This window comes from Leucopleurus acutus (genome assembly GCF_964270905.1).
Source record: "Leucopleurus acutus genome assembly, chromosome: 2".
NCBI lineage: Eukaryota > Metazoa > Chordata > Mammalia > Artiodactyla > Delphinidae > Leucopleurus > Leucopleurus acutus.
In genome coordinates this window covers 1,885,945-2,017,876 of record NC_139143.1, presented here as the reverse complement: position 1 = coordinate 2,017,876, position 131,932 = coordinate 1,885,945, and the positions used below count along the sequence as shown (strand labels likewise).

The window sequence follows — 131,932 nt, the reverse complement described above, 5'->3', positions numbered from 1 at the left end:
ACAGACCTCAGTTGTGAAGAGCTTTGATAAATGTCCACAAATCAAGATACAGCGCGTCCCAGCTCCCTGGGTAGTAATCTGCCGGCAGGGCCCGTGTCCCTCGGCACACCTGGTGCCAGGTGCCAGTTTGTGTGTTCCAAGCCTTTGCTCGACTGACTTGACCTCCTGGACGCAGGGCCTCTCCCTCTCTCCCTAGTGGAAGGGCCCTGGGTGCCCTGGTTGTGTCCGGACCCCCCTGGGCTTGGTGACGTCACTGAGCTCACAGGGTGCAGGCTGAGTCCACTTGCTGGGGCTCTGAGCTCTCCCCTTGTCCTGGCGTGGTGCCCACCCAGGGCCCCCGGGACCCAGGAAGGTGGGAGCTGGGGACTGATGCTCTGCCCCTCGGGTGTTGACAGCCGAGCCCTGAGTTTGAACGCTGCCCGGGAGGCCAGTACCCCTACCCCCTGACTCGGGAGGGGCAGTTGGGCTCAGCCCCTGGTGTTAGTAGCCACCTGCCCCAGGCCTTGACCTGGCCCACCTGTCTGCATCTCGTCCTGTGTGATGGGGCCTGTGTTTTCCAGTCTAACACATGAGAGGTTATAGAGAAAAGACTTCAACGTTTTGGGGCACCAAAAATTTCTTTTCAAATAACAGCATTTGAAGCCCTAATACCTGAAGCAGATAAAAGTGGAGCCACTCAGACAGAGTGGGCATGGTGGGCCAGACCCCACCCTCCAGGAACAGCCCCCCTCCTTCCCCAGCTCCAGGGGCCCCAGGGAGATCCTTGGGCTCCGTGACTCACACTTCGAGGACCTGGTGCTGGGCCTGCTCCAGAGAGAGGAGCATGGCTCAAGTCATCCTGAGACACCCCCTTACTGTGAGGGGCGCAGGGCCGTCCTCTAGCCAGAGAGACGGGAGGAAGTGACTGGCCACCGAGTCAGCACTTCTGTGTGTCCTGGGTCCTGATCCCGCAACCTCACGTATTTCTCAGGACCGTCTCACGAGGGGTGTCCCTGCCCGTTTTACAGAGGAAGAGGGACTCTGTCAGGACACACAGCTGCCCTCCGGGGCCCGGGTCAAAGTAAGGAGCGGGCAGGGTGGGAGGGTGCCCCTCAATGGGCGCCTCTCCTGAGCTGGGAGTTCCGGTCACCCGACAGCCACCTGCAGACGCGCCAGGCACGAGGTGGGGAGCATGTCCTGTCACCACGAGGCACGACTGTGCCCTCCCATCCTCAGGATAGCAGGGGCGGGCGATTAGCTTCTGTGGGACCTCCTGTGCCAGGCTGGCCCGAGGGTGGCCGCGGACATCGTGAGGCAGGCGGGAAGTGCAGGGCCGGGTTCCTGAGCCCGGCCGCCCACCGGGCAGCACGAGGCAGAGGCGAGGGGCTCTCAGGCCTCCCCGGGGAAGGCTGCTCCCCTTTGGGGTGGGAGCTGGGAGGGCAGGGGCCAGTCTGGGACTCACACCCTTCCTGGGCCCGTCACTAATGCGTGTGGGGTGAAGTGGTGGAGGGAGGATTTGGGGCCGCCTGTGTCCCCAGAGTTCCCCGGAGCCTGAGGTCCAGGGGGCCTTTTCTCTGTCCATTTCTGTCCCTCCCTTGCCCCAGGTAGGGGCCCTGCTGGGAGCAGAGCTGGCAGGAAGTCAAATGCACAGACCTCAGTCGTGAAGAGCTTTGATAAATGTCCACAAATCAAGATAGTCCAGCTGGGGCTGGACTCCTCACCTTTCAGCCTAGAGCTGCCCTGAGAGCAGGGAGCTGGGGGTGGGGAGAGGGGTGCCTGCACAGAGCCTGGCGAGGGTGGAGGAGGGCGTGGAGGAGGGAGGAGGGAGGAGGGAGGGGAGGAGGGGGGGAGGGAGGAGAGCGGGGAGGAGGGAGGGGAGGAGGGAAGAGAGATGGGAGGAGGGAGGAGAGGGAGGGGAGGAGGGAGGAGGGCAGAGGAGGGAGGGGAGGATGGAGGAGGGATGGGAGGAGGGATGGGAGGAGGGCAGAGAGGGAGGAGGGAGGGGAGGAGGGAAGAGGGATGGGAGGAGGGAGGAGGGGGAGGAGGGCAGAGGACGGAGGGGAGGAGGGAGGAGGGAGGAGGGAGGGGAGGCACATTTTACTGTTTCCCGGGCCCACACCTCACTCTTCTCACCAAATACTCTCAGTGTCTGTATCTTGAAAATCTGTTAATACCACACCTGCCTGTAGAGCACAGGTGTCAAACATGGCGTAGGAGAAAAGGAATGTCAAAATATCACGATAATTTTTATACTGGTTACATGTTGAAATGATAATATTTTGGATATATTGTGGTAAATAAAATGTGTTACTAAATTTAATTTCACCTGTTTCTTTTTACTTCTTTTTTTAAAATTAATTTATTTATTTTTGGCTGCGCTGGGCCTTCGTTGCTGCACGCGGGCTTTCTCTAGTTGCAGCGAGTGGGGGCTACTCTTCATTGTGGTGCGTGGGCTTCTCATTGCAGTGGCTTCTCTTGTTGCGGAGCACGGGCTATAGGTGCGCGGGCTTCAGTAGTTGTGGCACACGGGCTCAGTAGTTGTGGCTCTTGGGCTCTAGAGCGCAGACTCAGTAGTTGTGGCGCACAGACTTAGTTGCTCTGCGGCATGTGGGATCTTCCCGGACCCGGGCTCGAACCCGTGTTCCCCGCATTGGCAGGTGGATTCTTAACGACTGCGCCACCAGGGAAGTCCCTCTTTTTGCTTCTTTAAATGCAATTGCTGGAAGATTTAAATTGCGCGTGTGGATCTCATTACGCTTGTTGGACAGCCGTGATCGCAAGGCGTCTCTCGGTGCCCGGCGCACTCTGGAGGCCCAGGGCCATCCAGCCCGCAGCCTGCCCTGCCCTCTTCCGGGCCTGTGGTGGGGTCGACCGTTGTACTAGGCTGTCGGCACTGCTGAAGAGATGGCCCAGGGAGGGCCCCTGCCTGCCCAAGGCACCAGCTGAGCCCCAATCAGGAAGCCAGCAGACATGACCCGGAGGTCAGGACCAGCAGGAAGGGCCGCGGCTGTGTGCAGGTGCTCTGTTTGCACCATTTAATCCTCGTGATAGACATACACATGGATAATATTATCTCCGTCTTATGTCTGAGGGGCTCGGAGAGGTTAGTGAGCTCAGCCTGGGTCACAAGGCTGCTGAGTGGCAGAGCCATGATTCAAATAAAATTTATGGGACTTCAAAGCCTGTACTCTTAACCCCCAGCTTGTCCCATGGGCTGGTGTCTGGGTCCTGGAGGGTGGAGTGCAGATCGGAACTCCATCCATGAGGAGGGGAGGGCGGAGCTTCTGAGGCCCACGTGAGGGTGTAGGTAGGGCTGATGTTCTCGGAAGGTGTCCTGGGTCCCTCTGCGGGTCTGGGCCTTGACGGCGGGAAGGCTGACCGGCTTCACCAAGGCCGTCCAGCGGCACGTCTCAGGGCTGGACTCGGGGCCAGACTCTTGTGCGGCGGCCGTTCTGCTATCCAGGCGGTGACCACTTTCCACTGGGCTGGTGAAGCCCAGATACAGCCAGGCACCTGGTCCAAAACAGAGCCCTGGGGCTGCGGGTCCCAAGGCCCCGGGCTCTGAGGAGGATAAGGAAGCAGGAGACCATGTTACTGCCACTCACTGTGTAATTAATGAGTTTGTGGGGGCAAAGGAGCCGTTTCTGACCTCTGCGAGCGTGGCCCGGCCGAGAGCTGCGTGTCCCTGCCCAGCAGGGCAGGCGGCCGTGGGCACCACTGGGACCGAGCTGCTCTGTGGCTTCAGCGTTCCTGCTCTCGGGGCTGGGGGTCTCCACAGGGCCTGACCCACCACTGCCGTCTGCTGTGGGAGCCAGGCTCTGCGTGGCGTGGGGTGGCCCAGACCATCACCCCCTCCCTGTGAGGCCTCGCTCGCCCGCTCCAGGCCCAGGGCGTCCCTGCTGTGCTCACAGGTCCGTCCTCAGAGCCTTCGTGAGGGAACTTCCTGCCTCAGCCTGGAACAAACGCCCTCGGAGTCCTGCGCGACTCCTGCGCGGGACGCCCGCTCGGAGCGCGGCGGGCGGCTTCCTAGACGCACCGGCTCCCGTGGTCGGCTGTGCCGTGCTCTGCCCTTGCTGTGTCTCTCTGGCCTCAGTTTCCTCACCCATAAAATGGGGTGACACCACCCCCCCCACGGACCTGGGAAGGTTAAATCTGTCTTAACCTAGGAGGGTTAAATCCATTCTGCCAGGTTGAACGCCTGGCAAAACAGATGCTCTCCAAACCTGCCTGTCTTCAAGGTCCAAGTCAACCCGTCTCCCCCAAGAAGCCTCCCCTGTGTCCGATCATCCTGTCATCAGAGGCAGGCTGAGCCCAGGAAGGGGGCCACGCCCACCACAGAGCCCCCTCTGCTCCAGGACTGATTTCAGCTACACTCACTTATTCTCTTTTAATTAAATTAATTAATTAATTATACAGCAGGTTCTTATTAGTTATCCATTTTATACATATTAGTGTATACATGTCAATCCCAATCTCCCAACTCATCCCACCACCACCACCCCGCCCCCCGCTTTACCCCCTTGGTGTCCATACGTTTGTTCTCCACATCTGTCTCTATTTCTCCCTTGCATACCAGTTTCATCTGTACCATTTTTCTAGATGTCACGTATATGCGTTAATATACGATATTTGTTTTTCTCTTTCCTACTTACTTCACTCTGTATGACAGTCTCTAGGTCCATCCACGTCTCTACAAATGACCCAATTTCGTTCCTTTTTATGGCTGAGTAATATTCCATTGTATATATGTACCACATCTTCTTTATGCATTCGTCTGTTGATAGGCATTTAGGTTGCTTCCATGTCCTGGCTATTGTAAATAGAGCGGCAATGAGCATTGGGGTGCATGTGTCTTTTTGAATTATGGTTTTTTCTGGGTATATGCCCAGTAGTGGGCCTGCTGGGTCATATGGTAATTCTATTTTTAGTTTTTTAAGGAACCTCCATACTGTTCTCCATAGTGGCTGTATCAGTTTACATTCCCACCAACAGTGCAAGAAGGTTCCCTGTTCTCCACACCCCCTCCAGCATTTGTTGTTTGTAGATTTTCTGATGATGTCCATTCTAACTGGTGTGAGGTGATACCTCATTGTAGTTTTGATTTGCATTTCTCTAATAATTAGTGATGTTGAGCAGCTTTTCATGTGCTTCTTGGCCATCTGTATGTCTTCTTTGGAGAAATGTCTATTTAGGTCTTCTGCCCATTGTTGTATTGGGTTGTTTGTTTTCTTAATATTGAGCTGCATGAGCTGTTTATATTTTTGGAGATTAATCCTCTGTCAGTTGATTCGTTTGCAAATATTTTCTCCCATTCTGAGGGTTGTCTTTTCATCTTGTTTATGGTTTCCTCTGCTGTGCAAAAGCTTTTAAGTTTCATTAGGTCCCATTTGTTTATTTTTGTTTTTATTTCCATTACTCTGGGAGGTGGGTCAAAAGGGATCTTGCTGTGATTTATGTCAAAGAGTGTTCTTCTATGTTTTCCTCTAAGAGTTTTATAGTGTCTGGTCTTACATTTAGGTCTTTAATCCATTTTGAGTTTATTTTTGTGTATGGTGTTAGGGAGTGTTCTAATTTCCCAGCACAACTGTTGAACAGACTGTCTTTTCTCCATTGTATATCCTTTCTTTCTTTGTCATAGATTAGTTGACCATGGGTGCGTGGGTTTACCTCTGGGCTTTCTATCCTGTTCCATTGATCTATTTCTGTTTTTGTGCCAGTACCATATTGTCTTGATTACTGTAGCTTTGTGGTGTAGTTTGAAGTCAGGGAGTCTGATTCCTCCAGCTCTGTTTTTTCCCCTCAAGCTTTCTTTGGCTATTTGGGGTCTTTTGTGTTTCCATACAAATCTTAAGAGCTTTTGTTCCAGTTCTGTAAAAAATGCCATTGGTAATTTGATAGGGATTGCATTGAATCTGTAGATTGCTTTGGGTAGTATAGTCATTTTCACAATATTGATTATTCCAATCCGAGTACATGATATGTCTCTCCATTTGTTTGTGTCATCTTTGATTTCTTTCATCAGTCTTATAGTTTTCTGAGTGTGGGTCTTTTATCTCCTTATTTAGGTTTATTCCTAGGTATTTTATTCTTTTTGTTGCAATGGGGAATGGGTTTGTTTCCTTAATTTCTCTTTCTGATCTTTCATTGTTACTGTATAGGAATGCAAGAGATTTCTGTGCATTAATTTTGTATCCTGCAACTTTACCAAATTCATTGATGAGATCTAGTAGTTTTCTGGTGACATCTTTAGGATTCTCTACGTATGGTATCATGTCATTTGCAAACGGTGACAGTTTTACTTCCTCTTTTCCAATTTGGATTCCTTTTATTTCTTTTTCTTCTCCGATTGCCGTGGCTAGGACTTCCAAAACTATGTTGAATAATAGTGGCGAGAGTGGACATCCTTCTCTTGTTCCTGATCTTAGAGGAAATGCTTTCAGTTGTTCACCATTGAGAATGATGTTTGCTGTTGGTTTGTTGTATATGGCCTTTATTATGTTGAGGTAGGTTCCCTCTATGCCCACTTTCCGGAGAGTTTTTATCATAAATGGGTGTTGAATTTTGTCAAAAGCTTTTCCTGCATCTATTGAAATGATCATATGGTTTTTATTCGTCAGCTTGTTAATATGGTGTACCACATTGATTGATTTGCATATATCGAAGAATCCTTGCATCCCTGGGATAAATCCCACTAGATCATGGTGTGTGATCCTTTTAATGTGTTGTTGGATTCTGTTTGCTAGTATTTTGTTGAGGATTTTTGCGTCTACGTTCATCAGTGATATTGGTCTGTAATTTTCTTTTTTTGTAGTATCTTTGTCTGGCTTTGGTATCGGGGTGATGGTGGCCTCGTAGAATGAGTTTGGGAGTGTTCCTTCCTCTGCAATTTTTTGGAAGAGTTTGAGAAGGAAGTGTGTTAGCTCTTCTCTAAATCTTTGATAGAATTCACCTGTGAAGACATCGGGTCCTGGACTTTTGTTTGTTGGAAGATTTTTAATCACAGTTTCAATTTCATACTTGTGATTGGTCTGTTCATATTTTATTTCTTCCTGGTTCAGTCTTGGAAGGTTATGACTTCCTAAGAATTTGTCCATTTCTTCCAGGTTGTCCATTTTATTGGCATAGAGTTGCTTGTAGTAGTCTCTTAGGATGCTTTGTATTTCTGTGGTGTCTGTTGTTACTTCTCCTTTTTCATTTCTAATTTTATTGATTTGAGTCCTCTCCCTCTTTTTCTGGATGAGTCTGGCTAAGGGTTTATCAATTTTGTTTATCTTCTCAAAGAACCAGCTTTTAGTTTTATTGATCTGTTCTATTGTTTTCTTTGTTTCTATTTCATTTATTTCTGTTCTGATCTTTATGATTTCTTTCCTTCTACTAACTTTGGGTTTTGTTTGTTCTTCTTTCTCTAGTTCTTTAGGTGTAAGGTTAGATTGTTAATTTGAGATTTTTCTTGTTTCTTGAGGTAGGATTGTATTGCTGTAAACTTCCCTCTTAGAACTGCTTTTGCTGCATCACATAGGTTTTGGATAATTGTGTTTTTGTTGTCATTTGTCTCTAGGTATTTTTTGATTTCCTCTTTCAGTGATCTCTTGGTTATTTAGTAACATATAGTTTAGCCTCCATGTGTTTGTGTTTTTTACGTTTTGTTTCCCCTGTAATTTATTTCTAATCTCATAGCGTTGTGGTTGGAAAAGATGCTTGATATGATTTCAATTTTCTTAAATTTACTGAGGCTTGATTTGTGACCCAAGATGTGATCTATACTGGAGAATGTTCCATGCGCACTTGAGAAGAAAGTGTAATCTGCCATTTTTTGGATGGAATGTCCTATAAATATCAATTAAGTCTATCTGGTCTGTTGTGTCATTTAAAGCTTGTGTATTTTTTTATTAATTTTCTGTCTGGATGATCTGTCCATTGGTGTAAATGAGGAGTTAAAGTCTCCCACTATTATTGTGCTACTGTCAATTTCCCCTTTTATAGCTGTTAGCATTTGCCTTATGTATTGAGGTGCTCCTGTGTTGGGTGCATATATATTTATAATTGTTATATCTCCTTCTTGGATTGATCCTTTGATCATTATGTAGTGACCTTTCTTTTCTCTTGTAACATTCTTTATTTTAAAGTCTATTTTATCTGATATGAATATTGCTACCCCAGCTTTCTTTTGATTTCCATTTGCATGGAATATCTTTCTCCATCCCCTCACTTTCAGCCTCTATGTGTCCCTCGGTCTGAAGTGGGTCCCTTGTGCACAGCATATATATGGATCTAGTTTTTGTGTGCGTTCAGCGATCCTGTGTCTTTTGGTTGGAGCATTTAATCCATTCACATTTAAGGTAATTATCGATATGTATGTTCCTATTACCATTTTCTCAATTGTTTGGGGTTTGCTTTTGTAGGTCCTTTTCTTCCCTTGTGTTTCCCACCAGAGAAGTTCCTTCAGCATTTGTCGTAGAGCTGGTTTGGTGGTGCTGAATTCTCTTAGCTTTTGCTTGTCTGTAAAGCTTTTGATTTCTCCATGGAATCTGAATGAGATCCTTGCTGGGTAGAGTAATCTTGGTTGTAGGTTCTTCCCTTTCATCACTTTAAATATATTGTGCCACTCCTTTCTGGCTTGTAGAGTTTCTGCTGAGAAATCAGTTTTTAACCTCATGGGAGTTCCCTTGTATGTTATTTGTCATTTTTCCCTTGTTGCTTTTAATACTTTTTCTTTGTCTTTGATTTTTGTCAGTTTGATTACTATGTGTCTTGGCATGTTTCTCCTTGGGTTTATCCTGCCTGGGACTCTCTGCGCTTCCTGGACTTGGGTGGTCATTTCCTTTCCCATGTTAGGGAAGTTTTCAACTATAATCTCTTCAGATATTTTCTCGGGTCCCTTCTCTCTCTCTTCTCCTTCTGGGACCCCTGTAATGTGAATGTTGTTGCATTTAATGTTGTCCCAGAGGTCTCTTAGGCTGTCTTCTTTTCTTTTCATTCTTTTTTCTTTATTCTGTTCCTCAGCAGTGAATTCCACTGTTCTGTCTTCCAGGTCACTTATCCGTTCTTCTGTCTCAGTTATTCTGCTACTGATTCCTTCTAGTGTATTTTTCATTTCAGTTATTGTGTTGTTCATCTCTGTTTGTTTGTTCTTTAATTCTTCCAGGTCTTTGTTAAGCATTTCTTGCATCTTCTCGATCTTTGCCTCCATTCTTTTTCCGAGGTCCTGGATCATCTTCACTGTCATTATTCTGAATTCTTTCTCTGGAAGGTTGCCTATCTCCACTTCATTTACTTCTTTTTATGGGGTTTTATATTGTTCCTTCATCTGGTACATGGTCCTCTGCCTTTTCATTTTGTCTATCTTTCTGTGAATGTGGTTTTCATTCCACAGGCTCAGGATTGTAGTTCTTCTTGCTTCTGCTGTCTGGCCTCTGACTTTAACTTTCCCTTTAATGTTTCTAAGTAGTGATTTTGATGGGTTTTGTCAATATGGTACATGCTTATCATAAAAATCCAAATAGCACAGAAATCCACAAAGGAGAAAGTAATGCAACACCCCAGATCCCACCACCCAGAAATAACCAACAAAAATATTTGCTGTACATCAGGCTTGGCACATGTCTAAACATAAAGGCAGATAGAATGGTAGACAGATGATAGATAAACAGAAATAATGGTATAAGAATGGGATCACATTACATGCTTTGAAAATGTGAAAAGGATAAGTTTATCTGTGCTTACATATGATAGAAAAAGAAAAGGAAAGCTGAAGGCATTATTTGACCTTGGACAAATGATTCATAACCACAAGAGACATCTGTACCTATAAGATCCCTCTATAGACAAGGAAATAAATTATTTTTGAAATCGAAGTAAAAGCCTGTAGTTGTTGGTGTTTTGAGTTACGCTTTTATTGTAGACAGAGCGCTGACCCCTGCACTCCATCCCTCCCCTTCTTCCACATCCTGATTTTTGTTCTTATTGAATTTTCATCATGTTGGGAGTTTTAAGTGCTCCTCTTCTGCTCTGCGTGTAAACGGATGCGCCGCTCACCACCAGCCCTTCTTCTCTGGGTTCCTCAGCTTGAGTCACTCCGGTTTTCTGCCTCTTATTGTTGGATGGTATTTCCACGACAGGCTCTCACGTCTGAGGGTCCCTCTGCTGACTTGCGACTTCGGCCACGCTTTCCTTCCCTCCGTGTGTTGTGGACATTTCTTCATGGTCTCCTGGTGTTGGATGTGGGGAAGTCTGAGGCTATCCTGCGTTTCCCTCTTGTAATGACTTGTTTTTTCTCTGCCTGGACGCCTGAAAAATTCTTCATGCTTTGGAGTTCGGTAACTTAAACAGGTTACGTCTCTGTGTTGACCAACTCTCTATTTTTTCCTGGGATTATTCCTGGCGTCCTTTCCATTGGTAAATTCAGTCCGTCCTTTATTAAAGGGCAGCCTTTTCGGTACAATATCCCCAAATATCTTTTCTATTCGTTTGTATGGTTCTCTACTTTGAGGATATTAATTATTCTTACATTACTGATCTTTATTTATTTTTGTCTCTGTAATGGCTTTTCTCTGCATTGATTGGGGCGGTTTCAAGCCTCTCCTTGGTGCCATTCTATTTTTAGCCTTGTTTGTTGCTGCTTCTAAATCATTTATTGGGTTAGTAATGGTCGCTAGTTCTCAGTTTGTCTTCCTGACCCTGCAATCTCTTTTTATCCCATTCAGTTTTATTATCCAGTCTTTGAAGATTGTAGCAACACCTTCTCTAAAACAGGATGCGTTAGGGAGGAATCTGCTTCTGTTTTCCGCTCAGGTTTTCTTCCAGACTGGACTCTTCCCCCACCTCTTTCACGCTTTGCTCCTCCCCCTGCACACACCCCCACACACACCGTCTCCCTGCACCCACAGCATATTTGCAGAGTTGCTGTGCTATTCCTTTTCCATACTGCTTATGCTGACACGACGGCCCCATCCACACCCTCCATTAGCTGTGATATAAAGCCAATGAGTCACATCTGTCTTGTATTGTTCCCCGGATTGCCTCATGCATGTAAGTCTTGCCCTCATGCCTTCGGCGTCCGGAGGACAAGAGCCACTCTTCACCCTCCTCTGCTCCCCGTTGGGCATGCCACATGCAGGGGCTGTCTGAGTTCTAACTCCAGTGACCACAGGTTGGGGCTGAACCAAGTTCTCAAGCCCTGAAAGACATTTTTATAATTACAGAGGACTCTCCACAGCTGTTCTGGGAGCTTATGAAGGGCAAAGCAAGAGAAAATGTGTTAGAGAAATTGAGGTTCCTCAGAAAACATAACTTGCTAAATTCCAAGAATTCACCTGACACTAAATTTACAGGAGCAAAAATGCTTCAGCTTATTTCAGTTGGGGAGGGGGTTTGTTTTTCCCATCTCCTCTGGGTGCAGAGTTTGAGAAGCTTCCACACCTCGCATCCAACCTGTTAGGGAACGTTTTCTTGAACACCAACACTACCAGCGTTTAATAAACACCTACTCCGTGCTGGGCACTTGGTGTTTATCTTCCCTCTTAATCCTCTCAAAGCTATCCTACAAGTTGGTTTTCATCAGTTTCTTTTCACAGATGCGAATACTGAAGTACAGAGAAGTTAGGTAACTAGTCCAAGGACATAGACAGGTGAACTTCCCAGACAGGTACACAGACCACCCGGTCCCCCCAAAGCCTGGCTTCTCCCGCTGCCGCCTCCCAAGTTGGCCTTCAAGAAGTGTGGGCAGTTTTAGAAGGGGCAAGGGAGATAGATGGGGCTTGGAAGACAGAGATCAAGAAGTTCTGGGTGATGGAAGCAAAAAGGATGAAATGGCAGAGGCAGAAGTGAGAGAGGGTCTGGGTCTGTCCCCAAAAGAACTGAAAGCAGGGACTTGAGCAGATACTTGCACACCCACGTTCACAGCAGCGCTATTCACATCAACCAAGGGGCGGAAGCCACCCAAGTGTCCATTGACAGACGAATGGATAAGCACGATGGGATCTACACGTACAGCAGAATATTATTCAGCTTCAAAAGGAAGGAAATTCCGACACCTGCTACACGTGGATGAACCTGGAAGACATTATGCTCAGTGAAATAGACCAGTCGCAAAAGGACAAATATTGTGTGATTCCACTTACGTGACCTAGAATAGTCAAACTCACAGAGACAGAAAGTAGAAGAGTGGGTGCCAGGGGTTGGGGGGCAGGGACTTTTTTTTTTTTTAGTAGGTACAGCATTTCTGTTTGAGAAGATGAAATGGTTCTGGGGATGGACGGTGGTGATGGTCGTAGAACACGTGATGCACTTAATGCCATTGAACTGTGCACTTAAAAATTGCTAAAATGGTAAATTTTATGTTATGTATATTTTATCACGATTTTTAAAATGCAACCCCACAAATTAGCTGGACCTGTCATGTTCTTTAAAAATTCAGGTTCCTCAGCCTCACCCTGGACTTGGGTGGGTTCCTAAAGTGTGCCTTTTTAAATTTTTTTTATTTTTATTTTTTTGCAGTACGCGGGCCTCTCACTGCTGTGGCCTCTCCCGTTGCGGAGCACAGGCTCCGGACGCACAGGCTCAGCGGCCATGGCTCACGGGGCCCAGCCGCTCCGCGGCATGTGTGATCTTCCCGGACCGGGGCACGAACCTGCGTCCCCTGCATCGGCAGGCGGACCCTCAACCACTGCGCCACCAGGGAAGCCCCTAAAGTGTGCCTTTTAAGGGAAGCACTCAAATGGTTCTCATGCTCTCTTGTTTAAGGACCACTGGCCAGGATGGAGACCTGACTGGTGACAGACAACCGGGCTGGAGGAGCGAGTGGAGGTGACAAGTCTTCCCGAGTCTGGGGGGCTGTGCCCGGGACATTCACTCTTCCTGCTGGTCCAGGACCCCCTCCTGGGCAGCCGGCCATCTCTGGGAGAAGCCTGGGGGCAGCAGCTCCAGGGAGCCCCAGGGGCGGGGGTCTAACCCACGTCTGCCTCGCTGACACCACCGGCAGGGCCGTTCCCTTGGAAAGAGAGGGTCTGGGGACGGGGAGGGTCCAGCAGGTCACCTGGTTCCTCTTCCCATCACTGCCAGATTCCCTCGTACCCGTGGCCCTCCCCTGTCTGGGTCCCAGCGTGATTCACTGTTCACAGAGTTCCACCCCCAGGGAAGTGTCCGGGGGAAGCGTCTGGGAGCGGGCGGACACTGGCTGTGGCAGCCTGAGGGCCGCGCGCACGTGAGCCAGAGCAAGTGGACTCACCTGGCTGCAGGGGGGCGCTGTCACCACTGCTTCTACTCCCCGTGGACCAGGCCCATCCCCCGCCCAGAACAGCCCCTTCTCAGTTATCAGGGATTCCAGCCAGGAGGCCTCCGGAACTAGGGGCTGGGGGCCCCTCCTCGCCTCCCCTCTCCTCCCCGGGCCCCTGCCTCACTCTCTTTCTGTCTGTGCACCGGGGTTCTCTGCCTGCTGGGCAGCGTGGTTGACGAGTGGGTCCCCAGCACCCAGAGCGCCCCAGCCCCACTTTCAGGGTTACTCTGCCTGGATCGGTCCACCACGACCAAACCTGTGAACAGGCTCTGGGACCCCCGCTGCCGCCACATCCCAGGAACTGATGTGAGGAGGGGGGTCGCTCCCAGACAAACGGCGCTCCAAGGGTCCTGATCTGCATGCGGTCCTGTGCTGACACCTAGGAGCTCCCAGGCTCTCCCCCACCCACCCCGTCTTCCCAAACGGCTCCCACATCCCTGTCTCTGCAAAAGCTCTTCTGTCCAGAAAAGCAGAGCCGGGCAGGAGCAGGGCCAGAACACAAACCAGTCCTTCCGGCTCCAAGTCCTATAGCCCAGTTCTGTGCCGCAGGCTGCTGTGAGATTTCTGTGTAAAGCGGTGGCTGGCTTTCAAATCTCCCCTAATGTGGCCCAGGCTTTCTTTCTTCTTTTCCCTGTAGTTCCTCTGTGATTAGACTAATCTGGGAGACTTCTTGTCCACGTAGAAAGGGGATGATGTAGAGAGCCTTGCACCCAACAGAAGGAGAAGGAAGACACTCCTGAGACCCGGGGTGGGCACAGGCGGGCAGGGGAGGCATGAGGGTCCTGCCCACCACCGGGTTCCATTCAGGGGAGGGAAGAAGTGTAAGTTAGGGGTAGAAACACCCAGAGAGTTCGGTGGGGGTCCCCATGCAGGAGTCACCCTCCTAGCTTCTTAGTATATGGACCCACGAACGGCAGGCCCCTTAGAAAAGCCCAGTGGTCCCCATGGGGCCACATCCAAAAAGGGACAGAGCAGCAGGTTAGGTGTCTGGAGAGGTGGTCCTGTGCTCTTGTCCCCCAGCTCCCTACGGCCTTGCTGAGGCATGCGGGGCTTCTCCAAGGTCCTGCCCCTCCCCCAGGAAGCTTCAGGAGGGGCTGAGAGAGCTGCCTGGCAGATTTGCCAAGGAGCTGGAGCGGCAAAGCAGCCACAAGGCTGCAGGGTGCCACACAGCCAGGCTGGGAAGGAGCTTTGGTCACGACCAGGACTCAGGCATCTTTGGGGCCAGGAGAGCTGAGGTGGGGGCCGCCTGGCCAGCCGGGGAGATGGTGCCGCCCCCCTAGGAGCAGCCTCAGGGCCTCACCTGGGACGGGGCAGGGGGACCTGCAAACAGAGGGCGGAGGGCAGACCCCCACTCTCCTACACCAGGAGGGTGCCCTCGGGCACCCTTGAGATAAGCAGTGACAGCCCCGATGTGCAGTTTCAATGTTGAATTCATCACTCACCCAAGTGACGGTGAAAGAACACACGACAGATTGTTACAAACCAGCACCTCAGTTACCTTAAACGGGCAAGTTGGTTTGTTTCCTACTATTGGTTCTGCAGCATGGTCAGAACGAGAAAGTGGGCCAATGCGTCCCCGGAATCTGGTATAGACAGTAAGGTAGTTTACTTTTTTTTTCTGTATATTTAAGTATATTATGTAAACATTACACATCTACAAACCTAAAGCTTTATACCTAGAAACTGAGAGCTACCCCAGTCTTGGTCAGAGACCCCTGGCCTGGAGCGTGGAGCTCAGTTCAGACGGGACTGGGCTGGGCACCAGGTCCCCTGAGCCCCCTCCCCAGGGGCCCAGCTCTGGCCTGCAGGGGGCTCTCCGTGGCCAGTGGGCTGAGTAAGGCGTCTGTCATCGTCAGACCCACGCTGACCGGAGAATCAGCACCAACAGCCATGAGGGCAATGGTTCTGTTTAGACGTAACCGGACTTCACTGCAGGCGTTGAGAGAGTCTTCGTCTGGCAGCGTCCCGGCTGCCACAGCGGCCACCCCGCCAGGGCTCGTGGAGGGAGAGCGGGGAGGACGCGAGGTCGGGGTGAGGAAAGGAAAAGCCCCTGCTGGCCAGCGGGGGGCTCTGAGCTGCCCCCCAGCGCCCACCGGCGCCGCCTTGCCTGCCCACTTCCACCCACAAACGGCATCGCCATGGAGACTGACGGCCACGCCCGCCCACGCACCTCGGGGCGTTCATTTCCCAACGGAGATGAACCTCGGCTCCCCCTGACCTGCCCCTCCCTCCTGCCCCGACCCCCTCGGCAGCTGAGGCCCAGCTCACAGGCTCCCCAGCCGCTCCCGGTGGAGTCAACACACTCAGGGGACCTGGAGAGGAGCTGGGGCCCCGCCTCCAGGACAGCAGGGAAAGGGGAGGAGCTGGGTGGGACTCGGGGGGACCCTGGGGACCAGGTGGCAGTTATGCCATCACCTGGCAGGTTGGACTCTAGGATGAGAGGGGAAAGCATGGGCGAGGGTGGCCGCAGCAGCTCCCTGGCCGTCCCCATCCATAAAGAGGACAGTAGTCGAGGGGCGCTGGTGGCCCGGCGCCTTCGTGGGGTGCTGCTCTCAACCACCTTGCTTTATTTAATCCTCATAACAAGCCTGCCAGGTGGGTGCTGTCACCCCCGTTTCACAGGCTCCGAGAAATGACGCGTTTGCCCAAGAGGGCGTTAGCGGATGAGAGGTGCCTTTGTCGCCAAACATTGAGCCTTAATCACACTGTTGTGGGTCTTAAACACATACATTTGTTCAGGACTTTGCAGCCTACAAAGTGCTCTCACACCAGTAGCCTGTCTGCTCTTCAAACAGTGCCCTGGGGAAGGTGGTGGCTGAGAGACCATAGCACGTTGGAGGCATCACAGGCAGCCTGGCCTGAGTCCCGTCACTCTAAGCGTGGTCTGAGCACAGGCGTTGCCAAGCTGCCTGTCAGAAGCGCAGAGCCCCGGACCTGCTGAAACAGAACCTGCATCGTAAGGAGATTCCCAGGGGATCCAACACACGTTCAGATTTGAGAAGCACCGACTTAGAGCACCTACCCCAAACCCCTCGTTTCACAAGTGAGGAAACTGTAACCCAGAGAGGCAACGACTTGTCCAAAGTCACACAGCGAGCTGGAGGCCAAGCCAGGCCCAGACCTCTGCTCCGTACCAGGTAGTGTGGGGGACAGAGCCCCCAGGGCAATGCTCCTTCCCCCTCGACACCCATCCTCCCCTCTCCTATCCACCTCCCACTGCTCGTTAAACCAAGCCAGCTGAGCCCCAGTGTGACTGTCTAAGAAGGTCCGGCAAATCCTGAGGAAATTTCTAAAAAAAAAACAGAACCACACTAAACTAAGCTTCCTGTTGAAGGCTGCTGGACCATCTTACCATGAGGATGGACCTTGGGAACCAAGTTCTTGGCCAGTATCACAGATCAGTAACTGGACTGGAGCCCCGCTCTGGCTTTCCTCCCAGAGAAGCACCCCAGTTTACCCACCTGAAAAGAGGCATCAGGGCCTCCCAGGATGCATAAAACTGCCCGAGTGAAAGGCCCGTCAACAGACAGGGCCCCATTATGTTTGCCTGTCGGGTTTAATTGTGGCTGCACCGCGTTAGCTGCCTAAGCGGGATGTACGAAGCCATGGCGCCCCGCGGGGTGGGGGGGCCACGACACGAGGCTGACTTCCCGGCCGAGGTGTGGGACTGGCTTTGTAAATCCCTCCCAGGGAGGTGACGTCACCGTGCCTACTCCACCCCACCCCACCCCCCACCCCCCCACCCCCCACCCCCCGTCCCGAGCCCTTGGAGCACATTCTTTTCTGGGTACGAGTGAAACCAAACAGGAAGTCGGTGGCAAAGGGCAAGGGGTGAGAGGTTGGCCATCCAGTGCTGGGCGGGAGCTGCTGGCCCCTGCGTGCTGCCATTGGCGAGGGGCTGTGTCATCCCGGAGCACCTCCCCGGCCCCAGGGGCCAGCCCTGGGTCTCACACCCGCCCCAGCCAGGTGCGCCGTGGGCTTGCTGGGAGGCCAACAGCTCAGGCCAGGTGACAGAGAGCATTTCGGAGTTAGTGTCTCTGTTTCCCAGGGTGGACGCGCACATCACCACAAACGTGGTGTCTTAACACCAGCAATGCCTTCTCTCACAGTCTGGAGGTCGAAACTCCACAATCAAGGTCTGGGCAGGGTTGGTTCCTCCTGGAGGCTCTGCGGAGGAATCTGATCCGTGCTCCAGCCTCTGGGGGTCCTGGCGTCCTGGGCTGGGGCTGCACCCCCCCCACCCTCTGCCGTCTCCTCTGGTTCCATCTCCCTCTGCCTGTTCCTGGAAGGACACTCGTCATGGGCTCCAGGGCCCACCCAAAACGCAGCGTGACCTCATCTCAAGATCCTTACCTTAATTACATCTGCAAGGACTCTTTGCTCATATAAGGTCCCCTTCGCGGGTTCTGTGGTCAGGTCATGGACACATCCTCTTTTGGGGGATGCCACAGTGTCCCCCCACGACTGTGTGCTTCGGCAGCTCTGTCCACCCCAGACTGTCCCGTGCTGTGTGGCGGGTGGACGTGGAGGGAAAGCCCTCAGCTCAGCGTTGCAGGAAGGACCTCTGAGACTCAGCTCGGCCACTGAGTCCTGCAGTCCCTCTGGGCCCCATCCTCACAATGGGGGCGTTCACGGGGGCGGACACTTCACTCGGGAAACCGATGGGCAGATCCCAAGAGATCAGGACAGGAAACCATTTTGTAGACGAAAGAACTAGGTAAATATGAAACAGGGTCATGAATCCATGTGCAAAAAGACAAGAGCAGAGGCAAAAACTGTCCAAGCCAGCCAGTGATCCAAAAAGTACTCACTCCTGGGCTTCCCTGGTGGCGCAGTGGTTGAGAGTCCACCTGCCGATGCAGGGGACACGGGTTCGTGCCCCGGTCTGGAAGGATCCCACATGCCGTGGAGCGGCTGGGCCCGTGAGCCATGGCCGCTGAGCCTGCGCATCTGGAGCCTGTGCTCCTCAACGGGAGAGGCCACAACAGTGAGAGGCCCTCGTACCGCAAAAAAAAAAAAAAAAAAAAGTACTCACTCCTGAGGGCCACCTGTGATTTCCCCTTGCAGACCTAGCAGCAAAACTCTTCATCCGGGGCCACACATTTGCCTTCCACAGTTCTGCGGTCCCCAGCGTTCCCTGTGTCCTAAAAGGCCTCAGGTTTTGTCTCCATGTCAGTTTGCCCACCCTCCCCAGTCCAAGCTCTGAGCTGAGGACAATTGGAATGGTTTTATCTGGCTTAAGCAGAGTTCAGAGGTCACCAGTTTCCGAGACACTGGGCTGGGGGACAGAGTCCTCCGTGACAGAAGCCAGGCCGCCCAGGGTCTCCTTGGGGCAGGAGGGGGCCAACACCAGCAGATGCGAAGTGTGCGGACAGGCGCCTTTAATACCTCCTGGAAGGAGAGTGGGGGGGCAACACAGTGCCCAAAGAGGCCTCTGGCCGCAGGACGTCGTAAGAGAACACATGGAATGTCGCTGGATGGGCAAACGCTCGCCGAGCCATTGTGGTACCCAGGCCTACCGGTGACGCGGGGACCTTACAGTGAGCTGGGGGATGCAAGATGTGCTGAGTGGCACGAGGTGCGGGGGCAGCGGTACGTCCAGCTCAGGTCACCTGTGGGGAGGGGGCAGCGTGTGAGCTGGGCCGGGGGGCGTGGCCGTGACGGGGCTGCGTGCGGAGGGTGGGCAGCAGCCCCGCCAGGCAGACGGGCCACAGTGATCCCCCGCGGCTCCCAGCTCAGGCCGGGTCAGTGGGAGATGACAGACCCTTTGGGAGCAGCCTGTAGCCCAGGGCCCCGCTGAGCACAGATGCCGAGGCGCCGGCCTGCTTGTTACTGGGGCTCCTGGTAAGAAGGCACCCAGACGGGCAGTCCGGGCCGAGGCGAGGGGCGACGCAGACCGGGCTCTGCCTCCCGGCAGGACCTCGGTCCAGCCCCAGGCCCGAGCATCCTGGCTCCCACAGGCGCCCATCCGTGGCCCGGCCGGCTGCAGCCCAGCAGCTGAGAAGGGAAACACTGCCGGGGTGCCAGCTGCCCTGGGTGTGGCTGCCTATCTGCGGGCGCCAGCGGATGACGCATCCAATTACCAGGAGGCGGCGAGGGCTGCGGCTGGGGTTGGTGACTGTGAGACCCAGGGCAGTGCAGGGCCCACGGGGGGCGGGGGGCTGCTCACATGCCAGGCCTGCCAGCCCTGCACCTCCACCTCACAAATGCCACGATTCTCCCAGCACAGGAACCCGCTCTCAGACTCCCCTCAGGCTTGTCACCCAGCCCCACTGTCCCCCAAAGGGAGCAGTGACTTGGCCCCCGGGGTGTGGGAGGCCTTTGTGAGGCGGGATCACCAGGCCCCTCTGCTCTCAGGCGCCTCTTCCGACGAAGCAAGGGGTTGACCAGATGGTCTCTGAGACCCCCTCGACCTCTGATGTTCTGAGGTCCCCAAGGTCGGAGTCACGACTGCTAGAGGAGAGGCGGGGCGGGGCAGGGCGGGTGGAGGGGGGAGCAGAACCAGGGGAGGGAGGGTCTGGAGGGGAGCGCAGGTAGCCAGGAGGTGCTGCCGGGGGAGGGAAGGACACTCTGATTATCATTAAGTTCCTGCAGTATACCAGGCACCAGGCTAGACGTTTGATAAATATTTTATACATATTTATGGTCACAAGAAGCCTGTGAGGTAGGTGTGACTAAGCTCATGTTACAAAGGAGGAAACTGAGGCACAGAGAAGTCAAGTGGCTTGTTCAAGGTCACACAGCTAGCGGTGGCCCCCAAAGCCCCTGCTCTTGTTTCCCAGCTGCCTCCTGGGAAGGCCCTGGAGTCTGCGCTCCAGTGGCTTCCGGTCCTGCATAGCCATGTGCCTCCCCGCCCCCGCCCCCCAATCCTGAGGCTGGGGCTCCGCCCGAGCCCAAGTCCTATCGCAGGTTTGCAAAACATCACTGCTGGCCAGGGGGCAGGGCAGCTGGAAAGGCAGGTGCTGCGTTTGCCAGCGTGGGGAGCACAGAACTGGAATTTTGGGTTGGCAGAGGCGCGGGGCCGAAGCAGATCTAGTGCTGACAGCAGCCAGTTGGGCCGGGCTGGACCACAGCTGGGTTATTCATCACCTTCCCAGCCTCCCGGGCCGCCGCCCCACCCACCGCACCCAGGGAGACCAGAACTGCAGCTCTGAAAGGTTCTGAGCTTTGGGAGACGGAGCGCACACCCTGGCCTTGCCCCTTGGCCCCCCGGCCCAGCCGCCTAGGACTCACCCAGGCTCCCCCTGCTCTCCAGGCCTCGGCGCACCCAGTCTTCTGCTTGTTCTCCCTCCACTGCCGGCCCTGCGCCCTCATCTGGGCTGAGCACAGCAGGGGCGGATGAACGGGCACAGGCGCCCCTCTTGTCCCAGCCTTGGGCACGGGGGGTCCGGTCACGTGCTCTCATCGTCCAGTCAAGGTCCTTGCGACGGGCTTGGGGCGTGGCCCCTGCGGTTCCCACCCCTCCGTTCTCCATATCCCCAGGGGGGGCCGGGAGCCTCTCTGCGGCCCCTCTGGACCCTCCGGAGAAAATGACCCTGGGTGACAGGGCTGCGGGCACCCACACCTAGGTGGCGTGAGTTAACACCAGGAGTCAGATCCAGGGTCTGTCCATTCCTACCCTGTTCCCCTGAGGGCAGCGAGGGTCCAGGATTCTGCGAGGGGTCAGCACAAAGTCCATTCGTTCAGATCCTTGGGAAGATGACTTCCCAGATTGGTTTCTCCCAGGATGACCAGGCCAGGGCAGGCGGGGAGGGAATTCTGACTTCCTGATGCGGGTCTCCCTCAGGAAGTGCGAGGAGGCGTGGGAGGATGGGCTGGGGCCGAGGGTGCAGCCCCAGGGTATCCCTGACAGCAGGTGGTGAGACAAAGGTCCTGAGAGAAATCAGTGTTTAGAAAGGCAAAGGCTCGACCAGGCTGCACTCAGCGTCCATTATCCCAGAGACCTGGCTCTGGAGCAAGGGGGTGGACTCGGTTGGACCCAGTAAGCATTTATTGAGCGCCCAGTGTGTACCAGCAGTGTGGACGGTGGGGAAGGAGAAACGAGCAGCACACAGCCCCTGCCTCAGGCTAAGAAGGTGACGGGGACTGTAACACAGGTACAGCACCTGCTACAAAGTGTCCCAGGAGAAGGCACTGAATTCATTCACTGTCGGGGAATTCCTCAGCAGGGATAAACCAGGTTGATGAGCTGACGGGTGGCAGGAGGCAGGGTTGGGGGGTCTTGTCCCCCTTGTTTCAGGCCTCTCAATCCTCTTAGAATAAGATTCAAACCCCGGACAGAGGTCTAGAGGGTCTGGCACGACGCTGTGCTGGTGGCCACTGTATTCACACATGGAAGTATCTGAAATGTGGCTGGTGTGTCTGAGGAGCTGACATTTTAAAATTTATTTTAAAAAATGTTTAAATTGAAGTACAATTAATTTATAATGTGTTTCAGGTGTTCAGCAAAGTGATTCAGTTACATATATATATTCTTTTTCAGATTCTTTTTCCTTATAGGTTATCACAAGATACCGAGTAGAGTTCCCTGTGCTGTGCTAGACAGCAGGTCCTCATTGTTGATCTCTTTTACGTATAGTGGTTTGTATCTGCTAATCCCACACTCCTAGTTTATCCTGCCCACCCCCCTTACTTCATTTAGCTGTAACTGGTTCGATCAGCACAGACACAGAACATTGCCATCATCACCCAGAGCTGCGCAGGACAGCGCACCCTGCCCGCCTGTGTCCACCTGTGCGCACCTTCTCCTCCCCACACCGAGGCCGCGCTGGTCTGTGGGCCCCGAGGACGTGCCAGGCCCATGGCCTTTACCCCATGGTTCCCTCTGCCTGTGGCACCTTCCCCCACTGCTGAGATGGGTGGCCTGCGCGCCCCTCTCTGACCCCTCCCTGACCACCACTCAGAGGGTGAATGAGAGCGGACCCGGCCATCCATCACAGTTTTGTTGGTGGGGACTGGCCTGCCGCGTAGCCGTTTAGCACTCGGGACAGACTTACGAGACAGCCTGAGTGAGCTGCACGCAGAGGAACGTCTGTGCAAAGGTGCAGGGGAGACATCGGTGCCGGGCGAGTCAGACAGGGCTGGCAGGAAACAAAATGAGAAGGGAGGCTAGTGGGGGGGGGAGGGGCAGCGGGGTCCCCCAGGGAAGGCGCTACAGCTCCTGACTTGGGCTGCCACCGGGGATCCCACTAGCTGACCGGGGACTCAGCTGGAAGAGACCAGGCAGCCGGAAAGCCCAGAGCTACCCGGGACAGGGAGGGGGCAGGTGAGGAAGGACTGGGCTTCGCAAGGGGTCCACCCAGGAAGCTACCGCTTCCAGCTCCGTTTGGGGTTCAGGTGGAGGTGGCCCCCTCACCTGAGGGCCTGGAAACAGCAAGGAGTAGCTTCAACCCTTAGAAGCAGCAGGAGCCCCAGAGGCATCGTCTCAGCCTCCACCTGAGCCAGTGTTCCGACCTGGCCCAGCGGTGCCTCCCTCCCCTCTAGGAGGTGAGCTGGATAAAGACGGGAACTTTGTCTCTTTCGGCCTCATGTCCTAGCACGGGCCCTGCCTCGTGGGAGGTCCTCACGAAGTACTCATTGAATGAATGAATCCATATTCCCCCTCTCGGAGAGCCCTGAGTGTGGAGAGTGGAATCTGGGTCCCAGGCAGTCTGCAGGGCAGGCAGCAGAGGATAAGACCCCCATCCAAACTCATCATCCCAGTGTCTTTGAAGATGAAATTGACTCATCTTGTTTCCGAATCAAGTCAAAATTAACTTCTTCCAAGACGCTTTCCCTAGACCACCCCACACCCTCTCAACTCAAATCCACCCACACCCACTCGGGTGTTTTCACCATCTAAAGACATGCCATTCAGAGCGCGCTCATCTCCGGGGCCTCTGTGACCTCTGTTCCTCACTTGGGGACTGTGACCCTCTCCTCTGGCCTGTTTCAGGGGCAGGGCCCCTAAGGGGCGGGGCTTGGGCAGGCAGGAGAGAGAGGTGACAGGAAAAGCTGTGGCCCAGACCAATCTTCCCAGCCAGAACGAACCTCCCTGTGGCCCCAGACCTGTGGCTTGAGTCACCTTCCTTTCTTTCTCCCAGGTCGGGGGTCAGACTTGGTTCAGATCCCGGCTGCACCACTGACTTCCTGTTTCTGAGTGTGTTTTCTCATCTGCAAAACAATACCTCCTGGGGGGTTACTGGGAGATAAAATAGTGTCTGCAGAGTGGACGGACTGGTGGTGCCGGCCCTCCCTCCAACCACGTCCACATCCAGACTTTGCTTCACCTTGTTATTGGGGTAGGAGAGGCAAAGTCCAGAAGACCCGATTCAAGATTCTCCTGCTCTAAAAATCCCCATAACTGACAGCTGAATTATAGAGTGTTTGGGCTACGGTGGACTTGGGGAGCTATCAAATCTACCTCCTTGCTTTACAGATTTGGTGGGGAGGATGGAGGAGGGCATCCTCCTCCATCCACCTGTCCAGCATCATGAATCGAGTTAGGGATACCCCTGGAACTGGATCCCAGGTGGCCTGGCTTTCGTGCCTTGTGATGGAAACAGATGCTGTTAAAAGGTTGGTCCATGGAAGGCTTTTAGCCACTGCTCGTCACGGGGCAATCTCAAGGAGGTAGCCTGGCACCGTCACCGAGTGCCCAGGTGCTGGATCCAGGCTGCCTGTGCTCGGCCCTGCCTCTGCCACTTACCAGACTTGTGACCTTGGTGAGCCTGTTTCCTCGCCCGAAAAAGAAAGATGCGGATGCTGGTACCCACCTCATAGGATGATTGCATTCAAATGAGATGGTCTATGTAAAGGGCCCAGACTGTGCCTGATTTGTAGGAGCACAGCAGATACTTGCTGTGGCTAGCAATAGATCAAAATGTTAATATCAAAATAATAGAGAAGCATCTAGAAACACTTCATATCTGGAAACCATTTTAAAGATAATCACTTTCAACCCCCAGGGGCTAAGTATGGGCTATTATAGCAATATGGGCCACTCCTGTCACCTCCCTCAGGGCCCTTCTACATCCTAAAAGTGGCAAAATTATCATTATTTAATATGGCTAGCATATTAGGTTGTAGATGGGCCAAATGCATGATACAATGGACTTGTGTTTTTCTGTGCTGTCATGTATACTTTATAGGATGTTGGGCCCCTTCCGTCATCGGTGTGCACTGTACTTTAAGGCCCATTTTGTAGGACTTTTATAACGGAGGCCAGATAGCGTGGAGGGAAGCACACTGGCCCTGGAGTCACCAGGCCCGACTGAAATGTAGGTTTGCCACGTATTAACTGGTGACCACGGGCAAGCTACCTCCTCTTCGAGTCAGAAAACTGCAGAGGCTGGGCTGGATGATGTCCAAGGCTCGGTCCAGCCCTGGCAGACTATGGCTCAAAGCAGAATCTTACAATCTGAAGTGATAGTCAAGGTCTACAGGGGTTGGGCTTTGGTATCCACGACGTACTGTTGGTCACATCTCCGGTTTATTTGACTCTAAGTTCTTAGGGACATAAGCCTCAATTATAAAACTATTTCTATTGAATCCACGATGTGCTTTACGATTTTCTTTTCTGCACGTGGCTCCCAGGAATGCATTACGAACAGCTGGGCTCCTGCATGTAACACCCATGTCTCAGGAAGCGAGCGAGTGACCACCATGTGGTCCCTGAGACCATCCCTGGGCTTCTCAAGTCTACCTCACAGAACTCCCCATGAGCATAGATTCTGAGGGTCCCTTCCTCTGCAGAGCAGAAGGGCAAGCTGAAAGTGAAGGGTGTGAGCTGTGAGTGCCAGCTACAAAGGACAGCAGAGGTGATGGCTGGAGGAGCCCGGAACACAAAGAAGCTGACCGGACTGCACTGTCCGTTCAGCACTGGGTGTCCAGCACGGGAACCCTGAGTTGTCAAGAAGTGCGTAAACGTGCTCAGGGTCTTTTGCCAAAGGGGGAAAGGCAGGGGTGTGCTGCCCTTAGAAAGATTTCCATCAACATAGGTTTAAAATATTCAGTTCCTGTTACACACCAGGTTCCCTGGCGCCGGCTACCTCGGGGCCTGCGGACAAAGCTACAAGAATGAAACATCGCTACACACGCCCCAGGGAGTGTGGGAGAACGCACACGACGTCCTAGGATAATAAGTCCACAGCCGGCTAGTTTTAAGGGGTAGGCTACCTTACGGTTTTTCGGTAAGGATCTGGGTAGGATTCAAATCAGACTTAATTTACCTTAAATTGGCTAGTCTTCATTTACTCATCCGTTAAAACATAATTTTTATTGAGCCCCGAAGATGTACCAGGCACCCATTTCAGGGGCTAAGTCTGGACTTTCAGAGACACCCACTGTTCAGCTGGTGCTTCCCCTGGCAGGCCCATGCCCTGGGGGGTGGGCACTACTTTGTGGTTTTCCATCTGAAGTCTCATCCTGCTGTGGGCTTCAGGCCCTCACCCCCTCCCTGCAGGTTGGACCGGGCTGTGCTCCTTGCCGTCAGCCTGGGAGCCCCCATCCACAGGGCGGGTCTCCGCAGTGACCTCTGCACGGAGGCAGATGGGCATCTGGCTGTGCAGGGGGCCCAGTCAAGAAAGACTCCTTTTTCCTAGAGAGAAGTCTCCCTCAGTCCCGAGCTGAGCACGCACTCTATCCCTGAGCGCGCAGGACCGCCGGGACAGAGGGCGACGCCCCGGCGGAGGCCTCACCTCGGCAGGTCGCGGGGAGAGGGAAGGGGGACAAAGGAAGAGAGAGCACGGTCCAGGCTCGGGACTTGAAGCCCTGCCCCCAGAGCGCCCGGCCCGCAGCTCAGCGCCCGGGGCTCCGCTGGAGCGGCCGCGGCGGGGAGGGGGCGGCGCCGGGCGGGGCGGTATATCCAGCGCGGCGAAGGGCGGGCCCGCCAGTGCCTGGGCCAGGACGCGCCGGGTGGAAGTGCCGGGAGCAGCAGCCAGGAGCCGTCACGCGCGTGGTCGTCGCTCTATGGGCACAGGGAGCCTCTGAGCACGAGAAGACCCCGTTGCCTACCCGCACGTCGCGAGCCCCGCACCTCGCACCTTGCCGCTCGCCTTCCGGGCCCGCGCCCCGCGCCGCCATGAACCACTCGCCGCTCAAGACCGCCCTGGCCTACGAATGCTTCCAGGACCAGGACAACTCGACGCTGGCCCTGCCGTCGGACCTGAAGATAAAGACCGGCACGTCGGGCCAGCAGCGCGTGCAGGAGCAGGTGATGATGACCGTCAAGCGGCAGAAGCCCAAGACTTCCCAGTCGTCCACCCCGAGCCACTCCATCCGAGGTAAAGGCCGGATGCGCGCGTGGCCGGGCGGCGGGGCGCGGGGCGCGCGCAGACCCCAGCAGCGCTCCCCTCCGCCGCCGGGTCTACTGTGCAGCCGCCGCTGGGCGGCGCGCTCACGGTGTTGGGGGGTGGGGGCGCGGTGGGAGACGCAGTCAGGGCCGTTCTCGGGGCCCAGGGCTTTCTCTTCCCCGGCCTGCTCCGGGGAACTGTCTCCGCGTCCTGTCTTACCCGGTCGCCCGGGGTCGTGCGCCTCCCTCACCCCGCCCCATCTTGCCCGGACTTAGCTGCGGGATCTCAGTGGCTGGGGGGGTCCGGGGGGAGGGCGGTGCGTGGCTGCCCGACGGGCAGGGAGTCACGGAGACCCGAGTGGAGGCCCAGGAGGGGCGGGCGGCCGGGGAGGTGGCTCAGGGAGCAGACAAGCCCTTGTGACTGCGCGGCGTGGTAGCGGCAGCCTCGCACCTGGAAGAGGCATGTGTGGTTCCAAGGTCGCCCCGGGCCAGTGCGGACCCTGGGGACTGAGGCCGGGAAGGGGACCAGGATGCCCTCTTTCCCGTGGCTGAGAGAAACCCACTTTCCTACGGGATTCGCCCTGACCCACTCAGCTTGCCTAGAAACAAGTGTCTTAGGGGCAACCAGGGAATTCGGTGGCCAAGGTTGGGAATGCCCCGCCCTCGACCCCCCGCCTTGCTGGGCCCTCGTGGTGGGCACTTGTCCATCTAGGTGCCGGCCTGGCCAGCCCTCTCCCCTCCACGGTAAGCTCCCCCACCTGGGGGCGGCCAGGAGAGAGGGGTAGGACCCCTGAAACGCAAGGAGGAAGGTATGATACCTGACAGGGCCCTTTGCGGAGGATTTTTAGACCAAACGCTTTCATACAAACAATTCCCAGTGAGAAATACACACGGATCAGGGTACCTTCTATTTACTTATTTAAATGCCAATAAAGACGCTGCAGACTGCAAACAGTACAGGTCATCCGAGATTTACTTATTGAAAAAAAGAGATACAGTGATCAAGTCAGGTGTTCACGAGACAGCGGGGAGAAGGAGGGTAGGAAGAGGGGGGGACGAAGGAGATGAATCCTCACCGATTCTCCCACACACGCGTGCGTACGTGCGCGCGCACACACATACACACACCAGCTCACGATTTCAACCTCTGTGCCCCCGCCCAAGTGGCCCCCGTGTAGAGCTGAGGGGCAGAAAGTGGCTGGCGGAGAACTCCCCTGCACCCCAAACCCAAAGGTCTGTGCGGCTGTGCCCCCTACTCCTCTCCTTCCAGACCCCCACTCGAGGTCACAGCCTCCAGAGCGCCTGCCCCCTTCCCTTTTGTTTGGTAGCTGCTTCCAGCCTTATTTGGAAGTAGGTTTGGGAAACAAAGTGCCCTTCCTGGCCACAGCCCAGTCGCAGCTCAAGCCACCTCCTCTCTCCCTTGCTGCAGACTCACCTGTCCCCATCCCGCTCCCACTCCGTCCCAGGCCTGAGCTGGAGGCTCGCAGCTCCAGCAAAGTCTCAGACCAGCCCCGGTGCCCCAGACACCCCCTCTGATCCCCCCATGGGGCGCTGGCTGGGCACTGTGCCCCTGGCCTCTCTCTTTGTGGGTGACACATCCATCCCTCTTCTCTCCACTTCTCCATCCCAAGGTCCTCCGGGGGCGTCAGCAGGCAGGGGCGGACTCTGATGGCTAGTGCGTCCCTCTCTGAGGGCTGACCCTGGAGGCATGTCCCCTCTACCCCTGGCTCTGACCAGTTTCCCCAGCGGCACTGTAGCTGGGAGAGGCCGTCAGGCCACCTGCAGCTGGTGTTTCTGGTTTATCCGGCTTTGTCTCTTTGCCAGCGCCGCCCAGGCGTCCCCCGTTTGCTCTGTGACTGCCTCTCCCCGCTTTGGTCCTTCTCTGTCCTGTTGGTTTCACTCCATGTGTCTGCTCTGGTCCCCGGAGGGGTGATTGGCGGCTGTGAAAGGACCACGCCCCAGGCCATCCCCCTCGCCCCCTGCACAGACTCGAATTCTCTTTCAGTTGCCCTAGAGAGAAGAGCAGGTTTCTCTGGGGTCTTTGATTCTCCCGGGCCCCCGCCCTGAAGAAGGCCAGGTGCGCCCCACTGACCGCAGAGGAGCTGCCTCTCCCTGTAGCCCTGTAGGACAGTCAGGGGTCAGCCACCCAAGATCCTGGCAGTAGGAGTGTCTTTTGTCCGGAGCCAGCCCGTAGGGCTGCCTTCCATCCTGTCAGGGAGGGGCCTTGAGCCGCCCGAGGGCTGGGTGTGGGACCACGTGGGAGAAGCCTGGCGTGAACGCCTTCTCTGCCGTGCCCTCCCCAAAACAGGCCCGGACGCATGGCCCACCCTGTCAGGCAGTCCCCGGTTAGGGAGCGGTTCTCTGGGGCCTGGAGACCCTGCAGGAGGAGGCTGCTCGGGACCCGCCCACCCATCTTCTCCTGAATGGGGCCTCTGAGCATTGCTGCGCACGCTTCCCGAGGGTCCCTGTGGGCAGCGGGAGGAACCCGGGGACGTGGCTGCCCAGCCGGAGATCAGGGCTGGGAAACATGACCTCCTTGCAGCAGGCGGGGAGCCGCTGCGGGGTGGACCGTGGGGCGAGGGACTGGTGCGCTGTCGTCTGGCCCGAGCGGAAACACTGCCATTTTCATGCCCTTAATGCTCCGCTTGGAATCTCTTCCTAAAGCTGAACCCAAATCTCCTCTGGTCCAAGTCCGAAGCCGCCGCTGCCACACACACGCACACACGCACACACACATACATACACACACGTACACACACACAGACACACACATACACTCACACACACATACACTCTCACACACACACACACACACAGCTCGGTGGAACCAGCTGCCTTCCACACAGCACTCCAGGGAGTCCTAACCCACGCGCCCTGCGCACTGCCCCGGGAGCCATTGTCAGCCTTGGGCCCGAAGGTTCTGTCTCCATTCTTCTCAGAAGCACCATTTCCCACCTGTGATGGTCAGAGGTGGGGGTGGGGTGCGCTGGGCAGGTGTCCTGCTCCCCAGGGCCCTCCTGGGGGCAGGCTTGTGCCCAGGGGAGCCAAGACCCTGTCTTAGGGCCCCGCTGGCCGGCTCCCTGGATTCATGGGGGGCTGTGTCTCGGCGTGACCCTCCACCCGGGGAGGTTCTGCTGTCTCTACTCTCCTGGAAGGTGTCCTGCCCTGACCACAGGCTGGGCACAGGTGTCTCTTCTGGGGTTATTTCCTCGGGACCAAAGCTGAGACGGGAGGAGGTACGTGGTGTCTGTGCTTAGGCCTGCCCCAGCAGGGAGACATCCTAGTTAAACTTCAAGCAGACCAGTTCTCATTTCTTCACAATGCCTCCTCTAGGAGCTGAGGGCTTAGCCAGGATTTCCACCGGCCTGTTACAACACATGCAAAAATGCCGAGTATTCCGGGGTGTTCCCCCCCCATCCTGCTCCTTTGCTAAGCTCATTGACAGAGATTAGAAAACAAATAAACAGAACAAAAGAAATTCCTCTCCCCACACACGGAATTGTAAATATCAATAAGCCACTTGTTCTAGGTTTAAAACTCTGGGAGCTACGTCTGCGATAGGGTGTGACCCGTAGAAGTTACGTGATGTTTGAACAAAACAAAATGGAGGACTGTTTTCCATGGAAGGTAGCCTCATGTGAGGCTGTTTGTAGGCACACGCCACACAGGCACGCATGTATGGACACGTATACCCACTGCTGTGCACACACACACGTGTCCTCACGCACACGCGCATTCACACGCGGCCCGCCTCGTGGCGGCTTGTGCAGCAGCAGGAGTCCCACTGGTGTCAGGAGGCTTGAGTTCTCTCTGATCTGTTGCCAGCTGCTGTGTGATCTCGGGCAAGTGGCTGCCCCTCTCTGGGTCTGTGCAACTGTAAGAGGTGGGGTGAGATCATCTCCAGATATTTCACTGGAAATAGATGTATAACTCACTGCCTCTGCAGACCGTTTCCCCAGACCATCTGCAGCTGCAAAAAAAGCTCCTCCCCTCGAGACACGGCCCTCACGGTTTCCTTCCAGGAAGCATCAGATGCCCAAAAACTATCCCCCAAAGCACTGTCCTTAAGCGTGGTTACACGTCGGAAGAGTCTGGGAATTTCCCGCCCCCAGAGGTTCTGGTTCAGTTAGTATGGGGACAGCGCGGGCATGTGGACTGTTAAGGGCTCCCAGGAGGTTCTGAGATGCAGCAAAGTTCTGGCCCTCACGCGCCCTCACACAGAGACCCCCTGTGGGGACCACCCCGTCACAGGCACACACCTCTACACACACACAGGGACGGGCATCTAGTGTGGCAGTTGCTGGTGACGATGCTTTACCCTGGACCCCCCTCGGGGAGCTGAGCCCAGGCCCCAGCACGCTTCTGCCCTCAGTTCAGCACTTAGGCTTAGTGGTGGCCACACACAGGTCGTGAGGAGGAAAAGCAGGTTTCCAGCAGAGCTGGGTTTGAACACACCCCGGTGTGCTTTGGTGTTTCCGTTCTGTACACGTGCCCAGGAAAGGGCAGCGACTGCGCCAGCGTGTCAGGTGGGGTTGAGCTGAACTCCTCCCCTCCAGGACAGGGCGGCGTGTCCACGAGCGCCCCACTGGCCTGGGTGGAGGGCAGAACATCCCCTGTGATGTTCGAGGGGCAGGAGCCGGGCTGCGGGACAGTCCGGGGTCCCAGACATCTCCGTGCCCTCTTCCGACAGTTCTCCTTATTGTCTAACTTAAATTCCTCTTGCTGTGGGCCTCACCCTGCTGGGCACCCTGGATGGGACGGATTTAGGGGGTGAAGTAAAGGCGTTTCTGAGGCCGAGAGGCAGTGGGCTTCCTTTCTGAAGCTTTCTGTGCTAAGGAACAGATGTAAGTGCAGAAGCAGCTAGAAGAGGCAGGAACCTTGTGAGAGGCAGGTTCACAGACATCCCTCTCTGGGAGGGCCTGTGGCTAGCAGGGACGGGGGTGTGGGGAGACTGGGGTGGAGGAGAGGCGTTTCGGGCAACCTCTGCCCCTGGGGCAGCCCTTTGGCCAGGCTGGCCGGTGTCCCGAGGGCCTTCTCCAGGTGGAGTCTGGTCCTGGGTCGGGGTGGGTGGAGAGCGCCCCCAGCAGACACACACAGAATGTACAGCACGGAGTGCGTCGAGCAGGCAGCCCAGGTGCTGACAGGCTCCCAGGGCGAGTTGGGGCGCCGGGGTGGGGTGGGTCTTCTCCAGGAGGAGCTCGTTTTGTGCAGGGTTTGGGCTCCAGGGAGAGGCCTGCCTGAGAAGGAGAGCAGGAATGTTTCAGGCGTGGCGGGCGCGACCCATGGAATGCTTGGGGGTGGAAGGGTGAGTCATCCCTGCGAAGGTTGACCCGTCCCAGTGGGGGAGGAATCCCGGGGGTCCTGACAGAGGGCTGCCCAGTGACACCGGGAGAGTCAGGCCGCCCGTGCAAGGCCACAGGGAAGGGGCTCCGGGGTGCTGCCGTGTGCGGGGTGGCTTTTCTGAGATGGCTTGTCACCCGGAGCAGTGACCCACAGTGAGGCTTGCAGCGTAGGGAGCGGCCGGCCGTGCTGGTCCACAGGTAAGGCAGACCTCTGCTCTCTGACCCCGGGCTCCTGCGGGAGGGCAGATGCCTCGAGGCAGACACACAGTTGGGCCACGCGGAGAGGCCCCTGGGCCCTTCCAGCGACAACAGCGGGTGCAGTGCTTCCCGGGAGGTGGGGTGACTGTGGGGCAAACTGGTGCTGGGACCCCCCTCCCTTCCCACCTCCCTGAGAATATAGCCCTGGGCGTTCTGGCTCCAGCCTCTCCCCGGTTCACCGACCCGCCAGGGACCTCTTTGGGTGGGAGGGGGGCCTGGACCCCAGTCCCCTGCTGCGTTTATGGGAACACTGAGCCTCAAGGCACCAGAGCTGGGCAGGGGGACCGTACCTCACCGTACCCTGCACTGAGAGGACAGGCAGCCTGGGGCACGGGGACCAGGTGGGGGTCATCAGGAAAGACTTCCTAGAAGTGACGTCCAGTGAGGTCAAGGGGCCGGTGGAGAAGTGCAGGCCATCAGAGCTGTCCCGTCACTCTCAGTGAGAAGCTCCATGTTCTTCCTGCTGAACTTGACTTTCAGAGGGTGGTACTTCCCAACCAGACCCCCCCAGGGTCAGGAGAGGGAGCGCTCGCTTCTGCTGTGGGAGTAACAGTCTCACAAACGGCTCGCCTCTCGCCTGCGCCCCTTCGGGCATCTGGTACACTGCAAGGTGTGACTGCAAGTGTGTGAGGTGTCTGGACTCCCCACCCTCGAAACCTCGGCCCAAGGCAGCTGCCTCCCGCCAGAGAAGCAGTGCTGGCTGGTGTGATGGCAGCCACATTCTCACAAGGAGGCCAAGCCAGGCAGCTCACGCTGGGAGTCAGGCAGCTTGACCCCCAGTTGCAGGTGATCTTGGGGAGATGCCTTCAGGAGCTGCCTGGAAGGGCCTGGAGGCCTTGGCCCAACCAGAAGTGAGAGTTACAACCCACACCTATCATCACCACAGTCCCCCCTGGGTCACAGGGACTGGCCTTGAAATGATAAGGTACTCCAGAGGTCATCTGCCTCCACGGCAGAGAACTCCCCGCCTGTCACACAGAGGAGAATGAGAGGGAGGCGGGCAGGTGCAGGGTGTCGGGGAGGATATGCTTCACCTGATGACCAAGAGGGCGAGTGACATCACTGCTGACAGACTCCCTCCCGAGCAGGGCGGAGGCTCTGTGGGAGCCTGCCCTCCACGGAGCCTCCTGGAGACGCCTCTCCCATAACTCTGTGTCTGTCACCACCCCAGATTTTTCATCCAAAGCAGCTGGCTGACCCACGCTTGCCCTTGGGTGAGAAATCCCTGCCCAGGTGAACCCTGCCTTGGCCTGCCCTGGAAGGGATGTCAGGAGGGGAGATAGACGGGACGCTGGCTGTCGGCCACCGGGGTTCCTGGCTGCAGCCCCTTTTCTCGGTGAGAGCGAGTTCTGGGCGTCCACGCCCATGAGATTGCCTCCAGACTCCTCCTGACAAAGGCAGCTTTTCCAGAGCTTCTGGAGAAAGGAAGAGGCATGAGCTGCCTGCATTCAGCAGGGAGCTTGGAGCAATTCAGAGCCTCAGGAGCGTCCCTTCTGGAGCCAGGCCTGGGCCTGGGGCTTTCTGGGGTGGGGACACCTCTGGGGGACCCTGAGGCAGGCAGCAAAGGAGGTGGTGATGTAGCCTTTGATGCCCAAACTTCTTCCTTGCCGAGCCCTGTCTCTAGAGAAGAGAGGTCAGGCTTCTCTGAATGCCCAGACACAAGTCACTGTAATCACACAACCACGGGACCTTGAGGTGCGGAGAGGCCAAACCCCTCTTTCTTTAGGAGAGGAAGCCAAGGCCGAGAGAAGGCAAGCGCTTTGCCCAAATGCCGGAGCCAGGACCAATTCCAGCACCGCTAGGCGCCCAGGACTGGGGGTCTGTGCCACAGCCCGCAGCCCCAGTGGCCAGTTGATCCTCCGTGATGGGGGGCATGGAGAATCAGGGACACTGCCCCTCCTGTGAGCTGTTGGGGGTCACCTGGCTCTGGACAGAGGAGGTGGCACCAGGCAGGGACATCTGCCACAACCCAAAGCTGCCCCTCTGCTCTGTCTTCTCCCCCCAGCTCAGACGCTCCAGCGCTCACCCCCAAAGGCTTGGGAGTCTGAGGGAGCACAGCCGATGGGGAGGGGTGAATTGAGCCAGGTGGAATCCCGGCCGGACCCTTCCCCTGATGCTGGGTCAACCCCCTCTCCCTGGATCGACTTTCCCCAGGGGCCATCGCTTAGTACGAGTGTAGGACCACCCTTGCTCTGGACGCCCAGGCCATGGGGCCATGGTTCCTAGTCTAGGAAATGGGGCACCAGGCAGGATGTGACCTGGGGTACGGACGGCAGGACAGCCTCCTGGGCGGGGCCCGGCTGCAGGTTTTGAACGTGGGTTTACAGACGGTTGCGATTCAGTGGCTGTGGCCGAGGAAGGAAGGCAGACTCGGCACGGGACACGGTGTGAGCAAAGCCGCAGGCAGGTCACTGTCAGCCTCGCTTCAAGGGCAGCAGGACAGCGGGAAGAATTGGGCTGTCCTTTCGGGTTCCCCAGCCATCCGGTGAAGGAGCCTAGCGTCCAGGCTGCCTTCTGAAAACCAAAGCCACTTTACCCTTAATAAGAGTAATGACACTCTGTCCTCCCCGGAGCCTGTCATCTGTGGGCCCCCAAGCTCTCGGAAGACAGTTCATTAATCCTCACCGGGCCTTTGAGGTTGGTGGCCGCTCCCCCTGCAGCAGCTGGGGCACCTGGGAGATGCAGGAGGGGGCGGAAAGCTGGGCTCGGGGACCAGAGTCCCACGTGGCGTCGGCCCCGGACCCTGCGGAGCTGCCCTGCGGCCCTGAGGCTCTGGAGCTGCCATGTGGAGCTCCGGGCTGTCGTCCATGAGTGGGAAGGCCATCCTTGTGGAACTCGGAGTTGTGATTCCCTGGACCGGGATGACGGGGGCCTGAAGCCCTCCAGGCCAACTCCTGACCTGTAGGTGTCTGCCCACCCCCGGCCACAGGGCTAGACCCCCAGGAAGGGGTCGGCCGAGGCCCTCGGAGCTGACCCTGCAGCCATCTGGCTGTGGAGGGCCGGGTGGAGAGAGGGAGGTGAGCAGACGGCTGCTTCCCCGTTCTCCTCCTGCAAGGCCTCAGCCCTGGTCTCCGAGGGCCGCAGGGCCCCAGATGCGGAGGGGACGCCGTGGGCAGGAGGGCTGTGGGGAGCGAATGGCCTAACCCTTGCCCCTGTCCTCAAGGTTCCATGTATGACGGCCTGGCCGACAATTACAACAGCTGCGGGACCACCGGCCGGAGCGGCTACTACTCGAAGTTCCAGGCGGGGAACGGCGCGTGGGGCTATCCGGTAAGGAGCGGCTTCCCGCAGGGTGTGGGCTCAGGCTTCGTGGAGGAGAAGGCGTGTCCTGGTCGCCGAGACAGTGGTGCGGGGTGGGAAGGGTCCCCGAGGGGAGGCCCCCCAGCTCTGACCGGGTCCGCTCGCTTGGCCATCATTTCACACGCGGCTCTCACTGCAGCCTCCTGTCTGACTGGATATTTCTGAATGTCTCCGATGAGAACATTTTAGAAACAGCATAAAGAAAACATCATATTAAAAAAAAGTCCATTTCCCAATATACCTGATTTGATCGTAGATTTGAAAGATGTTTGAATTCTCATGGTCCAGTCATGTATCAGTTAGATGTTTCTAGAAAAATCCCGAAGGAACCCTCTTCTCAGTATGTGCTGATGACCAAGGATGTGTGCCCAGGGGGGAATGTGGCTTGAGTTTGTAAGTTGGACAAACCCGCGTTCAGATTCTAGCTGTGTTACTTACTGCTGAGCATGTGACCTTGGGCGAGATCCTTCTACCTCTGGGTCTCAGTTCCCCCACATGTAAGATGGATATAACAAAGTCTACCTCTGGGGATTGTTGTCAGGGCTAAACGAAATAATGTGCATTAAAAAAAAACCTGATTGGGCTTCCCTGGTGGCGCAGTGGTTGAGAGGCCGCCTGCCGATGCAGGGGACGCGGGTTCGTGCCCCGGTCCGGGAGGATCCCACATGCCGCGGAGCGGCTGCGCCCGTGAGCCGTGGCCGCCGAGCCTGCGCGTCCGGAGCCTGTGCTCCGCAACGGGAGAGGCCACAGCGGTGAGAGGCCCGCGTACCGCAAAACAAAAGAAAAAAAAAAACCAACCTGATTATAATCATTCTTAAGAATTTTTTTTTAAATTAGCATGAGTAGACATTATCCTAGATGCTTTAATCCTGGCCCTGTCACTGTCTTTCTGTGTGATCTCATCCCGCTATGCCCCTCCACCCATTACTGAACAAATACTTCTTTAGCCCTAGCTCTCCATCAAGCACCAGGGCAGATGCCCTGTTTCAACCACACAAGCCCACGCAGGAGTTTTCTTCTACTCCACAGTCGGGGTGTCGGGCTAGGTGACACCCAGGTTTCCTCCCAGTCTGCAAATCCTGTGGCTTCCCTTTCATTTTGCTAATGCCAACATTAGCCTATATTGTTCTGGAAATCCTTCTGTGAGGCCCTTCGGGCCTGCGCGGCTGGGGATAAAGGCCGCTTCTCCGTGGGGCTCTGGGCTCCGTCCGCTTGGGCCTCAGGTTTTAGCAGCTTTTGTGTTGAGTCCGCATTGCTCACAGATGTCGGGGTCCTGGGCAGGAGAGAGGTGGGAGGTTCATGAGTTAGGTGTTCCTTGCCATCCACTCGATTGCTTCCTACATAAGGTCTCACTGGGGCTGATTTGGGAGGATTTGTCTTTCGTCGCAGCTTTAACTAGGTTTGCTGTGAATTTATTTCCCTCCGTTTTTCCCTATTCTTAATGTCAGTTGATACCCTCAGTGCCGATAACTGATAAATACAGTTGACTGAGCCCAGAAGGCGGGCAGACCAGGCATAGATGTGAGTAAAGGGCTTTGACGGAGAGACTGATGACCAGGCAGAATCTGAGAAGATGACTTCGTAATGCCCGTGAAAAGGATTAGGAGAGACCCAAGGAGGGGCAGGTCCCTGGACGGGACCAGCAGTCAGATGAGTAATCGTGCTGACCGCGCAGATGTTCTGTGTCTTTACAATGTTGCGTTGCCCAATCAGAACTTGGCGCTTGGGTTCCCGCCCTGGGCCTCTGGCTGCTCTCTGACTCTGTGACTTTAGATCGAGCTCTGATTTCTCTGGGTATCAGTGTTCTCATCTGCGCGTGCTTCACCTCCACTCAGGGGTTGACGTGTTACATTAACCGGGACGTGTCATCAGATGAGGGGTTGCTACATGTGGGGATTTGTAACCAGGACCTGCAGGGAACTCGTTCTGAGGGCCTTCTTGGGAGAGCCTGTGTGCGGCTGGGTTCAGCGCCGCTTCTGGTCCATTAACTCGATCCTCACCGGCTCCCAGCTGCCCCCACACCCTCCCTGTGACTGTTTTCTGACGCCCGGTGAGAATTCCCTCCTTTCCCGAACCCCAAGGCCCAGCCCTCGTCGCTCCTTCTCTCTGCCGGCGGGATTTCAGAGTGACTCAGTCAGGAGCTGCCTGGACACGTGTCCCGGCTCGCTTAGCTCAGGAGGGGCTGTGGGACACCGGGCTTTGGTGGAGGGAGGCGGATGGGTGGAAGGATTGCTGCTGGAGCTGAGCACCTCAGCCACGATGGCGGAACCGCTAGTCAGGACTTAGGGGAAGGGGGGCAGGGGGCAAGGCAATAGGGGAGCCATGGGATTTTCCCAGGGATTGGCACAGCTGAGCCAGGGGAGTTCAGTGCCCCCCCCCCCCCAGCCAAGAAATGAGCGCAGAGGGCAGGGGGAGGGAACAGGGCACAGGGACCCTCCTCAGAGTAGCCTCCATCTGCCCTGGGAGGACCGCAGACAGATCGTCGCTAAGCTGGAGGAGTCCAGCTGTGCTGCCATTGCCGGAAGTGTTTCTGGAACCTCTAAAAAAATTTTTTTTATAAAATATAATTGTTGTTAGTGCCATTTTAGGGGCCATCTAAGAAAACCAGCCCCATTTGTGTGTTGTCAGGACCTGTGTTTGAGCAGAAATGATACTAAGCCCTCTGAGAGCCTCACTCCTCAGACTTGTCTTGTTTCAAATATCAGATCAACTTCAAATAACAAAGATTGGTCACCACTGACTACGTATTTTATTTAAGTATGCAAAGGATCTGTTCTAAAAATGTTTAAAAAGCAGTGGTGGTACCTTATGATGTTACCTTATATTCTAATTCAGCAATAGTCTTTTAATTTAAAAAAACAGATGAGATATATCTCATCCTACTGTTTATAATCTATGATCACTTATATCACAAGATAAGAAAATGGAATATAGACGGTCTTGTCATAGAATGAAACAGAGTTAGTCTGACACACAAAAAGCATCAAGGGACTTAAGGAAAAGAAGAACTGGTCCCGAGAAAGTCGTTGGCCAGTCGTTCTCTATTCTCTCCTGGTCCCCGGAGACCGTATCTGCTGGTCAGTGATGCCCAGAGGCCCAGGGAGGAGCAGGTGAGCTGGTGCAAAGGGTGGGGCACATCCAGCCCTGTTTCTCAGATGAGCAGACTCAACTCTTCTGTCCCAGTTCTCAGAACCAGACTCGGGGACTATGTAGGGACCAACAAGGTTGGCATTTCATAGTTGAGGACACTCAGGCCCAGTAAGGACAAGGGTCACATGGCTGGTTAATGGGAGAGCAGACGAGACCCCTGGCCTCCTAACTCCTAACCTGATGGAGTTTCCTTTCATCGCCCCAGACATTTGCGCTCTTTTGTTGGGCATTTTATGGGATGTTTTCTGGTGGTTTTTTTTTTTTTTTGCAGTCTCAATATTTTAAAACTATAGCATGTTCTGGGGACTTGGAACAGACGCATGAGTTCAAATCCCTTCATTTCCCCCCTTCCGTCCCCCAGCCAAGCCTACTTCTTCCTTGGTGAGTCAGCCTCACACAAAAGACGCAGGGCAGTGGCCCCTTTTTCCTTCCTAGACTCAAGCTGGAGCCACTCAGCTGTGGGGGTCAGGGTGGGCTACCAAGTAAAGCATAAAGAAATGCAATATTTGCGACATACTGATCCTACAGTGTTACTTGTTTACCTGATAGTCAAATGTAACTGGGGATCCTGCATTTTTATTTGCTGTATCTGGCGTCCCCCAGGTCAGGATGTATTTCCACTCATTCCCTGTAATAAAAACAAGACTCCCTAAGTGCCCCTGTCCTAGGTTGGGGACCGAGGCAGAATTACTTTAGGGGAGCAAAGGGAGGCTGACGGCCCCCCTGAGGTCCTTGTACGGGGCACTTTGAACACGTCCCCTGGGTCGGCTGACAGCAGGGTGAGGGAGGAGGGAGCAGAAATCACTGAAAGCGCGTGGGTTTGTCCTGGATGACGTTGCGGCAGGTGGACAGTTTAGCGTCCAGGGAAGGTTCTGGATCAAGAGGAGGGTCTCCCTTTCCACCGCCTCCAGCCCCAAATGGTTTTCCTATTTACAAATCAAGAAGCACATCTAGAGCGCTTACGTCCCTCTGGGCGTCACGTGGAGTGAAATGTGCTTTGGTTGTGGACGGGCCTAGAGCATCCCGCCGGGAGCCGATCCCATGCGCGCAGCAGCTCCAGGCGGTCTGGGCCAGGGTATCCCGTGGGGGCATCGTGCTGAATCCCTCCACTGTGCTCCGTTACACCAGCCCAGTGCTCGGGGCGGGGGCAGAGGCCAAGACTCCCCGGGAGGACGGCCAGGGGAAATTCTGCCTTCATTCTGGCCACTGACCCCATTTCTCTGCCTTAATCCAGGGTTCAGGGAATTCCCCTGTGGTCCAGTGGTTAGGACTCCGAGCTGCCACTGCAGGGGGCACGGGTTCAATCCCTAGTCGGGGAACTGAGATCCTGCATGCCGCACGGGGAGGCCAAAAAAAAAAATTATTCCAAAAAAAATGCAGGATTCGCTAGCAAATCTTCCTCCCAGCCTCTTCTCAGCTGTACCTGCTTAACTGATGTGTCAGTATTTGGTGATCCCATCACGACAGGGTCTCCTGGACCACGTGCTGGGGACCCTCTCCCTGAGGGGGACTGGTCCTGCCCACCCCAGACCCAGAGACACCTGGGTGGCCCTCTTCTGTAGATGAGAGGGCTGAGGCTGTGCACAGCTCCGTGGGGCGTGGGAACCCAGGCTCTGGTGAGCCACGTGTGTGCAGGGTCTGCAGGTGGCAGGGCCCAAGGCCCGAGGGGCTGCCGGAGAGAAAACGGCAGGACTCTAGCCCTTGAAGCAGAGAAAGGTCCCAATAAACACAGACCCCTCCCATGGCAGGTGGTGTGGAGGGACCAGCCCTGGGCCCTCAGCTAGCTGGATGACCCTCGGCAAATTCTTAATCTCAGCTGCTTGCCCATCTCTGAAATAGGGGAGAATTCCTATCTCGAAGGGCAGTCGGGGCTGTAGATAGGACACACCCGATCGGGTAGGAGGCCTGGATTCTGGTCTCAGCTTGGCTGCTACAAGCGGAGGGAAGGACCCGGGGGGTCTTCACCTCCTGAGACCTTTTCTCATCCACGGAGCAAGGCTGTTGGACTAGACCTAGCCAAGGACCCCTTCAGCCCCGACTTTTCAGGGTTCTGTGCGGCTCGAGAGCTTCCTCTGGACAGCTGCGGGACCCACAGCCTGGGCCTCACAGTGGTCTCCGGGGCCTGCAGGTGGGTGAGGGCTTCTGCATGACCTCCCTGCTTTCATCTGGGCACCTCCAGGCACCGGGGAAACAGCAGGCAATTAACCCTTGCAGCAGGATGGAGAGCTGGCAGGCCCTCATTTCCTTTAGCTCTACAGAGGGGAGGCGGGCCGGTAACTCCCACTGCTTAAAAACCCCGCCCCGCCTCCGGCCCTGCTCCCCTCTCTCAGCTGGGTTCTCTGGCGGTGCCTGCCCTCTGTTTGGGAAGTCCGGGGAGAGAAGGATGGAGGGGACACAGGCTCCTGCCCTACGAAGAGGGGGTGATCGTCGTGCTTGCCAGCCCGGCGTCCCCCTGCCAGCAGTGACTCACCCCCACCCGGTCCCGCGGGCCCCGGGCTCTCGCCCAACGAGGATGCTGCTGTCGAGGGACAGAATTTGTCCGAGACAGGAGGCGAGGGAGTGGGGGCCGCGGGCCGGCCCCCCGCCCAGGCTCCCTCCTGTAGGAGCAGCGCCCGGCTGGGCGTCACTGAGGCTGGAGACACCCCCTCTGTTCAAACTCATACGCCCACGTCGGGGTGTCCCTCGGAGTGGCCATGTGCATGGGTGGCCCTGCTTTCTGTGCCGGACGATCCTGCTGGCCCCGGGCCGGAGCGCCCTTCTGAGCCGCTTTTCACCGAGGGCTGACTCCAGCCTCTCGGAGAGGCTGCTCTTCCTGGCTCAGATTGGGGGGGGGGGGGGGCAGGGACTCTTTAGAGACCAGGGGTGAGGTGGAGGAAAGGCCACTGGCCTGGGCGTGGGGCTCCCCAGCACTGCCCAGCGACCGCTGCTGGCCCTCCATCCCTGCCGGGCCCCAGGGGCACCATCAGACTGTCTCCTCGGCTCTGACGTCCTGTGTTGTGTGTCCTCCCTGGGGGGAGAGGAGTCAGCACTGCGGGCCAGTGAAAGGGGAGGACCCGGCCCGCAGATCAATGCAAGCGGAGTCCCAGGACGGGCTCCAGGCGGGGAGCTGGGCTTGGGGGCTGCCTTTAGCCGACAGGAGCGGGCAGAGGGGTGCTACCAGGCTTGGAGCTGGGACCCTAGCCCCTGGGCCGTCCTTTGTGAGTGCTCACAGGCACGGGCATCGCTCCGAGAAGGGCAGCTCCAGAGGCCAGGCCCAGGGGAAGGCAGTCACCTGTCACTGTCCCCGTTGGTGGACCCTTGTGGGGGAGGGAGGCAGGCAATTGGTCGCAATGTCCAGAGAGATGTGTCCGTCCGTGCAGGGGACTCAGTGTGGCCACTGTGTGGTTGGTGGGTGGGAGCATTGGGCTTTGCCAGCCTGGACAGTCTGCAGGGGCCCCTCCCAGATGGGCTCGGGAAGGAGTTTCCCCTCCTCTGAGAGAGGACCGAGCCTGGTTTTACATCTTCCTTTGGCTTTAATCCACCTGTCACTTTCGGTCAGCGTCTTTCACCAAGAAGGAGGCTCCCCGTGATCTGGCTTTGTTCCCACCTTCCTTCTCACACACGTGTCACAGTAGAGCCGCTGAAACTTTAGAGGGAAGATTTGAAGAATCAAGGACAATTGCAAACTTCTTTATTTCGCTCCAGAAGAAAATTAGTGAGTTTTAGTTTTGCCTTTTTTTTTTTTTTAAACTCCTGACAAGAACTAATCTACTGAGCCAATGAGACTTGAAAGCCCTAACACTCTAGTTAAAAACAACTAACAGGGGACTTCCCTGGTGGTGCACGGTTAAGAATCCGCCTGCCGGGGCTTCCCTGGTGGCGCAGTGGTTGAGAGTCCGCCTGCCGATGCAGGGGACACGGGTTCGTGCCCCGATCCGCGAGGATCCCACATGCCGCGGAACGGCTGGGCCCGTGAGCCATGGCCGCTGAGCCTGCGCGTCCGAAGCCTGTGCTCCGCAACGGGAGAGGCCACAACAGTGAGAGGCCCGCGTACCGCAAAAAAAAAAAAAGAATCCGCCTGCCAATGCAGGGGACACGGGTTCGAGCCCTGGCGCGGGAAGATCCCACATGCCACGGAGCAACTAAGCCCGTGCGCCGCAACTACTGAGCCTGCGCTCTAGAGCCCGCGAGCCACAACGACTGAGCCCACGAGGCACAAGTACTGAAGCCCGCATGCCTAGAGCCCGTGCTCCACAACAAGAGAAGCCACCGCAATGAGAAGCCCGCGCACCGCAACAAAGAGTAGCCCCCGCGCGCCGCAACTAGAGAAAGCCTGCGTGCAGCAACGAAGACCCAACGCAGCCAAAACTAAATAAATAAATTTATTTAAAAGAAAACAAAAGCAACTAACAGACGAGACACCAGCGTGAGAGAGGGTGTGATGAAATGCTGGGGTTTGCAGCACGAGCTCCTTAACCCTCTCCGGGCCTCAGTCTCCTGGTCTGTCGTCGGCGGGTGGGACCAGGTGACCACCCAACCTTCTTCCCTAGCACCAGCCCTGGTCCCCAGGGTCCTGGAGGTCTGGGGACGGAGCCCTGGGGTTCTGGGTTAGCAGGAAGTGCCGGCTTTGCCAGGACCGCCACCTTCACGTTTGGTGGGCTGTCAGTGGGAGGAAGCCCAGTCCTCAGAACCCCTTGAATTATGGAGCGGTTTCAACGTATACAAGGTAATCCTGTTTCCACTTCCCAACCTGATCCTTCCACCTTCGTGAGATCCGGACAGGTGAACTGGTTCCTGTTATTCCGATTTTATTCGCAGGGAAGTCAGGCTATGGAGAAGTGCAGGGGCTTGCCCGGGAGGTACCTCACAGGTAGACTGGGCAGAACTGGGTCCAGAGCCCAGTCAGCTCTGCGTGGGGTGTCGGGGGACACGAGGAGAAGGAGGAAGAGTCAGGACCTTGTCTCCTGCCCGCCGGGAGGGAGGAGGGGCCCTGAAGGAGGCCGCCAAAACAAAGCCCTGGGCAGGTCGTCCTGGGCCTCTGTTCTGGTTGCAGCTGCCTGTTGTCACCAGACTCCGCTGACAAAGGCAGCAGCCTTTCCCGTAGGTGGATGAGGACCTCACCCCGCCCTAGGGTGGGGCTCAGCCTCCCCCGCCCAGGGCCCCGCCCTGGCATGCCACCACCAAAGACTTCCAGCCGCAGGAGAGCAAACAGCTGAAAAGGAAAATCCAGTGGGGCGGGGGTGGGCGGAGGAGGTGGAGACACAGCTGGGGAGGGGTGCAGCTTTGGGGGCTCTAGCAGGGGGCACCCCCCCACACACCTGCACAAGGGCGTGGCCCGGAGTGGGGGTGAAGACAGCCTCCTGGGTTTGTTCCGAAGCTCTGAGCTAGGCTGGGGAGAAGGGCGAGTGTGACTCCAGCGGGGCTGAAACGACACTAAAAGTCAGAAGTCTTACAGCGCTGGCTCTAGTTGGGGAAACGGAGAGGCTCAGAGAGGTGAGGTGACTGCCCAAGGCTGCACAGCCGCTCAGGGTAGAACCAGGACTGGAACCCGACCTCTGGGGCCCCTGCCCTGTGCTCCTGGTCACACTGCCACAGGAGGGGACCCCGGCCACTGCAGGCAACAGAGTTTCATCTGATCTCTGCTGTCAGAGGTTTTACAAAATCATCACACCGACTATTATTTACTCATTTTTACGAAACTTCCTTTTAAATTTCAGTGCATTCATTTTGAAAAGAAACTTTGTATCCGTAACTTGAGAGAAAAAAAAGTATCCTTTGCCATAAAAGAAGGCTTACCATAATTTGGAATCAATAATAGTAAATAGAATGAAAACAAATCATTGCTTAATTCCAAGTGGGTAAAAAGGCATTTTATCTTTCTGCTCAGAAGGGAGGTTGGCAAACGTTAAAGACACATCCAGGTGGCTCCCCCTCCCCTCACCGGTGACTGCCCTGTGCCCAGCTGAAGGCCTCTTTGAATGGAGCATTTAGATCTTTTCTTTTCTTTTTCTTTTTTTAATATTTATTTATTTAGGCCGCGCCAGGTCTTAGTGGTGGCATGCGGGCTCTTCGTTGTGGCATGTTTTTTGGTTTTTTTTTTTAGTTGTGGCATGCAGACTCTCAGGTGCGGCATGCATGTGGGATCTAGTTCCCAACCAGGGATGGAACCCGGGCCCCCTGCATTGGGAGCGCAGTCTTACTCACTGGACCACCAGGGAGATCCCTTGAACGGAGCATTTAAAGATGAGGTTTCCGGCCAAGGTCTGTGGCCCTCTGTACTAACCCAGGGCCTGCCGGGCACCAAGCCCTGCAGGATCAATTGCTCCTGGGGAGGGTCGGTAGGAGACCCCAGGCTCTCCCGATCTCCCCGCAGCCCTAAGCAGCTCTGGGAGGCCCACAGAGCTGGGGGAAGGGCGAGGTGCCGTGGGGGAGGCCTGGAGGGAGCTGGGGGGCTCGGGGCAGGCCCTCCTCCTCCCTCTGACTGCCCCTGAGGCTGGGAGGGAGGTGGCTCAGCTTCTAGAGCCCAAGAAGCTCAGGACGACTCGTCTCAGTGCAGAGACTCTGGGCTCGGCCTCAGTCGGCAGTCTTGACGTGATGTCCTGATTTCTCAGGGCAGCTTGTGTGCACCAGGAACGAGCATGGGTGCAGGGCATGGGGGCCCGCGCTCGCTCCTCCATGCCTTCCCTCTCGAGACCCCCCCGGCCAGCCCTGCTGTGATCACAGGCCGCCTCGCCCACCCGTAGGCGTCTCTCGGGACAGAGGGCCTTCCAGCCGGGCTCTGTGGGCAGTAGAGCCTTATCACGTGTCACACGGCCGGTCAGCTGCACTCTTCTTAAACGTTTCCCACCATCGGCCAAAGAGGAAGAGCCGGCATCTCTTATGTCTGGGGCTCTGGGGAGGGGTTTCTAGGTGAGGGGCCAGCGAGTAGCCCGAGGTGGTATTGGAGCCTGTCCTGCAGGAGCTCTGGGCCATTTAGACTTCACTCATGTCACCAGAGTCTGGTGGCCAAGTGGCTGGAGGACGAACACCGGGAAGGTCAGAGCCCTGGGTCCTGGTTCAGGGTCTACCCCGTCTTAGCCTCAAGTTCTCCGAGCTTAAGAGGTGCTCTCAGAGAGAATACAGATGCTGCTGCCTGTCCCGGCGCCTCCTCGGCCAGGCGGGGGACGGAGGCCCTGAGGTTCCAGCAAGAGGTTGAATGGGAGGGCTGTTTACAAACTGTGAAGTACCAGGCCTGCTATGGGGTCCTTAGGATAAGCTCAAGGCGCTTAAGACCTACCCGCCTGAGTCCACCCCCAGCCAAGTGCTGTGTGTCCCACACAGGCGGGTGTGCACGTGGAGTGTGTGTGTGCACATGCACACCGGCTCGTCCTCCAGTCGGGGCTGTGTCACCAAGCCCTGGAGGGTCCAGCCAGTCGTCCCTTCCTGCCTGTGAAATTTTTGGTTGTCTCCTCAGTGGAGTGGGTTTTTCACCAAGGAGTCTCCTAGGAGCTCTTTGTTGGCCAAGGAAGGATCTGCTCCTCACGATGTTGCCATCTTGCAGCGTCTGGCCCTCCTCTTATGGCTGGCACGTGCCTCCTGGCTCAGGGCTCGGGCGGCAGTTCGGGGCACCCCCGGTCTCCCTGCACAAGGTGGGGTGCCGGCCCCGTGGGATCTCCCTGACGCTCAGGAAGCTGGCACTCCCTCGAGGTTCCAGGAGCTCTTTCACGTGGTAACCTTGGAGGGACCCTCACTTTGCCCTCCCCAGGATGAACCATCACGGGGAAGAAGGGGTCAGCCTCTGGGTTCCAAAGTGGCCACAGAACACAGGGCTCCTGGGGGGCAGAAGGACCGTGCCTCGGACACTCCTGAGCCCATGAGAGAGGTGGCCGAGGTGCGGGGATCCTTTGCCTCTTGGGACTGTTGAGAGCTGCCTCTGGAAGGCAGACACCTGCCAGGGGGTGCGTCCCAAAGTGAAGCCCAAGGTTTCCACGAAGAAAACCTGGGGTCCTTGTCCCACAAACCCATCCTGGCGGGTCAGGAGCTGAGAAAAGCCCACGTCTCAGGTGTGCAGGGGGAGAGGTCCAAGAACAGAGTTTCAGGAAATAGTTTCTCCCACAGATTAGTGATGAAACAGGGAGCAGGATGTGAAGGCAGAGCTGGAGCTGGGAGCTGGGTGCTGGAGCTGTGCTGGGTGCTGGAGCTGGGAGCTGGGTGCTGGATAATGGATGCTGGAGCAGCTGGGTGCTGGGAGCTGGGTGCTGGAGCTGGGAGCTGGATGCTAGAGCTGTGCTGGGAGCTGGAGCTGGGAGCTGGGTGCTGGAGCTGGGAGTGGGGTCCTAGAGCTGGGAGCTGGGAACTGGGTGCTGGAGCTGGGAACTGGGAGCTGGGTGCTGGGTGCTGGAGGTGGGTGCTGGGTGCTGGAGGTGGGTGCTGGATGCTGGAGCACCTGGGTGCTGGGTGCTGGAGCTGGGAGCTGGGAGCTGGATGCTAGAGCTGTGCTGGGAGCTGGAGCTGGGAGCTGGGTGCTGGAGCTGGGAGTGGGGTCCTAGAGCTGGGAGCTGGGAACTGGGTGCTGGAGCTGGGAACTGGGAGCTGGGTGCTGGGTGCTGGAGGTGGGTGCTGGATGCTGGAGCACCTGGGTGCTGGGTGCTGGAGCTGGGAGCTGGATGCTAGAGCTGTGCTGGGTGCTGGAGCTGGGAACTGGGTGCTGGAGCTGTGCTGGGTGCTGGAACTGGCACCGTTGTATTTTCAGACATCAAATGTCATGGAGGCCAGCTCTCGGCCAAGTGCTGGGGCACACAAACGCACTTTGTGCCCCCCGTTCCCGCCCCGTCGCCAGTAGCAGCAGGAGCCACGGTGGGCCTGACCCTTGCCCCCGGCCTGAGAGGCAGACTTGGAGCCTGGAGCCCAGGAGGTCAGGTGGCTTCTTTCCCCAGAGTTGTGGCCTCTGTCCCTGGAGAGAGCAGCACCTCCGTGAAAGACCCACAGGCTGCAGTCCGAGCGCCATAGGCTCTTCTCTACTTGGGCTTCATGGTCCAGATCCTTCAGAAAACTTTTCTGAATTACCCACAACAGTTCTTACTCCTGCCCTGGTCACTGGGAGTTCAGTCCTGACCCTACAAGGTGATAAGGGACGCGCCATTATTGACCAGCTCTCTGGTGAAATCGACTCTCAGAATGAACATCAAAACTTTCTTCTTTTTCGTATTAAAAACATTCAGGTGATAAAAGATGCCCAGCCCCCGGCACTGAATTTCAGTTTCAGATTTCTGCGGTGCCTCCCCTGAGCCTGGGAGCCGGGCCTCCCTCAGTGTTGTCCAGTTCGCAAGCCGGGGTCCCCCCGGGTGGGAACTGCTGGTCACTGGGTGCGGGTGACGGACTCTCGGGGGCAGCTCCTCCCGCCCTGAGGGACTGCCTGGCCGGGGTACCCACATAGCCTCCTCCGGGCCCACACGGCAGGGCCTCCAAGCCGAGGGGCCGCTCCGTCTGTCCTCCACGCTCCGCACGAAGCCGCGTGCCAGGGAAGGAGGGGCGGGCCGGCCCAGGGCGGAACCCCTGCTCCTAGCCAGGGAGGGAGCGGCGCCCGGCGGTGGGGTGGGGTGGGGGGCGAGGACCGGCACTCCCCCAGCCGAGGTCCCGCCTTCGGTGACTCAGGCCGGTGGTTTCCACGCTGATGCAAACTGCCAAGCAAGCAACCACCCCAGGCCCGGGGGAGCCCCGCACACCCTGGGCCCTAAGTGTCCCCCCGGGAGCCCTTGCTGGGAGGCGACCCGGGCCCTCCAGGCACCCGGGCCACCACGCAGCGTGGGAAGACGCCCTGCTGCCTGTGACCTGCTGCGGTGCCACCCCGACCGCACTCCCAGGGGGAGGGAGCCTTGCTGTCTGCCTGCTGCCCCGGGGGCCCGGCTGGGTGCTGAGTGGGGTGGCATGTGCAGGGAAATGGCCGATGGGGTCTGTCCCTGAGGCGTCTGTAGTCCGGATCCTTTCTCAGGAGCCCCCTCCCTGGGCCACGAGGGCGAAGACCCCGTGAAGTGGCCCACGCGCTGGCTCTCACAGGAGGGCATCGGACGTGACTCTGCTCTGAGCGCGTCTGGGCAGGAGGGTCCGGGCGTGTCCGCCCAGAGCAGGTTTGTCCAGCCCTGCCTGCCTGGCGAAGCTTGGTTTCAGAAAGGGCTCTTTTCATCCGGGCCCACCTGGCGCGCCCCTGGCTGCTGCAGACCGAGGGGGGCTCGCGGGGGGCCGCCCGCACGCAGTGCTTTGAGGCCCCGGGTCCCGGGCTGCTGTTGCTTTACTTTGCCCCAGTGGCCCTGTCGGACCGGCTTCAGGAGGGATGGAAAGGGAGGTTACGTTGAGGGCCCAGGGCGGGGGTGAGGGCACTCAGTGGGGGGCAAAATTCCCCTTTCCCACAAGGGAAGGGGAGAGGGAGAGAAAATGGGTTACAAGACCAAAGTCACTAGCAGAGCAGGGCGGGGCTCCGGGAGGCTCCCTGGATGGTTCCAGGTGCTGAAATGTGTCTCTCCGGACACACTGCCCAGGCGTCCCTGAGGCTGCCCGGCCCAGCCTGCTCTCTGGCCGAGGGGTCGGCTGTGCTCTCGTGAAATCAAGTATCTCGCCTCTGGCATGTTGTGGTCCCATGGGCCATCCCCCACGAGGCCAGAGTTTCCCAAGGAAGCATGAGATGACCAGACCGCGGGGTGCGCGCGTGTGTGTGTGACCTTTGTAGCCACAGCAGAGGACGCTGCCAGCAGATCGCTGTCTGAGCGTGGGAGCGGGCCCCGGCCTGGCCAGCGCCATCCTGTGCTGCCTCGCTTCCTGGTCTGGTCCGGCGGTTACTCAGGATCCGCAGGCAGCGTTTGGAAGCGTGTGGGGTGTTCTCACTGGTCAGAGTGGCTGTGAGGTGTTACTGGTACTTAGGGCCCGGGGGCCAGGGCACCAGACATCCCACAATGCTTGCAGCATCCTATACAGTGAAGAATTGTCTGGCCTGAAGGCCGACATCGCCCACGCAAAGAAACACCAGGCTGTTTCATCATAACGCCGCCCATCTGGGCGGACCAGTCTCCTCTGTTTTTCTGAAACCCATGGAGGCTGTTCTGTGGCCATGGGGTGAGAGCAGCCAGCGTGCACCCCTTTCCCAGGCCCTCCTGGCTGCCTGGGTCCCTCCCCCTTCCTGTGCCCACCCGGCAGCTCCTTTGGCAAGACCCAGAGGCAGCCAGCCTGTCCCCAGTCTGAGTGTCAGAGGGACACTTACGTCATGCTCTGTGCTAAGCACCTCTCAGACATCCGTGCGCCGAATTCTCCCAACGGCCCTGCACACTGGGCACAATGATGCCGCTTTACCATGAAGAAACCAAGACGCACAAGCCCAAGGCCACCGATCGGGCAGTTGACATGGGCAGAGCTCAACCCAGGCCGTCTGGCTCCTGAGTCTGTTCTTGGCCCCCGAGTCTCCCTCTGCTGCAGAAGTCCCAGCCCACTGAGCCCACAATCCCCTGTCGTTTCAGGCAGATAGAAGAAAAGGGGCAAAGGGCACAGGCGTCAGCTAGGCCACGGCCGCCTGCTCTGGGAGGGCTCGTCTGCACCTTGGAGGGGAGCCCAGGCGCCCTGTGCACTAGGAGGGGATGGTGCCCGGCCTTGCTCACGCTTGTCAAAGTGACAGCAAAGGTCCTGAGGGCGGGAGCCTCACCCACGGCTGGCTTGGCCACCGCCAGCCCGCCAGCAGCCCTTGCCACGGGAACCAGGTGGGGTGCACGACGCGGCTGTGGCTGAGAAGTGCTGCCCCGCGGGGCCGCTGCCTCCCCCGTACCTGCCCTCCCGCAGCACAGCCGGCACCCCGGCCCCTGTGGGCAGCGCCACCGACCCTTGGCCAGGGCAGGAAAGCAAGCCCTGAGCTTCGCCAGCAGGACGGCGCATGCGCCGGGTTTGGGCCGGGGAAGCGTGTGGCCTCTCCGGCGTCACAGTCTGGGGTGACGACCAGGAGTGTCATCACTGAGGACCGGGGGGCCCAGGGGCGTCCAGCCTTCCCTCCACGGCACCATGTCATCTTCCTCCCCCAGAGAAGAGTGGGGTGTGGCCGCCAGCCTGAGGCCTGGAGGCCTAGTTGCGTGTTTCTTGTGTGCCGTGCAGGTTGCCCACTGAGGATGGTCAGACGGCGGCCCGCTCCTCTGACCTCTGCCTCTTCTTGTCCCTTTGTGCCTACCCTGCCCCACACACCAGTTCCCTTTGGAGTTGGCTGGCTTGACCCAGTTTGGGGGTGAACGCCTTGCCCGCCTGAGTGCATAGCTGCCCGCGTGGGCGGAGCTGACCAGAGCGCCTTGGCCAAGGTTGACAGTGGGTGTCTTCTGAGCGCTGGGTGTCACTGCTGACGGAAGGTGACCCACAGGCGGTCTCCTGCTCCAAAGGCTTTCCCTGCAGAGAGGGACGGGGCCCAGCCAAGGGCCGGTGGCTAGATCTGGAGTGGAGGGGAGTTCCCAGATGCCCGGCGACTCCCCTGTGTGTGGGCACTCACACACACATGCACACACACGCACACACGTGCACACGCGCGCACACATACCTACACACATGCACGCACACGCATGCACATGCACACACGTATATGTACATGCATGCACACACATACGTACATGCATATGCACACGCGCGCACACACACGCTCACTCACGGGGTGGGGCGGGCAGGCTCCGGGCTGCTGGACTGGCCCCAGCTCACCCTGGCAAACCTGAGTCTCAGGTCGGCACCTGTGCGGAGGCATTTTCTCAGGCTGCATGTTGATCCTCTAGTCTCGGGACAAGTCAGAGCAGGCAGACCCACCGCCCGTGAGCTCCTGGGAAAGCTCCTCGGACGGCCCTGTGACGGCTTCGCTCCCACCAGCTCTCCGGCTTTGCAGGCTCTTCCCAGGGCGCCTGACTCCCCAGCTGGGCTCACACAGAGCCCTGGGGGCGCCTCATTATTATAAGTTTACTGTTGTCTGCCCGCCTCTCCCCTGCTGCCAGCCCGAGGGCACAGCCTAGGAGGCCGCCCTGCACCCCTGCTGCAGCCCCGCGCCGGCCTCCACGGGTGCAGGAGGCCCGGGGAGCAGGATATTTTCCCCCTCTGGCCTTCGAGGGGTCCCCCTAGAATGCCTCTTGCCATTTGCTTCTTGGTTTGGCAGACAGGAGGCAAAGATGGGGAGTTTGGCAGAGAAATAACAGTGGAAAGAAGTCCTGGCCAGAGCAGGAGAAATTTCCCTGCGCGGAGTACAGGCGGCCAAGGCGGTCAGGAGCTGCTGGTGTCTGGGAAGTGCTCGGGGCGGCGGGGCGAGGGCCTGGGGGCTTGCGTTCAAGTGCCACTGTTGCCCTTCCCTCTACAGGAAGGCCCCTCTCCTCCCTGGGCCTTTGACTCCCCTCCTGGACCGGGCCCACTGGGACCGGATCAGTGTCTGTCAAACTTTTCTGGCTACAATGCACAGTATGAAGTACATTTTACATGACAGCCCAGCCCTTTCTACCTGCACTGCATGCACTCTGATATTTTTAATTCCGGTATATATTATTCAATCCCATTTAAAAAGAATGATGGTCACAGTCTGCTAAATTGATTTCATAATCCATAACGCGTCACAGCCTGCAGTTTGAAAAGTAGTCTGAGATGCTGGCCACGGTTCCCTCCACACCAAACACCCCGGGCTTCTCTGAGCCTCATCGCGGGGGCAGCGGGGGGGCTGGATCCCGGGTCGGGACCCTCGGCTGAGCCCCTCTCCCCTTCTCTGGCCAGATCTACAATGGGACCCTTAAGCGGGAGGCAGACAACAGGCGCTTCAGCTCCTACAGCCAGATGGAGACCTGGGGCCGGCAGTACCCCCGCAGCAGCTGCGTTCCCCCCTGCGCCGGCAGCGACATCTGCTTCATGCAGAAGATGAAGGCCAGCCGCAGCGAGCCCGACCTCTACTGCGACCCCCGCGGCACCCTGCGCAAGGGCACGCTGGGCAGCAAGGGCTTCAAGACCGCCCAGAACCGCTACAGCATCTATAGCACCTGCAGCGGCCAGAAGGGGGCCAAGAAGTACCCGGTGCGCCCGCCCTCCTGCACCTCCAAGCAGGACCCTGTGTACGTCCCGCCCATCACCTGCACCAAGGACCAGTCCTTCAGCCACTCAAGGGCCAGCTCCAAGTGAGTGTCACTCGGCGGGGCGGGGGGGCATGCGGGGCACGGGAGACAGACCGTTAGCCCGGGAAGTTCTCAGCGTGGAGACACTGAGCAAACCTGTCGAGTGTGTGAGTTTTCAAGGGTCACAGGTACTGAACAAGGGGAGGAGAATCAGAAGCTAGCTGGGCCAGCAGTTCTCAGAGTGTGCTTCTCTGGCCAGTAGCCTCAGCGTCACCGGGGAACTTGTGAGAAACACTCCTGTCAAGCCCTCCCAGACCTCCAGCTCAGAAACCCTGGGAGGGGCCCGCGGTGTGTGCGTTACCAGCCTGCAGGAGACGAGACCCTGCCAGGGTTTGAGAATCCCTGGGCTCGGGCGTGTAAACCTCTCCCCACGTTCTGAAAGAGCAAAGGAGTGTGCCCTGGGGTCAGCAATGGGAAAGAGCCGGGTCCGTCTTACAGGGCAAAAGTCATAAAAACTGGTAAGATCTAGTGCCAGGGGTGGGAATGCAGGAGATGAAGTGGGAGTCCTTTGGAGAGCCCTGGGCACAGGGTGGCGTGGGGATGGCCACGGTGTCTCGAGGGTCTTGAGGCCTGCCCTCCAGGGCTCAGAGCCCCATGAACATGGGCGCTGTCCTCTGTCACCACTGAGTGGTCCTTTATTCATATATTTGACATTCGCTGAGCATGTGTGGTCTGTGGTCAGAGCGGGGAGACAGCCATGAAGAGAACGGCAGCCCAGGGCCGTCCTGCGGCTGCAGGAGTAACCCCCTGCCGTGGAGCCCACGAGCCTTGCAATCTTCATCTCTAACCCTCAGAGCCCTTCCAGGCTAGAACCTGAGGAGAAACAGGCACGGAGACATTAGGGAGCTCGCCCAAGACCACACAGCCGAGGCCACTCCCTGTGCCCTCCCCTACTCACCGTGCTGTCCCGCCCATAAGCAGAGCCGTTATAAAGCCGGCCCTCTCCTGGCTACTCAGAGGCCGTAAGGGGTATTGAGGATGCTCGCAGGAGGACTCAGAAGCCTCTGTCCCATGGAGACTGACCAGGGCAGCGCCTGGCCCTGGCTCATCACCCCAAACCGGAGGCCCCAAGAGGACAGGGCCAGGTGAGCCATGGAGGGCGTGAGTGACAGGCCACTTGGAGGTGACGTTCGACTGGCAGATTCTGGGCGACAGTCTCTCAGTGAGGCTGGGGGAGACTGGGGAGCTCCGCCCCGTGGGTGATGTTTCCAGAAATGGAGTCGGGCACCTGCTCTGGAAGGGCATGAGGCTGGTACACATGAGGAGTGTTTCTCCCTCTAGAAACGCTGGGAAGATTTCTAGGGGGGCAGGGCTGGGTGCCAAGAAGGAGCTGTCCCCGCTGTCTTGTGGGACCCAGGACACGGGCAGCTGGGGAGGCAGCCTGTAGTCGGCACCCCGGGAGCTGGTGTGGGTCCTGGAAGAGAGGTTTCCTTTCCCTGGGAAGGCAGTGGGTCTTCAGTGGGTCACGGGGGTGGTGAGGGGAAGGGACAGAGGCACCCCTGAGCCCTGATCAGGGCGCAGTGCAGAGAGCAGTCTTGCTGGAGCAGACCCACATTAGGGCTAGAGAGTGTACAGGACACAGCAGAGCCAGACTGTGGGGTTAGAACATGATTGTTCTCGTTCTGTGGCTCAGAAAAGCTGATTTTCAGCCATTTGGTGTGGTTCGACCTAACACATGCCCTTGGATGTCAGTTTAAGCAGTTTGAACTTGGACTTGCCGTCTGAGGAGCTGCTGATGGGGACAACACAGTGAACAGTGTTAAGACTGCTCCTCTGGGGAAGGGGTGTAACATTTCGGCTGGGCGTGCTTGGAGAAGACACCAGCTGCGGGGGCCTCGCTGTAGCCCCAGTGAGGGTGACCATGGTCAGAGGGAAGGCAGTGGCCATGAGGATGGAAGAAGGAGTAGGTGTGAGAATTTTTGTGTTAGAAGAATTAGCTAGACTTAGAAATGAAGGGAGGAGAGAGAGATGGGTGGGTGGGTGAATGGATGGATGGATGAATGGATGGAGAGAAGACGGGTGGATGATGGATGGATGGAAGGATGGGTAGATGCATAGATAAATGGGTAATGGATGGATGGAGAGAAGATGGATAAATGGATAGATGGATGGATAAACGGATGTGTGGATGGAGGGAAGATGGGTGGATGATGGATGGATGGAGGGAGGGAGGGAGGGATGATGGCAGGGCATCGATAGACGGACAGGCCCCCAGCCATTCTCTTCCATTTTCCCAGTACCAGGCACAGACATGAGAGATGGCAGAGTGGGTGGAGAGCTTCCCCTCCGGAATAGAGCAGAGTTTTTTCTCAGGGCAGAGGTAACTTGCCGCTTGGACACGAGCATATGACAGGGCCTCGTCCCAGCAAGTGTTCACGGCGGGGTGAGCCTTCCCCCTCCTCTGGAGGAGCTGTCCACAGCGGGGCCCGGGGCTGCCTCATTCTGGCTCTCGGCACGCAAGGGGGATTCCAAGCCCCTGTAACCCTCGCGCACCCCACGCCGCGCGTCCCCACAGGATCTGCAGCGAGGACGTTGAGTGCAGCGGGCTGACCATCCCCAAGGCCGTGCGGTGCCTGACCTCCCCGGACAAGAAGTGCCAGGCCATCGGGGCCTATTACATCCAGCACACCTGCTTCCAGGATGAGTCTGCCAAGCAGCAGGCAAGTGGCCTGGGCGGGGCCTGGGCGGGGCAGCCTGACCCTGCACGGGAGCTGGTGGGGGCGTTTGCCCGATGGCTCCTTCTACCCCAGCCCAGCTGCCTGCGGCCCGGGAGTGGGCCTGGCACTGCCCGAGATCAGAACGGGCATCTTAACCCTCTGTGGGAGCAGAGCCCCTGGTGGAGGGGACGCCACTCGGCCGTGTTTCCTCTGTTGGCTGTGGAAGAGACCCTTGGTGACGGCCACGGGTTCCAAAGAGACCCCTCCTCAGATTCCACTAAGGAGGGACATCTCCCTCCACTTCAGCTTCCTCCCCCTACCCCCTCTCTCTGTTTCTGTCTCTCTGTTTCTCTGTTTCTGTCTCTCTCTCTTTCTTTCTCTCTTTCTCTGTTTCTGTCTCTCTTTCTCTGTCTCTGTCTCTCTCTGTTTCTGTCTCTCTTTCTCTGTCTCTGTCTCTATGTCTCTCTCTGCCTGTGTCTCTCTATGTCTGTTTCTGTCTCTTTGTGTCTCTCTCTGTCCCTGTCTCTGTCTGTCTCTGTTTCTCTGTTTCTCTCTGTCTCTGTCTCTCTCTGTTTCTGTCTCTGTCTCTGTCTCTCTCTGTTTCTTTCTCTCTCTCTTTCTCTGTTTCTGTCTCTCTGTCTCTGTCTGTCTCTGTTTCTCTGTTTCTGTCTCTCTGTTTCGGTCTCTCTGTCTCTGTCTCTCTCTGTTTCTTTCTCTCTCTTTTTCTCTGTTTCTGTTTCTCTGTCTCTGTCTCTCTCTGTTTCGGTCTCTCTGTCTCTGTCTCTGTCCCTCCGTGGTACCATTGTCTCTCACCAGGCTTCTGTGGTGGAGAACAGGGCTGTCTGTGCCTCTAAGCGTGGCTGGCAGGGAGGACTCATCAAGTCCTCCGCTGTCAGCCCAAGGGTGCAGTCCCGTGAATGCATTTCCTAGAGTGGGCAGGGTCCGTCTGCATCCAGTTCCTGCTGTATTGAGGAGGCGTTTGCAGGGTGGTCTCCCCGCCTTAGGGTTCTGAAGTGTGTTTCTATGCGTGTTCCCGTCTGGTCCTCACACCAGGCTCCCGAGGAGGGGCTCAGGGAGTTCTGGCTGGGGTGCGAGAGAGCTGGCGGCGAAGTCCTGCCTTGGCTCCGCGTCTGGCCGGTCACTGTCACTCTGCGCTGCCTGTTTATTTCGGCCGCCCTGGGTGTTTCGGTCGGGCTGAAGCTGCTGCAAGTGGAGGGTCGTCAGCCCAGCCTCACCACCCTGCCCGGCGCTGGGCGCCCTGTCCCGCAGGTGTACCAGCTGGACGGCATCTGCAAGCTGGTGGACCTTCTCCGCAGCTCCAACCAGAACGTGCAGCAGGCCGCGGCTGGGGCCCTGCGCAACCTGGTGTTCCGCAGCACCACGAACAAGCTGGAGACTCAGAGGCAGAGCGGCATCCGCGAGGCCGTCACCCTCCTGAGGAGTACCAGCTGCACGGAGATCCAGAAGCAGCTGACCGGTGGGGAGCCCGGGCACAGAGCGGGGCGGCTGGGAGGCGCTGGGGTGGCCACAGCCCAGGACAGGGTGGGGCGTGGGCGGCCTCAGGCTGACACCCCAGGAGTCCCATGGGACCGGTGCTGGCCAGTTGGTCGTGTCCAGCTGGTGACCCTGGGTATTGTGTCCCTCCATCCATCTGTCCATGTCCATCCGTCCGTCCATCCACCATCTATGTGTGAGGGATAGAGGGAAGGAGTGGAGGGTTGGTGTCCAGGCAGGACCTGTACTCAGCAGACCCTGGGATTTGCAGGTGAAGGGGAGCGAGCAGGTCAACAGGTCGTCAGCGCCTGTATCCAAGGCTTGTACCAGCAAGCACTCAGGGTGGGCACACAGGGCACAGAAGTGACTGAGGAGACCTGGAGTGGGATGGGGAAGACGGGGCCACATACGCAGCAAGTGAGAGTCTCTGGGCTGACCTTTGGGTGGAAAGCAGAGACCGTGAGAAGATGCTGAGTGCTAGCATTGGTATCAGAAAACACTGCTGAGTCGCACGTGTTTTGATCAGCTTCCCTGTGTGTAACTTTGACCTGCACGGAGAACTCTAGACGCTCTGCCCTCGAGAGCCTGCCATCTAGTTGAGACGTGGGCAGGGGGGCTCACGGGATGCTCGCATGACAGAGGCCCGTCCGGGAGGTGGTGTCCAGCCGGCGGTGGCACTGGGTCCCTGGTCTTCCTGACCCTGGCGGTCCCCACCCCCAGGACTGCTCTGGAACCTGTCCTCCACCGACGAGCTAAAGGAGGAGCTGATCTCGGAAGCCCTGCCCGTCCTGGCTGACCGGGTCATCATCCCGTTCTCCGGCTGGTGCGATGGCAACAGCAACGTGCCCCAGAAAGCCGTGGACCCTGAGGTCTTCTTCAATGCCACCGGCTGCCTGAGGTGAGGGCGGGGAGCTCAGCCCGGCTCAGCCCAGGCTCAGCGGGGCAGGGGACTGGCACCAGCCTGGCCTCCCAGACGTGGCTGCGTCCCAGCTTCCCTGGGCCTGGTGGAGGCTCAGGACCCCACCGCCTCTGCTGAGGGGGTCTTCCTTAGGGATCTGAGTGGAAATGCTTGGATCCGAATAGCTAAACTAGCACAGCTGTTTCCCCTTCTTCCACACCACAAAATATGCCTTCCTTGCACTGTCTTGAAGAGCATTTTTCGACACAGGTCTGCGGGTGGGCTCCCGGCTGGGGTGCGAACAGCATCTGCCGCATTCCTCGGCGTGAAGACGGCGCTGCTCTGCCCAGAGTTCCCTGAGTTCTGCCCCAGAGTTCCCTGAGTTCTGCCCCAGAGTTCCCTGAGTTCTGCCCCAGGGTGTGGCAAAGGCCCTGGAGGCTGCTTCCGGGGGGGTGGGCGGCATGGAGGTGGAACTGTGGAACAGATCCCCCCTAAGGGTCACACGTCTTCCCCAGCTCCTGGGAGCCCCAGAACAGGGGTACAGTTGGCTTGGGCTCCTCTCTCCCCGCCTCTGGCGGCAGCCTCTGGGGAGCAGAGAGGCTAGGCAGAGGCAGAGCCAGGGTAATCGAGGACTTTGTGGGGTGGTAGCAGTCACACCCCACCTGCACCAGGCGGAAGGGCCCAGACGGCCCGGGTGGGAGTGAGCCCGCTGCTGGGGGCAGAGCACAGCTTCCGCGGGGAGGGGCGTCCAGTCCCCTGCCCGGCAAGCGCCGCGAGGGCAGGGTGCGTGCCTGGGCTGCCAGCGGCACGGAGCCCTGGACGCATAAAAGTTACGGGCCTGGGGACCAGGTGGGCAGGAAGGGCGAAAAGAGCCGGGTTCCAGTGAGAGCCCTTCCCAGCCCCAGCCAGGACCGAGCAGGATTCGCTGAACGGTTTCTCTTTCCTTCCTTGGCCCTCATTTCTGTTTCCCACCCGTTCCTTTCCTCTTCTCCCCCGCTACCCTCCCCGCTGCATCTCCTCCCCTCCCACCTGTCGCCCCCCCTCCCCACCCGCCCCATGTCCTCCGCCAGGAACCTGAGCTCCGCAGACACGGGGCGCCAGGCCATGCGCAACTACACGGGTCTCATTGACTCCCTCATGGCCTACATCCAGAAATGTGTGGCAGCCGGCCGCTGTGATGACAAGGTGAGCGTCGCCCCAGGGGGCACCCCTGCACCTAGACTCTTCTCTGTCTCCAGTCAGTGAGGGCGGCCTGGGACTCCAGGTCCTGGTACTTTTCTCTCCCAGATTCCACAGGGCAGGTCTGCGCTCCTGGGAGCCTTTAAGGCGTGGCCTGGTGGCCGGGAGGGACGCAGAGCCCGGCCAGCAGAGGGAACGTGCGGATGGCGAGCGGCCCGACCCTTCCTTGGCGGGTGGCGCCCAAGCAGTGGCTGCAGGGGCAGGTCCTCTCCCGCACTTAGAGGCTTTGGGCTGTGACACTTCCCTCATCTCTGTTCCTCAGTCCATGTCGTATCTACCTCGGGGGTTGTTTTAGAGACTCAGTTCATAAGCAAAACACGCAGGGAACTCCTGGCTCAGGGCGAGCTCTCTGTGAGCGTCCGCTGCCGCCCCCAAAGGCCCTGGTAGAGCCACCCTCCCACCCCCCAGGACTCTGGACACCTGCCCAGACAGACAGAAAGGGGAAATCGGGGCAGGAAGGTATACTGGAGGCTGAGGTCCTTCCGCACAGCAGGACGGAGACTGGCGAGCAGTCCCCAGGGCGCTGGCCGGGCATCACGGCCCCGGGTCCTGCACACGGTTTCCCTGGGGAGGGATTTGGTCTCCTACTCCCTCCCCTGGAAGTGACAGCCGGCTTCAGGAGACAGCCTGTTGCTTGACTGCTCAGGGTGGCCCCAGCAGCACCGTGATCTTCCGCTGTGGATGGAACACCGCCTCCACCTGGGTGACCCCGGGCCCCGGAAGTCAGGGGCTCCCAAACCCCAGCAGGGCCAGACATTAAGAGGGCAGATCTGCTGCCTCACCCCCGAGCCGGGAGGGTTTACGGAAGGAAAGCGGCAAAGATCTGGGAGCAGCTGCCGCTGGGAACTCCTTGGACCGTGGCGGCGTCTGTGCTGGCCCAGGGCAGCCCGAGGGGCCCGCCCTCTCGTTGGAGGGATTGTGGCAGCAGGGACTGAGCCAGGCGTTCAGGGGCTGAGCAGAGGCTCAGCGCCGTCTCTGCTCGGCCCCCAGTCTGTGGAGAACTGCATGTGCACCCTGCACAACCTCTGCTACCGCCTGGACACCGAGGTGCCCACCCGCTACCGCCAGCTGGAGCACAACGCCCGCAATGCCTACACCGAGAAGTCCTCCACCGGCTGCTTCAGCAGCAAGAACGGCAGGCTGATGGTGAGCGTGTGCGTCTGTCCGTGCGTCTGTCCGTCTGCTCCCGCGGAGTCCCCTGGATCCCACTGCCTCGTGCACCCGCCTCTCTGCCCTGCTGGAGCCTGAGGCCAGTCCCGGGAGATGGACCCCTGCCCGACCTTGGCATCTACGACACTGGGGGGGTGTGTGCTCGGGATGTAGGAGCTGCTCAGACCCCCAGAGACCAAAAGCTCCAGGCCCCTGTCTGCAGGCTTGTGTCTCTTGCTGTGTGACCAGTAAAGTCTCCCCCTCTTCATCTCACCCCTGAAGATTGGGGGGCATCCCGGTTCCCACCGCCTCCTGAGCCCCCCAGGTCTCCCCAGAAGCAGAGGGATGCTGCGGAGGGAGGGTGGCTGCCATCACTGTGCCGGCGGCGGGAGCCAGGCCCTGGACCACCCTTGTTGGCCCCGGGAGGGTCAAGTTCAGGCTGTGACTCTGGGAGGGGTGGAGGCGTCAGGGTGTGAGACCCACAGCAGCCTCATAGCTGGGCGGGGGCAGAGCTGGCCTGTGGCACTGAGGATGCTCTGTGACCCGTGGAGACGGCAGAGGGCACAGTTGCCCCTCACCCGCCGGGGAGCAGCTGCAGTGCACAGAGGAGGGGGCAGCGGGCGCTTCCTCATCTGGGAACCATGACCCTGAGGCTGGGGGAGCAGAATGCGTGGGTTCGGCCCCTCTCGACTTGCTTCTTGTCCCCAGAACGACAACTACGACTGCCCCCTTCCTGAGGAAGAGCCCAACCCCAAGGGCAGCAGCTGGCTGTACCACTCGAACGCCATCCGCACCTACCTGAACCTCATGGGCAAGAGCAAGAAGGACGCCACCCTGGAGGCCTGCGCCGGCGCGCTGCAAAACCTGACCGCCAGCAAGGGGCTGGTGAGCACCCCCGCCCCGCACCTGTCTCTCCACCCACGGTCCGGGCTCAGCTCCCCGCGTCCCCATGTACCGGGGCCTGCCCGAGTCAAGGGTCCGGCGTGCGTAGGCTCTGGGCCAGGCACTGGGGACGTGTGGAGGGAGCATCCTCAGCTCCTGGGAACGCCTAGCTGGAGGACAGGGGCTGTGGAACCAGCCCTCCTGGATTCTGTCTGTGCCACAGAATCTGCCTCCTGCTGTCCGGCCCTGGGCTGGCCTCGGGCTCTGCCTGGGATGGGGGACAGGAAGAAGGGTGTGTTCGTGGTAGGAGAGGGGTCTCCTCTTTGCTGAACTGACAGGGGTGGAAATAGAGGGTTTGGGGTGCGGGCAGGTCCAGAGGAAGGTGTGGCAGGACTGGGAGAGATTCTGAGGCCACGGGCAGGGGGAGGACTTGATGGACTTGAGACGTGTGCCGTGGGAGGCACGTCTGCGGCTACCCCGCCCTCCTCCTTGCTCAGGACGGAAGGGGGGCAGGCGGAAGGAGGACAGGGGTGAGTTGAGGGTAAAGGAGGACCCCGCACTGAGAGGGGATAGGCCGGGGGGTCTTCGAGAAGCCCACACCAGCCCGGACCAGGTTACGGCCCGGATGGGCTGACCTGGATGGCATCTCCACGAGGCACAGGCCCGCTCTTAGCCCTCCTTGACTCGAGTATGTACTGACTCCACAGAAGGCGGGGAGGTTGGCAGAGGACGGTGGGCACTTCCTCAGGTGCCAGGTGCCCTCGACCCGAGGCTTCACGTGAGCAGCCGGTGCCGGGGAGGGTGAGGCAGGCAGAGCGGCAGCCGCTGGTACCGGCTCAATCCGGAAGTTGATTCTGGGGCCCCTCCCGCCGTGAATGAGGGGCCGGAGGCTTCCCTCGTTCCCTGGGCTCCAGGCTGCCCCGGGTGAGGTGCAGGTGCATGTCTGCCCGGGGCTTTGTTCTGCAGTCACCCAGGTGGGAGCAAATGTGTGTCTGTCTCTGCTTCCAGCACGGAAGAGAGAAAGTTCTGGGGTCTCTCGGTTCGGGGTAACTGGCCTGGGGAGCCTCTCCGGCCTGCCGGGCGGCCTGGGGAGCCCAGCCAAGGCCTCACGCGTCCGTCCCTCCTCTCAGATGTCCAGCGGCATGAGCCAGCTGATCGGGCTGAAGGAGAAGGGCCTGCCTCACATCGCCAAGCTCCTGCAGTCGGGCAACTCGGACGTGGTGCGGTCCGGAGCGTCCCTCCTAAGCAACATGTCCCGCCACCCCGCGCTGCACCGGGTGATGGGTGAGTGCCGTGTGGCTTGGGCCAGCCCCCACCCCCACTTTCCAGAGCCTCCCGAAAGGTTACCCTCTGACCGCTCCCTGGGGTGCGGGGGGAGCTGGCCCAAGAGAGGCTCGGGCGTGGGAAGGGGCAGGTCACCTGAGGATGGGGCGCAGGCGTGCGAGGTCCCATACGGTCCCAAGCCCCGAGTTGGAGCCGCCAGGCCCGGGGCCCCGTGGGAGCCCTTGGTCACCTGACCCCGTGCTGTGCCCTCCTTCCTCTCCCAGGGAACCAGGTGTTCCCGGAGGTGACCAGACTCCTTAGCAGCCATACCGGCCACACCAGCAACTCGGAGGACATCCTGTCCTCGACCTGCTACACCGTGAGGAACCTGATGGCGTCGCAGCCGGCGATGGCCAAGCAGCACTTCTCCAGCGACATGATCTGCAATGTCATCAACCTGTGTCGCAGCAGGTGGGCGCCACGGGGGCCCCTCCGCGCCCTCCCCGGCCCCGCGGAGGAGCAGTGCCGCGGCCTGAGCAGGCCGTGCGGTGCAGGGGGGAGTGGCGGGGAGGCTGACCGGGAGGGAAGTCCAGAAGCCGAGCTCCTGCATCCAGGCCTCGGGCAGCACACTTCCCGGCCAGAGGACCGAGCGACGCTGAGTCCTCGTGGGCCAGCGGGAGGCACGAGCGGCAGACCCAGCCATGCGGGAGCTGCGTCTGCTCCACGGGCTCCTCTCCTCTGAGGACAAGGCCAGGGGGTGGGACCGGGGCCCCAGAGAGAGTCCCGGGTACCTCTAGGTGGGCAGGGGCCTGGGGTTGTGCCCACTGTGTAGAGGGACCCCCCACCCCGTGGGGCTGCGCTCTCGGGCACCCAGGGGCCGCCCCACGAGGAGGTGAGGGGGGCGGAAGAGGGCGTTCGTTCATCCTCAAGTTGCTGGAGTCTCACCCTTGATGAACTTCTACCCGTGCAGCACCTCCCCCAGGGCTGCAGAGGCCGCCCGACTCCTCCTGGCCGACATGTGGTCCAGCAGGGAGCTGCAGGGGGTCCTCAGACAGGTAAGGGCCCGCACCTTCCACCCCTGCCGGCGAGGCTTTCCCGCTCCTTCCCACCACTGACTCGGGTCCGCGCGGCGCAGGAAGGGAGAGGCCAGCCCCTCGGTGACTGGGATCCAGGCGCTGACACCTCTCAGCCCAGGGCCTGCGGAGGCGCTGAGCGGGTGGAGGACAGAGGAGATCCAGGAAGTGCCGCGGAGGCCTGGGGGTGGGGGGTCTTCTGGGAACGAACTGGGAAGCAGGCGGACCAAAGGCGCATCACGCGCTTGGGGGCACGTGTGCACTCTGGCTGGGAAGGCGGGTTTGGGCCGCATGTCATGACCCCGTCAAGTTTAGACTAAAGGGTTTGCTTTTGGTGCTGGGGAGCCATTGAGGGTTTGGAGGAGAGAGTTACATGCTGAAACCAGCCCTAGGAAGGCTCCTTGCACGCACTGCAGGGTGGAGTGGACACGAGACTAGGCTGCTGGATTTGTCCGGTGGCAACCTTGCCCCTCTGACCCCAGCCGCACGGTCGGGTCCAGTTCTGTAGGAGCCCTTCATGCTGACTGACCTCCTTTCCCATCTCAGGGGCAGCCGCTCTTTAGACCGAGGTGTCAGCAGCGGTGAGGGTGGCCATGAAGGGCAGGGGCAGAAGAAACAGGCGGGTTGGGCTTCCGGCTGGAGACCCTGTGGTTACGTTTAGAAACGGATCAGCCAGGGAAGCGGGGGAGGGTCAGGGGCTTCTGAGGGAGGAGGGAGGGGAGCCCTGATGGAGAGGTGGAGTCTGGGGTCCGCGTGCGGGGCCTGGGGAGAGAGGCCAGGCTGCGTGCAGACGGCTGCGTGTCCATGTGGGAGAAGCCACGGGCACGGGCAGCACGTCTGCAGAAAAGTCTTGGGGGACAAAGGCGGAAGCAGGGAGAAGACCCTCCCTGGGGGCCGAGGGGAGATGGGAACAGGAAGGGCCTGGATCTGGGCGTCCAGAAGTCTCCGGTGACTCTAGGGCACAGCTGTCAAAGGGGGGGGAGGGGGAGCCCCATGGGGCCCACTGCAGGGGGGAGGGCGGGGGCTGGGAGGGGACCTGATCACCTCAGTTTGGCCAGAGGGCAGGGAGACAAAAGAATGCGTAAAAAGCCACCTGTTTAATGACATTTCTGCAGGGAAAGTGAAGGAGGAGAAGGAAGGTGGGGCAGGGGTTGGGGACAGGGTCTTGGAGGCTCAGGAACTGCCTGACCGGGCAGGGGAGGGGATGGGAGGACAGCCCCCTGGGCAGGAGAAGGACGGCTCTTCCTCCAGCGCGGTGGGGAGACGGATGGGGCCGGGGAGCCACCGTGGGCAAAGGTGGCCGGGGCCGTGTGAAGCCACTGCCGGTGGTGGCCCTTGTCCTGCTCTTTTGGGCAGGTGGGCTTGGCCACGTGATAGCTGCCAGGAAGGCCTCGTGGAGGGGAGGCGGGTGAGAGGACCAGGGAGCGCTTCCTCCAGCTGCTCCGAGGTGGCCCGAGGGTTGGGCTCACCCAGATCCGGAGGCGGCACCTGCCCGGGACACACAGAGAGTCCCCCGGTCAGGCTCTCCTGGGCCACGCAGTTGGAGCCAGCTTTGACCGCAGCCCCAAAGGGACTGGGCTGGTGCTTCGGTGCTCATCCACCTTCACGGGGCTGCTGCATCCCCAGTGAGGCCGCCGTGGGCTTGGTCCCTCCTGCAGACCAGGGAGACGGGGCCCCGGAGTCGGCCTTGACTCGGCCAGTTGGAGGACAGCGGGGCTGGGACCCAGGACTCGACTCTCCTGGGACCTTCCACCACATCCCGCCAAGCTTGGCAGGAGAAAGCCTGCAAACCTGCGGGGGACGGGGGGTGGGGGGGGGGGGATGATCACGTTTCCCATGCCCAGACCAGGTGGGACCGGGGCTTCGAACCGCCTGCCTTGGTCCCCTGTGTCCCCACCGGTCAGTGAGCGCTGACGAGGCTCTCAGAGGCCAGGGCTGGAGCCAGGCGCCCCTTCTCAAGGGCCGCCCTCGGTCACTCCAGGGCATGTATCGAGCACCTGCCGTCTGCTGTGAGACATACAGGAGTGAGATTCAGCCTCTGCTCGGCACGCTCTCGGGGCTGGTAAGGCTGGAGATGGCAGAACACACAGGTAGACAGAGCCCGTGACCCTCCGCCCCGCCGGGCATGACCTCCCTGCTCAGAGCTCTTGTCGGGATTCATCTTTTTAAAAGGCGGGGCCAGTCAGAGGAAGAAACAAACAATTTTTCGAATCTGATTGTGGTGGCTGCTCTGTTTCTAGAGTGACAAGCAGTCGCTAGACCCTCACGCCTGGATTCAGGTTTCTGTGATGGCAAGTAGGGTGTTCCGTTGTGCGGAAGGCCAGACCCATCTCACTAACTCGTGAGTGTCAGGGACCTCACGCTTGGTCACACGTTTAATCAGGCCAGTTTTAGCCCCGACACACGTGCAGAGTGTGTCCAGAGAGCTTCGCGCAAGCTCGAGGACGCTTGGGGGCAGCCTCTGACCGCGTGGACGCCTGCACTGGTCCGTCCTGTGATGTTTCATAGAGCTCCTGTTTCTCCTCCGCAGCAAGGTTTCGATAGGAGCATGCTGGGAACCTTAGCTGGGGCCAGCAGCCTCAGGAACTTCTCCTCCCGATTCTAAGAAGAGGCTGCCCAAGCAAGTTCAGCTTGCAGGTAAGAGGCGGCCCATCCAGGGCAGGGGGCGCCCCCGGGACCCCTACCGCGGCCTCAGCCAGTCCCAGAGAAAGGAGCCAGGCGGTGCTCCCCAGGGATGCAGAAGCATCCTTCAGTCCAGCTGACACGGTGAGGCTGTCTGTGAGGACAGCCGTGTAGACTGCCTGGCCAGTGACCATCCCACACAGGATGTTAGGGGTGTGCAATGTCCTGGTAGCATCGACAGGCCAGAGGTCTGGGCAGAACTGCTGGGTACAGCCGTGTGCGTTGCACACTGCACGACCCAGGTGGTCCCATTCACGTGGACTGCAGTGTGCATGGCGCCCCTGCAGCGACACCATGTGTCTTCGGGTTTGGCCCTTCTACCGCTCACCACCTTCTCCCTTTTATAATCCACCTTCCAGTCTCTGCAACATGCCTAGTGTGGACAAGCTTGTTTCCAGCTGAGGATTCTAGGGACCAAAACCTCAGATCCAATATCTGTGACAGAGGCTCATAAATCAGCCTTAGCCTCCGTTAGACTCACCTGGGATGCTTGCTAAACTGCGCACTCCTGGTCCCAGCCCCAGCAGTTCTGATTCAGTGGCTCCGGAGCGGGGCCCAGGAAAATACATTGTTAAACAAGCGTCCAAAGTGATTCTGATGCAGGTAAGCCCAGGACCAGGCTTAGATGCTCAAACCAGACCTCGTCAACCCTCGAGGGTCAGCAGAGGCAGGCAGCCCTAGGGGTGGAGCCGTCTGCAAAGAGCCAGGGCTGGGACAGGGTCTCCTGAGCTGAAGGGGACTTCCTCGTGCCCCGGCTATCGCCAGGACCCCAATCCCAGCACCCGGGGAGGGTCCTGGCTGGGGTAGGGGCTAGAACTTCAGTCCAGATGAAGTGGATTCCAAGCCCCCGGAAGGCAGGCTTTTAGACCTCAGACACCCACTCCTGGCAAATGGGCCCCAACAACATGAGGACAGGCAAGGAGAGGAGACCCAAACCAGCAGATGCCTGAGGCACGCAGTCGCGGCGTTCGGTGCTGCGCTGGCCCCCGGGGGGGGGGGGGCAGCTCTGACCCAACAGGAGCAACTTATGAACGTGTCGAGGGCGACCCTGACCCCAGGCTCAGGCCTGGGCACGTGTGTGCGGACGTGGTGAGGGGGACAGCCCTGGCGAGGCCGGTGGCGTGGCTGCCCCCCTGTGGGCACTCACGAGAGGTCTTGTCCTTTTCCAGACGCGATACGATCCAGCTGAGAAGACTCGGGCCTTGCTGGAGGGGTATTCTGTCCAGCTGCACAGTATTGGGAAATGTCTAACCACAGCTGAGAGCAAACCGGGACGCTGTGGATGACAAGAATACGTTTAGATTCTTTTTTTTTTTTCTTGGGGGAACTGACAGGCAATGGGGGTTGGGGAGGGTTGGGGGGCCTTTCTTCAGTTAAGGGAGCTTACATCTGATGTCAGTACTTCTTTTGCCGAGAAACGGTACATATACATGTGTATAGTGTGTGTGTGTGTGTGTGTGCGCGCGCGCGTGTGCTGAAAGCAGGACCTGAAACTGCAAAGAGCTGTGTGAGCTGCCGGACTGCAGCTCACGGTGGTGGAGGGACTCGCCCTCACGGGTGCGGACAATGTGTGCTTTGGGTGTAGCTTCCCCGTCGTCCTGAGCTGTGTGTGCCGGGGCAGGGGCCACGCCAGCGCCAGGCCCACAGGGACCTCTGCAGGGGGCGGGGCGCGGGGGGGAATATGTGAGGCCGGGGGCTCAACCCCCGCTAAGAGGCAGCTCTGCAGGAAGGGAGGTCGGCGGGGTTCGGTGTATCTCCTGGGAAGATCTAGTTGTGCGCTTGTGCGGCCCAGCCCCTGGTGCCACGCGGCCGTCTGCAAGATGGGCCAGGACAGGCACGCTGGCTTTGCTGTGTGAAGGCTGTCCCGAGGGTAGGTGCCAGAGAGGGGGCCTGGCCATTCTCGCGGGCTGTGTACCCGTCAGAGCAGGCTCAGCCTGGGAAGCCCCTGCCTTCTGGGGGCTTGGAATCCACTTGTTGCAGGAGAAAGAAGGAAGGATGGTGCTCAAGGCCCAGCAGCTGTTCAGGGACTGGCAGCTTGGTCCTCGTGTTCCCAGCGGAGGGGCAGGCTGGGCCGGGCAGGGAGTCAGCCAGGAGGGTCCTGCCCTGTGCGCCTGCCGAGATCCAAGCGAGGGAGTGTTTTGGGTCCCAGGAGACTCGGAGGAAGGGAATTTGGATAGAACAGGAAGGGGAGCCGCCCCCGGCCCAGCCAGAGGCCGCTCGCTTCTTCCCCGACCCCAGCCCTCTGTCTCTACTTTGTGCAAACCGCAGGGGACGTGATAAGAGGCCCACCAGGGACACTGGCCACCCCAGACCCCAGACTCCTGTGCATTTCAGATGAGAAGTAGAGGAGGGGCCTCCAGAGAAGGGCTGTGGAAATGGTCCTTGGTCTGCACTGTAGGACAGGGCAGGACACAGCGTCCCCGCCGAGCGGCACTGGTGGTGATGGAGGGGGACTGGCTGCCTCGTCCTCCCTCCTCCCTCCTCCCGGCCTGGAGTTCCCCCCACGCCCCATCCAGCCCCACCGCTCACCCCAGCAGTCAGAGCCTCTGCACTGAGGACCCTCCTGATGAGAGATGTGGCAGCAGGACGGGACTAGGGAGGGGGTGGGGAACAGACCCGAGATGACGGGCCACGCAGCCAGGCGTGCTCTGGTGCTGGGTCTGTGCCGCGTCCTCCCCGCCCCTCTGGTGGTGGCTTGCCTCTCTCGGGGCCCGTGGGGAGCTGGTTCCAGTAGACTGTCCCCTCTGCCAGCCCTCAGGGCCCCGAGGAACTGGTTTCTCAAAGAAACACGTACACAGCCCGGCAGTGTTGTAAGCACTCTGGATACGTCAGTGAACGGAGAGGCCACACCCCCGTCTCACGTTCTCCTGGAGGAAGGAGGGGCCCTGGGGTCCCTGGCTTTAGGGGTCCCCAGTGTGAGAGGACCATGCAGTCCAGTCAGGGCGAGAGGGAACTAGCCGATGACCCTGTGGAGGTGCCCCTTCCCTCGGCTTTCCTTCCCCCGCAGGGTTAGGAGCCGGGGCCCAGCTTCTGCCTTGGGGATGGGCAGCTTTCCAGACCCCCGTGGGCCAGGTGGACCGTCAGGCCAGGCCTGGCTTTGGTCACCTCTCTCATGACTTCTGAGGCCAGCCACCTGGGCCTGTCGCTTTGGAAGAGGCAGACCTTGGAGGGGCCTGTGGATAAATTTCCTGCAGAAGGAGCACAGGGTCCGCTGAGGCACAGCTCAGGATGTGAAGCACACGTCGGCCGCGTGCGGTCGGGCTCGACACCCGGAACAGGACGGTCCAACGCCGAGTGGGGGAGGACCCTGTCCTCCCTGTCGCTGCCCCGACCCAGGGCCTCCTGCGCGTAAGACAGACCTGGTCACTTGCCACCGGCAGCCGGTGCAGCGGGGCCGGCCTAGCAGCGCAGACTCGGCCGCTCCCGGGACGCAGAGGCAGAGCTGGTCCCATCCACCCTGGACCCTGGCTGAGGCGGGGGCAGCTGGGACAGTGAGGAAGGGGCTCTGGCTGGGCAGGGAGGGAGGGTGGGGCGCTCTGCAGCCCGTGCCCCCGCCCCCGCTCCATGGTTGCAGAGGAACCTAGCGCTGGCCAGGCCCGTTTCCCTGGGGGGTACACTGTGCGTTTGCTTTTTTTGGAAATATAGGAAATCAATAAATTGCTGGCATTTCTTTGAACACTTCCGAGCAGTGGATTATTGGGGGAGCTGCTGAGGGCCGAGGGGATCCCCTCTCACTGACCCTGCGCCAGGCAAGGACTGGGGTCACCGTGGGGGGGCACCACCCGCTCCACGTCCCACATTCCGTCCTCGTCTCCAGGACACTGGTGTGGCTGCGCTAATCTTACAAATAAGTCACGTGGGGCTTAGGGAGGCGATAGACGAGCCCAGTGTCCCACAGCCTGTAAAGGGAAAGCCACCCCCAGGGGAACGTGTCCAGGCAGGCACCTGGGGGACGTGAGCTTCAGGGCTGTAAAGGGAGCTCGCGTTTACTGAAAGCACGTTCTCCCTGGGTCCTGCAGGACGGGCTGGGGCCCCCTGCCTCAAGAGGCTCGTAAGGGACGTGGCAGGCGCACGGAACTTTCTAAGTCACGGGGCATAAGCTCCAAGTGGTGGTCAGACGTATGGCTGTGGGCTCCCGGATGGAGGAGGCTGGAGAGGACTCTTCTCAGCCTGGGAGGGCAGTGACCTCTGTGTAGAGCCCATGGACCTGACCTCTGGGTCATCCCTCAGTTGGTGACGGTCAGCAAGGCCAGGGAGGAGGGCTCTACCTCAGCCTAGCGGGAGAAGGACGGCCTGTCTGGGCCCAGATTGTTGATACACCAGGTCTGGGGCCTCCAAAACGTGAGATCAAACTACAGCTTCAAAACCAATAAGCCTTTGGACTTCCCTGGTGGCGCAGTGGTTAAGAATCCTCCTGCCAACGCACGGGACATGGGTTCAAGCCCTGGTCCGGGAAGATCCCACATGCAGCCGAGCAGCTAAGCCCCGTGTGCCACAACTACTGAGCCCACGTGCCACAACTACTGAGCCTGCGCACCTAGAGCCCAAGCTCCGCAACAAGAGAAGCCACCGCGATGAGAAGCCCGCGCACCGCAGTGAAGAGTAGCCCCAGCTCTCCGCAACTAGAGAGAGCCCGCGCGTAGCAGCGAAGACCCAACGCAGCCGAAAATAAATAAATTAATTATTTTAAAAATGGCTGCTTAATTAGAAAAAAAAAAACAATAAGCGTTTAACTGGTGAGCTGTCACTTAACCAAAGCGTACACACAGGAAGGCGCACGGCTTCGGCGCGGGCGGCTCTGTGAACCTCTGCCAACTGAGCGCAGAGCACCAGCCCCCAGATCAGGAGCAGAAAGCGACCGGCTCCCAGTGGCCCTCAGGCCTCACTTGTGTCTGTCGTGCTCCCCAGGGCAGCCCCTGTCCTGACCGACCTGTGCTTCCTACAAACGGGGTCGGCACGCCCTTCGGCCCTCCCCGCAGCTCATGTTCATGGGACTTGTCCGCTGCTGCTCCGGGTCACGGTCACTGCTGTGAAGCAGCCCTTTCGCGATGACCCTACGATGCAAGACACAACGTTCCGTCCCCACCGTCCTCATGTCCAGCGTTTACAAACGTGGAAACGACGTGTGGATTCGTTGTCTCCCTGCCCAGGAGTCCCCACAGGTGATGTGATGACACAGAAAGTAAAACTGACGGTAAAGAACTCCGATCTGTGTGGTCGTGGTGCATTTAATGTGTACGGGTGCTGAAGGGACGTGATGTCGCCGTCCCTGGTCAAGGGGGCACAGGCCCTTCTGTTCCCTCAGAGGATTTGCAGATGGGAGTGGGAGGCCTCGGGGGTCCCAGGGCAGAGGGAGCGCAGAGCGGGGGCGCCAGGAGCCGCTGCAAGCCTGGACTGTGCGGAGGCGTCTCCTGAGCCCTGAGCCTGAGTCTCCCAGACCCCAGGTCCAGGTTGCCCACAGCCAGTCCACCCCAAGCTGTGATGCCGTTTCTTCCTGGAGTCCAGGCTGCCCTGGAGACCCTGCAGGCCTCACTCATCACCTCTTAGCACGCAGGGCGTTCTGCCACCCAGCGCACCCAGAGAAAGAGTGAACGGAACTTACTTATCCTAACAACAGGCTTTTTACTTGAGGGACCACAAAATAACCCTGTTAGCTTGCAAAGTCTTAGGGTGTTCGTTTGCTTCCCCTGGTGAGGCAGGCAGAGCTCAGGGGACTAACGTCCCCTTCATAGAAGAGGAAACAGGCCCAGGGACAGTGGCCCAGAGCCACACGGCACGGCTGCGACGCAAGCGGGGCGGGACCCGGCCTCCTGGGGCCCAGCCCACGGGGACATCCCAGTGTCAGAGCTGAGGACCCCGTAAACAGCCGGACACGGGGGCTCCGCTGTGTCATTCAAGCTTCAGTGATTCCTCCTAGGATCTCACGTCTGGTGCCAGGGCTGCTGGGCCGACGTGCTGATGAAGAGAAAGTTCTGATCCATGGAAGCTCAGATCCCAGAAATACTGTGAGGGTCACCCCGTCTGGGGCCGGCTTGGTTAGAATATGGGGCTAATGAGAGCGAGGCCACAGGGCAAACTATGCCTCAGTGACCCCAGCAAGCGTCCCGCAGCCTGACTGGTCATCCTCTGGCTCAGCAGAGGACTGATGTCACTGGCCAGCATGTCAGCCCTCTCGGGGACGCACGTCAACGCCAATGAGCTGCCTGACGGCGGATCAGCAGGACCCCATGTAAGAAAGGACTTCACGCCCTTCAGCCAACCAGTTGGAAGTTTCATGACTGGTGAATTAATAAAAAAGCACTTCGGCATCTATCAAGTGGTTCTGAATCTCTGGGCCACAAACGCCACCCCTTCCACACAAGGCCATTAAAATCCCACCCTCTGCACCTCTGTCAGAAAGAAAACCTCACCTGGGTCTCCATGACCAAGGGGACCCCCGGTGAGCCTAGTGTGTCGTTCTGGTCGAGCCTAGTGCCTCGCATCCCTGCATTCTGGGGCCTGAAGTGGTCCTGGAGGACAGCTGGGCCGTGGGGACAGGTAGACGTACAGAGCAATGACCACACATTAATCACCTAAATCTTTATATCAATGCCACAATGTAGGCATGACCACTCCCAGTTCGCAGATAAGGAAACTACGGTTCAGGGCTTCCGTGGTGGCGCAGTGGTTGAGAATCCGCCTGCCAATGCAGGGGACACGGGTTCGAGCCCTGGTCCGGGAAGATCCCACATGCCGCGGAGCAACTAAGCCTGTGTGCCACAACTACTGAGCCTGAGCTCTAGAGCCCGCGAGCCACAACTACTGAGCTCGCGTGCCACAACTACTAAAGCCTGCGTGCCTAGAGCCCACGCTCCGCAACAAGAGAAGTCACTGTGATGAGAAGCCTCTGCACCACAACAAAGAGTAGCCCCCGCTCACCGCAACTAGAGAAAGCCCGCGTGCAGCAACGAACGCCCAACACAGCCAAAATTAAATAAAATAAATAAATTTATTTAAAAAAAAAAAACTACGGTTCAGAGAGGCTGAGTAACTTGTTCAAGGTCACACAGCTAGTAGGTGACAGACTTGGAATTTGAACGTGGTCTGAGGCCCAGGTTCCCACTCTTCCCCCCTTTAGCTGCATGTAGGCAGCAGTTGCCCACAGTCAGGCCAACTCCCACACTGCCCTCCGGGCTCCACGGCATGTGGGATCTTCCTGGACCGGGGCACGAACCCTTGTCCCCTGCATCGGCAGGCGGACTCTCAACCACTGCGCCACCAGGGAAGCCCCCCCCCCCCCCGTCAATATTTGATGTTCAGATGATCAAATCCTGTACCAGACAGGCTGGATGAGAATGATCTCTTCCTCCATCCATTCACCATATGGGGCTGGACACTGGGCTCCACAGATGACTGAGCCAGGGCCCCAGGAAGCTCCCAGGGCAGGAGAGAGATGAGAAAACCAACCAGCACAGCTGAGTGGGGTGAGGCCGATGTGAATCTGAGCGAGGACAGCGGCAAGACCTCAGGCTCACCAGCCAGACGGCCGGCAGGGTGCCCGGGGAGCAGCAGACACATGTGAGTGTTATTTTACGCTCGATTTCCCACCATCGGGACGGCTGCACGCAGACTTTGCATCATATAATCAGAAATTATTCAAACCTTTGTTGGCTAAAATACAGAAGCAATTGCTTAAAAACACGCCTTTCTTGGTTTCTATCAGATACCCAATTTGGTACAAAGCGTACCAGGCAAATAATTTTAAAATCGTAATCAAAACAGCAAACGTCCTGCCCTGCGTGGTCTTGGATGAGTCACCCAACTTCTCTGAGCCCCAGTCCCTCACGTAGAGGGTGTTATTTACGTGGGCCCTGACGCGGCGTGGGACTGAGCTATCGCACGTGAATTACGCATGGCGCCCCAGCGCACAGCAAGGACCTCATGTTGATCTGACATCATTTGTCTGTTATGCCCACTACTCACCGCCTGCCCTGGACCCCAGAAGGTAGGAGATGTGGAGCCGGAGGGGTGACTACGTCAAGTCCAGAGGAAAAAAAAAACGGCTTGGCCATTAGCACCGAGCAGAAATGAAGCGACGCCTCCCTTCATTCTCAGCAACCTGCACCCGTGGGCTGCTCCTCTGGGGAACTGGCAGGGGAGGGGTGGGGGGGGAGGGGAGGAGTGCGGCAGCTGGTGCTGAACAGGGTCTCCCGACCCTCCCCCGCAAGCCCAGCACGTGATCTCAGCCCCATCTCAGCACTTCTCAGCCCCGAGCCTCCAGGGCCTCACACCCCCTCCAGCCCGCCCTCCACTTACCTGAAGAGCAGCCCTGCCCGCCTCCTCCTTCCGGGCCCCACTTTATGCGGAAACTGCTTTGGGACTGGGGCTCCCTGAAGCTGTGCAGCGCAGCTGGTCTGCGGAGTGCCGGGCCGCGGGGCGGGGCTGCCCCCTGGGGCCTGGGCACTTAGCGCCACGTGGAAACAGTTCTCTCCTGAGTCTTCCAATGAGAGCCATTTAAATTCCTGTAGCCATTGGGGTGGAGGCTGAGAACCAGGGATGAGCGGGTGGGTGGAGCTGAGGCTCCAGGGAGGGTGCCGGGGAGGGCGTGGGGCGCCCAGACCTGGCCTCGGAATCACAGGCCCAGAGCGAAGGGCCTTCGGCGTGGGGCTCTCAGGGAGGCATCGCCCGGGAGGCCGCAGGAGCTGGTCTTCCCCGCAAGACTGCTGGGGAAACCGTGACTTGAGCGAGGCCCCGAGGGATGGACGGGAGAGCGGGAAGGAGGGCCGTCCAGGGACAGGGAGGAGGGGCGGCGGTGGGAGAGTGTGGGACGTTTGGGCAAACGGAAGAGCTTGCTCCATCTGGCTGGACTGCGGGGGGCTGCAAGCGTTCCCTGGGGCGTCCCTGTCACCCCAGCAATACAGGGCAGCCAGGCCCAGCCCCTCCACCCTGGGGTCCCTCTCTGTGCAGTCGGGGTGACCCAGCAGCAAAGCAGTGACATGTGCTTCCTGATTCCCTCCAACCACGTGGTCACAAGGATGGGCTGTCATTGCCCCGAGAAGGGGGAGGCCCCTGACTGAGTCGCTGCCCTTCAGGCTGGCCTTCCCGTGCTGAACAGGGCACATCCCCTGTCTGGTCCCCCAGCTCCCAAGGGGGCAGAGAGGCTGCCAGGAGGGGCTGCTGTTTCTGGGCTGGTGCGGAGGGAGCAGAGCCCGGCTCTGCCCTCCTGCCCTGCATCGACCCAGGCCACCCCAGAGGGCTCCCAGGGTTCCCGGGGGGCGGGGGGGCTCTGAAGTTGGGGAGGTTTAGGGTGCTCCCAGCAGCAAGGCCCGCGAGCTAGGCAGTCCTGGCTCTGGAGCCGTAGATCCGGTTCAAACCCCAGCTTTGCACTTGCTAAGTGAACGGCCCTCAGACAGCGCCTAAACCTCTGAACCTGTTTCCCTATCGACAGGGGATGTGGCCTGGGGACCGTGGGCGGTTGGCCAGAGAGGACACATGTAAAGCGGCCAACACAGGCGTGCACGGGGGCAGAGTGAGGAACACGTGAGAGCGTGTTGTGTGTGGGGAAAGGGGTGAGCCTGCCCTCTCCCAAGCATTTCTCCAGTTCACACCGTCTCCGCCCAGGTCGGCCTGGTGGGCGGGCTGGACTTCCCGGGGGAAGTGAACCCAGAGCGGCCAGTGCCACGGCGACTCCGCAGGGACACAGACACCTGGGCCCGTGGGAGAGTCTGGCCAGGAGGAGCGCCACCAGGCCCCCCGGCCCCAGGGCGGGCCCTGCCCTACCCTTTCAAGAAACCAGCCTGCAGTATCAGGGGTGGAGCCCCAGCTGGGAGCCAGTTCTGCCGCTTCCTGTGGGCAGTGGCACCGACCCAGGCCAGCTCCAGGCGGGGCCGGCCAGCAGCAGCAGGGCGGTCCTGCCCCCAGCCGCTGGGGTCTCTAAAGGAGAAGGCCTGACCTGGAACCCAGAGAGACAAGAGGCTTCTGGGGGCTCCGTAGACCCTGCACGAGGAGGGCCAGCCCGGGCCCAGCGCTGCTGACCTGGCTTCCACACACCTCGAGCCCCGGAGGGGGCCGGTGACAGGTCACAGCCAAATTAGCAGAGACAGCGGCCAACATCCGTCACACGCTTGATGGGCAGTGAGCACTGGTCACCGCGCAGGTGCGGCTCTAGGTTTCAGATGAGGGAACTCAAGCACAGAGAAGGCAAGTAACTTGCCTTCAGAGCCACAGACTGGGAAGTGCAGGGCTGGACTTTGACGTGCTCTCCAGCCGGAAGCGCTGGGTTTCAAGGCAAGCAGGCCCCAGGAGAACCCGTTGCTGTCTCTTAGCTTTTCCACCTTGAAAGTGGGCATAATATGAACCAGCTCTGCCCGGGACGCGCACCAGTGTGGAGAGAGAGCCTGAGGGACGGGAAGGGTCTCCGTCTCTGACCCAGAGCCTCGGAGCCCGGAGGTCATTTTCCCTGAGCACGTGGGTACACAGGGGACCGACAGATCCCCGAGGCAAGGGGTGTGGCCAAAGCAGGGCAAGGTGGGGCCCGGGAGGATTGGGGCGCCTGGGGTACAGGGGACGCTGGGCACAGCAGGGGTCAGGTGTCTGGTGGGCAGCTGGTCAGGACACCCAGGCCGGCTCCTGGCCATCCCCCACCTTTAGTGTCTGGTTCTGGCCCTGCTGCGTGGACAGCACAAGAGCGATGGAAGGAAGAGCTGAGGGGGAGGCGGGTGTGCCCCCACCCCAGGCACCTCCACATCCTGAGTCCATCGAAGGGTTTCAGTGCACATGTCGTGGTCCCCCCGCTTCCCAGGAGAGAATGGGGAGAGCGCACACCCTTGCCTTGGACTTGGACGGGCCCCCTGCCCTAGGCTCTGGGCCCTGGCCCTCACTCACTCTCTCCTTGGTGAGCCCGCCTGCCCAGACCCTTCGCTTATGGGTGGTGCTTTCGGAAGGGCACACAGGGGCCTGCTGGCCTCCAACCAGAGGCGGCACTCGGGTCAAGGGTAGGGCTCGTTTCACGATGCCAGGGTGGGGACTGGACCACCTGCCACAGAGCACGGCCAGCTCTGCATGGGGATGGCGCTGGGGCACCCGAGGGCCTCTCCTGGGCACCGGGGGACCTCAGGAGAAGAGAGAAGCGGGACCTGGCCTCAGGGAAGCTGCCCTCCGCGTCCGCCTCTGCACGGGGTTTTCAAAGGCAAGAGCATGTCCACTGGAGCAGAGAGACGGGCATGAGGACCCTGTCAGGAGGGGAGGTGCGGTGCTCGGCACCGAGACCTCACCATCATCCCGTCCTGCTGCCCCAGGGAGATGCTGGGACACAGGAAGCAGAGCCCGTGGGGACTTGGTGGTGGTTGGAAAATTCTTGTGTCCACTTCTGGGCTCGATGCCCCTCTCTCTGGTGGCAGGAGAGGGGACCATTACGGAGGAGAGGCTGGGACACTGGTGCAGCTGTCGACTGGGGAGCGTGAGGTGGGCCGTGCCCAGGAGCTCTGGTGGGTCTCTCGGGGGCAGTGGTGAGAGCCCCCGTGGGCCCGAGGTCCTGCCACCTGCCTCCCTGCCCTTTCGGGCCGGTGCCGGGGGCCCTCCCGGTCCCACCACAAGCCCTCGGGCTCCGTGAACGCATCAGGCTGGCCCCTGCTACCAGGGCCTATGTCTGTGCTGCCCCTCTTCCCTCCCTGCCCACCCCCACCCCGCCTTTCTCCTCCTCACTCTCTGGGGCCTGGTGAGGACACCATTTCCTCCAGGAAGGCCTCCTACCTGCCAGGGCGAGGCCGGGGGGCCCTGGTCTGCGCTGCCTCAGCCCCCGTGCGCCCCTGCCATCGCGCGGAGCCGGACCCTTCTGCTGCTGTGCCTCTCCCCGACGGGGCTGCACGCTCCTGAGGGTCAGGCAGCCCTGTCTAATCACAGCGCCCCTGCCCGGCACAGCAGCTAGCATACATTTGGGGCTCAGGAGACATTTACTGAATGACTCAGCGAATGAACAAGGAATGAGGCCAAGACCCCAGGCCCCACCCCTCCCAGGTGCCCTGGGACCATAGCCTCTTCATCTCAGCGTCTACCACGGGGCTCGGCACACAGCACATGACAAAGAGGCCCACACGTCTCTCGAGCATGGAAGGGCGATGCCCAGAGAACAGGAAACTTGCCCTCCGTGCGGAAGAGGTGGCGAGACCCTGACAGTTACCGGCCAGGGTGTGCAGAGCAGGGAGAAACGAGCTTACTCTGCCTGGAAGAGGGTGGGAGGCAGTGCCCCTCCCGGTGCAGGGAGAACTGAGCAGAGGGCCCCAGACGGAGGGACAGCTGCGTGCAGGGGGCCCCAGAGAGCAGGGCGGCCCGCCCCCTCCCGCGCGGCTTCCGCGTCCTCTGCCAACTGGACCAGGGCCCCGTCCTCTTCAGCTCAGGGACCCTGCGACCCCGGCTCGCAGTTCAAGCCCAAGAGGACCTCCAGATGGTGGGGGGAACCGGGGCACGCAGACGGGCCCAGGCCTCTGAGGCGTGAGAAGCCGCCTGATGAAACCGGCCTCCTTCCTCCACCTGCTTCTCGCACCCTGGCCCAAAGAGGAAGACAGCAGGTGTGCACAGAGGCCTCATGGCTCCCGGGAGTGACTCACTCGTGAAGCCTGGGGGCCGTGAGCTGCCGCCAGGGGCTCCCATCACAGCCTCTCTGCCCTGCGGCCCAGGCTGGGGAAAGCGTGGTCATCCCCGGGCCGCGCCCTCTCCCGGGAGCGGCCGAAAGCCCTGGTCCAGGGGCCTGTGTCCCTGAGGGCTGCTGTCCGCCCCGAGTCCCTGCGAGGCCAGGGTGCGCCTCAGTTTCCCTCCCTCTACAGAGCAGTGACAGGATGCCGTGGGTGCGTGGTGGCCTTTATTACTGGCTAGGGTGGGCGTGGGGCGCGGGGGCGTGGTCGGGCACGAGTGCGGCTTCCGGCTGGGCCAGCTCCTGGTCTGCGGCGGGAGCGGGCCTCCAGTGCTGGGGGACCCCGGGAGCCGGGGGTGTGCAGGGCGGGGACACCGCGAGGCGCAGATCCCGGGAGAAGGCAGCTGCGGCTCTACTTCCAGCGCCCGGTGACTTTGGCCTTCCCGCGGGTCTTGGAGCTGCAGGAGAAGCAGGGCCCAGTCAGACAGGACGCGGGGCAGCCCTCCACGGTTGGTAGGTGGGGGGCGTGGGGGGCTGCTGAGGGCTGAGAGGGGCGGGGGGCCACCTGGAGCTGCCCCTAGAGACTCAACAGGGCAGCAGCCTCAGGCGGGGTGGGTGGGGGTGGGGGTGGGGAGCTCTTGGACCCTAAGGGAGAGGAGGAAGGGGCGGGAGGCCTGGGAAACAGGAAGGAGGGGGAAGGGGCAGGGGGGGATGGAGCTGGGATGCTCACACTTTCTGGTTGTCATTGATCCTGTTGCGGAGAACGTTGATCTGTAAGAAAAGGAGGCCAGAGAGAGTGACCCCGCGGCACCCGCTGGGCTCAGGGCCCGGCTGGCCTGGGGATGGGGCGGGCAGGACCGGGACCCCGCTACTTCTCCCGGGACCCCACACTAGGGCCCCGGGCCATCGCGGTGAGAAGTAAGCGGCTGCGTCCCCGGTGAGGTCCCCGCCACCACCTCCGCCGGGAGGCCTGGCCCGGTGCATCCTGGTCCCCCCGTCGTGCGTGCTCAGTGGGCTGAGCTGCTGCCTCGAGGCCAGAAGTGGGGAGACCCCAGGGCTGGAACCCCGGGAAGTGTCTGCTCAGCCGCAGCGAACCCTCAGACTCCAGAAGCACCAGCCAGCCCAGCGGCCACACGAGCGAGGCACACGGTCACACGACGGCTCACCTCGTATTTCTGCTGCTTGAACTTCTCCTGCAGGTCGAACTTCTCCGCTTCCAGGTCGTAGATGGTCTGCCGCAGCTCCTTGGCCTTCTCCCTGCACAGGCCGTGGGCGGGGGCAGTAAGGAGGGGCCTCACCTGCCTCCCTGCTGCTCCGGACCGCTCCCCTTCCCGGCCCTCCCCCACTCCAGGCCTGCCAAGGCCCCCCACCCCGGCTGACTGCAGTGCCCGGGACTGAGGACGGGGCACCGGCGCCGCCAGGGCACAGCCCCGAAGCGCGGAGGGGTGGGGGTCGCACCAACATCTTGCGCAGGTGGGGAAGGGGAGCGGGGCTCTGCCGCCCCGGCCAGCCCGTCGCGGTCCCGCCAAAGCCGCCGACGGAATAAGTGGGGCGGCAGCGCCCCCTGGCGGCTCAGGCGAGCCGGTGCCCCTGCCCTCGGCCCGACGCCCCTCCCTCGCGGGTACAGCCCCAGCGAGCGGGCAGCCACCTCAGCTGGTCTTCGTTCAGGTGATCGATGGCCAGCACTTTCCTCCTCTCGGCCAGAATCTTCTTCTTCTTCTCCCGCTCCGTCTGCCTCTTCCCAGTTTTACGCTCCGTCTGGAGGGGGTGAGAAGCAGGGGAATGGGTTAGTGAACACCCCCTCTTATCCCCACACCCCCAAACCCAGCGGGGACAGAGGCTCGGCCTTGCAACCCACAGGCCAGCAACTGCCTGGGCTCCCCAGGAAACAGACAGGTGGGGGCTCCCTGGACCCCTACCTCCCCACATCTCCCCCCAGCCCAATGCCTTCCCCTCCTGGGGCTCCCCAGACTACAAGGAGGAGGAGGGTTTGAGGACTGGCACCCACCTGGGCCTGCAGAGCCAGGACAGCAAGAGGAAGAGCCAGAGAGAAAGATGCAACAGTGACAGAGACAGGGAGAGGGGAGGGCACAGGGACACAGGCAGAGACACAGGAAGGAGAGGGTTCAGCCGTGCTGCGGGCCACCTTAGTTACTGGACGTGCGTCCGGGGTGGGGTGGGGATGTTTGACAGCAGGGCCCCGCTCGTAGGGTCGCCGTGGGGCGCAGGGGCCAGGAGGCTGGCCCAGTTCTGAGCTGGGGACTTGGACATCTAAGAAAATGTTCTGATGTGTCCCCTGTGCAGAGTTCAACTTCCCATCTCTCCGCCCCTGGGAATGGGGTATCTGGTGGGGGTGAGCTCCCAGGAGCAAACCAGCCTGCGTCCAGGCAGCACTTAGCCGCACTCCAGGGTAGCTCGTCTGACCCTCTCAGAGCAGGCAGGGTGGACATTAACCCCATTCTACAGATGAGCAGACTGAGGCTCCAGGATTGCCTGAGGCCACACACGGTGGATGTGAGACAGGGCACAGGGCCTGCCGGCTCCACCAGCCGGCATGGGGCTAGGGCTGGGAGGGGCAGTGGCGTTCTGGGCTCTGCTCACAGCGCTCATCCCAGCAGCCCCTCCCAGGGAAAGCCAGCTGCTGCGAGGGCCAGCTTCGGGTCTGGCGTGAGAACTCAGTCTCGCAACAGCGGCTGGACATCTCTTCCCGGGATCCCGCGCACCGTCACTCCTCAGGACACAGGACGCCTGGAGGCCCCCCACCTTCTGGATGTAGCCTCCAAAATGCATCATGTTAGACAGAGCCTTCTTCTTCCGGGCCTCATCCTCAGCCTTCCTCCGGCTCTCCTCCTCCTCTCGGCGGGCCCTCTCCTCCTGGTTTCCGGCAGGGAGGGAGTGGATTAGGGCTGGGGGCCGGACACCCTGATTCTGGGCTGGCGCTGGCCGTCCTTGTGGCCAAGCACACTGTCCTGGGGATTGAGGGCGCTCGGGCATGGGGCCTGCTGCTGCACTTTGTTGGCCGGGGACACGGGACTGAGCGAGCGGGGTCCCAACTCCTGACAGTGAGGGTCCCCGCACCCAGGCCAGGAACAGGAAGCCCCAGGGATGGGCGGCATCACTGGGGCGGGGCCCCGGCAGCAGCCGCACAGGACGGGGGCCGCGGCACCTCAGTTCCCAGGGAGCGCGCTGTGCAGGGAGGAGGGGGGGTGCCTTAACCGCTCGGGGCCTTTCTGTCTAGTCGCGCACGCAACGCCCAGCGTCGCGCGGGTGCTCGCCCCAGGCCGAGTCCCTGTCTGCGCGCGCGCGGAGGGCCCGGGCGGGGTCGCTCACGGCCAGGCGGCTCTGCCGCTCTCTGTCTCGCTGCGCCCGGATCCGCTGCTGCTCCGCCCGTTCTGCCCGCCGTTCCTCCTGCGGAGGGAGCGCCCGCTGTGGGACTGACGTCAACGCCTGAAAAGTGTCGGTGGGCTTCTCCGTGTCCCCTGAGTGTCCCCCCCGCCCCGGCCGCTGCCCTGTGCTGGAGGCAGAGGCCACGTCCTGCCGTCGGCCAAGCAGCACGGGAGTAGAGGGGAGAAAGGAAGGCGAACAGCCTCTTGTCCTCCGGAGAATGTTTTGGGATCCCGGAGGTCACCGCATCTCCCCTCCGTGAGTGGCGGGGCGGGGGGGGGGGCCCGGGGGGAGCGAGGTGGGGGGCAGAGATGATGACTCGGCTCCAGCCCTCGGGGGGGAGGGTGCTGGGGCCCCAGGGGCTCTTGCTGAACCACCCCCGGCCCCGGGAGGCGCCCGACACCCACGATCCTGTCTTTGAGGGAGATCAGCTCCTGTTCCTCTTTCTTGCGGTTCTCGAAATGCGCCTCAATCAGCGTCTGCAGCTCATTCAGGTCCTTCTCCATGCGCTTCCGGTGGATGTCCTGCGGGGGGGCGGGGCTCAGAGGCTGCCCACCGCACCCATGCCAGGGGGGAGGGGCCTGGGTCCAGGAGAGCAGCTGGGGCCGGACCCAGGACACTGTTGGGCACTGTGTGCCCCCCGCCCGTGACCTCCCCTCCGCCAGGAGGTCCTGAGCTCTCTCCCAGGGGGCCTGCCCTCCCCAAGCCCCCACTCACATCAAAGTCCACTCTCTCTCCGTCGGGGATCTTGGGCGGCACCAGGTTGGGCATGAACGGCCTGGTGGGCAGAAGGAGACGTGAGCACCAAGCCCTCCCTGGACCAAGGGGCTGCAGTGCTTGGGCGGGCAAGGTCCTCTCCTCCCTGCAGAAACGCGGCCGCCGCTGCGCAGCCACCAGCACGGTGACACCAGCATGGCGTGCATCCAGGGGCCCCCAGGCCGCTCAGCACCAGGGTCCCACGGCGCCTGCACGTGCCCTCACGTTTACCCACAGAGCAGGAACCACTCATCTCACTCAAGGAAGCCGAGACTCTGAGACATAGCGCCTGGCTCAAAACCACCAGCCAGGAAGTAGAGAAGCTGCACGGGTGACAGCTTGGCTGACCCGCGGGACCTCCCCAGGAGCCCAGGAGGCCACGCTGGTCCTCACCCCCTCCCACACTCGCGTGGGACTCCAGGCCCCAGGCGCTGGGCCTGGGTTTCCCGTCTGCCTCATCTGTGTGGAGCTGAACCGAGACACTGCAGCGCTCACAGCAGCGGGGGAACGGGGAAGGGGCTGGACTTCCAGGCCGGGCTAGTTTCAGACCATCCACTCGAGCCGGAAGGCACCGCAGGGAGATGCCTGCGTGTGCTGAGGCGCCGTCAGCTGGCGGCCTTGGCGTTCCCGAAACCCCCATCCCACCCGGCACCCAGAGCTCCCAGGCAGTGTCACGTGTGTGGCAACAAGTTGCCCTGTGTGGCCCTTGGTGACGCTCTGAACCCCACGCCGAGGCTGACGCACACTCGCTGCTCGGCTTCCCCGAGTTTTCCTCCCTCTTCCCCCGGCCCCACCTCAGCCACTGAGGATGGAGTCCTAGCGCTCCTGTAGGGTCGGACAAGGTGTCCACCCAGGGCCACAGCTAGTGCATCATTTTCCTCTAGATGGACACGGTGCTGACGGGGGCAGGGCCCGGAACTGGTGATGGAGTGTGGGTGGATTTCAGCCATCGCCCCCCCCCACCGACCCCACACACCCTGGCAGCAGACGGCAGAGACCCTTGTGTAGTGCACAACCTGTAAAACCATACGTGGCAGTCTCTGCTCGCTGTGCCACCGTGCACTGCGGCCCTGTCCCAGTTGTCCTCCCTCATGAGCCCTCTGCTCCCAGGGCCTCGCCACTCACCTGGGCTTGGGCTTGGACTCCTCCACTGGGCCATCTGGAGAGAAGGGAAGCACACGGCCACGGGGTCAGGAGGCCTGGATCTGGTCCCACTCTGCCCCTGATGAGCCGGGCACCTGTGGGCCTCCGTTTCCCCATCCACCTGTGAGTCCCTCCTGGCCCCGGGTTGCAGGAACACCCAAAGAAGTAAGCCGCAGGGTTGCAGGCCCCACACTCCCTCTCGGGGCTGCTCCCCGGGGGAGCCTTGGGAGACGCACGCACCCACGGCCCTCTCGTTCAGCAGTGCTGGCCTCATGGTGAGGAGGGGTCCAGGGCACGGTCCCTGGGGGTCCTGGCCCCCGAGTCCCCTCCCGAGCCTCTGCCTCCTCGGTTGCCCCCAGACCTCCTGGCGGCCCGGGACCAGGAAGCTGATGGGGCGTGACCCTGAGACCCACCGGCTGCGCCCCTCCAGAGGCGTGACTGGGGCCACCTGCGCCCCTGGGGAAGGCTGCCAGCCAACAATGACCGCAGCAGTGACCCACCCCACGACCATCCATGCCTGGGATCTCCTCCCCCAGACTCCCCACCCTCGAGTGGTTCAGTTGGGCTCCAGGCGCCTCGTGTGTGGACGTGGCTGTGACCACTGCCCTGCCCTGCCTGGGCCCTTGGACATCGCCCCTCTCCCCTGGGCACCACCAGGGCAGCTTCTCTGCAAGGAGGAGCCCGACCTCCAAACACGCATGGTCACCGAGTTGTGTCCTGCCTTCCCCAGCCCCTCCCCCGCCTCTCTGGGGTCTCCCCCAAGCTGCTGGAGGGGCTCCCCGGCCCCCCAGCGCCTCCTCCCAACGCCCAGCGGGCCTCACCTTCAGCCTCTTTATCTTCGTCTTCTCCACCTTCTAAAGAGAACGTGAGAAATCAGTAAAGGTCCTGGTTGCGAACTTACACCCCTGCCAGGAGCCTCCCCGCAACAGGTCCTCAGCCAGCTGTGCCCTGTGGGGGTCTGGGGTCCAGAGCTGTCTGTCTGCACCTGCCCTGGGCCCCAGACCACCGGGACCAGAGGGGCACGTGGCCAGCGTTTACTGACAAGGCGGCCGAGGGCTGAGCCCCGACAGGACGAGTGGCCACCCAGGCTGCAAAGCGCGGTCCAGGCTGCAAAGCGCGGTCCAGGCGGATTTCTTGCTGCTGTAGGAGTGGCTCTGGGGCTCTCGCCACCCCGGGCTCCAGGACAGAGCCCCTCGCACCCTCAGCCTGGGCGGAGCCTCACCTTCAGTGTTGGTCTCCTCCACGTCAGTCCCGCCTCCAGCCTCTTCTTCCACTTCCTCCTCCTGTTCTGGAGAAGTGAACCAGACACAGTGAACACACTCGCGCTGGCAGGCAGAGCCCGGGGCGGAGGTGTGGGGAGGGGGCCAGCGACATCCAGGTTCCACATGAATTGGGGGGTGACTGATGTGACAAGACGGGGGCTACTCTGTTCTTGGTTTAAACCAGAAGTCCGCAAACTACGGCCCAATCTGGCCCCCAGACTGTTTCTAAATAAAGTTTTATTGGAGCACGGCCCAAGCTGCTTTCACGCAACAACAGAGTTCAGCGGCTTCCACAGGGACCAGGTGGCCACAAAGCCTAAAACATTTACTATCAGCTCCTTCTCAGGGGCCTGGAGACCGGCTCTGCACCTGGAGGCCTCTGGGAAGGCCAGGCGGGTGCTGGGCAGCACCAGGGAAGGGGTGGGGGCTGTCTGCCGGGCTCCTTCTGTCGACTCAGCCCCCCTTCTCCACCCCGTCCCCCGGTGCGGCACCACAGGGGTCAGGGGAGCGCCTGTCCCGGCCTCAGACCCTGGAGACCCTTCATCTGTATTTGAAAGAGACCAAAGCAGGACTGCGTGTGGGTGAAGGAGCTGCCCCGCATGTGGACGTATGTACGGTCCAAGGAGTCAGGGGGTTTCTGTTTTCATCCACTTGCTGGCAGGGTGTAGACCCCACCCCAGTCAGGCACTCCGAGTGGATAGACACATTCAACAGCATGGCGCTAGGCACAGGGATGCCTGCAGAGGGTGCTGATGAAGACCTTGACTGAGGCTCTACATGTGGTGGACTCCTGGCGGGGGGCTGGAAAGCCTGGAGCTGGGGGGGAGGTGAGGCCAGCACGGAACTGTCCACACCCCGTGCCTCCACTCCCTGCCTCCACATCCAGCCTCCACACTCGCCTCCACCCCTGGCCTCCACCCCCAGCCTCCACACCTGCCTGCACACCTGGCCTCCACACCCAGCCTCCACCCCCAGCCTCCACCCCCGGCCTCCACCCCCGGCCTCCACCCCCAGCCTCCACCCCCTGCCTCCACCCCCAGCCTCCACACCCGCCTCCACACCCGGCCTCCACACCCCCTGCTTCCACTCTTGTTCTAGGTCTGAGTCCTCTCTGAGGCCGGAAGAGTCCTCTTCTTTGATCCCTGCAGGACCCTTACCTCAAAGAATATCCTTCCAGAAGGGGTGAGAGGGGAGGGCTGGCTAGCAAGGACATGGCCAGGTGTGGGGTCCACCTTCAGGCCATCTTGTTAACACCTCTCCCACCCCGTCTGATGTTTCAGTTCCCACCTCGCCCAGTGGGCGCCCAACACCCCCAAGGGGAATGCCCCAGCTGCCCCCACATCCTCAGACGTCACTACCAGAAAGTTCCCGCTAAAATTCAGTCCGAGTCTGTGCCCGCCCACCCCACCCCGTTCACCTGCAGCTATGCACACTTGCAGGCCGACATCCCGTCCTTTCTGCTCGGGCTGTTTCCAATCCCCCAGCTGCTCTCCCCATGATTCTGTCCCCAGGCCCCTCCCACCCCGGCCGCCCTGCCCGGGGGCTGTCCCCTAAGAGGGAGAAGCCAGCACAGAACAGTGTGTGTGCAGCGGGGCAGACATCGGTCCCCTCTGGATCCTGGACTTGGAGCGGGTGGGGGACTGGCCAGCCTGGGTCCCTCTCGGGAAGCACGGAAAGGGGCGTGGTCCCGGCCGCTCCACAAAGGTCCCCACCCCGGTGCAGGCCCCTCCTCATGGGGTCAACTTGGGACGACAGGGTGGGAGCACAGGGACAGGCAAAGCTGCACTGCTGTCCCGTCCTCTCTCCAGGCTTCCTCTTCTGAGGTCGGGGAGCGGCAGCCACGAGGGGAGAGGCGAGACAGGTTAGCCTGGGAGCAGGACGGGGCAGCAGTGGACGGCGCATGGTGGCGCGGGTGTGGGCCGTGGAGCCCAGGCCCTGACCCACCAACTCCTAGACCCGCTCCGGTGGCTTCCCTGAGCCTCAGGGGTCAGCAAAGGGGAAATAAGTGCACTCCCTTCTCCGTGATGCTCGGCTGTGCACGGGCCGTGGGGGCCACTCAGGGTATCTGGCCACTTCCTGCTTCCAGACCCCAGGGCCCCCGTCTCCCTCCCGTGGGGACAGAGGCCCCAGAGTGGGAACAACGCACCCTTGTCAGACCCCTCCACGCCCTGACCCCGAAGGAGCCTCTCAGGGACCCGCGAGACATCTCCAGTTTCCAGGAGAGGCGGGCACAGGGCAGACTTGGAAGGAAGCTTCCTATGGGAGGAAGCAGGGCCCAACACTCCCACTCTAGGAAGGCCGAATGCCTGTAGAGCTATTATCTCCCAAAGAAAGCAGAGGTCCTGGGATTGTCCATCCCGTAGGCTTAGTGACACCCTTCCAGACCTCGCTCTCTCGGCCGCTGGCGGCCGGGGACTTAGCTACCAGGGAGCCAGGTGTGGTCCCTTCACTGCAAGCAGGGCGGACGCTCCAGGGGCTCGGACCCCCATCGCAGTGGAGAATTATTTTGTTAATTCACAGCCAGGTCCTGCTGTGGGTAGCAGGCAGATCGGTACCAAATCCAGAGTCTATGGCTCAAACCTCACCCTCCAAAACCCGTTGCCAGGAGCTGGCAAATCCCCCAAAGCAAAGGAAAACCCACCTTACGGAGAGTCCCTGCGGGAAACACAGCTGAAGGTGGAGCTAGATTTTTGACTCAAAAAATATGCAAATAGCCTCTGATGTGAGTGGTGTTCCTTGAGAACTGACTCCCAAGGCACGCCCCCCACCCCGGGTTCTCCTGTGAGCGTCTCTGTGTCTCCTCTTTGTCAGGTACCCCTGGAACAGCCTCAAATGCAAGAGGCCCCCACTTTCCCAGAAGCCTCGGGAACAAGGGTCAGCTCCCAAGGCCCCTGGTTCCCTCCCGGAGACCCTCCCCCTAATGTCCATGCACGACGTGCTGACGTGATGCTTTTGAGGGTCTGCTGAGCCTCTAAGGGGCAGGATCCACCCTTCCCCGGGGGCAGAAGCCTGAGGGGCCCCAGGGCCATGCTGGGCCAACTGGGGGCACTGTAGGGACAGAGAGAGGCCTCGTGACCACTGGCATGTGTCGAGTGCTCAGGAAGAAGGGAAGGTTAGGTGCTTGCAGGGAGAAGGGACACCACGCTGAGGAGACCATGATAATGAAAATGATCAACAAGTAGGAAAAGGGCAAAGATCCGAGGGTCAGAGTGGACCCTCGCCAGGTGACAAGGTCTTCACGTCTACGTGACGTGTCTCAGATACCTGGACACCTTCATAATCTCATTTGAAAAAGCATTAAACGGAACGCTTTTAGGTGTGGTCATGCTATTATGGCTACGTTTTCTAAATAGTGCTTATCTTTTAGAGATTCATACTGAGCTACGTAAGCGTGGGGTGATGTTATGATGTCTGGGGAGGATTCGTCTGCTCTAAAATACTGGGCAGAGACAGAGTGAGTGAGAGAAGATGGGCTGTAAGTTGATGGTTGTGGAGCTGAGTGATGGGTGCATGGGGGGGTGCATTTTTCTATTTTTGCCACTTTCATGTGCCTTTAAAACTTTACGTGGTAAAAAAAAATTAGAGAAGAAAAGCAAAATTAATTAATTGGAAAAAATGCAGTGATTCCGTGTGAACCACCTGGTGGGCGATAGAGACAGGTTTAAACCTTTTGCCCCAAGACCTGAGCACCAGGGTTCGGGCTGATCCCAGCTAGGAGCTGGGATTGGTGGAGGGTCTTTGCTCAGCTGAGAGTGGGAGGCGGGGACCATGCGCTCCCTCCACGCCACCCCTCCTCCCCCGCCCATCCGTCCCATACCTTCCATGGTTCCTTCTGCTCCGGGGATGAGACACGGCCACAAGAGAGGAGAGAAGAGACCATCAGTTTCAAAGCAGGCTGTCCTGCGCAGTGAGCGTGGGGCACGCGCTTACCTTCCTGCTCCCTGCGGTGCGAGGGGAGATGCCGTCAGAGCACAGGGCACACTGCACACACGTGTACACACTCCCTGACACCCACACACCACACCCTGGCCTTTTCCTGAAGATGACCCCAGTTTTTGCCCTCCGCACTGGGTGCTGGCGTCCGCCCGCTCTGCCCACCCGCACAGCCTGGTCTGGCCCAGCCTCCGGTCCCGCCGCCTCTGACCACCCCCAGGAAACCTGGCTCAGCTGCTGGTCCCCTGCGCTCTGTCCACCCACTCCACCCGGGGTCCAAGTCCACGCAGGAGGCGCAGCCCCCCCAGGCCCTCCACGCTCCGTGCCCAGGAGGGAGGTCCACGGGGTCCAAGCCATGCCGGCGTTCGTGTCCTTCCTGTGCACCCACTCCCCACAGGAGGTGACTGTTTGATTGGCCGCCAGTGTGTGCCCCCTCCCCGGCGCTCGGGACAGTGCAGGGAACAGTGCAGCGCAGGAACAGCGGCTGCCCGGGGCAGTGATCACAAGGGCTCTGAGGTGGATTCCTGGGGCACGGTCGCTCTGCGGCCTCGGGGTCCTCACGGAACATCTCTGGTCCGTTCTCGGGAGGCCCAGCTCCCAGCAGCAGCCCACTGCCCCGGGAATCGGCTCTTTACTGCCAACCCCGCGGGGCAGCCCAGAGGCACACGGCTGGAAACGAAGGGGTGCAGAGGGGCACGGCCCCGGCCCACAACCGGGCATCTCCCAGGCCAGGTGCACGGAGGGGACGGCCCCCCAGCATGACCCCGGTACTCACCCCTCGGACTTGTCCACCGCCTCCTCCGTGTCCGACATGGTCTCCGCTTCCCTCCGGAGAGAAGAACAGTCAGCACGGGCGGAGGGCTGGCCTCCCGGCTCTGCGAGGAACGCTGGGCCCGCAGGCCACCCGAGACGCTGACCACCCGCCCCTTATCCGCCCGTGACGGCAGCAGAGCCCGCTGCCTCCTCTGTCGGGGAGCACAGCAACCCCTGCACCACGTGGTGACCGTCTGAACCCCAGCTCTAAGCCTCCCCAGCCTTGCCAGCCTTGCCCAGCGGCCAGGGGAGAAGCTCTGCCCCATCCACGCAGTCTCCCCTGGGAGTGGCCCAGCGTGGCATGGACGGTAACTAGGCAACAGAAAGGAGCAAACCGGGGGTGCAGCCGACACACCAGACGAACCTCCAGGGAATTACTCTCCCTGGGGGGAAGGAAAAGCCGGGGCACGTGGTTCCCTCTAGAGAAGGAACATTCTCGAAACGGCAAAGCTGTAGAAGTGGAGAACAGATTGGTGGCCGTGGGGGGGCTGGGAGGGAGGTGGGCGTGGAAGGAAAAGGCACACGAGGGACGTCTGTGGCTCTAGAACTGCTCGGTATCTCTGGTGGTGGATCCTCGGGCCTGCACAGGCTAAAGCGGAAGGGAATTCCACACTCGCACTCACACACACAAAGTCGAAGGAGAGCGGGGAATCCGTGTACGATCACGGATGGTGCTTCCACGTCCCGCTGTGATGTGGTCCTGGCTGTGCAAGCGTTCCCGCGGGGGACACTGGGAAGTGGGTGTGGGTCTCACGGCAGCGTGTTTATCTACACCCGCTCAGTAAAAATTCCAGCTCGATGGAGTTTCTCTGGGGAAGCTCTCGTTTTGAGATGCTCCCCCTACTACACTAGGAACAGAAAATCAAGACTCTCCTGTCAGCTGAGCATTGGGGCAAGTCTTCCCAAAGCGCAGACAGAGTGGCCGCATCCTGGCTGCCCAGCCCAGAGGTCTGTGAGGACCACGCTGACACCGAGGAAAGCGTTTTACCGTCACTTCCCCGCAATGACGGGGAGAAGCCAAGGGAGCGGTGGAGACTGCCCGCATGGGACTGGGAGGCTGACCTGGCTTTGAACGCCGGCTCCGCCTCACATTTGCCTGTGACCTTGGAAAGGTCGTTGACCTCCCTACACCTCAGGCCCCTCTTCCCCGAAGGGGTGATGCCAGGTTGCTCCTGACTCTGCCCCACTGGCACCCGGCGCTGCAGCCACCAGCTTCCAACTCAGCCTGCGGTGACAGCGGCACGGAGAGCGGTGCTCACACCCACACCACCTGTCCCCGCACACCCCACTGTCCCGGCCGAGACCCGCCCCAGGCACCCATCTGCGGACACGCAGTGAGCCACGACTCTGGCGGGTGGCGTGATGTCCACTGCAAGGCAGCCCCTCCGAGGCCGAGAAGTTCTGAAGGAGCCTCTGCCCCGCGGCCCCTCTGGCGGAAGACCGCCGCAGCCTCGGACCGGCTGCTCTTTTGAACCTGGCTCAGTTCGTCCAGTCCTGCTGGGTCAGGGCAAGCACTGCAGCGGGCCAGCCCCCCTCGCCGGAGCCGGTGGGGCAGTGAGGGCGGGGCCAGGCACAGGGAGCTTTGCACAGAAGCTGGCTCCCCCGGGTGAGGGTGGCAGTGGGTGAGAAGAAGAGATGTCAGATGTGTAGGGTGTCCTGAGAAGACATACCCCAGAGGGTCTTCAGATGGGGCCTTGCGGGGAGAGTGGCAGGGGAAGAGCCCCCAGCCCAGAGGGGCTGGGGGGTCTGGCAGATGAAGCACTGCCTGGAGCCCCAGGGAAGTAGCCAGAATCAGTGGCCCGAGAACTGGGGAGCCCCTCCCTGAACCCCGGGTGGAGTCTGTCACCTTGGCGCAGGGAGGTTTCCCAGGGAAGGTGCGTGGCCAGACTGGGGCTTGGGGTCTCTCTCTCCTCTCCTGCCCGCCCACCCACCGGCTCAGAGCCATGGGGCACAGCCCCGGAGACCGCCCCCTGCTCCTCTGAGCACTGTCCAGCTCCTAAAAATAGCCTGCCGGCCACGGGGTGTGGGAGGGGGGCTTTCAGCAGAGGAGGCAGCCAAGACAATTGTTCAGGGGACTGGGGACAGGAAGGCGACGGGCCCGGGCGGGGCTCCAGCTTGGAGGCCGTGGAGAACCCGGCAGGCGAGGTACCAGGATGCCCACGCCCGGGCCCCCACCTGCCACCGCAGGCTGATTTCTAGCCGGTCTCCCTCACGGCCAAGAGAGTGGGGGCACATTTCTTGGGGAGTAAAGCAAAAATGATAGAAGGCAGAGAGGATGCTGGCCATGCGGTCAAAAGAGCTGGGTTTAAAACCCAGTTTTTGCTGTGTGACCTTAGTTAAGTCACTTAACCTCTCTGGACCTCAGTTAACCTGTCTATAAAACAGAGGAATGGGGGTCCCATCCCTCAGCCCTTGTCCCCAGCATTCAACTGGAACCTTCCTAAGCCTGCAGCTGTTGGCCCACCAGCAGAGCTAGGCCAGGGGCAGTAGGCAACTTGATCCTCTCAGATTCCTCTTCTGCCAGGAGAGAACGAGGCCTTGCCCTATAAGACCCAAGACCCGGGTCAGAGGAGGAATTCAGGAGGTCAGGTGCTTCCCAGCTGCACTAGGACAGGAATGTGCTTTGAGATTCCCCGCGCTCCAGGCAGCCCCTTTCCCAGTCTGTCTTCAGCCTGCCCAGGAGAAGAGGGAATGGCTCTCCCTCCGGAGGAGCTTAGAGCAAGTGCTCTCCCCGGGGTGTATGGAGGTGGATGGGGCAAGGGTCACACTCGCAGGGACCCTGGGGTGGGGGGCAGCTGGGCTCAGGGTTAACCCTCTAACCCAGTGAGCTGGGTTCACCCCCCATGAAGGGGTCTCCCAAGGGGGTCTCTCCCCATTGCTCAGCCCGTGCCCTGCCTGGGGAGGGGTGCAGTCCTGGGTCTGGGAGGGCGGATGAACCCCGCCCGTGTCTGCCTGGAGGGGCCTCCAGGGGCCCCTGCTGCCTCAGGACGGTGTCTGAATTCCGGGAAAAGAGAATTCGGCCACAAGGACTGTTCTGACTGATGAGAACAAAACCTCGCTCTGCTCTCTGGGGATCGAGAGGGACCCCTTCCCCGGGAAGCCCCAGGGGCCCTCTGCCTGGAGGGGGAGTCCCCATGGGTTGGAGCATCAGGTATCCAGAGGCCTGGCAATTATCTATCCCTCCTACCAATGAGGAAGCTGAGGCCCGGGGAAGGAAAGCCGCTCGCCCGAGACTTTCCAGCAAAACCACCTTCGTTGACAGATCCCAGACACAAACCCAAGCCTCCAACCTCTCCCTGAGGGCCCTTTAAACTAGTCTCAGAGTCCTATCCCTGCAACACCTCCTCGGAAGCACCCAGGGGAACGGGGCCTCCCCCAGCTCTGACATCCTCTCAGAGAGGACTCGGGGACTCAGGACAGAAGGGCCAGGCCACAGGACACCCGTCCGCTCTCCAGCGTCTGCCCGAGCCTTACCCAGAGCAGGAGCTGCCGAAGACCGGTCCTGCGGTGTCCGCAGCCTCGCAGGGTCTGGACGAGGGCAGGGGATGGAGAGGGCTTTAAGCAGACACGCGGTCGGCCGGGAGCCAAGCCCCGCGGTGGAGGAATGTGCGGCAGGAGACACCCTGGGGGGGCGGCGGGGCAGGGGGAGCAGGGCTGCTGGCTGTTACTTTGGCAGGTGCCGGGGACAGGGCTGAGGGAACAGGCACCCCAGGCCATATAAGCCCATGTGGTCGTCCAGCTGCTCAGATAAGCTATTTAAAACCAGGACAGATAGGCAGGGGACAGGAGGCAGCAGGCATGTAACACAAACCAGCTGTCCCTCCTGAGAATCCCAATACAGTGGATGCCAGCGGCGGGGTGGCAGGCTGGGGGCAGGGCCGGGGGCGCAAGGCGCTTGGTCAGTCTCTGGGCGGGGGTCTCGGGAGCAGAGGCGGGGCTCGTCTGCAGCTCGACTGAAGTGATGCCGCGGATGAGGGCGCCTTCCAGGCTACTGGCCGCTTCTAGCAGGACGAGCAGCCTTGTGGGGGAGGCAGGCTCTGCTGGCCTCAGTGAGCACATCTGCAGAGTGGGTCTTCTCCTTGACCCCCAAGCCACGGGGCAAGCCCTCCTTACTGGGCAGGGGTTAAACCCAATACAGGAGGTCAGGTTCAAGGTCGGACATCCAGCCAAGAATGAGGGTTCTCCTCAAAGAGGCAGCTGGTTGAGTGGAGGGGCAGGGAAGACGGTTGAAGTTCACGCCACTACGGCTTTGAAGTTAGGCCACACGGGACTATCATCTGCTAAACCCACTAGATCACAAGGTCCGTGAGGCCAGCGTCCAGGGCTTTGGAGTTTGCCTGCACATACGTGGCTGCCTTGGGAGCCACATGCCGCGTCCACCACCGACGCCTTTGGAAGGGTCCTCCACGTGCCCCGCCCCCACTGTGCTATCAGACTTGCCCCGTCACTCAGCTGAAACTGTCCTTCCATGGTCCCCGGTGGCCTCTGAGCCCAGTGGTCTGATTCCCCACCTCCAGGCTCAATCCCTGCCATGGGGCCCTTTACGCTGCCAGCAGATCCGGGGCGGGGCAGGCTGAAGCCACAAGCCTGCTGCCGGCTTCCCGGGGATCAGGGAGGAACAGTGAGTGCAGCCAAGCTGTCGGGAAAGAGGGGGGATGCCCCACCCCCCGCTCTCCTGGTCAGCCCACCAGGACCTTAGCCTCGTCTTGCGTCCTGGCCTGGAATCTCCTGGAATTTAGGAATCGCTTTTCCTAAGCCCTCCCTTAACTTGAGCTACTTCAGTGGGTTCCTTGTGAGCTCAACAATCCTTCAAGCGGGACGTAATTCGCTTGCACGGATGCCCGGGACAGAGATCTGGCCACCTGAATCCCCACAGGGAACACCTGGTAGGTTCTTGGCATCCGTGGACTGACTGTGTGAGGCTCTCAGTAAGTGTCCTAAGGTGGGAATTTGACTCGGACCGTGGGCGGCAGTCGCTCAGCCGGTGAGGCTAGCCACCCTCCAGCCACCACATCCGACCTGCCGTGGACGCCCCGTCCCTGCAAACAGATGTAACGTCACCTCCTCGTGCTGATGGTAGAGGGGAACGAAGAGAAAACAGATGGTGCTCGGCCAGAATTTTACTGCAAGAAGCAGATGCTGGTTATGGTGCTTGCACATGTGAGGACCCACAGGAGGAGAGGCTGCTGGTGAGGTCCCGGGTCTCCGGGCAGGAAGGCAGGCAGGCGGGGCCCGGAGCGTGGGTGGGAGGGTGGGGGCCTGTTCTGTCCCTGGAGGGAGTGGGCTGTCACCTCCTCGAGGGGCCTCCCCCCACCTTGTCACCCAGGCACCCCCAAGCTGCACACTCTGTCCTCACACTGTCGCCAGCTGAAGTCATCCTGGGCGTGCGTCCATCCCCCGATAAGGGTGCGTGCAGGGTCCTCGTGGGCGGGATGCACGCGTGCAAGGGGGCAGGAGTCGTGGGGTGCTGTCCCCCACACCCTGCCCGGCAGTCAGCCCTTGATGGGCATCCCAGTGCGCGGGCGCGGGCACCAAGGGCTCCACCCCCGAGGGCAACAGCTACTGGACACCCAGATCCCCAGGGCCAAGCGGAGCCCCTCGGCCCGCTCTCAGGTCTCCACGCTGGAGGGAGGGTTTAGAGGACAGTTGTGCTGGACAAATTCACCTGCTGGGACTTTCCCAAGTTTAGAACGAGAGCATTCAAAAACCTGCAGTCGCCTGTCTGAACCCCGAGCTCCTGGCAGGGCCCGCGTCTCTGGGCAGTGTTTGCCCCGCCCCCGGCTTCGTCCTGGAACTCGAGTAGGTAGTGGGTGCGGGCGTCCCAGGCAGGCCCTCCAGGTCCTGCTGCCCCCCGGTTCCGGGCAGCACAGGGCCGGCCATAGGAAGCCCACCAGCAGGAGGCGGGCCAGCTTGGGGTCACGGACGGGGCCCCGAGGGCCTCCTGTGCCCTGGACCCCAGGATGCAAGACAGGAGCCTCACTCAGAATCACAGAGGCTGGACAAGGCTGGCCGTGTCTGCCCCACAGGCTGGGGGGCCTGGTGACCCTTCCAGCTGTGCTCTGAGGAGCCCTGGGGTTTCCCAGGTGGGCCTAGGCCGGGGGTAGAGGGGGCGTGGGCTCTGCACCCGTGTTCCCGCAGCTGGCTCCGGGGCACTTGGGAACAGCGTTCTAATTTAGTTCTAACGATTAAAAGAAAATACATACACGTGTGTGTGTATGTACACACACACACACACACACACACACACACACACACACACACGTATGTTTGTCCGCACACGTCTACCTTTATCACTACAGCACAAAAGGCTTTGACAGGCACCGGGCTTTCTGAGTTTGCTCTGTCCTAGATTCTCAGCTGGCCCAGTGTCTGCCAAGTCCACAGGAGCCATGACGTTAGAGGAACGGAGGACCGGATTTGGGCATCGTGTGTGTTGGGATGTGACTGCAGGCCTGGCACTGTTTGTGGCAGCTCTGCCCCCCTCAAGTCACCATGCTAGACAACTGGGTAGCAACCCCCTTAGACGTGAGGACAAGTGATGAGGGCAACGCCTCCCCCCTACACACCAAAACAGCCCTCCCCGCACGCTGCGGACGGTCCCCATTAACAGCAAAGCCTCCGGGAAGGAAGCGTTTTTAAAGTATTATCAGTCACTCACACCTGAGAGTGAATGAGTTTATCACCTCTTTCCTGAGAACAGCGGGAGGGGAGCACACGATGGCTTGGCCAGAGCACCAGGTGGGGATGTGAGGGAGAACAAAGCAGGGGACGGGGCCCAGGAAGACAGTGCGATGCTTCCAGCCTGGCCGAAGTGGATGGACCAGCCTCTGAGAGGTACACGGAGACACCTGCTGGGCTCGGACCGGGCAGGGACCCGGGGCTTCTTGCAGGACGGTGCCCCTGTCCCTGGAAAGGGCCAGCAGGAAAAGCCGTCTCTGGACAGGACGCCGAGGCCTGAGGTGCGGACGAGAGTCGTGCTGTGCCTAGGCCGGCGCTGGGGCCCAGGATCCGCTGTGCCCACAGCAGGACAAGGGGCCAGGCACACCTGCCCCAGAGGCTGGGCAGAGAAGGAGCTGGCGGAGTGCCCCCGACGTTCCTGGTCCCAGGTCCAAGGCAGAAAGGGAGCGGGGTGATGAGACAAGGCTTCTCACACCTACGGGGCAAAGGGCTATTAGCACAAGACGGGTTCCTAGGGCTGGACAGGAACGCACCCCTTTCCCCAAGCCCCGCGCCCACACTGGGCCAGAGGCCCCAGATCTGCTGGTTGAGGGGGGTAGGGGCTTGCACAGCTGTGGGGAAGCGAAGCCAGCGGAGGGTGCAGCCAGCGTTCCCCAGGTTGGGACAACCCAGCCTGAGAACGGGGCTGTGCAAACACAGGCCAGTCGGTGTGAGTGGCGCTGGGCATGTGGCGTCTCCGCAGGGCGGCCACCCCTGCCCTCACCTTGGCATCCAGGGAGTCCACTTTCTTCCTCCACTGGATCCTCCTGGCGGCTGCCGACTCTTTCTGCTCCTCCTCGTTGCAGGCATCAGGGTGGAGACCAGAGGCTCAGGCTTACGGCACAGGGGTCCCCAGACCCCTCCCCCTCCCGAGGGAGGACCCCAGACCCCTCCCCCTCCCAAGGGAGGACCCCAGACCCTCCTCCTCCTCTCTGCCTTCCAGCCCGCAGGCTTATCCAACCCCGTTCCCACGCCCAGAATACGTCCACTACTTTTGGGGCTGCCCCCCTCTGGCAGGTCATTCTGCCATGAAAGGGCCTGTGGTGAGGCCTCAGGAGGTACCTGCGGGTCCCCATCTCCTGACTCCTGCGTCTTGCTGATCCACAGGTTGAGCCTGGACGTCACAACCCCCGAGAGCCGCAAGTTCTCCTGAAAAGACAGCTTCCGTGTCGGGGTCGGGTGGGCATCTCCAGGGGCCTGTACCTTGCCCACACCCATCCAGCCCAGGGCGCCGGGCCCGCCCCCCCCCCCTCACTGGGGCTGTGCGCACAGCCAGGGGGACGGGGGCTCACGAGTGGCAGGGAACTCAAGTCAGCGGCAGGTGCTCCCAAACTGACGCACGAAGACGCAGAGCTGTCTGGCACTGCCCAGACCAGGGGCCGGGATTTGCAGACACCTGAGCCGCTCACCTTCCGGCTGGAGGCTGCTCCTCCCCGGCCCTGACCCACCAGCTCCTTCTCAAAGAGGCGGCGCTTGCTGGCGACGTCCACGGGAGCCACCAAGAACTCGGCGCGGGAGGGGCCCGGAGCCCTGACTGACTCCGAGCTCTGAAAGCAGAGAGCACAAGCCGTTGACCCTTGAGGATGGGCGCTGACCACGCCCACCACGCAGGGCAGGCGCCCGGCCCCACCCACCTGTACGGCCGTGTGGTATCTCTCCAGCTTCTGGCCCAGTGTGAAGGAGCTGGCTGGGATCTTCATGCTGCTGCTGTGGGACGGAAAGGCAGGACAAGGCGAGCCAGGTGAGACCCCCCCCGCCCCAAGGGAGACCAGGCCTGCGCCCACACCCCCAGCGCTTCGGCATGTGGCCTCAGTCACCGAGTGAGACCGTGACGACTTGGCCAAAGTGACGATCTACAGACTCCGGGGACTCCCCTGTCCTCCCTAGAGACAGTGCGTTCAGCAGGACACCGGCCACCAGGTTGCCCCACCCCCGACCAACCCCAACCCGTCCTCAGGCCACCGGACAAGCGTACGAGACTCATGACCCGGCGGTGCCTGCCCTCCTGACACCACGCCGAGGAGCCGGCCAACCGGACACCGTGTGGGTCATACTCCATGCCTTTCCTCATGCTGTCCCCTCGATTCAAAGCTTCCTCCTGCTGGGAAATCTCCCTCTAGTCCAAGTCCTTTCAGATGCCAATCGCTCTGGGACAGAGTCCCCAGCTCTCGAGGGCCGAGCTCCCGCAGCCATGAGGGGCTCCAGCCGTCCGTTCCCATGCCCGTCCCGGCACCTCCGTGCTGTGGGGCTCTTGCACATTTCATGTCTGATGTGAGCTGCTCGAGGGCAGCAGCATGTCTCATCCACCTTGTACCCCAGCACCCATCCCCACCCCCAGTCCTCGCCCAGCACTGCTGCCCTAGAGATAGTCTGGGGGCAGACGGATGCAATGCATGAGCATGAAACTCCCAACGCATGAGCACAGCTACTCTTCAGACCCCATTTGTTGTTGTTGTTTTTTAGAAAAACATACAGTCCTCCAGCTGCTTGCATGGACGCTGTGGGCGGAGGCAGGGGTAGGGGGGAGGTGGAAGCGCTCGTCAAGCTTGCAGAGTCCCGGGCGCCCGCGCCCCGCCTGCTGAAGCGGCTTCATCCCGTTCCTGCACTGGTCAGTCTCCCTCCGCACCCCTGTGCCTCAGGACAGCCCCGCCCAAGCCCCGCCTCCTCCAAGCAGCTCCCCCCATCCCTTCCCCTGCGCCACATCTCGGGCCTCAGTCCCTCCTGCTAACCCTGCAGCACAAGCAGGACGGAGCAGACGGGAGAGGACAGAGCTTCCAGGCCCCTGACCTGCGGGTTAAGGCTGCCTCTGAGTGGTCTCTCCGGGGGCTCATCTGAAACGAGAAGGAAGGTGCCCACGAGTGGGGTCAGCCTCGGCCTCCTCAAGGGAGGGCTCAGCTGTCAGAACACATCCCCCTCCTGGGGCCTCCCCCCCACCTCCGTTCAACTCCCAGTCCAACCCTCATTAAAGGGTCTGGGACACGGCCCCACCCACCAGGCCGGGTCAGCAGCCCCTCCTTGACGCCCCCAGGTCTTCTTGGGGCGGCTGCAACCACCTGCTTCCTGCCTGCTTCCCCACCGCCCCGAGCCCCGTAGGGCAGGGGCAGGGACAGGCACCGGCCGGCAGCAGGTCTCCTGCCTCTCCCCAGGGCCTGGCACAGCGCACAGACCGTCAAAAAGTGAGTGAGTGACCCAGTCAACAGAGAAACCAGGAGTAAATTCTGCCGTAAAGCGACAGGACCAGCCCCGGTCCACGTGATCTGTACTCCTGGGGCAAGGCAGGGCGGCAGGCACCGGGACAGCCCATGGCTCCCCCCACCTGCCCTCCCGGAGGAGGGGCTCTCCCCGCAGTCCTCCTGCGCCGCCCTCCTGCAGGCTAGCTGTGCCCACCACCTGGGGCTGCTGGGTCTCGTCCACACCCGCCTCCAGCCACTAACCGGTGCTTCACTTGATCCAGCCGCATCTGCTCTCGGCCACCCTCGGGCACCCAAAAGCCCTGTGTCTGCTACAACGTCCCTGGTGTCTAACCCGGGGCCCTGGGCCGTAAGGGGGGCTGCCCTCCAGCGGACGGGAGACAAAGGGACCCGGGCCTCACCCTAAAGGAGATGGTCCTGGGGCTGGAGCGCTTCAGGGAGCTGCTGTAGGTGGCCTGGGTGGGCGAGGGTGTGTCCGCCTCGTCCTCCTTGCTGGGGATTTTCAACTGGATGGAGAAGAGGGAGTATCACACGGAAGGCCAGGGCACCCCAATCCCGACCTGCCACGGGGCACCACTGGCCTGGCCCATCCCAGGAGCTGCAGGGGGAAGCAGGTAGCAAGACAGTCCCGTGCCTCCTGCCCCTCTGCTGTGGGGAGGGCGGACCCAGTCCCGGGGCCAGGCCACGAGGCAGGGCTTTCAGGGGGACTTCTAGAAGGATCTGAGGCTTCCCACGGGTCCACGAGGGCCTGCAGTCTGGGCCCTGGCTGAGGATGGGGTACGGGGTACCAGGTGCTCCCCGCTGCACAGCTGATGCCCCCGCCCCCGGGTCCGCTATCCTGACCGTGGTGGAGCAGGTAGGGAGAGGGAACTGCCGAGGCCGGCCTAGAGGCGGGAGGACAGGACTAGAAGGGAGGGCGGAGGGCGGGGGGCGGGCGGGCAGGGGCACCGCCAACCTGCAGAGTGATGGGTGGGAGGTGGCAAGTCCCAGCCGGACGCTCTGCCCCCTGCCCCCGCAGCCCCGCCGAGGGCGGGGGCTCCTGCTTGGGGCCGGCCCTCCCCTGCGCCTTGGGGGTGGACGGGCTCTGCGCAGAGGCTGGCCGCTCCTGGGCCCGGGGCTGCCCTGGGGCCGCCGCCCTCGCCGGGGCCCGCCGCATCTCAGGGGCCGGGGTCTTCTCAAAGACTGCTGCTTTCTCAGACGTCAGTCTCTTTTCTGAGTCCGACGTCTTCCCTGGGGAGGGCAGCTTCTCCAAGACACTTGTTTCTTCCAGAACCAACGTCTTTCCCGAGATGGTTCTTTTCTCCAACACTGCAATCTTCTGGGACACAGACACTTTCTCAGGGCTGGCAGTCTTCCCGGAGGTGGAGACTTCCTTGGAGTCCAGGCTCTTTTCGGGCGCTAATGTCTTCTCTGGGGCAGAGGGCTTCTCTGAGCCCCCCTTCCTGCTGCATCCCGGCTCCCTGCCCACCAAGCTCTCCTCCTCCCGGACCCAGGAGCTCTGCCGCTCCCGGCTCAGTCTCCGGCGAAGCAGCAGCCCCATCTCCTTCTCGGGCGCTGGGGGCAGCTGCCCCGCCTGCCCAGTGCCCGCGCCATCCTCCTCCTCTGTGTCCTGCTGCTCCCGGACGGGGGCCTGTGCGACCTCCGCCTCCCGCTGCCTCTGCCTCCGCTCCTGCCGTGCCCTGAGGACGGCCCACACGTCCTCACCGCTGGAGTCTAGGGGTGGTTGGGGGGAGACCTCCGTTTCCTCCACGCTCAGCAGTCTGAGTCGAAAGATGGGAGATGGGGCGGGAGACAGAGTCAGAGGCCGGCAGAGGTGGGAGGGGCCCTGGGGTGCCCTCCGACCCAGTGAAGATGCCTCTGGGGCCATGTGGGAGGTGCGAGAAAGGAAGGCCGAGGGCCCCGCTGGAACCACCATCGCTTAAATCAGGAACCCTTTTATCTGCTTTACGCATCGGGCTTCTGAGGTATCCTTTGAACAAAGCACATGATGCTTTTCAAAGAAATGCATAAACCCCTGAAAGGTGCGACCATGCCATGCTCAGCCCCAATAACAAACACCTCATCTGTGCCAGGCCCCGCCCTTGCGGCTTAGATCAGGACCAGAGACAGCCAGGGAGCAGGTACAGGTCACACAGCTAATGGGCGGTGGAGCTGGGAGTAGAGCCCAGGCCTCTGACGTGCCTCCCGGCCCCTGTCAGCCACCGCGTGCAGCTCAGGACGCACACCTTGTGGCCCCGCCTCTGGGGGACCCAGGGGAACAAGGGCAACACGAGAGGCCCTCAGCCTCCAGCAAAGGAGCCTCTTCCGTCCCCACCACCTGCTCGCCGTGAGACTTGGAGCAGGTTAGCAGGTTAGTTCACTGTCTGAGCCTGTTTCCCAGCCTGCAGACTGGGCTTGTTCGGAGGCGAGAGGAGACTCATGGCAGGAGCGGGCGCCGTCCTGACAGACAGGAGCATCCGGTGAACAAGGCCCTTCTCCGCCTTCCCCTCTCGACCCTCAGAGCTGGTGGCCAGACCGGCCCCCGCGCTCCTGCGGTCAGAGGCGGACCACGGAGGGTCCGGGTTAGAGGGAGGCAGCCGGCTTGAACGCAGAGAATTGGCCCCGGGGCCCGACAGATGTGGACGACACCCGTGGCCCCCGCTCTCCGGGTGGACAACCCGTGTGCTCTCTGACCAGCTTCTCCACCTGTGAGACGGGTCAGGACCCTCCCTCTCGGGAGCCGGGAAGGACTGAGCTACGCTCACAAAACGTCCAGCAAAGGCTGCGCGTCTCATCAACACTGGTCTCACTGGCTGTCCTGGTGAGGGTAGGACCCACGGAAGTCCAGCCTGGTTCCCGCCCGTCATCCGGGACCGGGACACCGCCTCCCCACCCCCGCACCTCTCTGGGGCCGCCGCGTCTCCGTCCTGGGCCAGCTGGGCCACCTGGTCGTCTGCGGTGGAGCTCAGGCTCCGGTGTCGCCGCCGCCGTTCCCTCTCCTGTTCCTCTTCGTCCTCCAGGGTCCACTGCCTGGCCAGGCTAGGGGGGGACAGGGGTCAGTGCAGCCCACATGGCCCGCCACCCCAGCCTACGCAGCGACACCCCCAGGGGGGCGCTGGGCTGGACTCCACCCTGGACCCCCGAGGTGGATGGGGGCCCCTGCTCTGGGGCGCCCAGGGATGTGGGAGGGCAGGTGCAGCTCTGCCTGAAGGAGGTGGGTGAACCTGACAAGCTGCCCTCTCTCTCTGGTCCGGGGACTTAGATGACATCCCTCAGTGGACAATCGCAGAGAAATGACCTCAGCTACACAGCTCCCCGTGGGACTTCTCGGCTCTCCAGAGGGGGAGACTCCCCGCTGAGACCGGTTACAGCCGGGGAGGGCCCGGCAGCACTCCCTTCACCTCCCAGGAGCCCCGGCAGCCTCTTTGGCTCCCGAGAACCAGCTCTCGGGTGCCGGGGGCAGGGGCCACACCCTGCTTTTGGTTCCTGCATCACAGGGCTTGCCAGCCAGCCACCCCCGCCGTCAATCACGCAGCCACCCAACCTCCTGTCCCTGCAAACAGCCCTCCCCCATCACCTCCACCGCCCTGCCCTGCCCACCCGTCATCCTTATCCACCTACCTCCTCCCAACCCATCCCCACCCTCCATCCCAACCAAAGAGCAAATATCCCAAAGGAACTGTGCTGGGCCAGCGCCCCGTCGGAAACTGCGGCTTCACAGACCAGGGCAGGGCCCCTGCCTCGGAGACACCTGCCAAATACTGAGAAAGACAAGTGTGTCCACCAGTAGCCCCCCAGCTCTGCGCAGGGAGGGAAGGGTTATTGGGGCCGCAGCGTCAGCAGAGGCCCCAGCAGAGCCTGAACGTGGGCTGGATCTCAGGAAGGGGGACAGGCCAGGGCCGGCAGAAACCCGAGGCCCAGGCAGAGGGGAGGGACGAGCAAGCCTGGTGGTCAGAGGTGGGGGCTTGCAGGGCAGGGAGGCCGTGCTTCACCCAGAGCCGCAGGAGAAGCTTAGGCCGTGAGGGCTGGGAGGAGAAGGGCCTCTGCTTGGCCCTCCTGCCCGCACGCAGGTCCCTTCCTTGCCTCCGTGTTCCTCCCCAGGAGGAGCACCCACACGACGGCCCTGATCTTTTATTCCAAGTCCAGCATCACGTCTGCTGATCTGATCGTCACTGAACTCACACGTTTTGAGCACTGTCTACAGGCAGGCAGGTTCCGGGGACCGGGAAGGAGCCCGACGGGGTTCTGCCCTTTGGGGCGCGTGCCAGGTGGGGGAGTCAGACAGGGAGCAACGAGCCCGCCCGTGAACAAAACGTCAGGAAGAGACGGCGGACGAGAGAAGGCGCCTGGAGCGGAGAGGGCCCCAAGGACCAGAGGGGCTGGTGGCCGCGTTCCAGGGAGAGGGGGTAGCACAGCGCAGGCCTCGGCCGGACGGCTGTGCTCAGGGGCCGGGAGCCAGGGCAGAAGGGACGGGGGAGCGCATGGGTTTATTCCAGGGTGTGGGAAGACCCTGGATAGTTTCACACCGAGGCGGACATGGTAAGACTTATTATGGCCACTATTTTAAACCTCTCCAGCTGCTGTATGGTGACAGGACTGCAGAAGGCAAAGGAGAGGGACTGGGCCGGGGGTGGGGGTCGGGGGCCTTGCCAGGGCGCGAGCTACGGTGATGTTACCTGGGGTGGTGACCGTGAGATGGGAAAAGTGATGGATTCGGGACACATTTTGAAGACAGAGCCAGGTGGGTTTGCTGACGGGCTGGATGGGGTGAGGGGCGAGGGAATGAGAAAAGTCAAGGAAAGCTAGATTCTCTGGCCTGAGCAGCGCCCGGCGTCCGCTCTTAGAAGGCTGGGGACCACCGCGGGGGAGGGGTCTGGCGAGATGCCCGCGGGAGGAAGCCCGGGAGGGGCTGAGCTGGGGAGGGGCCAGCCCTGTCCGCACCGCTGGAAGGGCAAGACCGCCAGGAGGCAGTGTTGAGCACAGAGGCTTCCGGACCCTTAGAAAGAACCCGACTGGACGAGCAAGGGGAGAAGGGGACCCGCGAAAGAGGAGCTGGCGACGGCCGGCAACTCTGCTGAGAAGGTTTAACGAGAAGAAAAGACACCAAGATGAGACGGTACCTGGAGGGGGACGTGGACGCCAAGATTGCTGTCTTAATTGAGGTGTCATCTACGTACAATAAACACACAGATCTTAAGTCATGTTTTCTTTTTCAAGATGGGCCAATGGGGCAGAGCGGAGAGGGGACGAAAGGTTTGAAAAGAAAGTGTGAAGAAGCTGCCCTGCAGGGAGAGAAAAGACCACAGGACGGGGCGCATCCACCACGGCACGCGGACCGCACAGGCGCCACCAAATGTGGAACCGAGTGCAAGTGTCAACCTCGGAGGCCAGGGCGTTCCTCCCCCCTGGGTGGGCGGGGTCCGCCAGATCTCCGCCTCGATAAGCAAGAGCGCAAAGGGGGAGCAAAGCCTAGGCACCCCCGAACGGCAATCCGCCCATCGCCCCAGGCAACCTTCCAGAACCGCCCAAGTCTGGTGTCAGGGTAGCTCTTGGTGAAAACCTCAGCTCCTCCTGCTCCTCAGGTCTGTACTCCACCTGCGTGGGGATGGGGCAGGGCTCCAATCTAGGACCCACGGCCTTGACCACGGGGTTTAAACCAGATTCCCCAGGGCCTCCGTGATCATTCATTCATTCACTCACTCACTCACTCACTCACTCACTCCACGGGAACCCATGGTTCCTTCTGGCCAGGCCCCAATGCCCCACCCCTTCCTCGCTGCCCGGGTCCAGATGAGAAAGGTCCACTTCAGCTCGCTTTCCTCTGGACCCACCGAACTGAGTGCACAGTGTGGGGTCAGCTGTGCCCTGCAAAGCTGAGGGACCCCACCACCCCGAGGGAGACCGGCCCACCGAGCGGGGGCACCTCCCCCGCCAGGCGCACCTGGGCTGGAGCCCCCAGGATGCCTTGGGCCTGAGCACAGGCCGCTCAGCCCTCAGGGGAGCCACCTGTTTGTGGGACCTGGGACAAGGCGGTGTGTGATCCGTCAGAGCCTGGTCTCGGGAAGTGACTCAGCCCAGACGGGTCCCCGCCCTGAGGGTCTCGGGGCCCGTCCTCGAGTGACCCCCAGCTTTGCCCCAAGACCCCGCCGCTCACCCAGGGGACGTGGTCACCCCTCACCCCCACCCCGGGAGAAACGTTGTCTCCACCAAGCAAAGAGCTCCTCCTCTAAAGAGGAGAAAATGGGGAGGAGAGGGCAGGAGGGGTGAAGGCCAGGCTTCTGGGCGGCTCCACGGGAGCCCCAGGAACAAACAAACAGCAACGAAGGGCTTCGTTCAGGAGCACACAGTACCTGTTGACTACGGTGACTAACCAATCAATAAATAAGGGCAGGAGCGCGGGCTCTGACATGTGCTCACACAACGCTGGGCGCTGCTCCCAGCGGCTCCCAGATACCTCTGATAAGAGGCCCCCGGCAGCCCTGAGGGACGGGCGGGTCCCCCCCATTCTGCAGGTGAGGACTCTGAGGCTCACGGGGGTCGATAACGTTCCCAGGACAGGCCAGCCAGTAACAGAAGGAACGAAGCTTCCAACATGGGCCAGCCTCTTAGGCACACGGCTAAAGGCCCGGAAGGATGTCCTGCCACCTTCTCGGGAGCCCAGCCGCTGAAGAGGCAGGGGGAGCAAGGGGCGTCCGGGAGGGCCCCGGAAAGTGTGGGACCCTCCAGCCCAGCACGGGCCTGAGCTCGTGGCGCAGCCTGGGGAAGCAGGGTTGGGGAAACCCAGCCGCCAACACATCACCCTCTCGGGCGCCAGGGCCAGGCCAGGGTGGACCGTGTAGGTCCCGCACCCCGGGGAGTCCCAGCCACTGTCACCAGCTGATGCCGCAGCCCTGGGCGGCCGTCCCGCCACCAGCTCCCTCTCAACAGCCCTTTCCTCCACCTCCTGGCCCTCCTCTGGGGACACACATCCCTCTCTTTGCCTCCAGGTAGGACTGCTAGCCGCCCTACTCCGGACCTCACCGGCTCCATTCTTAGGGCAAGGGACCTCCTTCTCCCTTAACTAGTTCTGGAAGACCTTCTGCCCTGCTGCTCAGGCCAGAGCTGGCTCTGCTCCCTCCCAAGGGCCACGCTTCCTGAGCTCTATCCTCGCAGTCAGCAGCAGCTGAGTGCAGGGGTGTAAGTGCTGGCAGCTTTACCAGGAGAACCCTTCTTTCCCCAGTTGAATCGCACATAGGAACCCATTATACGACAGACCGAGGCTCAGCTGCCCTGGTTAAAGCAGGGGAAGGGTGTGAAGGCTGCCCCAGAGCATTCTGTGGAAGCCTGGGGCTCAAAGAGCAAGGATTTGCGGAACTTGGAAGGAGAAAAGGGAGCTCAGGCCTGGCACCGGGCTGAGAGACGCAGTTCTGATTAGCTGCGTGACCTTGGGCCAGTCTGCAGCCTCTGAGGGGGGACAGGCCTTCCACGCGACGAGGGGCCACGCCGGGTGGTCCATGAGGTCCCTTCTAGCCCTGCTGGTCTAGGGAGAGGTGTCAGGGAGAGCTGAGCAGCTCGGGAGGTGGCAGGCTGCTCAAGACCCAGGCAGGGAGATGATTAATCCTGCCCCCCCCCCCCCGCTGCTCCAGACCCACCCCTGGGCCCCCGCCGACGAGCCCGCCCAGCCTCACCCTCACCAGGCCAGCCCAGGGAGGAGAGGGCAAGGCTGCTGACCAGGGCACCCGGCCAGGCAGCTCACCACTGCCCCGCCCCAGGGCTCGAGCGTCTGAATTTCTACTCGCCAAGGACAGGCGGCAGGCTGGCCCTCAGCTGCCCACCTGGGCCCCGTCTGGGGCCACGCTCCTCGCACCCTCCTCAGCGCCCCCCCAAACCCGACCCCGGGACGGCCTGGGAGGCTCCGTTGACAGTGACTCACGGCCCTTCCCTCCTGCCAGCTGAGGCTTGTTCGCCAGGGAGCAGTAGGGCGGGAGGGTCCTCGGCTCCAGCTGCCTCAGGGGCGAGCGTTGGCCACAGCTGTGTCTGCCCACAGGGCTGGGGAGGGCCAGGGGGCGGGGCCAGGGCTGGTCCCCGGGGCTTCCCGCTGCCTGGCGATCGCCTCAACCCCGCCCCGGCCCCCCCTGCAGCCACGGGAGACTGGGACCATCTGAGCAGGGGACCAGCTAAGACCAGACCCTGCTCGCACTTTAAAAGTTCCAGCGCCCCACTGCCACCTGGCGCACACCCTGACACACATCCGGGCATGTCTCAGACACAAAGTCACACACATCCCAGCAGACCGGGGGCTCCTGACTCAGCCATGTCTGCTTTGTGTTTGGTTTTTTTTTTTTTTTTTTTTTTTTTTTTGCGGTACACGGGCCTCTCACCGTTGTGGTCTCTCCCGTTGCGGAGCACAGGCTCCGGATGCGCAGGCTCAGTGGCCATGGCTCACGGACCCAGCCGCTCTGCGGCATGTGGGATCCTCCCGGACCGGGGCACGAACCCGTGTCCCCTGCATCGGCAGGTGGACTCTCAACCACTGCGCCACCAGGGAAGCCCTGCTTTGTGTTTTTAGCCCAATGCCCTGCGCTGTGGTCTTCAATGGACATCCAAATGGACTCGGACTCCCAAGGCCCAAACTCGGCAACGTCAGAACTTACCATCCACCCAGACGTGTCCACACTACACACCCCAACAGACAGGCCCCGCCTGGAAGCAGAGACGCTCCCACGTCAACGCCGGCACCGTGACCCACACGCAGAGTCCGAGACCTTGACCCCCAGCTCCACCCACAGTACAGACCCTCCCTGGGTGTGTCCAGCCTCTGAGGCGGCCGGGCCCCTGTCTAGGGCACCGAGCTCCTCCTTTCTTGGGGCGTATCCTTCCCCTTTCTAGACCCCGCGGGCCCCTCTGCAGCGGGGTGACCGGGCAACTGTGCTTCAGAGCAGTGAGGTCTGAGGGTCTGGGAGGCCCGCGGCCCTGGAGAAGCTCTGGAGCCCTTGGGAAGGGGGTGGGGAGAGCCAGAGGCCTTGCTGGGGAAGGCCTGGGGGGGCCGCTCCGTGCCTGTAAAGGCAGCCTGGGTCTCCACCCACACGCCCACCTGAGAGGGGTGGCCTTCTACCCGCTAGAACCTTCTGGGCTCCCATCTACTACGTGAGCCTCAGTCTCCTGAGGGGGCAGTGCGGGGGGGGGGGTCGCAGGTGAAGATGCTCATGGAAACACCTCTGGGGGGAGGTGCAGGGTGGCCCCAAGGGGTTCAGGGGTCACCAACCACATGAGGGGGGCTGCCTTCTGGACACGCCCCCAGGCTTCTCTGACCCTGACAGATGTCCCGCAGGCAGGGATACGACACCCAGTGCCCAGGCCCTGGGGAGGATAAGCTCACAAATAAAGGCTGAAGCCCAGAGGGGGGCAGAAGCTGTGGCGAGGTCACCCAGCCCAGACCCCACCCCGAAATGCCACACTCGGAACGCGAGCCTCATCAGTGGGAGGGCATCTGTCCCCCCACCACCACCCGGTGCTGTTCACCAACGCTCCCCGGTGGCGCTGCCCCGCTCCTGGCACGGCGCCCCCTCCTCCTCCCAGGGCGGGGCCCCTCAAACTCTCTACAGAGAAACGCGGGCCGTCAGGGGGCTTCTCGGGAAATGAGGCTGGGCCATAACTCCAGAACGCCTCCCCAGTGCCCCGAACCGGCCTCTAGGGGCCGACAGCCCACCCCAGGCACCCTGCTTATGGCTTAGCTCCCAAGGGGAGGAAAGAGGCGGTGGGGCAGGCGGAACACCTGCGAGCTGCCAGGTGTGGCCCCGACTCTGTGGCCCCCAGGGGCGGCCAGGCCCCCGGGCTCACCTGGACAGCTTGGCCCAGTTCTTCCTGCTGACTGACATGTCGCCGGAGCCCGGGCGCCCGCCGCGTGCTTCGTGTCCGCTCGGCGCCGCCCCGCGCGCAACCCGCCCGCCAGGCGCAGGTAGGCTCACCTGGCCTCTTATCCCCCCGGCCTGCGTCCCGCGCAGCCGCGCGCCGCCTGCTGCCCCGGATTGGCCTGTGGGTAGGCGCGTCGCAGAAGGAGCCGCCCCGGTCCCCGCCCCGGCCACCCGGCCGCGCGCCCAGGACGGGCCGCCGCACCTATGCTCCGACGGACGGACGGGTGGACGAGAGCCCGGGCCGCGCGGAGCGGTGCGGGGCGGGGGTGGGGACTTCCTGCTCGGGACCTGTCCGACCAGCCCGCCCGGCCGCTCCCTCCCACAAGTGCCGCGGCCCGGGGCCGGGGCCCGGGCACGGACCCGCTCTCCGCCCGCCAACCGGCTCGGCCCCGAGAATCCCAGACGGGAGGCGGGCGGGTAGGTGGGAGCCGGCGCGCGTCTGAAGTCTGGAGAGCCCTCCCGACTCTAAGCTCCGGCCCGCCGCTCCGAGACCCCGGGAGAGCGCGGGGCGCGCTTCCTCTGCGCCGCGCGCAAAACTGCAGGCACGCCCGGGGCAAAGCCCACCCCTCCCGAAAGGAGAGCCTGGGTTCCATTCTGCACACCCTGGAGTGCCTCCGGCTCTGAAAAAGCCAAGACGTCGGAGGCGTCTCCTCGCAGGCTGGTCTGGACTTTGGGCTGGAGGGGGCTGGGTGTGGAACCAGGCGGGGGAAGCTCAGCTTTCCCCGGAAAGGAGCAGTGGACAGGGAACTAGCAGTGGAGTTTTGGAGCGAGTGAGGCACCACCTGGCTCCCTTTAAGTGCGCATCCGGCTGCCGGTGCCACTCGCGCTGCCCGCCCGGGAGCCGGCCTCAGGGAGACCAGGGATGGTCAGTCCCCAAGTTGTGGAGTCTTATCTTCCCGACGCATCAGAACTGTTGCAGCCCCAGGCACCAGCAGGAGAAGAGGGAGGCGGAACTGACAGCGTCTGCCCTGCTGGGTCTCGCTGACCAGCCTGGCCTCCCCGTGGCACTGATCCAGAGCTGGTGGTCTCTACAATACCCTCCAGCTCTAAGATCTCCCAGTAAAGGGCAAGCCAGCCGCTAAGCAGAAGCTGGGACACACACACACAGCTAGCCTGCTAAGGCATCTCCGTCCCCAAATGCCCCCTCCTCCAGGGAGCCTTCCTTCTTGGCCAAAGGAGGTGAGGAGTGAGGTTCAAGGAATGAGAGCTGGACTGGGAGCCTGGAGATGGGGCTTTGAGCTCTGACATGTATGAAACATGTGACGTGGGGCAAATCTCCTGTTTCCTCATGTGTGTAGAATGATACTTTGCCCAGGTTGTGGGGATCACACGAGTCCGTGGTTGCGTGCCGGTGATCCTGGGGTGAGCAGCGGGAGAGCTGACAAGACCCCTGCAGAGGCCAAGGCAGGCCCTGGGCCACTGGCTCTTCCAGGGAAAGAGGAAGAGGGGCTGGTGAGAACCCAGGTCCCTGGATGCTGGGATTTGGGGCCCAGCACTTCCTGGGGAGCCTGCTGACCCCTGGGGACCTAGAGAATGTCCTTCCCATGGTTTGTCAGTGGTGACATCTCAACAGAGAAGGACAAACGACCCCAGTCATTTGAAGCCTGGCCTTTCCAGGGACACTTCATGAAACCAGCAGAGAGTCGGCGGTGTCTCTAAAAGCCCAGACTCCAGCACCCTGTCTATGGACACAAAACCCAAAGACACAGAAGATTGGTGCGTAGACAACTCCAGAAGTAAGGAAAAGTGAATTATGTGCGTGTTAGTGCCCCAAAAGTTCCTTGAGGGCAGGCATTGTATAGAAGTCCGTCAGCAGAGCCGTGCTCCCTCCAGAGGCTCTAGGGCAGGACCTTTCTTTGCATCTGTCGTCCTGCTGCTGCTGGTGGCAACCCTGGGCCTGCCGCCACGTGACTCCATGTCTGCCTTCAGAGTCCCAGGGAACTGTCCCGGTGTCTCTGTGCCCGCGTCCAAAGTTCCCTCTTCTTATCAAGACATCAGTCCTTGCATTACAGCCCCACCCTGATCCAATACGACCACATTTAAATTTGATCACATCTGCAAAGACCCGATTTCCCAGTGAGGTCACATTCACAGCTACCAGGGCTTAGGGACTGACCTTTCTTTTTGGGCGGGAACATAATTCCACCTGCTACAATCAGCAAACAGCGCTGGCTTTCAATGACACCAAGATGGTGGGGACTCAGATCCTGACCCCAAGACAGTCCCAGTTTGGCAGTGGAGGCACACACGTGCTGGTGCACAGCCACATGTGCTCCTAATCGTGCGTACACACACGTGTGCATAAGCATAGGTACACACACGTGTGCATAAGCATAGGTACACACAGGTACTCCTAAGCGTCCTTACATACAAGCCGTGTTCAAGACAGGCTGTGATGAAAATTGAAACTGTCATCAGGAGAGATTAATTCTAGTGGAGGGACTGGGGGTGCCTGCAAGGGGAGGGAACATCTGGGTTGGGCTTGAACGTTGAGTGGAATTCACTCATCAGAGAATGGGGCGAGGGACCCGCTACAGGATGGGGCGTGAACGGAGATGTGGGGTCTCGAGTGGAAGGTGGTTCCGCAAGGAGAGGGCTCATGCGCCCGAAGCACCGTGTGCCCGTCACGGCACCAGGAAAGGGGTCCTCATGCTGCCCTGAGCTTAGGACTTGGCCATGACCCTGCCCAATAGCTGAAAATGACAAGGCAAATGGCCTCTGAGTGGGAAGGCCCCCGAGACTTTGAAAGCAACACTGACCAGGCTTCAGGGGGAGACCACCACCGAGGGGACCACTTTTACGTCCATAAAAAAAAGAAGGACTTGGGCTTCCCTGGTGGCGCAGTGGCTGAGAGTCCGCCTGCTGAGGCAGGGGACGCGGGTTCGTGCCCCGGTCCGGGAAGATCCCACATGCCGCGGAGCGGCTGGGCCCGTGAGCCATGGCCGCTGAGCCTGCGCGTCCGGAGCCTGTGCTCCGCGACGGGAGCACAGAGGAGGGGGAGGAGGGGTTGGCCGGAGGTCTGGAAGGCCGAGTGGTCATGGGGCTGGCTGCTGGGTGGAGGGGAGAAGGCCAGGTGATGCCCACTTGCTACCTTGAGGGGCCGGTGACCTCAGCCCGAGGGGCCTCAGCCTCAGTACTGACCCCTGGGGCCTGAGAGCTCTTGGCGTGGGGCTGTCTGCACCCTGTGAGGTGGTCAGCAGCAGCCCTGGCCTGAGCCACGGGAATGTGAGGGCCCCAAGGGCAGCCCAGGGAGCTGTCCAGCACATGGCTGGACGTTGGGGTGGGGCTCAGGACAGCCTGGCCTGCGTTTTCCACAGCACCCGAGGGCTTGTGCAGGGCTGGCGGGAGAAGGGGACAATCACAAGGGCATGGGTGGTGCTCAGGGTGCCCGTGCCCTTGTTTCAACGCCCCGAGCGTCTTGGGGAGAGCAGGAGTGTTTCATTCGCCCCCGTGTCTACACTAGCGCTTGGCATGGTAGGTTTACAGAATTGCACTAACTTGCTTTGGGAAGGAGAACAGGAAACCCCAGACAGCCCGGGATCCCCTCTGTGTTACCTGGGAGGCTGGGTCGGAGCCTCTCAGCGTCTAGGACCCTTCTTCTCCAGGATCTGGGTCACCCTGATGGTAGATTGCTGCGGGAGTGTACTTGGAAACCAGCAAGTGCTGACGGCCCGGCACCTTGACCACGGGCACCAAGCAGGAGCTCAGAACATCCCCGGTAGCACTGGTTATAGAAGCAAAACTCCGGAAACCACCCAGAGGCCTATTCACAGGAAAAAGGTGAGTAAATGGTGGTATTTCATCACTTCGTTCTCTCACAGGGGTGAATTTTGCAATCTTCACCTCTAATGAACTTCAGAGCAGAAGCATGCATTTCGAGGCCCATGAGGACATGGAGCTCTCGTCTGCCGTGCAGCGCAGCAAGGACATGGTGTGTGGGATCTGCATGGAGGTGGCCTACGAGAAAGCCAGCCCCAGCGAGCGCCGCCCCAGGATCCTCTCCAACTGCAACCACACCTACTGTCTCAAGTCTATTCGCAAGTGGAGGAGTGCTAAGCAATTTTTTTTAATTAATTTATTTATGGCTGTGTTGGGTCTTCGTTGCTGCACGCAGGCTTTCTCTAGTTGCGGCGAGCGGGGGCTACTCTTCGTTGCAGTGTGCGGGCTTCTCATTGCGGTGGCTTCTCTTGTGGCAGAGCACGGGCTCTAGGCGCACGGGCTTCAGTAGTTGTGGCACGTGGGCTCAGTAGTTGTGGCTTGCGGGCTCTAGAGCGCAGGCTCAGCGCTCTGGAGGGGAAGTGTCATGGTTGGAGAGGGGTGTGCAGGGGCTTCAAAAGCATTTGCAATAACCTAGTTCTTTTGTTTTAATCGAAGTATAGTTAATTTACAATATCGTGTTAGTTTCAGGTGTATAGCAAAGTGATTCAGTTATACATATATATTTATATAATTATTTACTCCCTTATTTTCAGATTATTTTCTGTTATAGATAATTACAAGATACTGAATCGCAGTTCCCTAGTTCTTAAAATGAGTGGTTCACACAGAGGTGTTCACCGTATAATTGTGTGCATATGTTAGTAACTGTGAGCCTGTGCTGGCCACTTCCCCTGGGGAGAATCCAGGAAGGCAGGGCTTATCACCCTGGGAATCCCCTGGTCCAGGAGGGGAGTTTTTGACTCCCCAGCCAGTGGGAGGAGGAAGCCCCCTCTCTCTTCCCCTCCCAAGGAAGACATTGGGCTCTGGAATCCCCGGCCCCCAACCCCTGTCTACACAGGACATAAGGCAGCTTCTTTTCCCCCAAAGAGGCCAGAGTGGAGACCAGGGGATCCCCGGCCCCAGGCCAGCGGGGTTGGAAGTCACAGCCTGACTGTGACTGGGAGGTAAGACCCACACCCTAAAGAATCCAGGGCAGTGGTTCCCTGGCTTTGGGTTTCACCAACTAATAATACTTTTTAAAATATAAATACACAAATCGTGTTGCCACCATTTTGTGGGTTTTTTGTTTGTTTGTTTGCGGTACGCGGGCCTCTCACCGCAGTGGCCTCTCCCGTTGCGGAGCACAGGCTCCGGACGCGCAGGCTCAGCGGCCATGGCTCACGGGCCCAGCCGCTCCGTGGCATGTGGGATCTTCCTGGACCAGGACACGAACCCATGTCCCCTGCATTGGCAGGCGGACTCTCAACCACTGCGCCACCAGGGAAGCCCCACCATTTTGTTTTTTGAAGAAATTAGAAGACAACAATTACCACTTCCTGTGCTCCCACCCCATAAGTACAGGGTATCTTGATACTAAAATAATAGAATTAAGGCATGCATACTTGAGAAAAGGAGAACTCTTTTCACTGAATGCATGTAGCTTTATGGAAACTTCACTGCAGTAGCCCGGTTTCCTCAGCGGGCAGTGGAGTAGAAAGTTGGGTCACAGAGATCCAATCAGGGGAATTGCATCTGGAAAATTCTAAAACGAGGGCCATGTGGGCATCCGTCGCACTCAAGGGCAAGCAAGCCACCACCCTCACGGGCACACACACCAGACTCACCCCTTCCGAGGGACGGCCACAAGTGCATACGCGCACGCACACATACACACACACTCCTCCCCGGGGCTCCCGGGTTGGAAAACCTGCCCTGGCATTTAGGTGTGGCCATACTTCTCTCCTGAGCCCAGAGCCGAGGGTGGGGCTCACCCAGCCCGTGTCAACCGGTGGAGCCAGGTGGGTGCTGACCCGGGGCCAGAGGTGGGCCACCCGCTCAGGCCCCCGGCCCACTGCGTCTGGCCGGGAGACCAGAGCTCTGTCCACCTACAGGGAGTCCAGGGCCCTGTTCTGTACCCCTGGTTAGGGCTGTGACCTTGAGCCATTCAGTCTCCCTCTCTGGGCCTCCAGAAGTCGGCTACAGCCCCGTGCACCAGGCCCACGGGCAGATGGGGGCTGCGCTGCTCAGCTGTAGCCTCAGGGACCCGCTTAGGAGTGTGTCTCGGGATAGAGTGCCCGTCACCCACTTCCAGCGGAGGGCCCGCTGGCCGGCTTTAGGGCTGCTGAGGAGGGAGCCCTGCTGGGGTCAGGAAGGCGGCTGCCGTCCGCGCTGGCCCCAGCGGCCTGTCCCAGGCTCCGGCAGCTTGCCCACCCACCTGGAACAAACCTGGCCAGCCGGGAGCCCTGCGGGGAGCCTGACTCGCTTCGTGGGGGGCCATTGGGGCTAATGTTTAACGGGCTCCCTCCTTGGCGGGACACTCCAGTCCCTGCAGCCCTGAGCCTGGGCCTGCCCTGACCATCCTGCTGCGAGGTGGGCCCCAGACAGACAGTGGGCTCGGCCTCCTGCCCCGTGGATATAGAGACCTGGGGGGCGGCCGGCCTCCTCAGGCTCTGGGGCAGGCAGGGGTGTAGCAGGTGGCATTCTGCCCTGGTCGTTCCTTCCGAGCTCCCCCTCCAGCGGCTGCTATAGGTCCGCGTCCCTGCTGTTGGAGAAAGTCGGCCCCTTTGTCCATTTGGGTGCATTTGCATCTCATTTGAACGTTTTCTCCTCTCTGGGGACAGGCGAACTCCAAGGTGCGTATGCATTGCCCTTGGTCCCCGGCCACATCCCTTCTGGAAAGTTACAGGTCGGGCTCTGTTGAGGCAAGTCTGATCCCAGAAAAGGGTGACCGCCAAGGCAGGTTGACCCAGGTCCCTGTCCCCAGCCTGCAGCTGTCACAGCCCTTGACTCGTGGTGAGCGACTTCAACTCTCCCAACCTCCGTCTCCTCATGTGTCAATGAATCTGAGATAATAGGTACCCCTTAGGTTTTGGTGAGAATGTAATGATGTGATTCTGGTAAGGCATGTTATTAAGTCGTGACTAAGAGTCCGGGCTCTAACAGACCAGCTGAGTTTGGTCCTGGCCCCTCGTTCACTAACCGTGTGACCATGGAAAGGTGTTAACCTCTCTGTGCCTCACTGTTCCCATCTGTGAAATGGGAGTGGTTGTGGTCCCTCTCTCATGGGGTGTCGTGAAGGTTAGATGAGCTAATTCAGGTGCAGAAAGCAGTGCCTAGAGTGGAGTGAGTGCTGCGGCCGCTGGTCTTCAGTGGGGCCCAGCTCCCGGCTCTGCCCTGCTCGTGTCCAGGCTGGGTCCCTGCGTGGTGAGTGGGGACCGGGCAGAATCGTGGTTCTCTCTCTCCAGAGACCACGCCTCCCGCCCAGGCCCTGCTGTGGCCACAACTAAGCCAGCCCCGCCCACTGCCACCCCAAGGAGCCCTGTGACAGAGCCCCCTGGCCGTCACCACTCAGGGCTCCGTTGCACGGGGGTAGGCTAGGTCTGGCCCTGCCAGGAAGCAGAACGGACTGGACATCCTCCCGGAGGGCTTTGGGTGGGGCAGGGGCCCTTTCCCAGAGGGCCCTCCTCCCACGGGCTCTCTGCGCCAGGCGTTTGCTCTGAGTCAGGCCTGGCTTTGCAGGGCAGGGTGGGGGCCCCAGCGTGCTGGGCCCCAGGTCAATAGTTGGGGGGTGGAACCGAGCACTGCCTTTGCAACTCGGGGCCAGGATCTCCCAGGGCTGAGAGGAAGCAGAGGGGGGAGGCCACGCTACGGACCAGGCCGGCCGCAGTGACCTGTGCGTCAGGGAAGGGGGCGTGTGTGTGGCTGCCAGGCGTGAGACCCAAGCCAGGCTCTGTGCCTGGCCCAGCCCCGCCGGGCTCTCCCGCTGCGTGTGTGTGTGTGTGTGTGTGTGTGTGTGTGTGTGTCTGTGTGTGTGTGTGTGTGTGTGTCTGTGTGTGTGTGTGTGTGTGTCTGTGTGTGCGTGTGTGTCTGGGTGTGTCTGCGCCTGAGAGTTTCCGTGTTTCTAGGAGCTGTTTTCTTTGAGCACGTCCACCTCTCCGCCCACTGAGCTGTTTGCAGCAAGGACCCAGGCAGACTGCTCTTCCCCCAGCACATCTCGGGCTGCTGGTCCTTCAGGGGCTGGCGGCTGCGTGGCTGGGAGCCAGACCCCAGCCCAGGGGCCCCTGGTGCTGCACTTTGCTCCCAGCTTCTGGCATTTATGGTGGATAATGCACTGGGAGCAGAGGGCAGAACAGGGACTCACAGGCAGCTGGAGGGCTCTTCACACAGCCCAGCCTCTCCTGGGGCCAGTGCCGGGCGGCCAAAAAGCCAAGGGCCGGGCCGGGGACCAGCCGCTTCCTCGCAGGCATATCTCAGGAGTCACAGGACACTGCCCGGAAAAGCCTCTCTGGCCCAGACGTTGGTCTCTGCTCCACGGGAGCCGCTGCCCTCCGTGTGTGTGAAGGGGTGCCCCCAGGCCCCCCATTCCACCCCAGCAGGCTTGCACCCCTCACCGGGCTTTGGCCCAGATGTCAGCGGGATGGAGAAAGGCCCTGACCTGGAGGACAGACAACTGACTGCCACACCTTGGGACAGAATCAGTCCTGGGGGACATGGTCCGTCAGGAGTGTGAAGGAAAGACAGTCAGGGAGGGTGGATGCAGGTGGACAGGGCTGGCCAGGACCCGATGGGAGAGCCCAGGGCAGCCGTGAACAAGGAGCTGCCTGGTGGCCGGGGTGGAACTGCAGGGCATCCCCCTGGCTGGGCCAGGACACTGACCTGACTGCTCACCCCGAGGGTCAGGCACACCAGGGCACCCGGGAGAGGGGAGCCGGGGGAACGGTGCCGTGAGAGCAGCAGGGCCAGGGGCTGGGAATGGAGGGGCCCCCTGACAGCTGCAGGTCAGGCTGGGCTGAGCTGAGCACCCTGGGGGTGAGGCTGTGCTGTGTGGTGTCACCGGACCAGATGGCAGGGGTACCAGGGGGACCTGAGCAGGTGGCCCTCCATGCTGCCCCGAGCTGCTGCCTGAAGCCCAGCACAGCCTCCCTCACAGGCTCCCTGCCTTCCCCCTCCCCCAGGTGCTTACAGCCAGAGCTGCAGAAGTGAGCAGGACACTGGTTTTAATGGAGAGGCTGTGACGCCCACGGGCGCTTGACATACAGAGTGGAGGGTGCATGCCTCCTCGAGGCCTGGTTGCCCCACAGCGGCCGGAGCCCCAGGGAGCCCACCCGCCAGCCAGGCGACGTCTTCACACGCTGCCGTTCCTCCCCTCTGTGTCTGTTAATCCCAGTCCCGCCGGAAGGCGCTCAGGCTGGAGGGGAGACGTGGGAGCAGGGGGCGCGCTCTGCAGTGCAGGGGGGTATGCTGAGAGGCCGGCGGGCGGGGCTGCAGGAAGGAGCCGGCAGGGCACCCGGAGCACAGCTTGGCCAGCTGCCTGCGGGACAGAGAGGCAGCAGCCATCAGTTCCCAGCCCTTCTCACCCCGGCACCCAGGCTGGACTGCTGTCCACAGGGGCTCCTACGAGCCTCAGCTCTCCCCACCCTCCTCCCCACGGGGCTCCTCGCACCTGTCCGCCTGGGCATCCTCCCACGCGTGGCTAATCCCCACTCTGAGCTCTGGTTGCACCATCAGCCCCTGACAGGCCCTCCTGCGTCCGCAACCCCATCACATCCTCGGAGAGCTTGCCCCTCCAGGAGGCTTCTCAGACGGACAGGGCTGTCGGACAGACCCTGCCCTGTTGCGTGTGCCCTCCGCACGCCCACAGAGGGCTTCACGTGTCCGAACGTTCTGCTTTCTCCAGCGGCTTCCTCGGAGAGTGGGTGGCCTTGTCTCCTCTGAATGGAAGCCCCCCGACCAGTGCTGGGCACTTTGCAGGATTCCCCAGGAGGCAGTTAAAAGTGCTTTAGACTTTTGGAAAGTCAGAGCTGGAAGGCCCTGGGGGTCATGGAATCCAGGGGTTCTAAGCTCTGGCATCAGAGTCACCCAGGGGCTGATCCCACCCCAGAGGCTCGGATCCAGCAGGCCTGGGAGGGGCCAGATCATCTGCGCCCCAGGTGATACACCTGGGGGATCACGGAGCTGACGCAACCCCCATGCTGCAGGTGAGGGAGTGAAGGGCCCCGAAGCAGGAAGGATGTGCCTACGGTCTCGGGGGACCAGGACTGAGCCACCTCAGGGCTCCTCTTCCCCGCCCACCCTGCCCAGCCCGCCAGCCGCCGTCCTGGCGTCCCTGCTGCCCTGTCAGCTGGGGCCTGGGAGCGGGGAGCTGGCTCCGCCTACCTCTACTGGGAGGTCGGGGACTTAGCAGCGTCGAACATCTTCTTGCGGCCCTCCATACCAGACATGGCCTCCACGTTCTTCCTCCAGTCGCCCACCTCCACGGGCCGCTCCTGTGGGCGGCCACACAGGGGACACCTAGCACCAGGCCCTCCCCGCGCAGGAGCGGCTGGGTGATGGGAAGTCAGCCTCCCCTAAGAGGTGGGACATCCCAGCCCTCCTCCCAGAACAGGGGTCCTGGAACGTGCCGCCAGCTGGCGGGGCTCATGTGGGGGGTGCAGGGCTGGCCGAGGCCGCGTCGGGTGAGGTCGGGGCTCACCTTCTCCGTGTCCTCCTTTTTCACAGACTTGAGGTTGGCGCGCAGGTCCATGGACACCTTGTGCTTGGAGCCCAGCAGGGCGCGCAGCATGGCGTCGGCCGAGACGCGGACGCGCCGCAGGGGTGGGCGCTTGAACTTCCCGCGCAGGTCCAGCACCTTGAGCTTCAGGTCCTTGATCTGCGGGGAGGGGGCAGCTCAGGGCTCCGGGCCCCAGCCAGGCCCCACTTCTCCAGGCTCCAGGCCAGGCCCTCGGGGACGCCCAGACCCACTATCTGTCACCTTGCAAACAGCCACCTCTGTTCTATCCTATTCAATTGATACAGGGGTGAGTGGGACTCCGAGAGGGAACTCGGTTAGCCGTGGCGGCCATGGCGGCCATGCAGGGAAGAGACAGAAGTGTCATTCGGAAGCCCTGTTTGCAGTGGGACGGGCCACTTCCTCTTATTCCCGCTTCTAACCAGTCCCTTCCCAGTGAGCCTTCAGAGCAGGTCATTGAGGGCACAGCCCTGGTCCAGCAGGATGGATAAACCCCATGTCCGAGCCCCCTGGGGGATTTCCAGGGTGCATCCTCAGGAGGAAATTCTGGGGGCATCCCTGAACCCACAGACCGTCATTCCTGCTGGGGAGGAGTGGGAAGGAGGGAAGTGGCTCTAGTTCCTCCCCACCCCTCTGCTGGAACAGGCACCCACTCCAGCAGCAGGAGCCCTGCCCCTCCGCATCCTGCCCACCGCACCAGAGCTGGGTCTGGGTGGAGCTGATGCCCCGCGCCCCATGCCGGGGGAGTGCTGAGTGACTGGAGTGAGGGTCCGAGGCCAGGCCCATCCCAGGTCCACTTGCTGTGTGACCTGGGCCGAGTTTCTCAGCCTTTCTGAACCTGTGTGCTCATCTGTCAGGTGCAGATAAAAGCACCCACTTCGTCCACAGGCGTGCAGGGAGGATCAAAGGGACAAGGCACATGAAAGCCGTTTGCAAGGTAAGGTGTTATTAACAGGCTGTGATTATTTGTGTGGGTGAATAAAAGGGGTGGCTTCTCTTCCACTGAAGAGCCCACCTTATAGGTTGGAGGAAGTCTGTGCTTTTCATCTGTGTGAAAAGCATCACCTTCTCTCTGCCCAACTCCAGCCCTGGGGGATGGAGTGCAGGGACCGGAGCTTCCTAAGTGCCACTCCCCAGACCTGGCAGTGGGAGGGGGACCTGGTCCACAACTGCCACATCAGTGCCCACCCGACACCCCCAGACGTCACCCGCCACCCACCTGACCTGCACTAGCTGCGCCCACCTTCTCACACACCACCCTGTCCCAGCCAGCCAGCCTGCTCCAGCTGTGCCCCTGCCACCTCCCAGCCCCGGCTCACCTCCCTGATGTTGCCACCCCGCAGCCCCGGCTCACCTCCCTGGTGTTGTCACCCCCCAGCCCCGGCTCACCTCCCTGGTGTTGCCGCCCCCCAGCCCCGGCTCACCTCCCTGGTGTTGCCGCCCCCCAGTCCCGGCTCACCTCCCTGGTGTTGCCGCCCCCCAGTCCCGGCTCACCTCCCTGGTGTTGCCGCCCCCCAGCCCCGGCTCACCTCCCTGGTGTTGTGCAGGCATTTGGCCTCGATGTCATATCTCTCCTCGTCCACCACCTCCACCTTGGCGTGCAGGTCCCGGCACAGGTCCTGGGGAAGCAGGGGAGTCAGGAAGGGAGATGAGGGAGCCGCTCAGCCCCCAGCCCCCCTTTTCCACCTCCCAGCCGGGTGCCCGGCCCCTCCTCCACCTCTGTGGAAGGGGCTGATAGACCCCTTCGCTCTGAATGGAAGTCCTTTGTTTTCCTTTCCGAATGTACTTATCACTAAAAAGTTTTCTTATGATAAAAAGAATGTAAGTTAATTGTAGAAATTTTGAAAATTATATATTAAGCAAAAATAATAAAATAAGGGGACTTCCCTAGAGGTCCAGTGATTAAGACTCTGTGCTCCCAATACAGGGGACACGGGTTCGATGGAATTAAGACCCCGCATGCCGCACGGTGCAGCCTAAACAAACAAAAAAATACTACTACTAATAAAATAGGAATAATTAGTGATAATAATTATTATTATTTAATTAATAATAAAATAGGAATTATTACCACCAGGCAGTAATAACATAGGTTACCGCCTGGAGGTAACCGTCGGTGACATGTTGGTCTACAAATGGTGGGACTTCCCTGGTGGTCCAGTGGGTAAGACTCCGAGCTCCCAATGCAGGGGGCCTGGGTTCCATCCCTGGTCGGGGAACTAGATCCCACATGCATGCCACAACTAAGAAGTCCGCATGCCACAACTAAGACCTGGCACAGACAAAATAAGTAAATAAACGTCTTTTTTAAAAAATGGTCCCTGACTTACGATGGCTCAGCTTATTATCTTCTTTGCCTTTATGATGGTGAGAAAGCAATACAAATTCAGTAGAAACCATCCTTGGAATTTTGAATTTTAATCCTGCCCAGGCTAGTGATGTTCGGTGCTGGGCAGTGCAGCCCCAGCTCCCAGGCAGCCCCACGCTCGTGAGGGTGGCCACCCACACACGTAAAACCCTTATGTACCAGACAACCATCTGCTTTTTCATCGTCAGGAAATTACATGAGATATTCAACTCTTTATTATAAAATAGGCTTTTCTGTTAGTTGATTTCGCCCAACTTTCAGCTACCGTGAGTGGGGTCCTCACACGGTTAAGCTGGGCCAGGTGAGCTGTGATGTGCGCTGGGTGAGGCGTAGACAGTGCACTTTGGACCTACGACAGTTTCACCTGACGATGGGTTTCCTGGGACTTAACCCCATCGTAAGTCAAAGGAGATCTGTATCTCCTTCCGGGCCCTTCACTCTGCAGTCCCTGGTGTTTAAACTCTTATCAATGTTATAAAAACATTAAAGACCTATTTGCAGGGGAAGGACAGGCAGGTCTGGAGAAGTGGGCCCTCCCAAGCGTTGGCCAGCTCCCCGCTCTGCACCGTCACGCTGCTCCGATACGCGACCTGGCCCCTGCTCAGCCCCCCCACCCCCCCCCCCCCCCCGCAAGCAAGACCCTCCTCCCTGCTGAGGCTCCCTTCCCGCTCGTAAAATGGGACCCAACGCCCCACCCCAGCCCGCCCCCGCCCCACGGGGTTGTGAAGACTAATGAGAGAGCTTGGGGCCAAGCCAGTCTGAGCCCCTGCCTCGGGGCTGCGCGCCCGCTTCGGGAGCCCGTCTCCCCTGCCCACCTGCAGGGCGCTGAGCGACAGGCCTCGGGTCTGCAGCGCGGGGATGCGCTCGGCCAGGTAGCGACTCTTCTCGGCCTCTCGCGCCTCGTGCTCTTGCTCCCAGCACTCCTTGGCCTTGGCCAGCATCAGGCTCTGCGCAGGACACGCCCGGTGAGCGCGGCCCCGGCCCCCCACGGCAGCGGGGCCTGAAGGGGAGGCGGGCCCCCGACCGCCAGCCCGGCCCCGGACGAGGCCCCGCCCAGGCAGCCGCCAAGAGTGGGAGTGTGTGCGCGGCCACGTGACGCCAAAGCCCGGGGGACCACACACCAGCACCGCGCTCTTGGACCCCGGACCTTACTGTCCTTCAATCTTCCTTTTACCATTTCTCATCTTTTGGGGCCCCAGAGCTCCTAAGAAAGAATCTCTTACCAAAATAAAGCAAGCCCTCTGCCCCCACCAGGGGTCCCACCCTGAACACGGCCCCGCCTCCTGCCAAGCCCTGGGAAGGTGCCAGGACCAGAATTCCAGGTTCCCACCCTCTGACCACAGGCTCCGGGCTCTGGCCAGACTCCCTCTGCCGCGTCCTCCTCCATCCCCTCTCATCCTCCATCCCCTCCTCCTCCATCCCCTCCTCCTCCTTCCCCTCCTCCTCCATCCCCTCTCCTCCTCCTTCCCTCCTCATCCTCCATCCCCTCCTCCTCCATCCCCTCTCATCCTCCATCCCTTCTCCTCATCCCCCACCTCCTCCCCACTCTGGTCTCCCTCCTCTTTGACCTCCCATGACCCTCCCCCCGAGAGGTGCACTGCACCCCTCTACCTCCCCGGACACCTCCCCAGAGCCAGGACCCCGCTCACCTTCAGCAGGAGTTTGCGGGAGGCAGTAATCTTGGGTTTTCTCTGAGGAGAAAAAGGAGGAGAGATGGGTGAGGTGGCGGCCATAGAACCAGAAATCTGGACCAGGCTGGGATGAGCGCCAGCCTGTCACCATCCTAACCCAGAATCCTCACCTCAGGGTCCCTTAAAAGCTCATCTTGTGCTTGCACCCCTCAGATTCAGAGACTCAGCTCCCTGACCGAGGGGCTGAATCCTGCAAGACACTGCATGGGTCACAGGGTCTGGGCACCCCCTTCCTCATCTGTGAGTCAGGATGCTGAGACCCACCTTACCCGGTCCACAGAGGGATTACAGACAGAATGAGATGGTGGGTGAGCACCGACTTTGAACAGCGTGCCTGAGGCACGCGGCCTGGCGCGCTGGGGCAACGTTGTGTCACCAGAGGAGTAAGCCCTGAGTTCCCTCAGTAAAGACGCTCCATCTCTTTAGACGTCAAAACTCTTCTTGATGTCAACACAATCCATGTAAATTGCTCTCAGCTATGCAGACAATATTTTCTCTTCTTATTAAAAATGCTTGACATCACTTGCTGACTAGATACATCCTAATAGGTCTTGGCCCCGTGGCAGCGTCCCCCAGGGAAGCGAGAGGGGTCTGCTCCATCCCTAACTCCGAGGGCTCCTGTCTCCTCCTGGACACAGGTGGTCACTTCTCGAGCTACTGGTGAACGCCCCCCCCCCCCACCTGCAGCTACTCTGCGGAGCCCCGGCCACAGCTTGGGTTTGCTATTCTTGTGCGTAAAGAAGAAGCAATCGGCTTTGAGCCGTCCCTGTGGGAGAAAACGAAGGGGCTCTCGTGCCTGGAACCTGCTTCTAATCCAGCTATTCAGGGTGCTCGGTCTTTTCCTCTCCGAAAGCCAAGGGTTTTGCTGTGTGTCCGGTCCGCGTGGTTGCGAGGGAATGGCCTGTTGCTATGTGCCTCACCAGCCGCGGTTTACACTGTCATGCACCCACGGAGGTGTCCCACCATCTCCCCACCAACCGGGGGAGATTCTGGCCACCTCGTTGCCCATCAGTCACCAGGGACTCACTTTCATATGAGCCTCAGTGAAACTTAGAGATTCACACGACTATGGAAAAACAGAATCTCTGCCGAGTGTCCCCTCCATCCGTGCTGCTGACTCCCAGCCTGCCAGCCCTGAGTCCACAGCTCCCCAGCTGCAGTCCCCACCCCGGGCGAGGCGGGACGCAGGCTGCGTGTGTCCTCAGCAGTCTAAACAGACCTGGGCTGTATCGGGGGCAGGGCTAAGACCCGAGGGGAGGGCAAGAATCCTGTTGCTCCTCCCTCCGTGTCCGGTGGTGGGCGGGGCTGGAATAACCCACGATGTTTCCCTCCCACCTTTCCAATGTAGATCTGCAAGGACAGGACGGCCCCCCAGAGCTGGACGCGCTCTCAGACCCGGTGAGGGAGAACTGCTCGGTGGTCAGCATGGGTGCAGAGTCGCACCGCCTCTGTCTGGTCCCAGCCCCAGGGCCACCTTCCAGGGACGTGATGCACTGGGGCGCCCCCCTCCCTGGACCTTGCGGAGCCCCACGTCCAGAATCTTCCCCCAAGGTTTATATTCTCCAGGGAATTTGCTCAGCCACTGAGCACCCCTCCCCAGGCCTTGACCCAAGCTCTCTCTCCTCAAATGCCCACCCTACCGCCACCTGTCGAACGTCCGCCAGGACAGAGACACCCCCAGTCTTACTCACCTCGCTGCAGGCATCCATCACAGGAAGGCCAGGGTGGGCGGGGGGCGGGGGGGGGGAGAGCAGAAGACAGAGTGAGTGTGAACAGTGCGTAGCATCCGTGCGACAGCAGACCGTGTGGACAGGCTGGGGGAGGGGCGCGGTGACAGCACACCAGAAAGAAAGCAGACAGACATCGTGCAGAGGGGCCAGTTCGAGCACACGCAGAATAGAATAGAAACCCTCAGGCCCTGTGGGCTACTGGGGGCCCTTTTGGGAGACACGAGCCACTGTACACTGGGGAGGATGGAACCCTCAAGGTGGGGTCCCAGGCTGTGAAAACTTCCTTCCCGGGCGAGTAGGTACCTCCCCAAAGCTTGTTCATCTACTGGGTAACGTTAAATCATGGCCTGGGGCTTGTGATCCATCCATTTGATCAGTGCAAACAAACTCTGAGACACAGGCCAAGAGGGTCTTCCAGCAACAAACTGAGAGCCAGTTCTGCCCAAAGCCTGGGAGGACACGTGGACCCTGGGGACCCCGGCTCTCAGGACTGTGCCTGTTTTAGGATCTGGTCTCCCGGGGAACTGCTTCAGGGACCGAACAGATGGTCTGAAATCTGCAGCAACGGCGCATGCCTTCCTGGGTCCCGGGGCGGGGAGGTGGGCCCCGGGGCGGGGTCAGGGGGGCGGGGAGGTGGGCCCCGGGGCGGGGCGGGGGGCCGGGGAGGTGGGCCCCGGGGCGGGGCTGGGGGGGCGGGGAGGGGGCGAGGCAATACTACTTACACTTCCGGCATGGCGGCGGTGGGGCGGCACCTGGGGCAGAAGGAACCATGGATGAGGGAGAGTTACAGTTCCTGCCCTCACCCCGACCTGGCTGGGCCGTGGGGCTGTGTCAGCCGCCCAGCCTGGGAAAGAAGGTCCGATAGCAGAAAGGAGAAATCAGCCGTATCGCCTTCCAGTGGGTCAGGATGGGGTAAATACTTGTCCGTTTACTCTTTTCTCTCCATTCATTTACTCACTCATTCACAGGGGAGAGAAACCTTACAAAGGCAGAGAAACAAGATGAGGATCAAAAGTGGTTCTGCTGGGCAGGTGTGTAGGACCAGGATCTGCAGACTAGAGCTCACAGGCCAGGACTGGACTGTTCGCTTAAAGGACGGTAAAGCAAAGAAGACTATGCGACAGAACCTTATGTAACCTGCAAAGCCTCAACTATTTCCTAGCTGGCCCTTTCCAGAAAACATTTGCCGACACCTGTGGGGAACGGAATGGGATACACCGAAAATGCGTTTGGAGTTGGGGGGTGGGTGCTCGCTCACGGGGCCTCGAATGACAGGGTGAGACAGACGTCCTGTGCGCAGTGGGTGGTCATGAAGGTCTGAGAGGACAGGGTCTGGAACAGTGAGTGCAGGCCACAGGAAGCCACCACACGGCACACCGCCAGGGGGCGCCATTCACGGGGATGGTGATGAGCTGGGACAGGTCCGTGAGGGGCCCTGAGGGGGGTCAGGCCAGGAGTCAGGGCAAAACCCCGTGTCCCACTCTGGTCTTCACCCTAACCCTCTCTGGGCCAGCTTTTCCCTCTGCAAAATCAGGGGTTAGAGAACTTGTTTTCCATTTAATATTTGGTCTTGAACCCTTTGTTCAAAGCAAGTCCAATCAATAGAGCGGCTGGCCCTGGTGGAAGGGGCGTTAGCCCAGGACCCCCATGCTCCTCCGTGAGGTCCTGCGCCCGTGGAGCACAGTATGAAGCCCCCTGACCTGTGTGACCCTGGGACCCCTTTTAGTCCGAGAGTCTGGGGCTCAGATGGAGGAGGAGGTCCTCGAGCCGTAGAGGGGGATGCTCCACAGCCAGGCCTGACCACCCTCTGGCCCGGGCTGGACAGCATTCCAGTGCAGGGGGTGGGCACTGTGCCAACGACACGGGGAGGGAGGGGCACGGCTGGGGTGGGAGCCGGTGTGCGGGCGGGGGTTGGGAGCCCGAGCTGGGTTATGAAGTGAAGGATCAGGGAGGGGGTGGAGCCAGGGGAGAGCTGAGCACAGGGCCAGGGGTTTGGATCTGGTCTAGAGCCTGGTGTGGGTAGGGGCAGGCTGACCCTGAAGGACACGTGCAAAGTGGCCACCGTCACCTCCTCCAGAGCCGCCTCCGCCTCCGCCTCGACGCCACCCTTTCCCCTCCTGCTGGGAAGCCTGGGTGGGGCACAGCCACCCCGCCTGAATCTCCCATTTGAAAGCCTTAACCACGCCCCATCTGCCGCTGCCTCGGGGGTGGGGGGAGGGCGAGGCCCGGCGGAGGGAGTGTGACCCAGAGCTTCAGCTGTCACCCTGGGGCACAGAGGGGAGTAGAAACAGTCCACACATTCCCGAGATGCTTGGCTGCAATTAGATTTTATCGCCAGCTGTTTATTCTAGGGCCGCACTCCTCTGAAGACACCGAGGAGGTCCAGAGAGGAAGAGCAGCTGGGGAAGAGCCCTCCCCACCCCAGCCCCCGCAGCACGGTCCCCGGGGGCACAGATCTCACTGAGAAGGGACGTGCTCGTCCTCGGTTGGGGGCGGGGTTGGGGGCTGGGGGGTGGGGCCTCCGGCCGTGTCCACACCCCCTAGACAGCCGCTACCTGTCCGGCCAGGCCAGGCGTCCTGCCGAGCTCCGGGCCCGCCCCCGGCCCGCCCGCTGACAATCACCAGGCCAAGGGGTCCCAGCCTTGCGCTGACACCCACCAGACGGGACCCCTCGACAGGTCCCCTGGAAGACAAGCAGAGACAAGATAAGGACTCAGGATGGAGTGGGCAGCTCAGAGGGTGGGAGAGCCGCGCTCCCGGCCCCCAACAGCAAGAGGGAGATAGCGGGACCCACAGTGGGAGGTGGGGGTCCCTGGGCTGCCCTCCCCCAGGCACCATGGGTGGGACAGGCCAGCCAGGCCGTGAGACCGAGACTGAGGCTGTGTGTGGGCCTGTGTGTGTAAGCGTGAGTGTGTACGTGACTGCGTGTGAGCAGGGATGTGAGTGTGTACGTGACTGCGTGTGAGCAGGGATGTGAGTGTGTACGTGACTGCGTGTGAGCAGGGATGTAAGCGTGAGTGTGTACGTGACTGCGTGTGAGCAGGGAAGGGACCACAGATTGCTACTCAGGCTTGTGTTCCTCCGCCTGCTCACCCGCACCCCCATCTTGGACCTCAGTTCAAGGGCATCCCGGTCCTCCCTGACTGACTGCTGACAAGGCTTGTGCTCCCAAGGCTGCAGTTGTGGACCCCCCAGCGCCCTGAGCTCTGAACAGGAAAGCCCGCCCACCGCTGCTGGGGACAGTCTCCCGGCCCCGCCCCCCGTTAGAGAGCCCACCCCGCCCAACACCCTCCCCCTCCACCGCCCCACCCCCGCTTCGGGTCCTCACTGATGTGCTCACAGGCTCTCGAGCTCCCGTCCCAGTGCGGTCCCCCCTGCCTTCCCCCAAGAGCCCCCCTTCTGCGCCAGAGCCAGGAGGCTGGCTGGCGCTCTGCCCGCACCTGCTCTGTCCACTGTGCAGACAGCAAAGGGCGCCAAGCAAGTTGTCAAAGACAAAGAACAAAGAGGCAGGACGGCTTCCTTGGTCGGTGGCGCGGGCGTAGGTGCAGCCTTCCAGCCCCCGAGTCCTGCCCCCGCTCCCTCCTTCTCCTCTGACCCGGGCATCGCCCCCTGCACTGCTCACCAAGCTCCCCCTCAACTTCCAAATGCAGCCCCTCTGCCCCCTCTGGTCCCCAATGCGCCCCTCTCCCTCCTGGGACGGCTGGGCTGCGGTGTGAAAACGATCCTCGAGGCTCTGCCGGGGGCTCTCTGGGCAGCCTGGAAAATCCTGTTCACGGATCCGAACGGGCAGGGGGCTCACCTCCAGCCACAGTCTTGCAGGGCAGAGGCCGCCCTACGGGACTGAATGCTGTGGGACTGTCTTAGGACCGTCCACCAACAAACCCAGTGGCACAGGCAAGACCATCTTCTTCGCCCTCACTTGCTCCTGAGTCCGGAGCCCCAGCTCCACTGCCCGGGCGGTGGACACTCACCTTCCTGGGTCTCCGTGGGTGAGATGGTCTCGCCTTGCGGTTGACTGCAGACTGTAGGGGGCAAGTGGAGGGGAAGCTATGAAAACTACGGCCCACAGCAACTGGCGGGTAAAAATAGAACAGACGCAGCCCCTCCCGCCTCCCCGCTCCCCCCCGCCCACCACACACACACACCTCACGAAGGGGACATGGCAGCATGCACAGCAGCCGGCGGGCTTGAAGACACACGTGTGCCCGGCTCAGGAGGACACGGCGCCTCTGCACACAGCGGCCACCACCTAGGAGACGGCAGCCCCAGAAAGGGGGACTGGATAGCAGACTGAATGGGGCTCCCAGCAGGGATGGCGCCAGGGCACTGGGAGGCCCAGGGGAAGGGGGGCCGGCTCGCTGGCCCTGCATCTCTCACAAGGGAATGCGTGAACCAGGCCCCACAGCCCAGGCTCCAAGAGGGCAAAAGGCTTGACATTCGGGCATCTTCTGAGGCTCTGGTACACGTGCGCCAGGGAGATGCCTGGACCTGGGGGTGACGTAAACAGTGCTGAGGGGGTCCAGTGAGGGTCCTGGGGCTGAGCTGACCTTCAAGCTCGTGGCGTCTGAGGGTCCGCAGATGCTCTGCACCCTCTCCTGGTGGGTTTCCCAGGTTCCAAACGGCGCCCCGCACCCTGTGCCTGGAACTTGGTGAAACTAACTCCCTCTGTCCCCTGAGCCACCCTCTGTCACCGGCCACATGCCAACAGCATCCAGGGGGCTGGTGTGCAGGGGCCGCACCTGTTCACTGGCTATTTTTAGGATGAGGGATGAACACCTAATACCCACCCTATGGTCAGAGGAAGACAATGCCTGCTATGTTAATCCAGCCGCTATTATTGTTGGTCATCTCATGGGCCGGGAGCCCAGGCTGGGGCAGGACAAGCAGGACGCTGACCCCTCTCGGAGGCCAGGAAAGGCCTTGTCAGCAGCAAGAGGCTAGGGAGCTCTAGCCAAGTGTCAGTCGGGTGGGAACAGAGCTCGTGGACAGGGCTGTCCTCAGGGGACATACCCAAGTGCCAGGGAGGGGTAGAGGCGCCTGCCTCTGGGCCAGCAGAAGTTGCTGTGATTTGGCGTTGGTCAGGTCGCCTTTGGGAAGCCGCCATGCAAGAAGGCTGCCAGGGAGGGAGAACGGGGTCTGGGAGGTTCTATGGGGGGCGGGGGGTGCTGGGGGGCGGTACAGGATCCCAGGCGGAGGGGCTGGGATGGAAACCGGGGGAGCAGCTGGGGATCGGAGAAGGAATCAGGGGCTGGGGACGAGTCTGTGGGAGTTAATTGCGTTGGTTTACTAGGTTTATAACGTTTGCAATAACTTTCCTACAAAACCTTCATATGTGCAAAACCAAAATGAATCGTCTGCGTGGAGTATCCCGCTTTCTGAAAAGGAAAAACGAAGAGAACAGATTGGCAAATAGAAGAGTGAAATAGGGCAAAAGGACCTGAAAAGTCGGCGAGCAGATGATCTCAGAAGGACATGGTGACTGGGACCCTCCCAGCGGACACTCCCCTCCGCAGGGACCACCAGGAACCGCGGCCTCGGCGGGGCTCGATTCATCCTCAGGCTGCATGGGGACCCCTGTCCCAGGCCCCCGTGTCCTGACTCCGCCCACACCTCCCTCACCCCACCTGCCTCCACCCCCAGACCCACACGGGCGGGCCTGCAGCCCCGCTCAGCCACGGAGGGAAGGAAGCCCATGCCCTCACGCCCACTCACCGCTCCCGGGCCTCTCCTGCTCTCTGCCCAGAGATGGCCTTCAAACATGGGGCTGTTAGGCCCTGTTGCCCTGGCACCTGCTCCTCTGTGTGGGGTGGGCGCAGAGGCCCCGGAGCCCACCCGCAGGCCCGCGATCTCCGGCTGCAGGCTGCCCACACCCAGCTGTGAGGCCCCCCGCTGGAAGTAGCAGCCCCAAGACCCCGCTGTGTGTCCCAGTGCCTCTGCAGCCTGTCCCCTGTGCTTGCTTAAAATTGTCCTCAAAGGGTCCCCCCACCTCAGAGCTCATCTGCCCAGGGGCCAGGTCAATCCCCCC

At 60.5% G+C, this 131,932-nt stretch overlaps 4 protein-coding genes across 4 annotated transcripts; 1 reads left to right on the top strand and 3 right to left on the bottom strand.

Annotated features, from left to right (window-relative positions):
• The first annotated feature begins 26,232 nt into the window (after positions 1 to 26,232).
• On the top strand, positions 26,233 to 67,482 carry PKP1 (plakophilin 1). Its single transcript, XM_082832476.1, has 14 exons — positions 26,233 to 26,514; positions 35,286 to 35,392; positions 52,286 to 52,680; positions 55,193 to 55,337; positions 56,604 to 56,811; positions 57,549 to 57,726; positions 58,797 to 58,911; positions 59,956 to 60,111; positions 60,823 to 60,999; positions 62,127 to 62,280; positions 62,544 to 62,730; positions 63,230 to 63,314; positions 65,863 to 65,969; positions 67,184 to 67,482. The coding sequence occupies exons 1-13, from the start codon at positions 26,313 to 26,315 to the stop codon at positions 65,935 to 65,937; spliced, it is 2,184 nt and encodes a 727-aa protein (XP_082688602.1). The 5' UTR covers positions 26,233 to 26,312; the 3' UTR covers positions 65,938 to 65,969; positions 67,184 to 67,482.
• Positions 67,483 to 79,033: 11,551 nt separating this feature from the next.
• TNNT2 (troponin T2, cardiac type) lies at positions 79,034 to 89,912 on the bottom strand (the record flags this gene model as incomplete). Its single annotated transcript, XM_082834252.1, has 12 exons — positions 79,034 to 79,079; positions 79,352 to 79,392; positions 79,788 to 79,878; positions 80,270 to 80,379; positions 81,385 to 81,495; positions 81,952 to 82,029; positions 82,413 to 82,529; positions 82,723 to 82,783; positions 83,887 to 83,920; positions 85,127 to 85,192; positions 89,097 to 89,107; positions 89,875 to 89,912. The coding sequence occupies 12 exons, from the start codon at positions 89,910 to 89,912 to the stop codon at positions 79,034 to 79,036; spliced, it is 804 nt and encodes a 267-aa protein (XP_082690378.1).
• A 6,670-nt stretch (positions 89,913 to 96,582) lies between these two features.
• Positions 96,583 to 108,037, bottom strand: LAD1 (ladinin 1; the record flags this gene model as incomplete). The annotated part of the gene is made up of 10 exons (XM_082832488.1): positions 96,583 to 97,065; positions 97,354 to 97,425; positions 97,692 to 97,778; positions 98,039 to 98,176; positions 98,264 to 98,336; positions 99,417 to 99,460; positions 100,222 to 100,326; positions 100,776 to 101,580; positions 102,701 to 102,838; positions 107,712 to 108,037. The coding sequence occupies 10 exons, from the start codon at positions 108,035 to 108,037 to the stop codon at positions 97,060 to 97,062; spliced, it is 1,794 nt and encodes a 597-aa protein (XP_082688614.1). The 3' UTR covers positions 96,583 to 97,059.
• Positions 108,038 to 119,768: 11,731 nt separating this feature from the next.
• TNNI1 (troponin I1, slow skeletal type) lies at positions 119,769 to 124,177 on the bottom strand (the record flags this gene model as incomplete). Its single annotated transcript, XM_082861929.1, has 5 exons — positions 124,136 to 124,177; positions 123,302 to 123,433; positions 121,648 to 121,737; positions 120,083 to 120,259; positions 119,769 to 119,876 (listed from the first exon to the last, which is right to left on the bottom strand). Exons 2-5 carry the CDS (start codon positions 123,425 to 123,427, stop codon positions 119,769 to 119,771), a joined length of 501 nt encoding a protein of 166 aa, XP_082718055.1. The 5' UTR covers positions 123,428 to 123,433; positions 124,136 to 124,177.
• Between the last annotated feature and the right edge of the window lie 7,755 nt (positions 124,178 to 131,932).

Coding starts and splice junctions, on each gene's coding strand:
- PKP1 (XM_082832476.1), top strand. CDS start 26,313: ATGAACCACTCGCCGCTCAAGACCGCCCTGGCCTACGAATGCTTCCAG. Junction 62,281..62,543: donor CGCGCTGCACCGGGTGATGG/GTGAGTGCCGTG, acceptor TTCCTCTCCCAG/GGAACCAGGTGTTCCCGGAG. Junction 63,315..65,862: donor TGCAGGGGGTCCTCAGACAG/GTAAGGGCCCGC, acceptor TCTCCTCCGCAG/CAAGGTTTCGATAGGAGCAT.